This window comes from Mytilus californianus, unplaced genomic scaffold, assembly GCF_021869535.1.
Source record: "Mytilus californianus isolate M0D057914Y unplaced genomic scaffold, xbMytCali1.0.p SCAF_7, whole genome shotgun sequence".
Taxonomy (NCBI): domain Eukaryota; kingdom Metazoa; phylum Mollusca; class Bivalvia; order Mytilida; family Mytilidae; genus Mytilus; species Mytilus californianus.
Window position 1 is genome coordinate 47391213 of NW_026262723.1, and position 141903 is coordinate 47533115.

The following is a 141903-nucleotide window of genomic DNA, read 5'->3' on the forward strand; positions in this document are numbered from 1 at the left end:
GCGTCAACACCTATACTATTGGACCAAACGGATGCAACTACAGTTTTCAATAATACGCTGGTATGTGCCTTATGCGATGAGTTGGGTATTTTTGTGTCGTCGTCTTGTTTTCCCTCTTTATCATTTACAATGCTTACATTTACGGATTGTGATGTTTCAGTACAATAAAATAAAATTGAGAATGGAAATGGGGAATGTGTCAAAGAGACAACAACCCGACCATAGAACAGACAACAGCCGAAGGCCACCAATGGGTCTTCAATGCAGCGAGAAACTCCCGCACCCGAAGGCGTCCTTCAGCTGGCCCCTAAACAAATATGTATACTAGTTCAGTGATAATGGACGTCATACTAAACTCCAAATTATACACAGGAAACTAAAATTAAAAATGATACAAGACCAACAAAGGCCAGAGGCTCCTGACTTGCGGCGGGGTTAAACGTTGTTTTTTGAGATCTCAACCCTCCCCCTATACCTCTAGCCAATGTAGAAAAAACAAACGCACAACAGTACGTACAGTAAAACTCAGTATAAGAGAAGTCCGAGTCCGATGTCAGAATAGGAAACAAAAGAAAATAAACAAAATGACAATAATACATAAATAACAACAGACCACTAGCAGTTACTGACATGCCAGCTCCAGACCTCAATTAAACTGATTAAAAGATTATGTCTTCATCATATGAATATCAGGCACAATCCCTCCTGTTAGGGATTTAGTATTATACTGTCATAAAATATATGAGAAGAACATAACCCGTGTCATGCCAACAACTGGTTTTAGAATAAATGGTTTAATTCCGATGCAAAGACCCTATAAGTGAATTAATATTAAAGCCAAAATATGCAATCTTTAATGACCTGACAACAGTATCGTAACTATATCCCTTCTTAATAAGTCTGTTTAAAGGTTTTGTTAGCTTTTGAGGTGAATACTGACATTTTTGTGCTTTGTAAAGAATATTACCATAAAACTTTGGATGTGAAATACCCGAACGTATAAGATATCTGCATGTTGAGTTATATTTACGAATGATGTCCTTATACCGATGATAAAATTTAGTAAATGTTTTGACTAGTTTATGATATCGAAAACCCTGGTGTAATAATTTTTCAGTAATATACAAATTTCTCTCGCTAAAATCTAATACGCTATTACATATACGAGCGAATCGTACAAGTTGAGATATATAAACACCATAAGATGGTGACAATGGAAAGTCACCATCTAAAAATGGAAAATTAACGATAGGAAATGAAAAATCATCTCTTTTATCATAATTTTTTGTATTAAGCTTCCCGTTAATGATATAGATACCAAGATCGAGGAAAGGATAGTGGTCATTGTTAGTATAAGCTTTATTTAAAGTAAGTTCAACAGGATAAATTTCTTTAGTATACATACTGAAGTCGTCATTATTGAGAGCCAATATATCATCCAAATATCTAAAAGTATTGTTAAATTTTTGTATCAGATGTTGTTTCGATGGGTCTTTGCTGATTTTAGTCATAAATTGTAACTCATAACAATACAAAAACAGGTCCGCAATAAGTGGTGCACAGTTAGTCCCCATTAGAATTCCGATAACTAGACGATATACGGAATCTCCAAAGCGAACAAAAATGTTATCAAGTAAAAATTCAAGGGCAGATATAGTATCAAAGCATGTCCAATTGACATAGTTCTTTTTTTTTGTTGCTACTAAAATGACCTAAAAGAGTTTGAACATATGTATTCGCATTCCGACTTTTTAAATGCCCATTTAATTAGGTGTGTGAATTTTTTCTTAATAAGAATATGAGGCAAAGTGGTATATAGGGTAGAAAAATCAAAACTTTGAACCGATTCAAAATCACCAATATATGCATGCAATTTATCAAGTACTTCCAACGAGTTTTTGACACTCCAAAAGTAATTAATTCCACTATTTTCAACGGCCTTATTTGAACAATTTATTATCAGCTTTTTGATTGTACCAAGTGTACTAGTAAGTAGAATAGACAATTAAGTAGTGGAACAATGACTTGAAGACGAAATAAATCTATATTTGTAAGGTGATTTGTGTAGCTTCGGAAGCCAGTACATAGTTGGGACTTTCATTGTATTTGGTTCTGCTTGTAAAGAAGTAGCTAATAGTTTATGTTTGTTACAGATATCGTTTTCTGAAAATGAAGTCAGTTGGAATGTTGGTGAATTGGTGATTTCCTTTTGCAGAACCTCAATGTAAAATTTACGTCAAACTATAATAATATTATTAGCAGCTTTATCAGCCGGGACAAAAACAAATTCCTTGGCTAGTTCTTTTAGTTTATGTTTGATACGAGAAATAGGATTTTTATGGTTGTTGTTAAGAGTAAAATGTTCTTTAAAATATTGTATACGTATATCAACTATATTCATTACTGAATTAAAAAAGAGTCCACAGATTTTTTGTCAGCTTTTTCCCGTTTTATCCATTTCAAACAATAAGCACGAAGTGAGTCGTTGATGATATTACGACACTCATTCCAATTAATAATTGACGGGGGACGATATTTAGGTCCTTTAATGAGGAATGATTTTAACACTCGGTCGCGAACAAGGTTAAGGTCTCCTGTTATAACATGGGAAATGGGGCCATAAGTGTATTCTGAATTACTACAATTACATGACGTAGGTGTATTTTCACAGATATTTACATCTTTACAGACTTGGCTATAATTAAACACAAATTTCCGGGTAGATTTCTTGTAAATATAACAAATAAGAGGGAGTTCAGTATTATCAAAATATCCAGGAATTTGTTCTTTAACAGAATGGTCGTTAAAAATACCGGCAATATTTACAAAATCAAAACCTTTATTGACATACTTTATTTTAATAAAATCTTTTTTATGATCTTCAGGGCGATCAATTTTGGGAAACAGTTTAGAATAACAATATGCCATTATAATTTGAACGATTTCATACTTAGGACTGCATTATGAAATTGTGTTGCAATCCTCTAAAATTTTATTTAATTTATTTATAGGTAAAGAGCAGAGCTTGGTTAATAGATAATGTCTGCCGTTGTTTTTTGAAATAGAAATTAGGTCCGAAATATTTGTATGGTTGGTCCGAAATTTTCTTTGATTGCGATTTTTTCTACGCCCATGAGAACGGTTTTTACGAACAGTTTTAGAAACTATATCCAAAATGTTAACAGAGTCGGTTCTTGATATATTACCAATTCCCATGGTATTATCATTAAGACCGAGAGGGTAGACTGTCTGTAATTTTTTAATCCAATTTAATTCAATTATTTTCCGTGATCGTGCAAACTTTGAATGAGATTCACCAGTCTGCTTCTAAAGGTTGAACTGTTAAATATTTAATAGGATGATTGTGCTTTTTAAGATGTTGATAAATGATACTTTTGAATTTATTGGGTCTTTTAAAACGATACAGGTGTTCTTGCGTGCGTTTAGACAAATATCGTCCAGTTTCACCTACGTACTGAATACCGCATCCCGGTTTGTTTCATGTGAGTAAATAAATAATACTGTTTGTTTTTCAAGTTATGTCAGTTTCAAAATTTAAAGAAAATGTGCGACCATTAAACGTAGACCTTACCGTATTGTTGGTGGAAAGACGGGGACATGTAAGTCATTTTTTGGCATGACACTTATCGATAGAAGGTTAAATGTTAGCGATGGTAGTATTTTTAGATAAGCGATTTTGAAGATTGAGACGTGTAGATAACCTTTGAACGAGTTTAGTATTTAATATTTTTCCATTTCTAAGTTTCATATTTGTTTTTGGTATGTGGATTTTATTAGAAAGGAGCAAAGACTGGCGTCCAGAATATGAACCAGCACACAATAAATTGAATTATGTGAATATGATAAAACTGTTAGGCTAAAGACGTCAAACGCTATCCGTCATAAATTACCCGAAAAATAAAACAAAAGATATGGTATATCAGGGTAGCGACTGACGTCTGACTAAATAGAAGAAAGGGGCTGAATGTTGAAATACTACTTTTTGATAAATATTCCTAAAGGAATGAACATAGAGAAGTTCTCGCTCGGACACACACTCCATAATCTAGTATATTATAAGAGCATAAACCTAAAGCACGGGGAGGCACTCTACTGTCTCCACACGGCACTAAAGACAAACTCTGTAAAAAATAAAATTGAGAATGGAATGTTCGTTTTCACGTTCTTCGTTTTCGTTACGATTGGCGTTTTGATTCATGTAAGTTCGACTATGGACATGTGTACTTCTTTTATCGACCATTGACTCATTAAATAAGCTACTATGATGTTTTTTTCTTGCAATGACGGCATACATGTCTAGAGTTACATTCATTGGCTTGGTGCGTACCGAGACAATTAACGCAAAGATTGCTGCGTTTTACGATATTCATTCGTTCGTTTGTGTCTGTAATTCGTGTAATGCGTGAATTTCCTGACAGAATATACATAGTTTCGCGGTCAGAACACGTTGATTATTTTATTACATAATCGACTCTTCTTGGCGTATATGATTCTTTTCCGTAAGATTGTGTTTCAACGAGAAACGTACATGTAGGCGTGGTAGAATAGCTTTGTCATACCGTAATCCTGACCTGCTTCGATTATATTTATCTCATTCTGAATAGATCTGCGTAAATCTGATAAAATCCAAGTATTCGATCCATGTTCTCGTGCTAAATGTTGCCTTACTTATCCGTGAAGCTTGCTCAAAATCATTGGGACCAGTAATGTGCCGTAAGTGTCTTGCGATTGCCCTAGCATTGCTTTCATGTGTGCTTGTGTAATCTTACTCGATTGTCCGTATCTTCCTTTTAATACGTAAACTGCCTCCTTATAATTAGCGTTTGTCAATGCGAAACCATCAAAAGTACGGGATGCTTCACTTTCAAGTTGTGATTTTAAATAATTAAATTTCTGAATGTCTGGTAGACTTGGATTCATATGTACTGCTGATTCGAAAAAGTCCCAGAAAGATTGCCATTCAAGAATTTTTCCACTAAAATTGGGCAAAGTTAATTTTGGTAGGCGGCGTGTTTGATTGCTAAACGTTGACAGTGATGGTGCTATATAACTCTGTTTTTGATTTTCAACACATGTAGTTGGAATAAAAGGTGGTGCTTCATAATTCAATGTTTGATAGGATGAAGTAGACTGTTGATTTGTATGATTGTTCGAATTGTCTAAACTCTGTATGAAAATACGCAAGTGTTTTAGTTTTGTTTCTAAGTCTAAAGTATACTCATCTGTATTCAGAATTTTATTTTCAATATCCTTCGAATCAATTGCATTAAGAATCTGTTGATTTAAATCGTTCAAAAGTTTATTCTTTTCTTCTACACTTTCGAATGTTGCTAAAAGATCCACCCTGGCTAACTCCGCTTCGTTTTTCAAATCATCTATTTTTCGTAAATGTCTTGTCACAACACTTCTGTTCGCTTTCCTAATCGATTTCAGCTTATTCAAATCCTGGGCACGGCACCAAAATGTCGAGAATACGTGAATAAAGGAAGAAAACGTTCTATATGCTATAAGTTGTAATCTATCTAGAATGCTCAAATATACAAGTGTGTAATGTTACAAAGTCTTTACGTTATAATATATGAAATAAGTGACGTTCCCGCGTTCTGTTCGCGCGTATTTACAACATTTGTTTTGAGATAATATACGACGATAAAGCCTTGTACAAACAGGTACCAACTTACCCAAAGTAGAATCAAAGATATCGTAATCTTTAGATCGGAATTGCTCTGTCAATGAGGAAAGACCAAACCCACTTACTTTGGAAAATTGAGACTCATTAGCCACAATCCCGTCATTGATGATCTGAAGAGATGTCGACATATGGTTAGATTGTAGGAAACTAGTATGTGACTTAATATTGTCTTTTGACAGACCATAGGAATCCTTGAATGTAGGTTACGTCTCTTGTGTCTAGGTGGACTGAAAAAGTACCTTGTTTACATTTCTCATAATAGTGTAAAGAGAATCTCTAAGATCCTTCAATGTAGAAGGAGTAAACTCAAGTCTCAGGATCCTTACTGGAATTGGTAGAAGACCGACCAATTTCAGAAGAAGAAGGAATGGAAACAGGAACAGAAGGTTGTGAAACATTCTGAGAATCCTGAACTGGAGTATCACCTTCGTCATCAGAAGACAAACCTTCTTCCTGAAAACCTGGGGCCACTGAAACACGTTCTTCCTCATCACTGTCCTCCGGGTTGCTTTCATGATTGCCATTATTCTCTATCGTTCAAAGGCGGTTAGAGAAAGATGTCAATTCAGATGGAATAGTCGTCCATACTTTTGAATCCCTCTAAGGAGGGACCACAGTCCGAAACCATGACATCGAATTATTAGTCGAGGCAGGCAAAGTAAAACCACAGTATGAAGCTGGAGGTCTGGAACCAGGTAAACATTACCCCATAGAGATATCAGGGTAAGGAGAAACTAAACCGTTGGTATCAAGTAGCCTAGAGACTGTGTGGGTAACAGAGGTAATGGTAGGGATACCTCCCTCATAACAGACAGAACCTGCATATAGGGTCTGTTGATCGGTATTATCAGTCACTGAAGTTAAAACATCGGTTGACTGACTATAAGTATAAAGAGGTACTACCTGACTTACCATTGTCGTAGCCATAGGGAAAGGTAATGACCCATTTAAAAAGACATCATTGCCTGTAATGGCTTCGAACAGACAAAAAGCATTTAACTCCATAATTCATGAATTCCGAAGTTAAATACTAATTGTACACAATATTATAATAATAAACAATAATAAAGGGTATCAAATACCTAGAAATTTCACTCTCAACAAAAAAAACCCCAAAAAAATCTGTGTATGAAAAAATTAACATGTGTGTCTTGTTGTGTGCAGGCGGAAATAACATGGTAATCTAAAATTTTACATATGTGGAACCTATTACTGTGTTTGTAGAAACATTTTACTAATGGTTTACATATTTTCCTCTGTCAAATTGCCCTTAAAACCATTAAAATAAAAGTAACACTTAATCAATTGTATCATTTGAGGTGTTTTTTCTGAATTTACTTTCATCAAGAATGCTGAGTCGAGGATTTATAAGAACCGAAACAAGTGAAGAGTCATATGACCAAAAGGGACCTAAAATAATATATAGGTCAACTATGCATGAGGGAGTTGGAACTTTAGTTTCTTAATAATTTCAGACGTTAAGCAACCAACAATCAATCAATCAATCAATCTTAATAATTTCTTAAAATTACTCCAAAACATACATAGCAGTAATGAGAAAAATTTCAAAGAATATCACTTCGTTCCATACTAGAGGCTGTTGTTTTATCCCTGTGACAGTTAAAAGCAGCTCATAGCAACTGTCAAGACAGAGCAGCAATAAAAGTGCTCTTTCATTTGGTTATTTATTTCTCAGTATTTCATACAGTTGTACCCTGCATATTAAATCTTAATTTATAAGTCACCATATGACCAACAGCAATATGCATCAAACATAATGCCCTAATGACAACACACATTATAATTCATCATTAATAGTTTTATTAGATATGAATATTTTCATACAAAATGAAATAAAGCATTTTTTGTGTATTTTAAATATGATAAAATTAATAAAAGCATGATATTAATATTATTTCTTAAAACACAAACACACAGCACTTCTTTGAAAGTAATTGTAAGTATATCATATATAGGAATTTTTAGTGTGTATTTCTTCTATCCTCCTTAAAATCTTATATATTATTTATTTTTCTATGTTCAAATAAAATACCGTATATTTTTTATATATTTACCAGATCAATTTTCTTTAGTTAATAATTAAAAAAATATCAATATAATTTTTTTTTCATCTGATCACAAGAAATTTTATGGTTATATGATTTTTTCAAGTTAACAAGTTGAACTGTGAGCTATTGCTCACTAAATGATAATCCAGCTATTAGTAATCAGTAAACAGGAAGTTGATATGTGATGGATGTGAAAAAGCTTCACACAGTTAAGCATGCTCACATGAAGCTTGGTTCCAAATTTCAGAAAGCCCTGATTTGTAGTTCCTGAGAAAAATGTGAAGAAAATTTCATACATGGCCAATATCTGAAATAATATATATGTATTTGGTGAACAGGAAGTTGATGAGCAATGAATCTGAAAATGCATCACACTGAAAAACATGCTCAAAGGAAGCTGGACTAAGTTTTAGGATTTGTACTTTCTGATAAAAATGTGACAAAATTTTAGGGGACGGATTAACAGGAAAACTATCAGACATAAGCAAGTTGACATGGTGGTATAATAAAGGACAAATGAAATAAGTATCAATTTGTTAAACTATATTTGATATACAGCTTTTTCAATGCATATGTGTAAATTGGCATTGCTGTCAAACAACACTGGTAAATAATTCAGCATATGTGTAAATTGGCGTTGCTGTTAAACAACACTGGTAAATAATTCATAGAGAATTGAGAGACATTCTAGTTAGACTGGAATTCTAAATAGTTAACTATTCCAAAAATAAGTTTGGAGATGAGACAGATTAATAAATTAAGACTGTTTTTCTTACAATGATCCTTTTAAAGTTGTTTTCATTTAGAGCTATTTAAAAAGCTGTCAGATGGAAATCTGTCTTAGGTAAAGTATCCAAAATCAAACATTTTTACAGTTAATACAGACATGGTTTATGGTGTAAGACTTTTTCATAATTACAGGATAATTTCTGTATAAAATCTATATTAAATATGAAGAAAAAATATTATTTCATTTTCCTGCTATAAATGTTCTCAAAGGGCTGATATATAAACATACATGGGACACTCTTTGAAAGCTCAACTACAGTTTGTTGGCAAAAACTTTTTTGTAAAGTGTAAGTGAATTTTAAAATTAGCTCTTTAGGTGGTACCCATGTTGAAAGTACAATTTCTGTATACCATGTATGTTTAAATGATACAGCCCTTAATATAAGTTTTTTGCTTCTTAGAAATAAACTGTATACATTTGTTTATCACTTTAACACAAAATGTCCATGCAGATAATCAACTTCCAATAAAAGTACAATCCAGTACCAATCCATACAGCTAACATGTAAAACAAACATTATTGCAATATTAATCTAATGTACAATATTTCAAATCTATTAAACTAATCATCTGGCAAGCCTCTATTGAAGTATGATTTATAAAAAGTGTTGTTGAAAAAAAAGATTATTTTAATTCATAAACAAACATATCAACTACAAAATATTAGCTAGACATAAATTTTATTTTAAATAAATCTGAAGCATAGTCATAGTTACATGAAAAATACAGAGAAGAAAAGATAAAGTTCCACTATTTAAAGAAAAAAAAATAGTTTTTTTCTATGCCTATTAAATATATAAAGCAGATAGAAGATAATTATATGTTATAGAAAATATATGAAAAGATGCCCAGTCTTTAAATATGAGCAAACTATAACCATAAATAAAATTTTATACACATGTATTCAAAATAATTGAACAAGAGGAAAAGTTGTATCACAGAATTTTTCAAGCAATTTGTAAGACATATATCATATAAAACGTGAAATATCAGTAAATGAGAGATACCACAGACTTTTGCAAGATTAAGCATGCAAATTGGACATGTTGGTAATCAACTGAAAATTAAACAACTTTAAATATTTTAAATGCTTAAATATGATTGAATGAAGATTCTTAAATTTCTGGATAAAAAAATATCTCTTGATTGTTGAAATAAACTTAACACTGAAGTCATAATAGTCATACTATGTACACAGTAATAACATTAAATAGTTAATACATAAAAAACTAATTATGTGACATTTGTAAGTTTTGAAGAAATAACACTTTAAAATCAACCAATTTTTTTTTTCATTTACAAGGTATTTTTATACATGCATTCTATTCAAATGTGCCTCTTATTCAACAGCATTCATTTAATAGTATTTTAGAAAAGAAAAAAGTAAAATATTATTTTTATTCTTGATCCCTTTTCAACATGCCAACATTGGATGTGAATTCTTATAATACTATGTGAAATCATCTATTTCCTGTATAATACACAGGGTAAATACCAGTTAGACTTTTTAAGACAGAAATGTTTTGGTTCCTTCTTTCATTATACTACTTGAAGCACACTGACAAATTTTGTGAAAAAAAGATTATAACCACTTCTCCATTTTAGTTGTATTTGAGATCAACAGATGCAACAAAAGTTTGACCGTGGGAACCTTAAAAAAATATCCAAACAAGTACAGTGCATAATAAAAAAAACAAAACATGCAAAAGTCAATCACAGATATATATATATATATATACAAATATACAACACTTTTCACTACTTATTCTCTTTTAGTAAATTAAAATGTTGTCTCACATCTTTTGTTGTCGAAAATGAATAAAAATGATGCAAAAGCTAGAAAATAAAGAGCCGTTGTCACTCACCTTGGTCTATGTGCATATTCAACAAAGGACACTCTCCAGCATTGTGAGACGATAATAGAATTCATGACAAAAATCTCTGTTTTGTTGATCTTGTATTGCTGATCATTTAAACTGTTTAGTTTCTCTCTATCTTCTTTAGTTGTTGCTCAAAACACAAAAGAGGGTAAAAAAAATCCTCATTTTAGGGCAATCACTCCTATAAAGAGTGACAGTCTACTAACTATATCGGCAAAATTTGACTTGTTAGTAGATAACTTGCTGATCATTTTTGTGATTTAAAGGGACTATTTATCTATTATAATTTTTATCATATAAGGCAAAACGCAAAAAAAAAGTAGTGAAAATAGTCACTAAATGGCAACAACTCGAATAAGGAGTCGTCGGATGATTTCCACAATATAATATTAATTGTAGATCTTGTTTTGCTTATGTAAGTTTTTATCTATCTATTATAATCTTTAAGATGTAGGGCAAAAACGCAAAAAATTGGTAAAAATTGTCATCAAAGGGCAATAACTCTAACAAGGAGTCGACTGACGATTTCGACAATGTTAGACTTATTGGTAGAATTTGTCTTGCTGATCGTTTTTGCAGTTTAAAGTTTCTCTCTATCTAGTTTAGTTTTCAAGATTGAAAAAAAAGGTAAAATTTGTCATTTTAGGGCAATAACTCCTATAAGAAGTTGTCAGACAGTTTTGACGTATATGGACTATTGGTAGAGCTCAACATTCTGAACATTATTGCTCTATCAGATTTTCTCTATTTATATCAGTTTTCAAAATAATAGACAAAACTTGCATTTTACCCCTATGTTCTATTCTTAGCTATGTCAGCCATCTTGGTTGGTAGGCGGGGTCATCTGACACATTTTTTAAACTAGTTCCCCAAATGATGATTGTGGCCAAGTTTGGTTAAATTTGGCTCAGAAGTTTCAGTGGAGAAGATTTTTGTAAAAGTTAACGACGCCAAGTGATGAGAAAAGCTCACTTGGCCCTTTGGCCAATGGCCCAGGTGAGCTAAAAACTTGCAAAAATGAAAATAACTTGAATTACATGTAAAAGATAAACAAAATGGCATATAATTAACAAAAGTAACTATCAAATTAAAGAAAAAAAACTATTACTTTCAAAGCACATATTTATTTGTAAATTTATAAATAACTGGAGTATTGCTTTAATTATTGTTTAAGATGATATAAAACTGGTAAATCTTTATAAATTAATTTTTATTGATGTCTAGTCATCATCAGTAATATATCATACAGTTAATAAAACTCATAAAATATGTTAAATAAAAATTCAAATTATATATTTCATTGAGTGTATTTAATACCCTGAATAATTAATTAAATTATGGATACATATCAAATGGGGAAAATTAATAAAAAAAAAATATTATGGAGATAAATGAGCAAATACTTTAAAAAAAACAATCTTGTTTTATGAAAAAACATCATGTTAAATAAATGAAAAATTGATTATAAGATGCAAGATGTAAAAAGTGCAAAAAATTAAATATACAAATGCATAACAAGTCATAATGAAAGCCCTTCATATATGTCCCTCATTATGAGATCATTAAAAACTTCTTTCTTATAGAACACATTCATTACTGAATACTAAATGTTTATACAAGACCACTTAGGTGGAGGGATCAGTAAAAATTAGTCTTTATAATCTCAAGTTTCTCAGTTTTCAACTCTGTACATCATGTTTCGCTTGAAGTTGTACTGTGACTTCTGGTATGTCTGCTCTCACCAAAACCACGTACAGAGTACTGAAAAAATACATGATGAATATGTAAATTCAATTAACACAGATATTTCATTAATCTATATTAATCTGTGAAATGAGCTGTTGCTAATATTATATTACTAATAAATACTTCATTATTCACTGTGAAATAAATCCTATATTTAATTGGGTGAAAACACAGGATTTATTAGTTCTCTCTCTGTGGCAATGAATTGACTAGCCTATATCAAATGTATCACAATAGTAGAACACCAAGAGACAGAAATATTAAATGAGTCCTCCCTTTATTCCTCCTGAATTTCTTTTTTATAATTTCATTAGAATAATGTAAAAATTCAAATGAACTGCAGTGTTCTCCCCAGATATTTCATTTAGCATCCTGGTAAACAGGGAAATTTGAAATACCATCTTGTTTCTAAACATTATAGCATCACATCCATAACATAATCTATAAGAAAACCAATTCAGATAGAATCACATTTAAGATTATAGCATCACATTACCATGATGGCCCTGGGGAGAACACTGGAACTTCTTTCAATTAGAATAAAAAAAGTATTCATCTAAAGATGAAACATCTTAGATAATTCTCTAATGCTCTTTGAATTCTTGAAAGAATGTGTTGTTTGGTAAATTGGTCCTTTTTTTTCTATAGCTGAATTTTACAAGTATTTTTTTTTTCTTATTTAAATCTATATATGTATTTTTATCAGAAATTATTTTGGCTTCAAATAAAATTTGTGAAATACATTAGACTACACATGAAAACATCATATAAACCAGAGCTTAAAAAAAAAAAAATTCAAGTAGCCAGACATTTTTTATTTCAATCTAATTTTTAAAATTTGCTTTTGTAATTAAAAGCAATTGGTCAGTACACCTGAAATGGAAACTTTATTTGGATGTTCCTTTCAGGTGTACTGACAGTAACTGGTACATATATTAATGGGTTTAGTTAGCTAACCATGATAGTTGAAGTGCAGATCGTGAAGGGAACTAGAGAATGATATACTCTTTATTAATGCAAAACAGTTTCCTGGCAAATGTTTTCCTATTTCCGAATGTTAAGTTGAGAGCTTAAAGTTTTGAATAGAGACTGAATTTGATATATCTGTCAAACACTCAAAGCTTTGTACCTTTTCATGTTTCTTTAAATAAAGACTTGAGAGAAACATTCAAGAAGTTATGCAACTAATTTATCAATTTTGAAAAACTTGAGCCTGTGTTTTGAGATAAACTTACAGCAGGTGGTGGTGAGTCTAGAGGTGGTCCTCCTGTCATATTGATTGCATCACTGCTGAAACAAAAAAATGGAATTTGTTCAAATACATGTATGTAAACAATTATTAATTCATTTATAATTTTTAATTAACAACAAAAATCAAAGAAAATATGTACTAGAAGTAAATAATTAATAACAATTGAGATGGAAAACAGGAAATTTAAAATTAAGAATGTTGATGTAATTAAATTCTGTTCAAACTACGAATTCTAAATTTTTCATACTTCAGAGTTAAGGTGCCCTGAGAGGAGAAGGGTCATTAATGAGCTCCATAATTTTCAAACAGTGTTATTGTAACACAAATGTCTCATCTTAGATTTGATTATAAAAACAGTATATGTTATCAAATGTACTAAAAATAATCTCTATCTGTCTATCTATGTAGTAATCCATCTATCAAGCAATTGCTTTATGTACGGGTTTGATTGTAACAGTATCAAAGAATACAAGAATGTCTTTCATGGCTATTCAGGATAAACCAATAAAGACTATAGTTTACTCAGATGAAGCTTGATATAAAATATGAATGAGTTATAATTTGTCATGTTTGTAGTTTCTGTAAAAAAAATGTGCTCCGCCTGCAGCAGCTGGATACGATTGCAGAGGATAAAAAAAAAATTCAAACAAAGTTTAATTTTCGACCCTTTGAACCTTAATAAGGACTAATTTGAAAACAGGGCCCAAAATTAAAAATCTGAATGCACAGTTAGATTCAGCATATCATAAAACCATAAGAATTCAGTTTTTGATGAAATCAAACAAAGTCTAATTTTGGACCCTTTGGACCTCAATGTAGACCTATTTAAAAATGTCCAAATATCCAATATAGTAATACATGGTAAAAACCTCAAACAATTCAAGACTTAAGATTAATCCTCATTGAAATTGGTTAAAAGATTTGTATTTATTTTCAATTGAAGATTTCTTGCTGTTGTGCAATACTTAGTAAATCTGTTTACAAACTAAATATAACAATTTACACACCCTGTTTGGTGTGCATCTCCTGCCATATCAGTATTTGTTGTTTCTTCATATAGATCAGAAATAATTTATGTTAGAACCAGCTTAGCCAGTATTAGAAAAGTCTTGTTTTTGACCTCTAGTTTCTTAACGATTAAAGCCACAACCCCCAAAGTCAATCCCAACCTTCCCTTTGTGGTATGGAACCTTGTGGTACAATTTCATAGAGATCCATACAATTATACACAAGTTATTGAACAGAAACTTGAAAAATGCCTTTTTTGGCCACTTTTTGACCCCTAATTCCTAAACAGTTGGGACCATAACCCCCAAAATCAATCCCAACTTTCCTTTAGTGCGATTGAACCTTGTGTTAAATTTCACAGAGATCCATTCACTTATACTAAAGTAATTGTCCGGAAACCAAATGTCTTCCGGTTGTATAAAACCGCCAAAACTTGTGTGATAGACTATTAAATGAACAGACATTGGTTTATCAATAAACACACCATTTTTATTAATACTCATCAATCAAAAGACAGTTCATTAGTCAAATTATAGCCAGAACAGTCAATTGGCCAAATTATACAGCTCATGATCAACATTTCTCCATAAATAAATAACATCCAGACCAACATCCAAAACAGATAACTTTACAAGAGGTTTGTACGATTATATTTTGACAGAAGAAGTTTTATGGGTTTTAAGTTGCCAGTAAAATTGACTGGACCAGAATATTACTAAAATAAAAGAAAAATGTGTCCATGGGACACAGATGACCCCACTTGAAAATATACGACGAATTCTGCAATTTTTCAATTTACAACGGGAAATAACTCAAGAACGGCAAAAGTGACGCTACCCAAATTTGTACTTGATCTGTGTTTGGTGGTAATAAGCATTGTGTATGAGTTTTATAACATTTGGTTGAGGCAAACTTAAGTTAGAGAATGGGAACTTATTTTGGGATGTATGAATGGACGGACAAGGGTAAAACTTAATGCCCCCTTCGCCACGACGGGGGCAAAAAAGTAAATTTACTATTTCTTATCTCTTTCCAAAATACAAATTAAAGAGAAGAAATAAATTACTTTGAAGGTCCAAGTGGAGAGCCTATACCATACAATGATCCATAGTCCTGATATGGAGGTGGCCTTGGTACAAATGGGTCTGTATCATCCACTGGTCTGTATCCAGTTCCTCTTCTACAATACATAATATATCATTTACTTTCCTATCCTTTTTTTTTACTTTTCTTTCTTTTTTGTATTCTGTTAAATTGATTTTAATCAACATTTGGAAACGAAAAGATCTAAGGTGGATAGTTGCATATGAGAATCCAATCAAGTAAAAAAAGTAAAAGTGTACAATAATAACAATCTCATGTATAAAACAAATTAATGTAATTCTGGGAAATATACAAAATATTCACAGAAAACCTAAAGAAGTTTATCACTTGCTTCCATCAACACAAGAATTTTTTTTCCTTAACTTCTTATAATCTTTCGTTTGACTTGACCAGAGTCTACATGTATTTTGTAGTGTCCTAATATTTTGACTAAATATGTCCATAGTGCCTGAAAATCATCATTATAAAGCACTGTTCATTTTATCTATAATATGGAACCCATTTAGACAGCTCCACTGTGAAGATATTGTTTCTTTAGAGAATAATGACAGATTCCTTTGACTGCAATCTTAACATTCCAGAATGATCAAGCCTCAATTGTTTACATGAAAGATGGACATAATTGATTCTGCAAAATGAGTGTTTTTATGATATATATGAATAGACTATACATTGTTGTTTCATTGGTCAATATTTGCTGATTGATACATAACATTATGTAAAAAATTAATAGGAGCAAATCAGCCATAAAACAAGAGGCTCCTAAGTGCCTGAATCGTTCACCTGTGAAAATATACCATTTTGATATTTATTTTTTATCTTCATTGCTATCAGTTTTGTTTGCTAATTTGTAGATATTATTTAGTGACATTTTTGTCGATCTTGTATTGATGATCCTTTTTATCTCCAGTTTCTATCTATCTATAATGGTTTTGAAAATTATTAAGAGAAATAATCAAATCAGCACGAATATTTTTATTTTAGGACAATAACTCCCAGGAGTCACCAAATAGTTACGGGTCAAATAAGTATTTTGTAGATCTTGTATTTCTGATCATTTTAGCAGTTGACAGATCATAAATTTTGATTATAGTTTTCAAGATAATTGCAAAAAAAAACAAGAATTAGACAACAGATGTCATTTAAGAACAAGAACTAAATGAGTCATCCAATGGTTTCGAACATAGGACATTTTTCTAACTTTTGTATTGATGATCCTTTTTGCTGTTGACCTATCTATTATAGATTTCAAGATAACTGGCAAAAAAACAAAAATTAGATAAAGATCTTCATTTTAAGGGCAATAACTCCTTAGGGAGCCATCCACTAGTTTCGGTCATATTTATCATTTTCCTTCTCTGGTATTGCTGAAAATTTTTGCTGTCAACAGTTTCTACTTCTATCATAGATTTAAAGATAACAAGAAAAAACATGAAAATTAGACAAAAATCATTCTTTATGGGAAATGACTTCTTCAAGGGGCATTAGCTACAACTAATAAAAATTTTCAAATATTTCAAAATGATTTAAAGTGGAATGATGAAATAATACTTTGCTATAAGCAGTCAGTTTTGTTCAATTTTGTCAAAATTAGCTCAAAAACATATTGATTACGTGTTATTGGCTTGCAAGTAAAAAAATCAACCTCATTTGAATCTGTATTTATGGAACCTTTAATTTTACCACTAACTAGAGATGGGTTATGCATGTGCTAAGTATGTTCAGTTATTAAAAAGAAAAGAATGTCAACATTGAAAAGTGACACAGGGGAGTCACCAGTAAAACCATTTTATTAACTGATTTTGGATATTTTTGTAGCTCTTGTATTGCTGACCAATTTTACTGTTTACATATTACTACTTATCTATTGTTCCTTTTGAGATAATAGGCAAAAATACCAACAGATTAATTTTTTCCAGAGCAACTGAGATGCCACATTTAAATCTGACCTTTTGTCACTGAAATGCTACATTTTGATCTTACCTTTTGCCACTGAGATGCCACATTTTAGGAAGAATACACTGTGTTAATGATAATAGGAAAGATAACAAAAGGAATGCTGCCAATATCAGGGACATGTTGAATCTGCAAAAGATAAACTAAAATCTCAGTTTCAGCTTATGATCGTTACTTTTTTTAATACAATGAAAAGTGTCTTTGAGACAAAAGTTTTGTTTTGGATAACATTTCTAATGTTCATTGTATGCTTGATACAAAAGTTCAGTTTAGACAAGTTTCATTTTTTTTAAGACTATTTCAAAGGAATTTGTTATAATTACATCCAATGTTTTCTTATCATTTTAGTGTTTTAGTTCGTTAAAGAATTCGGTGTCAGGGGAAAATATTTCTAGTCTCTGATATATTTATTTTCAATTACTCTAGGTTTTGAATGATTAAAAGCTTGACATATGGTATTAACATTTTATCGTTGAAGATGGTATGTTGACCTCTATATATCTTTTCTGTTATTTTTATGTTGTTGGGGAGCTATCTCATCATTTATAGTTCCTCACACTTTCTTCTTTGTTTGCATTGAAAGTTATTGTAATACATAGTCAAATCAGGACCTAACAACACTGTGCATGCATGAATTAATGTGTTCATTGATCACTTGTTCTACATTTAATTCTTGAATTAGTTATTCTATCTTTATACTTACATTACTGTATTGCATACTGCTTCCTTGATGGTTAAGTAATTATCATGTGTCCTCTGACACTGGAACACATTACTGAGAGCTGTTAGATTTCCAAAACCATAGTTCAATTGTGTTCTTACAGCTGTTATGGGCCGTTCTACCTACAAATATTAAAACACTAATGAAAACATTTAGCAAGTACATATTGCTTTCAAAAGAATTAAAAGAAAAAGATAAAAGACCAAAGGGTAAGAATGTCCCTTTCCATCACTTGTCAAACACACTTTTTCTCTACAATTTTCATCATTTGGCCTGAAACTCATATCAAAATTTGTTAAGCCTGCTTTCTCTTGCTGATAGTACTCTATAAGCCGCACCTAATCATTGCCTGGTAATTTTAATTTCATAGTAAAAGACTGTGGACAATACAAGAGAGAATTTGGTACTTTTATTAAAACACATGCACACATACAAATGCTCTTAATGTTTTTATATGATTGATTTACTAAATGAAGCTAAAAGTGTGTAAAATTAAAGAACCTTAGTGAGCGCGCTCACATACCCCACGTCCCCACATTGTCATTGGAGAAATAAAATATGTGTAAGAAAAAAAAATTGTATAAGAAAAAAAAATTGAATCATAATTTCCTGTCAATATGCACATCTACATAGTATGTCCTTATTATCTACAAAGGTTTCGTGAAATTCTGTTGTGTGGTATCAGAGGAGTTGCGATGACAAACTGTTGCAGTAGTACATTAAAGTAAATAAGTTCAAAGGGGCGTAACTCCTAGAAAAAAAATTGAATTGCAATTTCCTGTCGATATGCACAACTACATAGTATGTCCTTATTATCTAAAAAGGTTTCGTGAAATTCTGTTGTGTGGTATCAGAGGAGTTGCGATGACAAACTGTTGCATAATACATTAAAGCAAATAAGTTCAAAGGGGCGTAACTCCTAGAAAAAAAATTGAACCGTAATTTCCTGTCGATATGCACATCTACATAGTATGTCCTTATTATCTAAACTGGTTTCATGAAATTCTGTTGTGTGGTATCAGAGGAGTTGCGATGACAAACTGTTGCAGTAGTACATTGAAGCAAATAAGTTCAAAGGGGCGTAACTCCTAGAAAAAAAATTGAACCGTAATTTCCTGTTGATATGCACATCTACATAGTATGTCCTTATTATCTAAAAAGGTTTCATGAAATTCTGTTGTGTGGTATCAGAGGAGTTGCGATGACAAACTGTTGCAGTAGTACATTAAAGTAAATAAGTTCAAAGGGGCGTAACTCCTAGAAAAAAAATTGAATTGCAATTTCCTGTCGATATGCACAACTACATAGTATGTCCTTATTATCTAAAAAGGTTTCGTGAAATTCTGTTGTGTGGTATCAGAGGAGTTGCGATGACAAACTGTTGCATAATACATTGAAGCAAATAAGTTCAAAGGGGCGTAACTCCTAGAAAAAAAATTGAACCGTAATTTCCTGTCGATATGCACATCTACATAGTATGTCCTTATTATCTAAAATGGTTTCATGAAATTCTGTTGTGTGGTATCAGAGGAGTTGCGATGACAAACTGTTGCAGTAGTACATTGAAGCAAATAAGTTCAAAGGGGCGTAACTCCTAGAAAAAAAATTGAACCGTAATTTCCTGTTGATATGCACATCTACATAGTATGTCCTTATTATCTAAAAAGGTTTCATGAAATTCTGTTGTGTGGTATCAGAGGAGTTGCGATGACAAACTGTTGCAGTAGTACATTAAAGTAAATAAGTTCAAAGGGGCGTAACTCCTAGAAAAAAAATTGAATCGCAATTTCCTGTTGATATGCACAACTACATAGTATGTCCTTATTATCTAAAAAGGTTTCGTGAAATTCTGTTGTGTGGTTTGAGAGGAGTTGCGATGACAAGAAACAGGACTGACGGACTGACGGACGGACGGGTCAAAAACATTATACCCTCTGCAACTCGTTGCTTGGGGTATAATAAAAATACCTTACAAGTTATGTAACCACTTCTGTCAGTAGAATATGGTTGCTTTGTTTTTTTTTTCTCTTAAAGGTTTATAAACAAGTAAATGCTAAGATTTTTATCGTGTTTCAAGCAAAAAACAAATAAAATTGATGTTTTAAGACAATGTATGGTTGTTCTCTTTATACTACATCTCTTAAAATTGCTTTCATTGAAATATTTTAGTAAAAAACAACAATTTTGATTTTAAAGCATATGGCGTAAAAAATCTGAAACCATGCTATCTTTCACAACATCATAAATAATAAACTGTTAACACAGAAATATGTCTCGCCTTTTTGTTATTTTGATAATGCAAATGTTGAAATTAAAATAGCAATATTTTAACATGTAAGTTATGCAAATATTCAAAGTCAATGAACCATGGCTAAACATTAAATCTCCATGGAAATAAGATGTGCCAATGTTAATACAATTGCATACCAAATAGCATTGACTTATCATAAGTCATTCCCTTTAAACAAACCTAAACACAAACATTAACTTGTAAACTATGTAAAAGTTTCAAAGTCAATGAACCATGATGAGAGGGTGGGGCTATAATAATCTCCATGAAAATGAGACTTGCAAATGCCAATACATTTGCATACCAAATATCATTGACTTAACATTAGTGGTTCATCTTAAAACTATCTAATCACAAACTACCGTAATACATGTTAACTAAGCAAAAGTCTCAATGTCAATAGACCATGACTGAGGGGGCAGGGCCAAATAATCTCCGTGGAAATGAGATATGACAATGCTTATACAACTACATACCAAATATCATTGACCTACCACTAGTGGTTCCCCTTAAACTGACCTAATCACAAACTTATACATGGTAACTAAGCAAAAGTTTCAAAGTACATAAGCCATGACTGAGGGGGTGGGGCTAAATAATCTCCATGGAAATGAGATATGCCAATGCTTATACAATTGCATACCCAATATCATTGACCTACCACTAGTGGTTCACCATAAACTAGACCTAATCACAAACTAATACACTGTTGATGCCGCCGCTGCAGCCAACGCCGGAAACAGCATACCTATGTCTGGCTTTTTGACTCCGTCAAGGTGAGACAAAAACTCTGTTGCAACAGATTATCAACTTCACAAACAATGCTTTAATTTATGGTAAGTGACTGTATAAAGTCAACGTTTACATGGTAAAGGTATTTTGAATGTGCATATAGCCCAATAGTGCAGATGCAGTATAAATTGAAATATCATAACAACTACAGTCTACATGTAGCTCTTCAACTTACTTTATGAAGTATACTTAAACTAATGCTGACATTATAAATCTTTGATAATGTTTCATTCGCTAAAGTCACAGCACTTAAAGCTTCAGAAATGTCCTGAAATGTAATAGCATACTTAAAATTACGCTACAATAAAATGACTGCATGGTACAACAAATAACCTTTTGTTCAATCTTTTAAAACTTATATATTATTAGAGTTTATAAGTTTTATATTAATTTTGTGCAATATGTTTGTCAATTTTTTACTACAAGTACTACAGTTTACTTATTCACCCTGTGTCATAGATGTACACAAATGATCTTAAACATGCTGAATGAAATATATATTTATTATCAAATCAAATTTCCATTTACTATCATTATCCCAGCTTCATTCCCTATACATTTCACTTTAAACATCTTAAGATAACAAAAAATTGTCATTTTTTTACTCGCGATTGCATTTTTCAGATATAAAACTTTAACAGTTACCTTGGGTACCATTAAAATACCTAGGAACTTTTTTTATCATGTTCACATGAAATGGATAATATCAAAAATATTTAAATTATATCAAATCATACAAAATTTTGATCATTAAACACAAACCATCAATAAGAAATTACTGAGTTCAGATGTAATTACAGAGACTTTATTGTATTTCCTCCTTCTATTGGAGATTTTTTCAAAAGTCTGCCCCAATTGCTAGACCTTTCACTTTTGGAGCGTATAAAATGAATCTTCAAACTAAACTGTAAAATTTGATGGACCCAAAATTCTAGAACTTTTGATTTATATTATCTGGAAATTAAGGTCTGTCAAATTTTATGGAGTTTACATTTTATAAATTTATTTTATAATCTCCAAAAATAAATCCTTTTGGGACATATTTGAAAAGAATTAGGTCATCATCATCCTATTGGAATTGTAACTTATTTTATTTTCACTTTCAGATATTTCTGGAAATATTTTGCACCAACAAGCACATAAAAGGTAAGAATTTGTCTATAAGCAAACATTTCTAGCCATCAAGTGAAAGATTTCATGGCAAAATTGGGTCTCAAAGTTGTAGAAAAATTTGCTCTCAAAATGCAGCCAAGAAAAATGGCTTCAGCCTTATGAAGTCATAGGAAGGAGTCACAGCAAAAAATTAAAATAGCCTTTTAAGACCTCATAATTATTTAGACTAAGTGCTGCTTTCTATAGTTTCTATACATATTTATTGAAATGTGGTAAGATAGTAAGGTAGTAATGATTTACAAGATTTTTGACAACTTACCTGAGAGTATTTGCCAGCTGCTCCATCGTCCTTACATTTTATGTATGTTTTGATTATTTCTACAAAAACAAAAGTAGGGGAATTTCCCCTTTTATAAAACATCATAATGATAAAGCACATGAGAATAATTCACAAACATGCAACAGACAATGTACATATTTGAAGATGATGGTTAAGTGATTATTGATGTCTGAGAAAATAAAGCACAAACTGTTACCCTTAGAACACAGATGTTTCCAACAAGTATTTACAAAAAGCAGAAAGAGTGAAGTAAATATCTACACATCTACACTATACACAGTGAAGCATTCAACAATCGACAAAAAACCCTTATGATACATTAAAGTTCTCATCTAATGCCTTTAACCCTAATAAATATGTGTGTAAATTTGTATTTCTAAGAAATTTTTGACCGATAATAATTATCATATTTTCAATACATTTATTAAAAAAAAAAACACTGACAAACAATGTGATTTCACCTTTTCTTTGTATTTCTATGATTGAAATAAAATTCAATTTTGTCCTCAGTGATATGGAACAACACATTGTTTTTTAAATCTTACATTTAAATCTTACATAACAGTCTACTTTATACATATGTATGGAGAATGGTGTTCAATCCATCAAAAAATTGTATAACATTGTATGATAGCAGTAGTAATTACCTTTCTCTATTCTCTCATTGACAACATTTTCTATAAAACTTTCTGGATCCACACATAAATCTGCATTTGTCTGTAAGAAAATCATATAGATTGTTAATGATCTTGAATTTAAAGAGGTCCTTGCTGAAAGAAAAAAAATCCTAATTCATAGATGCCAACCCCTCTTTGTTGCAATCAATAAAAAAGTATTACGATTTCCGAAATTTCTGATTTTTTTCAGTAATAATATTTGTTATAAAATTCAATAATAATCATACTAACAACTAGGCACACAGTGACAAATAAAAGACTTCCTTCCTTAATTTATGACAACTGCGATTCAAAGTTGATGAGCACGTGAGGAAAACCGACCATTGCTCTGAATGGAAGTCTTGTTCACAAATATTTGCAAAAGACATCAAACATCGTACTTTGCAGGTTCATTAATTATTCGGAATCGAACAAGAAATGGATAGATCGCTTAATAATATAGAAAGTCCCGAGAAACCCAAAGAATTCAATAATCTGTATCACGCTAGTGCTTATTGTAAAATAAATTATAACCAAAAATAAAGCGTCACATTGAACAAAATGATATCTAAACAGGCAACTGTTCCAGACGGGTAATGAACAGAAATCCGTAACAAGTAGACTGTTAATCGTAACACCATAATTTTGTTCCAAAATTCGTAAAAATTACGGGTATATCGTAACTGTTGGCATCTATGATAATTTCTTTATCTATAGTATTAATTAATATAATTACAAAATGTACATGGAAATTTTGTATTTAATTATGGGTCTAGAATCACAATTTAAAATACAAACTAGAAATTTGATGTTGATAGCAGATCTGTGTATAGTATCTATTCAATTATGCTATGAAGTACTGTCTGACCTCCTGCCATTGAACTTTTCCAGGAATAGGCCTTAATCAAGTTCTAAACAAACTGGAGTCTTTTGCCAGGACGAAAGCAATATTCATTTCAAGTTAAGTTGTCTTTGTTCTGTATTTGGAGGAATGTAACTTAAGTTATGCACACTCTATTATAATCACTAAGCATTGTCACATTAACAAGATTTGTTTTATAGACCCAAAATGTCATAACTTTGTTTATCTTTTATTGTATTTTAGTGACGATATTCCAAAAGGGAGCATACTTTACAATATTAAAGTAAATGAACCATTTATAAGACATTCTGGCCACTAGCTTTCTTCAGTTTCTATGTTATCTTTCTAAACTACAGGTAGACCAGTCACTTTTCACAGTACATTTAGATGTTAAACATTTAGATCCTTGGTAATGTATCAGGACATAATAACTAAATTTAAATTAGACATCTTGAGCATAAGATTGATAAAAGTTGATAGCATTACCATTTTAAAGGACAGTTAGTATTGCTTTGACGTCTAATGGCCTTTCATGGAAGATAAGCTTTTGTTTGTGCTACAAAGGCTTAGTACATGAATAGAAGTTACATATTCCTGGAGTTATATAGGGAATTGAATGATGTTTTGTTTATAAACCTGGAAATTGATCTTGTATGATTTCACGATAGAAACTAGCCACCAATTTCCACGTTTTATATAACTCAGCTCTGACTTCCCACAGCCCCAACAATTCATAAAAAGGGCTGTCAGATGTCAGAGCAATCAAGGACTAGAGGACAGTATGCCTTAAAAGTCAATTCATAACTATTTTTTCAAATTTCAAATGATATGCTTAGCATTAGATAGAATGTAATGTAAACACATTTTCTAATTTGTGCACATCACTGCACATTTCTACAAAGTACTGTAAATTCAGAAATTTTTGCATGCACTTATTATTGCAATATTTGAACAATGGACCAAAAAGTGGATCATTAATTTTGATTTCAAGAAATGTTGCATACACTTAATGCAATCAAAATTTAAAATGTGAGTCAATATTTTTACGAAACCTATCCCAAAGCAATTTTAGCAATAACAAAAACATTGCAAAGATTTCTCAATTTGTAGTAATACACTATGAAAATAACAAAAAAGATGTTTGCAAAACAAAAATGGGTTGACTGATCGGAAAGTCAACAAGTCAATTATGATTAGTGTCCTTCAGTCCTTTGGTTTATAAGTATAAAGCAGATATGCAGATGATTTTTTTTCTTGTCAGACATTGGGTCCAGTGTGTAAGACAGTCTGGCCAGTCCTATCAACTGTTTGCCAGACCTAATTTTTTTTGAAAAAAATAATAGTTCCCTGTTGGATTAAGTTACACCTTGAAGCCTTGACACAGAGAGTGACTAGAACAACCAGATTAAGGATATGACCATGGGAAGGATTAATGACTGATATAACATTCGCATCTGAATCACTATTAAATGGAGGCATTTTTTTTAACCAGGTTTTGGTCCTTCCAAGAACTTTATTGGCCATGATGCAGCAACAACGGAAACTGCAAACAGTCAACTAATTACAAAGATTCCTTGTAGGACGTGAAATAAATCAGCGATTAAAACTGGTTCCCCAAATTTAGCTTAAATGGATGGAAACAGTTATTTATGTTTACCAGTTTGACCTATTTGTTTATGAATTTTTGACTTAAATTAAAGGTAAAAGATATTTGTGTGAGAGGTAATCAGGACCAATCTAAATTTCATTTTTGACAGCCCAAACAGTTTAAATATTTGCCAGTAGTTGGGTTTGACACAAAGACGCCATTTGCAAAACCCTCTAAAATTCTGCTCCCTAGGTTATACAGGGCCGACGATTAGCTGCATCTCTGATAGTTAGTTGTTTGGTTAGACAAAATTTTACCACACTACCACCTAGGTATACTCCATTCATTATCCAGGAGAGGAACAGATTACTTACCACGCTACCACCTAGGTATACTCCATTCATTATCCAGGAGAGGAACAGATTACTTACCACACTACCACCTAAGTATACTCCATTCATTATCCAGGAGAGAAACAGATTACTTACCACACTACCACCTAGGTATACTCCATTCATTATCCAGGAGAGAAACAGATTACTTACCACACTACCACCTAGGTATACTCCATTCATTATCCAGGAGAGGAACAGATTACTTACCACACTACCACCTAGGTATACTCCATTCATTATCCAGGAGAGGAACAGATTGCTTACCACACTACCACCTAGGTATACTCCATTCATTATCAAGGAGAGGAACAGATTACTTACCACACTACCACCTAGGTATACTCCATTCATTATCCAGGAGAGGAACAGATTACTTACCACACTACCACCTAGGTATACTCCATTCATTATCCAGGAGAGGAACAGATTACTTACCACACTACCACCTAGGTATACTCCATTCATTATCAAGGAGAGGAACAGATTACTTACCACACTACCACCTAGGTATACTTCATTCATTATCCAGGAGAGGAACAGATTACTTACCACACTACCACCTAGGTATACTCCATTCATTATCCAGGAGAGGAACAGGATAAGGAAACCAAAGGAAATGGAGCTGAAAATATACACATATCAAAAATAAATACATTACCTCATGATGGTTTATTTCTAAGTCTGCTCTCTACTTTTGAACTCATTTCAAGCATGACTTTATTAATTCAAGGATATAAAAATAAGCTTTCATCAAACATTTTTTTTCTATTTTGTTTGTTTTTATTACAGATTCATTGTATGGTGACAAATCTTTTTTATTATTTTGTGTCGTTGTTGTCTCATTAATGTTTACCCAACATCTCCTTTTAAACCTATTTCATTATAAACAATTAAATAATTTGATAATTTCATTTTCAGACAAATATCAAAACTGCTAAATAGATGGATGTATAATTTTGAAGAATCTGGGTTTCTGGACCAATAACATAAGATTTTTTTGTAATATCAATTTCTTTAGTATCATATAAAAAAAAGTCGGGTTTTGTTTTGGTATCCTACAAGAACCCTTTAATTTTAATGACATTTACATTTATAAAGTTTATTTAGACAAATGCTAATTTAGTTGTTGATATAGAAACTTCGATAGAAAATGCTGTTAAAAAATAACTCTACAGATTACATGTGCTTGTTTGTTTAAATCAATTTCTATTAAATTTTTATACAAATTCTTCCATAAATGACCTGGAGATATCACCTTATACTTACGTAGCCAGGAGACATCTTGATCTTTTACAACAACCACACAATGATACCACTAATACAAACAGTATCACAGACAATACAACTACTGTTGTTGTCCATCTACAAGGAAAATCAAACTTAGTACAGGCAAAATATATCTAGTTACACATCTAATAAAATACAGGCAAAATATATCTAGTTATACATCTAATAAAATACAGGCGAAACATATCTAGTTATAGATCTAATAAAATACAGGCAAAATATATCTAGTTATAGATCTTATAAAATCTAGAATAGATCATATGCTTAAATTTAAAATGTGTTAAGTTTCCTTATTTGAATGTGAACTATGTTAGAATTCATTTGAAAACACACATCAGATATAACTCAAGCACAAGTCCAATAACTTAAACTTGCAACTTACCTAAAAACTTTGTAATGTTAAATGATCTATGAAGGAAGACAAACACCATCCACAAAAACCCATATTTTAATCATTTCATATCTTAATAAATTTTTGAAGTCGAATTTTGATATTAAATACTTATACTTTTAGTTTAACTAATCTCCATATTTGAATATCAAAAATATAACAATGCAGGACCAAATGATGCATGGACTAAACAAGTCTGCAGCACAAGTTTAATGCTTAGCATGAAATATTTGCCATTGGATATTAAGCAACCAACAATCAATCAATTCAATACTGTACACTATTTTATTTAGCAGCATTTTGTCCAAGGTTATGGTTGTCTTTGTGATATTGTTTTACATCTAACCCCCTTTTTAGCTCACCTGGCCCGAAGGGCCAAGTGAACTTTTCTCATCACTTGGCGTCCGTCGTCCGTTGTCGTCCGTCGTCGTCGTTAACTTTTTACATTTTGAACTTCTTCTAGAGAACCACTGAATGGAATGAAACCAAACATGGCATGAATGTTCCTTATGAGGTGCTGACCAAGTGTTGTTACTTTGAAGCCGATCCATCATCCAAGATGGCCGCCAGCGAGGGGGACTTAGTTTAACATAGGACCCTATGGGAAATACATACAAATGTCTTCTTTTAGTGAACCACTGAATGGAATGAAACCAAACATGGCATGAATGTTCCTTATGAGGTGCTGACCAAGAGTTGTTACTTTGAAGCCGATCCATCATCCAAGATGGCCGCCAGCAGGGGACTTAGTTTAACATAGGACCCTATGGGGAAATACATACAAATGTCTTCTTTTAGAGAACCACTGAATGGAATGAAACCAAACATGGCATGAATGTTCCTTATGAGGTGCTGACCAAGTGTTGTTACTTTGAAGCCGATCCATCATCCAAGATGGCCGCCAGCGGGGGACTTAGTTTAACATAGGACCCTATGGGAAATACATACAAATGTCTTCTTTTAGAGAACCACTGAATGGAATGAAACCAAACATTGCATGAATGTTCCTTATGAGGTGCTGACCAAGTGTTGTTACTTTGAAGCCGATCCATCATCCAAGATGGCCGCCAGTGGAGGACTTAGTTTAACATAGGACCCTATGGGAAATATTTACAAATGTCTTCTTTTAGAGAACCACTGAATGGAATGAAACCAAACATGGCATGAATGTTCCTTATGAGGTGCTGACCAAGTGTTGTTACTTTGAAGCTGATCCATCATCCAAGATGGCCTCCAGCGGGGGACTTAGTTTAACATAGGACCCTATGGGAAATACATACAAATGTCTTCTTTTAGAGAACCACTGAATGGAATGAAACCAAACATTGCATGAATGTTCCTTATGAGGTGCTGACCAAGTGTTGTTACTTTGAAGCCGATCCATCATCCAAGATGGCTGCCAGTGGAGGACTTAGTTTAACATAGGACCCTATGGGAAATATTTACAAATGTCTTCTTTTAGAGAACCACTAAATGGAATGAAACCAAACATGACATGAATGTTCCTTATGAGGTGCTGACCAAGTGTTGTTACTTTGAAGCCGATCCATCATCCAAGATGGCTGCCAGCGGGGGGCTTAGTTTAACAAAGGACCCTATGGGAAATACATACAAATGTCTTCTTTTAGAGAACCACTGAATGGAATGAAACAAAACATGGCATCAATGTTCCTTATGAGGTGCTGACCAAGTGTTGTTACTTTGAAGCCGATCCATCATCCAAGATGGCCGCCAGCGGGGGACTTAGTTTAACATAGGACCCTAAGGGAAATACATATAAATGTCTTCTTTTAGAGAACCACTGAATGGAATGAAACCAAACATGGCATGAATGTTTCTTTTGAAGTGCTGACCAAGTGTTGTTACTTTGAAGCCAATCCATCATCCAAGATGGCCGCCAGTGGGGGGACAATTTTTAACAAAGGACCCTACAATACATACAAATGTCTTCTTTTAGAGAGCAGCGTACTGAATATATTGAACCCAAACATGGCATGAATGTTTCTTTTTGAAGTGCTGTCAAGTGTTGTTACTTTGAAGCTGATCTTTCATCCACGATGGCTGCCAGCGGGGGACTTCCTTTAACATAAGACCCTATGGGAAATACATACAAATGCTTCTTCTAGAGGTGCACTGAATGGAATGAAACCAAACATGGCATAAATGCTTCTTATGAGGTGCTGATGAAGTGTTGCTACTTTGTTGCCGATTTACTTGTTAAAGATGGCCACCAGGATTTTTTTATTATATTACAGGACCAATATTAAACCAAATTTGGCCTCACTCATTATTAGGGTATCATAAACAATGTTATGATTTTAATCTATTTTTACATGATTTCAAAAATCAAAGTAGAATCAGGTGAGCGACACAGGCTCTTGAGAGCCTCTAGTTTAAATTAATTTTGTATTTAAATTGTGTCATAGATCAAATTTATTTGTTCAGTGTATGTTCACTTGTTTTTGATATGTCTTTGGATTGAGTTAAGCCATTTCAATTGATATTTTATGGTGTGTCTTTCTATGTTGTGATGTTACACTATTGTTTCAGGTAAGGGTGAAGGTTGGCGCCTATTAAAACATTTAAACTCGCTGAATTTGTTTGCACCTATCCTAAGTCAGGAACCTGATGTTCAGTGGTTGTCGTTTGTTGATGTGGTTCATAAGTGTTTCTCGTTTCTCGTTTTTTTATATAAATTAGACTGTTGGTTTTCCTGTTTGAATGGTTTTACACTAGTCATTTTTGGGGCCCTTTATAGCTTGCTGTTTGGTGTGAGCCAAGGCTCCATGTTGAATGCCGTACTTTGACCTATAATGCTTTACTTTTACAAATTGTGACTTGGATGGAGAGTTGTCTCATTGGCACTCATACCACATCTTCTTATATCTAATTAGCGGCATTTACACACAAGTGGTATTATTTTTATATTCCAATGTGGTAATTAGTTATACTTTTTTATTATTTTATTATATAGAAACAGAATATCAAAACTCATTTCTATGCTACTGGTATTAGTTGGATTATCAATTTCACTGCACTTTTTTAGCATATGATATAATATGTGTATTACACACAGTTTTCAAAATGGTTGCAAGAAGATTGATGCAGAATTTGCAAGTATTGTGAAGCAAGAGGTTGTTTAAATGCACCTGGACTATTAATTGTTGATATGTGACACACTTAATTAATTAGTTTTAAGTAGCAATGCACAAACATTTAGTTGGAAGTCTGAAGTGATGGTAAAAGACAAGGAATTTTCTTGAGAGTGAAAATAAACGAGTTATTTAACATGTGAGATTTTCTGAATATATCACAATGGGAAATTCATATAAATCACCATAATCTATATAATAAATTTACTCAATTCACTAATGGGGGTAATTGGAAGATGGACATATTGTACATATACTTATGGTGAAAACTACATGATTGTATCTGTATAATTGGTTCTTTTGGGATTGAGAAGTTGTTTCACTGAAGTTTATTCCTCATCTTTCCAGTTTGGATCTGAAGTCTTAAATACATGCAGAAACTTTTGTGATCTCTTTAGCCCTATCATACCAACCTAATAAATTCCCCAGTGGTTGTATTGTCAGATATAAAATCCAGGTTGACATCAGGTGTTCTATCTAATAAATTTTTTATATCTGTCTTGGCTTTTGTAGACTGGTCTAACATGTCTTTGGTAAAGGCGCCTATCTGTGTCTTTACTGTTTGGTTCAATATTATGTCCAGTAGAACCCTTTCCAATTCTGGAATAGTTCTGTCTGCTAGATTTGTAGCAATACCATGCATTCTATTAATCTACAAAATATCATCTTTACCATGTTTGCTTATAACTTTATAATTTATCAAAAATTTGTATTGGTGAAAAAGGGCCTCTGTGGCTGAGTGGTATAAGAAGTCGAACTATTGTATCACTAGCCTGTCAAACACTGAGGTTGTGAGTTTGAATACGGTCGACTCCAATATTAATCTTAATTGACTAGAATTATCAGTTTTTCCTATCAAAGGTCGGTGGTTCTCTCAGAGCACTCCGACTTCCTCCACCAAAAAGAAAAACTGACCGCCACAAAATAGCACAATAGTGCTGAAATTGGTGTTAAACACCAATCAATCAATCAATCAATCAATATTTGTGAAAATCTTTCCTTGAAATGTTAACAAATAAGAATTTGATTGACATTTCTCCCTAGTCAATGACTCAAATGCAGAAGACAATGCAAACACTAGTTAGATTATTGGTCAACATATCCTTAATTTTTGTGAAAATTTTAAATCAAACAAACTTACTTCTAATTCCTGGCTTTTTGAATTTATAATAATTTTTACATGGGTCACCTCCTTAAATTCTAGGATTAGTAATTGTTTTCTTATGACATTATTATAATTATCCTTACTATACTAAATCAACATTAACAGATTTGAGAAATAAAAAGAAATTGTATTGATTTTCAGCTTTATGTATTTTGTGTTCAAAAAGCAAATTTGAGTTACTTCCCCTTATTCATTGCTATCACTGATTTGATTAGTAGCATTCATACTGTAAATAAAAAAGTGTATCCTTTCAATACCAAAACAGAAATGCAGTTGTGACTTGGTCACATGATACACCCTTACAGCATACTGTGGATTCATTTATTTTCGTGGGTATCAATTTTCGTGGATATAGAAAAAAAGACGTTTCGTGGTATACGTAAATTCGTGGATCGCTGATTACAAAAAAAAAAATCAGCTACGTAAATCGTGGATTTCTTTTTGATTTTGGAGATCATATAACCTCCTTGGTTTGATCAATAATAAAACAAATAAAAAAGAAGGAATTCATTGAACAAGTTTTGAATTGTCAAAATCCTCGCTTGGTCATTCTAGGTTAAAGTGTTCATTGAAAACTTCTATTACAATAATGGACAGAGACAACTAATTATTTGTTTGTTTTACAATTTAAAGATTCTTGTCGGAATTTCATCAGGCATTCAAAATTCTATGATTGAAAGCTCAGTTCCCTAATCACGATGTAATAAACAGTCATATAAGTAAAAGGTGTGAAAATAAATGTTCCTGTCATAAACAATATTACCTACGGGCAATAACCCCGTACTTAATCCTATTGATTTTTAATCACCAGTAAACCAAACTATGACACGGTAATTAACAACTTGCAGTTATTTTCCATGAACAGTTTTAATCAATCTTAAAAAGTAAATTATCACTGATATTCGTTATATTAATTGTTGATTTAATCAAAATACTTGTATCTTCTTTCAATAAAAACACGTGTTATGTTACAATGTTTATCGCTAATCAACACTATACTAGAACTGCATAACATAACCGGAAATAAACATCCGACTCCATATACATTTCTCGGGATTATTCTTCGTTGAATTCTTAAATTTGTGGTTCGCTGTGACCCACGAAACCCACGAAAATTGCTAAACCACGAATAAAAATGAATCCACAGTATTGTAGCCTTTTCAAAATATCTATATATATTCAACTATCAGTTGACACTTACAGTTTTGAGAGCTTCTGTCAATGTTTTATTTACATCTTTAACTGCATCATTAAAGTCGTTGACTCCATCATCAGTCTTTTCATTTCCATACAAACCAATAGCAGCTGCAGCTCTAAAATTTTAAAGCATATAAAGAGCCATCAATCTACCAAGGGTTACTGTAACTGGATAAGGAATATTTGAAATAGTAAATACTAACATGATATGATTAATTTGGGTTCATTATGTTCATAAATGACACTCTAATAAAAAAGACAACAGACATATGATATGACAGACAGAAACTTTTAACATAAGGCATCTGCATACAAAATATGAAGCCTCCAGGTCTTCTACCTTCCGAAATATAAAGCTTAATACAAATAGTTTATGCCAACGCCAGATCGTAATCCCTATGTCTCACATTCTACGTCTTTTGTTGCAGAAGAGACGAAAAGCTGTAATGATCACAAAGATTACTAATCAAACTTTTTTGGCAAGCAGCATATCCATTTTTTCTTTTAAATTCAACTATTTCAAGTGGATAAATATCATTATAAACAGGGTACTGTAGAAGAATTTATTTATACATATGTATTTGTATTCTTTGGATCTTCATTCAGTTCACTGTCATCTATTTTACAAATACAACCTCCCCCCCCTCAAATGCTATCGTAAGGCTTTTATATGCACTTTTGGTATTGAATCATTCACTATAGGTAAAACAATATAAAAATAAAGAGATGTGGTATGATTGCCTATGAGACAACTATCCACCAAAGTTCAAATAAAATGGATGTAAGCAATAATCAACAATGAGAAAAACCCATACCATATAGTCGGCTAAAAAAGGCCCAGACATGAAAAATATGAAATAATTCAATTGAAAAATCTAACAGCCTAACTCATAACAAAACAATTTACGAACAACAAATATGACAGACATGAACCAATGACAACCACTGAACTACAGGCTCCTGACTTGGGACAGGCACATAAAGAATGTGGTGGGGTTAAACATGTTTGTGAGCGCTCAAGTCAGTTCTATGCGACTGTCATACAAGTGAGAAGTTAAGCTAGCTATAAAACTACGTTTAATCCATCATTTTCTACATAAGGAAATGCCTGTACCAAGTCAGGAATATGACAGTTGTTTTCCATTCGTCTGATGTGTTTAAGCTTTTTGATTAAGCCATTTGATAAAAGACTTTCCATTTTGAATTTTCCTTGGAGTTTGGTATTTTTTGTTATTTTACTTTTTACAATAAAAAAGAGTTCCTACCTATGTACCCTATTTTTTGCCAGGAGGAAACCCTAAGCACACACTTTGTTTGTTAGGCATAACAATTTAATCAGTAAAATTTTGAATATGCAACTGAGTGTGTATTTAAAGCATGCATGAATGCCCCAAAAATGTGAGCTTTTGTGTGGTCTGTTTGATAGTACATCAGTATTTGTCACCGACATACAATGTATAGTAACTGGAAAATCAATATACCAGTATGTTTTACCAATTGTTAATGACCTCTTACAATGTTGTTTTAGACTGCAGTTTTAAAAACTGCTATTAATACGGAAGTACACTGTTAATTAGGTATCATAATAACACAAATGATCAGATCCATCAATGATATCCAACTAGCTTCAAGTGTACTGCAAATATTCAGAAAATTGATGCAAGACAACATTTCTGCAGTGATGAGTTTGACAAACCTTATCTTGTTCCTCATTGAATTTTAAGCCTCATATCGTTTTACTTCTACTTGTCTGGGTTTGATGATAGGGAGTTTGGGGTAGGGGTAGATGAAATCAAAATTCTTTGAATATCTCATTATACCTGCAATATGGTCATGTTCTTTGGCATTATCTGGTATATTTTTACCTGTACCTGTGTTCTTGTTGCCCATAATAATTTTCATTGCTTATAAGTTCAAGTACTTTTACTAAACTGACTTTTAATTTATGTTCCTCTACAACAAATGTATGTTCCTTTTGTTAATCAACTGATGGAACATTAGAATGGGGAAAGTTTAGTCCTAAAAATTACTTTAAACCACCATATATTGATGAGTCTTTATGTTTTTGGTTTTCTTTTGTCATTTAAGGACTTTGGTGTTGATGACATAATACATGTATAAATTTGCAACCATTCCACATCTCCTTGTTGCAATTAAATCACATCTCTTTATTGTAATCCTCTCCTTGTTGCAATCAGACCACATCTCTTTAATGTAATCATCTCCTTATTGCAATCATACCACATCTCTTTATTGTAATCATCTCCTTATTACAATCATACCACATCTCCTTATTGTAATCATACCTCATCTCCTTATTGTAATCATACCACATCTCCTTATTGTAATCATACCACATCTCCTTATTGTAATCATACCACATCTCCTAATTGTAATCATATTACATCGCCTTATTGTAAGCATACCACATCTCCTGATTGTAATCATACCACATCTCCTTTACTCATACCACATCTCCTTATTGTAATCAAACAACATCTCCTTTACTCATACCACATCTCATTATTGTAATCATACCACATCTCCTTATTGTAATCATACCAAATCTCCTTATTGTAATCATACCAAATCTCCTTATTGTAATCATACCACATCTCCTTATTGTAATCATACCATATATCCTTATTGTAATCATACCACATCTCATTATTGTAATAATACCACATCTCCTTATCATGCTTATTGTAATCATACCACATCTCCTTAATGTTATCATACCACATCTTTGTATTGTAATCATACCACATCTCCTTCTTGTAATCATACCACATCTCCTGATTGTAATCATACCACATCTCCTTTACTCATACCACATCTCCTTATTGTAATCAAACAACATCTCCTTTACTCATACCACATCTCATTATTGTAATCATACCACATCTCCTTATTGTAATCATACCAAATCTCCTTATTGTAATCATACCAAATCTCCTTATTGTAATCATACCACATCTCCTTATTGTAATCATACCATATATCCTTATTGTAATCATACCACATCTCATTATTGTAATAATACCACATCTCCTTATCATGCTTATTGTAATCATACCACATCTCCTTAATGTTATCATACCACATCTTTGTATTGTAATCATACCACATCTCCTTCTTGTAATCATACCACATCTCCTTATTGTAATCATACCACATCTCCTTATTGTAATCATACCACATCTCCTTGTTGCAATTAAATCACATCTCTTTATTGTAATCATCTCCTTATTGCAATCATACCACATCTCTTTATTGTAATCATCTCCTTATTGCAATCATACCACATCTCTTTATTGTAATCATCTCTTTATTGCAATCAAACCACATCCCTTTATTGTAATCATCTCCTTATTGCAATCATACCACATCTCCTTATTGTAATCATACCACATCTCCTTATTGTAATCATACCACATCTTCTTATTGTAATCATACCACATCTCCTTATTGTAATCATACCACATCTCCTTATTGTAATCATACCACATCTCCTTATTGTAATCATACAACATCTACTTATCTAAATCATACAAAATTTACTTATCTAAATCATACAACATCTCCTTATTCAAATCATACATCTCCTTATTCAAATCCTATAACATCTCCCTATCTAAATCATACAACATCTCCTTATTGTAATCATACAACATGATGGCTGAAATCTCCTTGTTGAAATCATCTTTATTTTTATAAAAACCAAATCCTGTAACTCACCAACAATCAATCACTGAGAGGTGGAGGCGTAAAAGTTTTATATCAATCAAAAAGGATAGAAAAAACTTACATGGCCACAAATATAATGATTCCAATGATACCAGCTGGACAACATGACTTCACTCTTTTCTGTGGTCTCTCTTTTTTGCATTGGTAACATGTACAACATAAACTGATTATCAAGAACAGCACAAACAGCACTACTGGTAATATGGCTAGGAATATGATTGACTGTAACATATAAAATAAAATTTTCAATAAAATTAAAATTTGAAAACTGGCATAAATTTTGTATTTGTATACCTGTATATCATTTTCAAGGTTTATTATTTTACTCTGACTGACATCTTTTTTGCTTTAATTGATATAATAACCTTTAGCAAAACAATCACTTATGGTCTGTAACATGAAATATTTTCTGTTAAGATGCTAAATAATAAAAGGTAAATATAATATTCAATTCAATGACACACAAACTCGAAATATATATAAAACTTACAAATATAGACTACAATCTGTTCCTACTTATTTAAATTCGGACATAAAGTTAAAGACCTTTAAGATAGTTTAAGTCGGTCAGAAGTGTAAATCAATGTAAAATGTGGCAATAACTTCAGTTAAATCATTGTAAAATGTGTCAATAACTTTAGTTGAGTAAATGTAAAATGTGTCAATCATTAGAGATCATCTTCACTAATATCCACCTACACACACTATTAAGTTCACTCCTGTTCCATACACACCATAGCTATATATAGGCAGCCCACTCCTGATCACTCAAATTTTTAGTTAAATCATATAAAGTATTTTATACAATTGAAGCTTGAATACATTTTTCTATTGTCAAAATCCAGCCATGGCAATAATTCTAAAATTAAATGTGTTAATCATTATTACACTTCATTGTTTCAGTGTCTCAGTTTTTAACAAGAAAAAAAAACGTGTACACTTGTATGAAAGAAAAGAAAAATGGATAACAGAGCTGAAAAAAGAAGTTTGATGTGTCTGTATGCCTAGATACCAATGTCGACTGTGATCATGAGATAATTAGCAATAACATTAACACCTGAAAATAAATCTATAGTAGCATGACTTTTAAATCTAATAGAAATGTGTCTATAGGTCTATAGGTCACAGAAAAATACATAGTTATATCACACAAATATCTAATTTCTTCAAACTGTTATTTAAGTCTTTCGTAAAAGTACTTTTGAGAAATTACTAATAAATTCAAACTGTCAAAAAAGAAAAAAAAGTTTAACCCAACACAATCCTATTCAGAAATAAAGGGGCAAAATATTATTGATATATATTAAGAATAAATAAAAAATCCTTCTTATATACAATCATACAGTGACTACTTACAAATTTAGCAAGTGAATAATAATAGATGAAATATGGTTTTAAAAACAAGAGGGATCTTCAATCTCATCAAAGGGTGACAGCCCAGGGGTAAGATGTAATAATTTCCTAGATAATCTACTTACTGTGAATTCATTATTATTTGTTGGATACCAATTTTTGTGGATTTCATGGGTACAGGTTAATTACAAATTTCAGTGTTCAACGAATTGCAAATTATTGATAGGCTTGTATGCAGACTTTGCCAAAAACCATGAAATCAAATATCCATGAAAGTATCAATTTTCCTCAATACACGATAGTTTGTACCCATGAAAATATATTAATCCACAGTATTGTTATTTTTCTAGGCAATGTCATTGTCATTGGCTTATGACAATATTGTGTTCTCTATACTTTACTGGACAGAGAAAAACCCATATTCGTTGAGTAGCTTGAAATGGAAAATGTGCACCCAAAAAGATCAATTTTTTAAATTAATAAGAAAGTAGAAATAATTATTTCAACTAAATAATAAACTAGATTTCTTTTTAATGGGCCAATCTTGGATGTTTCTTGTAAAAAATTCCCTTTCAGGAAATTTTTGTTTTAATCATTTGTAAAAATGTTGTACATGTAGTACTAAGGTATGACTGATGCAAGTCTATTAAATTTAAAAAGCCTGAATTTTATTGCATGGTAGAAAATCCCAGGAAAAGTGCTTATTCACATGATACACCTAAAGTAATTGTTTATGGTTAGCTACAATGTACTTAAGTGTACATGGTGTAAAGATTTATTCAGTGTGTATTTTAATTCACTGCAAGCAAGGTTTCCTTTTTTTTTTTTTAATAACAGAATGACAACAATTTGCATCATGAGGATTCTGAGTAGATTGCAAATTTCTTTTTTTGAAACGCAGTACTGATTGAAATAAAAAAACAGATTTTTAAAATATTTTATCTCTATCATTTATTACAACATAATTAAAAATGTTTTAAAACCGGACAAAACACTTACATGTAACTCTAAAATAACTGTATAATAGGTACACTTGTACATGTAACAAACACTCATATATATTATTGTTGAACTAAAGTCATTATGGTGCTTCAAATTTGACAAAAAGATGAATAATGATGTTTTACATTGAACTGAAATGCTAATCTTTTATGAAACATCATCATGATCATCATGTGTGCAAAGAATTTTTTGAAAAGAAAAACTTTTAATTAATCCAAATCTACTGCTATTAAATCATTGTCTTCCCATACTTTAATTCGCTGTTTAATAACGACTTCACTTGTAACAAATCCAGCAATCACATTGTGTAAATGTGAAGGGAAAAACTGGGATTAAAAAAAGGAAAAAAAGGAAAAAAAAATCCCTCCCCGAAATTTTTTGAACCCCCTTATGATTCATCACCCCCAAACTCAATCCCAACCTTCCCTTTGTGGTATGGTACCTTGCAGTACAATTTCAGAGAGATCCATACACTTGAACACAAGTTATTGTCTGGAAACTAGAAAAATGCTTGTTTTTTGGCCCCTTTTTGGCCCCAAATTCCTAAACGTTTTGGGCAATTACCCCCAAACTCAAACCCAGCTTTCCCTTTGTGATATGGAACCTTATAGTACAATTTCATAAAGATCCATACACTTACACACAAGTTATTGTCCTGAAACTAGAAAAATGCTTGTTTTTTGCCCTTTTTTGGCCCCTTATTCCTAAACGTTTTGGGCAATTACACCCAAACTCAATTCCAGCTTTCCGTTTGTGATATGGAACCTTGTAGTACAATTTCAGAAAGATCCATACACTTACACATAAGTTATTATCATGAAACTAGAAAAATGCTTGTTTTTTGCCCCTTTTTTGGCCCCTAATTCCTAAAATTTTGTGGCAACTACCCCCAAAATCAATCCCAGCATTCCCTTTGTGATATGGAAACTTGTGGTATAATGTCAGAGAGATCCATACACTAACACACAAGTTATGTCTGGAAGTTACAAAAATGCTTATTTTTGGCCCCTAATTCCTTAACTGTTTGTACCATAACCCCCAAAATCAATCCCAACCTTCCTAGTGTGGTATTGAACCTTATCGTAAAATTTCATAGAGATCCATTCACTTAAACTAAAGTTGGAGTGTGAAAACCAATGTGTCTTCGGACGACGACGACGCCAACGTCATACCAATAGATGACCGCAAATTTTTTTTGAAGTCGCATAAAAACAAATAAACATTGCACCATAATCGAAATTACATCTTACATATTGTACACCTATTAACCTTTACAAACATGCATAAGTATGTGTTGGGCCACCCTTCACAAATTTTTTGTTTGATGTTGCCTACCCATGATGCCATGTAGGGTTGGGTAGGTAGGTAGGCATTTTATTTTTTTTGTGGCCAACAACCATGACAACAGAACATACATGTCAACTGACCCGTATTTTGAGGGTGTGACCTGTGAATTTACCAGCTCACCTGAGATTTTTCAATACCCATACGGTATTCTTGTGCCATATAACTTCCAATGTCTAAAAGGCTCAATTTTCCACTGAAAAATGGCAAATTCGAAATTCTTCCCATAATTTACTGTAAATTGAAAGATTTACAGCTATGGAAACATAATTTTGACTCTTGATTGAAAGGTAATTACAATTTGCTAATTATCTAGTTAATTGTACCCCAGAAAGGCTGAAGCCAGTCAAGCTTGACATACAATTTTATGTCCTGATTTATAAAATTTGCTGTTTGGAAATACAATGTATCAATTATCCTAGGCCACCCTTAAAATAAATTTTGTTTGATGTTGCCTACCAATGTCTTTAAGGGTTGGGTAGGTAGGTGGGGGTTTTATTTTTCTTAGGCCAATAACATAAGCACATGTTTTAGACAAGAAAACGATGTAGAGCAGGAATATATTTTTTTTTTAAATGTTAAAACGATTTGTGTCATAAATTTTGTTTGGTAGGCTGTTTTTTAGGTGGGTATGGAGGCAACATAAAACAATTTTAAATTTTATTTTGGCCCTATTAAAATCTTTTTAAAACAATTTGAACCTCTTTATACATGTATCTGTTGCAGAGATACAAGTCCCTAAACTATTTCTAACCATTTATTTAAAGAATATAAGCATGTTAGGCAACAGTAACTTCTTCTTTCTCTTTATCTTTCTCCAGTGTATATAGGAGCACATTAGCTATAGCTGATTTCTTATTATAGTTGGGGTTTATAAAATTCATTAATGAAAATAGTGTGAATGAAACAATAAGAGGAAATTGTTTAATATAGATGATGATGGATGGTTGCTTAACGTCCAGCGGCAAATTAATATGCATATTCAGGACAAGAACATGTTAATGTACAATGTAATATGAATATTTACCCTGCTTTGTAATAGACCGACATGCTGAGATGGATTTTTAACGTGCTTGTTCACAAGGCAACAGTCCGCAGAAATACATGTCACCTTACCCGGACCCATTAATCCGACCCTGAGCCGACCAGTCTTTGCTCTTACTCCTTAATGCCATGTGCTAAGCGGAGAAGCAGCAAATACCAATTTTTAAGTCTTTGGTTTGACCCGGCCAGGGTTCCAACCCACGACCCCCCACACTCTAGGCGAACATGCTTCCACGAGACTACTGAGGGGGTGTTTTATATAGATATTTGATAAATAACAAATATTTAACAAATACAATGAAGTTAAAATGAGAGTATAATTTTAAATTCTAAATAATTTTCACAATGGTGAATATTTATAATAGTAGGAATAGAATATTAAAAAAACCTCTAAATACTAAAATTCAACTGAAAAAAAATTCATATACGTTATGACCTGACTTTTGCTTCCTCAATGCAGGTCTTGACCTGCATTTTCCGTTTCATGGGTTAACAGGTTTGCATAAGTTTTATATTTAAAGCGGCATTAGCTACGAGATATAAAAATAATTAAAATATGATTTTTTTGTTTGTTCAATCATTAATGAAAGTGAAATTGTAATTCGTTTTTAGCAGCCAGTTTGGTTCAATTTTGTCAAAATAAACTAAGAAACATCGCTTATGAATTATTCACTTGTAAGTGAATAATTAGACCTCATTGAATTCGTATTCATGTGAACTTCAATTTAACCCTTAAGTTAGAGATGGGTTACGCATAAACTCTAGGCGTGCCCAGCGATTAAAAGGAAAAGAATGTCAACATTGAAAGTGAAACAAGGGTTAAACACTTGGTTGACTGAATCAATCCACAAAGACTCTTTCTTATAAAGGTAAAATCGATGATTAACATGTTTTTTATCCTATAAATCGAACAGACCTAGAAAAAAATCAAATTGCACGTGTTCGCTTTCTATTTTTATCTATATTTGTGTTTATATCACGTTATACATGTATGACCGTCGGCAGTCTTCGGGGGTAACCTCAATGGTTAATCAGTTGGCGTCTATACTAAATTACACACGAAATGCTGATACATATCATCGAGTCCATGCATTGTAAATTGTTTATTTTAGACTTTTCATAATTTGGATATACATTTTAATACATGTATGCTATAAATAAAATATTAGAATTCAAGTCAAATCGGTGAACATGAATTTAAGACAAGAAAACGACATAAGAGCATAAACATTTTTTTTGGGGGGTAGGCTGCTTTTAAATACATATTACTCTGGCCTTTGTTAGTCTTGTATGTTTTTTTTTAATTTTAGTTCATTTACATGTTTCGGAGTTTAGTGTGACGTCCATTTTCACTGAACTAGTACACATTTTTGTTTAGGGGCCAGCTGAAGCCTGCCTCCGGGTGCGGGATTTGATCGCTGTGTTGAAGACCCATTGGTGGCCTTGGGCTGTTTTCTGCCCTTTGGTCGGGTTGTTGTCTCTTTGACACATTCCCAATTTCCATTCTCAATTTAATTTTATATTACATGTATATATATATAAATTAAAGACTGAAGCTCAAATAATGTTAAGGCTATATTATCATGATATTCATCAATTCTGTAAGATTATATTTTAAATGGGTGTAATCTATACAAAATTTCCAACAAATTGAGTGGGTGTGGGTGCTGAGAAGACTAATTTTATTTGGAATTGATCATAGTTAAAGATAATAGATTTGACAGCTTTACCAAAATCACTTATTTGTTTATTGTCTTTAGACTTTGAATACGGAGTAAAAGAGATGCCTAACTAATTAAATCAAATTAATTACTTTTTTGTTGATGCATGCTTTTGTTCATACAATGATTAGCCAGGTTTTTTTAAGCTTTCAGAAAAACAATTTGTTTCATTGCAAAATACTTTTAGTCAGATGCTACTTGATGATCCTTGAAGGTTAATTTTTGCGGGAAATTTCATATTCTTCCGATACAAATTTGCAGGATATCATATGCGTCTTAAGATGTTCTACAAAAAATCTTAGAAGGATTGGGTCGTAAAACTGGAAAGGGTTTTACAGACTACTGTGTTGTTGAAGGTTTTTCAGTTCCTTAGTAGTAACATATAATTAAATCTTGATTAAATGACTGGGTGCAATGAGAATCAGGGTTGAGCAATATTGGGATCAATATAGACATGATAAACGACTTTTGAATTTGTGCACTTTCCTGTAAAGTTCCTATGTCACAACGCTTATGTTATTAAGAACCAATTGTTCGATGACGTTGTTTACGCCCATTGATCTCGGGTCAACCTGTGTAATTCATTCATAAAAAAACAACTTGATATTGGCTATATAAAGAATCGAGGCAAAACAATTTACCCTGAGATTCATCAAGTGGTGCCTACCTCATATAAAAATAAGAGTAATTGTATGCCAGGAATTAAATGGTAAAAATTATCTAATTTAGACTTCTTTCTTAAAACTGTAACATCATAGCTAATATTACCTCTCTGTATTCAACATCATCTGGGTTAAATGTCGAATTATTAAGTTTAAAAGAGAAAGTAACATGAGGAAACGAGTGTAAAAAGTTTGTTATCCATTCTCGTTGGAACGAGTCCATTTTGAAATGTTCTTCTCTCTTGCGATATTATTCAGTGAAACTTGTTAATAACATTCCAAAGTTGAGAAATACTAAAACAGAACGGTCACTCTCATGAGACGTCCGCCATTTTGACTTTCGCAACTTGCGATCACGTGATTTAAAAAAATCTAGGAACTGAAGTATGTTCTAATAAAGGCAGCAGTAAGATAATGATATGTTTTAGTATTTACAACTTATAAAACTATTTTGAAACACTTCATATTATCAATAGTATTTTAACTGGTTTGTTTAGCTTGTAGCCTAGGACCAAGAAAAGGCAAGCCCAACAAACGTGACTCATTAATGACGTAAGCGGGTTTCCCTCGGCAGTGATAGGCATCCGTTTCTTCAACCTCACATTTGAAAACCCTTTTGAGGTTGCTTAGGACCAAGGCAGAAATTTGTGCATCAGCAGTTAACCAATTTAAGGATTATTTTTTACAGATCGATATGTGAATAGGCTATTGGCAAGCTTTCTACAGCATAATCATCATTTGATAGTAGAGCAAATTCCAGCGAGTCAAAGACCTTGGCCTAGAAAGTGATACACCTTGCAACTTCTGCAAAAGACAAAAATGTCAGGTATGCATCAAATATTTAGGATAAATGGATACATTTATTTAATAAAACAGCATTTATGATACCACAAATACATTTTTTTAATGCACTTGCATTTCGACATTATTGATAAATGTTTCAGACCTCCTCCAAAACTTCGATAGGTAAGTGACCCTAAACTTCTATGTCAAACCAATGATAAAAAATAAAATAAATTTATGTTATATATCAATATAAATAACCATCCATATAAATTTGCATTCATGCTTATGCAAATATTGATACCAATATTGGTTCATTCACACCTGCAATTAGTGATCATGCATGCCACATGTGTATATAGATATAAATACATGTATATAATGTAAAGTGAACAGTTATTTTATTCTATAACTATAAGCCACCAAACAGGTTGGGAATCATTTCAGTATAATATAAGTGACAACATAATGCAATTCAGTTTCAGAAGATTAATTTTTACTTCCCCAAAGCAACTAAATTTACATATACAATGTACCAGGTCTTTGCTTCAAGAATCATGCTAATTTTTTAGCATCGTTAATATAATTATGTATGATGCTGACCGGTAAGTTTGTTTGTCCTGTTTATGTGTTCATTTAATGCTATATTGAATTAATGAAAGGTCATCATGGTCATATCAGTCAAACAAAATTACCTTACTTATTGTACATGTACAAATGTATAAGAACCCTTTTGATATCTAGCATTGGTTGGTAACCTGTGTCACAGCAAAACTTTGCATCTACCAAACGCACCTTCTTTTTGCTTTTGCAATCTAAATTAACCCTTGTTCATCCTAGTCAACCCAAACCACTTTACTGATCTTATATAATTGACTTTCTGTTTTAGTTGTGAACCTACATATATATTTATAATATAATGTTACTTTTCCTGAAAAAGAATCAAATATCTGTCACTGGCCATACATTGTACATGTAGCTAATTGTATTTCAATTACGAAAGATCGAATGTTGAATATAAGAGGTGATATAAAGTATGATACCGATTGCCTTGCACATGTTTCTTGGATACCCTATCAACATACATATATACATGTACGTGAACAATATAGACCAAATGGATGTAAGCAAGTAGTTGAAGTAAAGCAACTATAACTTAAAAAAAGCCAATTAAAAAACATTCCAGAGAATATAATATATGTAAATATATTTTACAAAAAAAAATTCTATTTAGGCCAAACAAACAAAAAATGAATGTTTACAGTTTAGGCTTTGTTTAAGGCAGCTTAACATTGTCACAGCAACTTGAAATTAGAACAAATATGTAATTAGGTGTGAACTTTACAATATACATACATAATATCAAATTTAAGGATTTAATCGAGGACAGGGCTTGTTGTCCTAGAGTCTGGAAAGTTTTTCACAACTAGAAGATTTCTGAAATTTTGTAACAAGAACAAGAAAGTCGATATCTTTAAATTTCAACTGTTCATTCATACTGGACATCACAACATAAACAAATCTTTATCAACGGTTTTCAGCGGTATGCAATTTCTTGCCTGTTTTTGTAGAAGCATTTACTGTGACTTGACTGTGCCTTTGTGGGTGTTGCTCTCCACCTATTGCAGTTTATTCAAAATTCTTCTCCAATTGCAAATTGTTTTATCAAACCAAACTTTTCAACTGGTCAGAAATTTTAACCAACTGCTGAAGAAAACCAGTCAAGCCATCAAAGTGCAAGGTGATAAAATAAAACATACATTTTTTGTACATAAATTAGGCCGTTAGTTTTCTCGTTTGAATTGTTTTACATTGTCATTTCGGGGCCATTTATAGCTGACTGTGCGGTATGAGCTTTGCTCATTGTTGAAGGCCATACGGTGACCTATAGTTGTTAATTTCTGTGTCATTTGGCCTCTTGTGGAGAGTTGTCTCATTGGCAAACATACCACATCTTCTTTTTTATATTATAATCCTTTAAGACTGTAATTCCACTTTATTGCTAATATAAAAATTTAGCAAAAAATTTCCATACATCTAATGTTGAATTGTAAAGAGTCATTCAAAAGGTGAGAGGTACAAATGGACATGTAGAATTTTTGAATTGTTAACAAATATGTCCAAATTTAAGTTTAATTGAAGTTTTGAAGGAAGATAAAGATCAATGATTTTAGATTATCTCTGTTGGAAATCTATTAACAACATATTGTAATTTTAGATATATTTTACTAATTATAACGTGTTTTAATTCAAACGAATTTTTATGAATATAGGAGACTTTTAAAAGAAAAAAAGTATGAAAGCTAAGTTTGGAAATTTTACTAGCAATTAAAAAATTACTAACTCTCGCTTTTCAAATGAGTGGAAAATATTACCATTTTTGGACCCTTGATGTTGTCCAATGTTGTTAAAATATATGTTGCAGAACAAATTTGAATTCAGTTGTCAGAATCCTACTGATCAACGAGTTGCGGAGGGTATAATGTTTTTGACCTGTCTGTCCGTTCGTCCGTCAGTCTGGCTGTCCGTCAGTCCGTCAGTCCTGTTTCTTGTCATCGCAACTCCTCTCAAACCACACAACAGAATTTCACGAAACCTTTTTAGATAATAAGGACATACTATGTAGTTGTGCATATCGACAGGAAATTACAATTTAATTTTTTTTCTAGGAGTTATGCCCCTTTGAACTTATTTACTTTAATGTACTACTGCAACAGTTTGTTATCTCAACTCCTCTGAAACCACACAACAAAATTTCATGAAACTTTGTAGATAATAAGGACATACTACGTAGATGTGCATATCGACAGGAAATTACGATTCAATTTTTTTTACAGGAGTTACGCCCCTTTGAACTTATTTGCCCAATATACTACTGCAACCTTTTGTCATCGCAACTCCTCTCAAACCACACAATAGAATTTCATGAAACCTTTTCAGATAATAAGGACATACTACGTAGATGTGCATATCGACAGGAAATTACGATTCCATTTTTTTTCTAGGAGTTACGCCCCTTTGAACTTATTTGCTTCAATAAACCTCTGCAACAGTTTGTCATCGCAACTCCTCTGAAACCACACAACAGAATTTCATGAAACTTTGTAGATAATAAGGACATACTACATAGATGTACATATCGACAGGAAATTATGATTCAATTTTTTTTCTAGAAGTTACGCCCCTTTGAACTTATTTACTTTAATGTACTACTGCAACAGTTTGTCATCTCAACTCCTCTGAAACCACACAACAAAATTTCATGAAACTTTGTAGATAATAAGGACATACTACGTAGATGTGCATATCGACAGGAAATTACGATTCAATTTTTTTTCCAGGAGTTGCGCCCCATTGAACTTATTTGCCCAATATACTACTGCAACCTTTTGTCATCGCAACTCCTCTCAAACCACACAATAGAATTTCATGAAACCTTTTCAGATAATAAGGACATACTACGTAGATGTGCATATCGACAGGAAATTACGATTCAATTTTTTTTCTAGGAGTTACGCCCCTTTGAACTTATTTGCTTCAATATACCTCTGCAACAGTTTGTCATCGCAACTCCTCTGAAACCACACAACAGAATTTCATGAAACTTTGTAGATAATAAGGACATACTATGTAGATGTGCATATCGACAGGAAATTATGATTCAATTTTTTTTTCTTATACAATTTTTTTTTCTTACAGTTATTTTATTTCTCCAGTGACAATGTGGGGACGTGGGGTATGTGAGCGTGCTCACTAAGGTTCTTTAATTATATATTGTAACATGAATAATTATTTTTCCTTTATTCTTCGAGTGAGTTAACTTCTGTTATTGCCTGCATCGCCAAAGGGGGAAGTACAAGTCTAGTAACAGCTCAACTCTGTCTGACGAAAAGAAAACTTTCTTGCCTTCTATGAAAGGGAATGGTCTATTAATTGGTCTGCAGCTTTATAATGTTGAGTTGCAGGGAGTAAGCAATTTTTATACTTCTGTTTACGGGACATATATATATGGTATACAGTGTTCTCCCCAGGATTTTTGGATAGCAGACCGTATACCGTTGTCTGTCCGTCCGTCCATTGTCAACACTTCGGACAATAACTCAAAAACGCTTTCACCAATTTTCATGAAACTTTGGTGAATTGTTAATATCTTATTGACGTAAGCTCCATTTTGATTTTTTAAAAATTTCTTTCTTTACCTTTTGGAGTATTGGGACTTTATTCATAAAAAAGGGGGGAATTTCCAGTTTTTGGACAATAACTCAAAAAAAGCTTTGAGCAGTTTTCATGAAACTTTGGTGACTGTTTATATCTATAGAAATAAACTATCTTTTGTTTTTTATAAATTTCTGACATGACAAAATGTGACATTGCAGAGTTGTGGAACACTTTATTCCTTGAAAAATCGTTGAAAACTGTCCATTTTTCACACTTTGGACGGTTATAGCATTTTATTTATTTTAAAGTCCAGGCCACTTACTAATTAGGTAAACTTCAGGTAGCCATAATAGTGCCAAAAGGGGCCTCGGTGGCCGAGTGGTCTAAGTAGTCTAACTACGGTTTCACTAGCCCGGCCGAGTCAACACTGAGGTTGTAATTCGAATCCCGCAAGGGGCAGTTGCACTCAACTGCAATCTTAATTGACTAGGATTGTCAGTTTTCCTACCGAAGGTCGTGGTTCTCTCCGGGCACTTTCCGGCTTAATCCACCCATAAAAACTGACTGCCACGAAATAGCACAATAGTGCTGAAAGTGGCATTAAACACCAATCAATCAATCAATCAATAGTGCTAAATTATTTATGTTTTGTGCCAATGGGTACCACTGTTTGGATGTCTATTTTTTTGGGGGTGGGGGTGGGAGGGGGATCTATTTGAGCAGTGCTGACAGTATTTCGCATTGATCATACATTGTATAAATTCACTTGAAGCATAAAGACAAGCAAAAAGGTTGACAGGCATATCATGCGCTTATAGCACAGCTCTTTATTACATTACGAAGTTTATGAAGTTTCTGTCTGTCATATATGTCAATTGTCCTTTATCTCATTTTCATTGTTCAGCGACTGCTTGAAAAAAAATTATAGTTTTTGAGTCATGTGAAATACTCATTTGTTATGAGTACATATAAATATATTTGGTATATGGGATTCTTGCAAGGTCTACATGTCTGTCAGACAGGGTTCACCTGACCTGGACCTCATTTCATGAATCAGTGATTAAGGTTAAATTTTCATGGTAAAGTCCATATCCTTAGATATTATAAGCAATACTTGTATGTCAACTTGATTTGATGTATGGAATAATGTCTGGCAGGATTCATCTGACCTTAATCTCATTTTCATGGTTCATTGGTCAATGGTAATTTTTCATACATGTTTTTATGTCTGTTTCTCACTATAAGCAGTAGGTCAACTATATGTAATGTTTGGAAATGATTGCATGGTGTACATACACATGTACATGTTGTCTGGCAAGGTTCATCTGACCTTGACCTAATTTTTATGGTTCTTTGATCAATATTAAGTTTTTGTAATTAGGTCTGTTTCTCTGATGCTATTAGCAAAAGGCTAACTTTAGTTGGTGTATGGTATGATTCTAAGGAGTACATTTCTGTCTGACCTCTGACCTGATCCTTACCTCATTTCCATGGATCATTGCAATTGATAATGTTAAGTTTATGTGATACTTGAGGTAAAACCTTCATATTACAGACTTTCAACAAAAGTTCAATTGCGATAAGTTAAGTACATGTTATGATGTAGATGAGACATTTCAGCATGTTCACTCTTGTGTTTAGAATATTTATAAAAGCAAAATATTGAAATTATATTTTGCTATTAGCAATTTTCAAAACTAATGAGTCCAAAGATGCATCAAGATTGTAAAATGTTGCATTAACTGAGCACGCATATCATCATTCTATAGCAAAAGTTTTAAAATAATCTAAATTTGATGTCATTTCCTTGCTCTATTTTATTATGGAGACTGAAATAATAAATTTTTGGAAAAAAATTCTTCTTACTGATGGAATCTCTCCATGGCCAAAAATGAACACTCCCTGGAATCACCTTCAAAAATCTTTAGTGAGAACCCTGAGTCAATTTGGTTCAATTTTGTCAAAATAAGCTCAAAAACATCACTGATGAATATGTATTATTGGCTTGCAAGTCAATAATTCAACCTCATTTGAATCAGTATTCATACAACCTTTAACACATGTGATAAGCTTGTTCAGTTAATGTTATTTAAAAGAAAATAATGTCAACATTGAAAAATGAAACAAGGAAGCCTCTTAAGTAAAACCATTTTGTTGACTGATTCCGCCCACTAAAAACATCATTCATATATAGCTAATTAAACAGACATTAAAAATTGTCATTATATGATTGCACATGCTTGTCTGTCTGCCGTTTTATATCTATGATATATAATTGCATTGGAAGTATGACCATCACCAGTCTGCTGAGGTCATCTTGACGGTTAATTACGGTAGATGGTTTCTAGTCTTAGATATATATACATGAAATGCTGATGATGTACATTATATTTATAACAAGTCCATGCAATGTTTAATTGTTTCTTTTGAACTTTTTGTAAATTGGATGTACGTTTAAGTATATTCTACATGTAAATCAAATACGAGAATTTAAGTCAAATCTGTAATCATGAATTTGACAGCTATAATGCCCCTTTATAACAATGTTTCCTTCTTATCACAAGGTTTAACTCCTCTAAAACTACACTTCCTGTTTGTGCTTTGGAAGTAGGTATACGTTTAATAAAATTTAGCATTTACCCCCCTCAAGAATTTTCAGAAACTTAAGGGAACACTATTCAATAACTTGATGGAATCTCTCCATGGCCAAAAATGAACACTCCCTGGAATCACCTTCAAAAATCTTTAGTGAGAACCCTGAGTCAATTTGGTTCAATTTTGTCAAAATAAGCTCAAAAACATCACTGATGAATATGTATTATTGGCTTGCAAGTCAATAATTCAACCTCATTTGAATCAGTATTCATACAACCTTTAACACATGTGATAAGCTTGTTCAGTTAATGTTATTTAAAAGAAAATAATGTCAACATTGAAAAATGAAACAAGGAAGCCTCTTAAGTAAAACCATTTTGTTGACTGATTCCGCCCACTAAAAACATCATTCATATATAGCTAATTAAACAGACATTAAAAATTGTCATTATATGATTGCACATGCTTGTCTGTCTGCCGTTTTATATCTATGATATATAATTGCATTGGAAGTATGACCATCACCAGTCTGCTGAGGTCATCTTGACGGTTAATTACGGTAGATGGTTTCTAGTCTTAGATATATATACATGAAATGCTGATGATGTACATTATATTTATAACAAGTCCATGCAATGTTTAATTGTTTCTTTTGAACTTTTTGTAAATTGGATGTACGTTTAAGTATATTCTACATGTAAATCAAATACGAGAATTTAAGTCAAATCTGTAATCATGAATTTGACAGCTATAATGCCCCTTTATAACAATGTTTCCTTCTTATCACAAGGTTTAACTCCTCTAAAACTACACTTCCTGTTTGTGCTTTGGAAGTAGGTATACGTTTAATAAAATTTAGCATTTACCCCCCTCAAGAATTTTCAGAAACTTAAGGGAACACTATTCAATAACGCATAAATCTCTTGGTTCTGTTAATCTTAATATAAATCCCATGGCAACAATTCATTCAGGATATCACATGTATCTGAAATACAAATCCTACTGAAAACACTTCTTCAAGTGTTCATTTTATGAAAATAATGCATAGCATAGAAAGCATGCCACTGTTTGATTGACATATTTAATTCATGAAAGTTAAGTTTCATTGGTCTGACATATATGTCATCTCCCATTAACAATGATTAAACATGATTAATACTACAAATTGTGTATAGCCACTCCTTACTCATTAACATATTTAATGCATATAAAGCTACACTTCTGTGCATTAAATACTTCAACTTGTAAAAGGCGTTCTATTATATATATAATTATATATATATCCTTTGTTTTTCTATTATATATATAACTTATTCAACAGGTTCAATGTATATGCAGTTGTTTTTCTCTGTTCCAATAAAAAGCATTTGCTGTATGGAGTTAAATTGTTTATAAGTTGAACATACATTTAAAATTTTTCTTTAGATTTTTAAGGCACAACTGATTAGCCATCCTATAGACACAAACTGGGGAAAGGATAAAATACCTGGTATTCCACCAATTTATATAAACCCTTTTACATGATTTTGTTTTATGAGAAGGCTGTTTGTTATCTTATAATTATAGACCCAACTTGTTAATTTTTAAATGACACAAATTTGATAAGTTGTTAAGACAGACTATAAAAAATTAGAAATGCAATGTACAAATGTAGCATATTTGAAGACCACTGTTCATGTACATTAGTCTAGGTTTAAGTTATGACATGTAAACAGTACCACTTGGAGATAATACATGTCTCAAATCATGATAAATGGAAGAACAAGACTTTGAAATGGTAAATAAAATATATACTCATGTTAAATATATCACCCTTGTGAATGGTTTGTAGCTATATATAGAAAGCTATAATATTGATGTGAAAGGCAAACTAATTGTTGATGCATCAATTTTACCCCCACAAACAAAGTTGAAGCATTAAAATCACCAAAATATGCATGTTAAAAGTAGAATTAAATGCAGTAATTTAGCTTTACATATTGACTATTTGTGTTATTATCCCCAGTTGTGGTTTTAACTTTGGTATGACTTTGTCTGTGTGAAGTGAAGAAATGCTGAAATTTTACAAGTTTTTATCAATTGATTTATTTTTGGACAGTGTGTTAATGTCCAGGGGAAAATATGATATTTCGTTGATGTGTTATTGTCCAGGGACAAATATTATATTTCATTGATGTGTATTCAGTACAAGAAAAAGACTGGATGACTGGAAAAGTGTTTCTCTGAGTTTGGTATCATTTTTGTTGACATAACTTATTATGAAGTTATTGATGTATAAAAAAGTTTGAACCACAGGCTGAACCCGGGATCTCTATGCCGCGTCTAATTGGCTTGCAACAGAAGTGAGATATAGAGATCCCCTCTTGTCAATATTTAGGTGCTGCTATCTGTTGTTGTCCTCTGTGCCACATATTGCGGGGGACATAGAAATATCAGACGTCTGTCCATATGTCTGTCCTGTCTTGTTAGTGCTCTAACATTACAATTCTTGCCAGATTTTTATAAAACTTATATCATAGGTAATGTTCACAGACAAGATGGAAAATCAGTGCTGATCAACAATTTTTTAAAGAGTTATGCCCTCGGAAATATTAATGATATGGAAAATTACATTGTTAGTGTTGTCAAGTGTTCAATTCTTGCTTGATTTTTATGAAACTTATATCATAGGTTTATATCAGCTATGTTTTGGACAAGTTTTGTCTTGCCTTGACGGAGTCAAAAAGCTAGACATAGGTACATTTGTATGCTGTTTCCGGCGGCGGCGGCGTCAACAATGTATTAGTTTGTGATTAGGTCTAGTTCATGGTGAACCACTAGTGGTAGGTCAATGATATTTGGTATGCAGTTGTATTAGCATTGGCACATCTCATTACCATGGAGATTATTTGGCCCCGCCCCCTCAGTCAAGGTCTATTGACTTTGAAACTTTGCTTAGTTTACATGTATTAGTTTGTGATTAGGTCAGTTTATGGGGAACCACTAGTGGTAGGTCAATGATATTTGCTTTTGTATGCAGTTGTATAAGCATTGGCACATCTCATTACCATGGAGATTATTTGGCTCCGCCCCCTCAGTCAAGGTCTATTGACTTTAAAACTTTGCTTAGTTAACATGTATTAGTTTGTGATTAGGTCAGTTTATGGGGAACTAGTGGTAGGTCAATGATATTTGGTATGCAGTTGTATTAGCATTGGCACATCTCATTTCCATGGAGATTATTTGGCCTTGCCCCCTCATTCATGGTCTATTATCTTTGAAACTTTTGCTTAGTTTTTATGTATTAGTTTGTGATTAGGTCAGTTTAAGGGGAACTGTTAGTGGTAGGTCAATGATAATTGGTATGCAGTTGTATAAGCATTAGCACATCTCATTTCCATGGAGAATATTTGGTCCTTACCCCTCAGTCATGGTTTATTGACTTTGAAACTTTTGCTTAGTTTACATGTATTAGTTTGTGATTAGGTCAGTTTAAGATGAACCACTAATGCTAAGTCCATGATATTCAGTATGCAAATGTATTGGCATTTGCAAGTTTCATTTCCATGGAGATTATATAGCCCCACCCCTGATCATGGTTCATTGACTTTGAAACTTTTACATAGTTTACAAGTTAATGTTTGTGTTTAGGTTTGTTTAAAGGGAACGACTTATAATTATATAAGTCAATGGTATTTGGTATGCAATTGTATTAGCATTGGCACATCTCATTCCATGGAGATTGTTTAGCCATGTACCTTCAGTCATGGTTCATCGACTTTGAATATTTGCATAACTTACATGTTAAAGTATTGCTATTTTGATTTCAACATTTGCATTATCAAAATTACAAAAAGGTGAGACATATCTCTGTGATAACAGTTTATTAATATTTTGTACACATGTATGTTCATTCATATATAATTATAACATGTATGCCTGGTCGGTTTCTTTTGACCCTGACCTATTTAAAACTTAAAAGAATTAATTTCTATTAAAATAATTAAATATTTCTGCAGGCCAGACATTTTAGTGTGTCATCTCTTTCACTCAGAGGTCTTTGTATCTCTGCATATATAAGATATTAAATATTCAAATACAAATGTTCATAAGAACTTTCTACATGTTAAAAAGCCATTGTTTCCTTCCTCATCATGTAAATTATGAGTGGGAAGTGTGGGAGGCTATATTTATATTGGGAAAAGTGTTATCATGACACAATTTCCCATTTATAATGCTGTGCAAAAGAAAGATTTATTGCTTGATTTAAAAGAATGCTATGAAACAGTTGAACCGGCTTTTGACATTGAATGAGATGCTCCCCTGTTGAGTTTATTGTTGTGACATAACCTCTGCCCACATAATTCCTATTTACTGTTATGCCATAACTGCTACCTACAAAATTCCCATCATCTACATTAGTTAACATGTCTTAACTTGTTATTGTTTGAAGGATGTATGAAATTTCACTTTTAGGCCCAAATTTAAATTGTTTGTTTCCCACACTTTTCCAAATGAAAAAAAAACCTTAAGAACAGAATTTTGTTTGGAATGCCACTGGAAAAGGAAGGTATTTTGGATAGGAGCAGAAATTTAGCCTTGCAACCCCTCAAAGTTGTTGCAAGGGTTCTAAACGTGCAGAGAGTCAGTGTGGCTCTCTCTTCACAAGGCATCATATTTCATGTCTCTAAATGCCCCACTTTAGTAAGGGTTTTACTATAGGTCGGAAGAAGATCAAGGAATGACCGTATTTCTATACCCAAATCAACCCTTGGGGTTTTGTGTGCAAGAAAAAAGTATGTAAAGCCCACATCTCCTTTAATATATATTGCTCAAGAAAAATAGAACAAGAGGGAAGAGGGGATATTATGAAGAGCTATTGTCTTTCTGATTGACCTTTTAGAAAATGAATTAAAAATTCTTAGGAATCCTGCTATTAGTAAATTACTCTAATGAAAATTTTCAAAGGAAATGAAATGTTTCATGTTAAAAAAGTCCATCCTTTCTTTATAGCAATTTATTGAAAATCATTATAAATTCCAGCAGTTTTAATTATGAATGTTTGGAAAATTTTTGTTTTCCTTTTTGCAGTAATTTTAGCAAATATTCTTGATTTTAAATGCATGTGAGGAAAATGTATTTAATAAATTTTAGTTTTATCCAATGTTTAAACTAATTTTTTTATTACTGTATCACAAATACATGTACCTGAATTAATTTTTCAAAAACCCAATGGTAAATTGTTACAGACTAGAGTTGACAAAATATTTTTTGTTGGATAATAATCTACAATGTATATATATGTATTCAGCTTTCTGTGACATCTTTTTGAATACCTTTTAATTTGTGTTTGATGGTAGATTATATATATAGTGTTCTGTAAATAGCTTAGTCACGACTTGACAAAAGGTATAACATGCTGTCAGGGTATTCCCTCATAACTATTCATGATTTGCCTTTATCCAATGGGCTACAATCAGTTGATACTGAGTCACATTTGTATGAATGAATTACCTATGAACTAAATATTGACCTGTTTTTGTCCAGCCAATCAGGACAGATGATTCATGTTTGTGTGAATCTTGGCAATATTTGCTAGTGATTAGTTGTAGTTTACTTGGAATTCGAGAAAACAACAGGAAAACAAAATCCCTGGGGCTTGCTCTCTACCAGATTTCTTATTTCATCCATTGTGCAATATCTGCATCTGCAAGTGTATTATTCATTGTGAATTGTGTATCAGAAATTGACATTGGAGAGAAAGTGTTTTCAAAATGATGGCTAATCCCATTCAGGTGAATGTACCTGGTACTATGGGAGGGGTTTCTCCTACACAGGTGAACAACAAAGGTAAGAAATCAATTACTTAATTGAGGTCATGCATAATTGGTTCCTATTATTCATAATAAGTGTTAGTTTAATCTCACATTACATAGATTTTGGAAAATTTCTTTTGTTGGGAGAATTTTCTCCAATATGTCGAAATTGAATTAGTGGCATTTCTTAGCACTCCATATGTAATGATGAGATGTGTGTGAAAAAAATTTCTGGCTTGATATTTTGAAAGGCCACAAACTACTTACTTATATTGTACATGTAAACATTACATTATGCAGTAATACAAGTATGTGTAGTCTGAAATAAACAGGCTTATAAATTAATTTATGTATGACGTTTGATTAAAGGTTAAAGCAATACAGCTTCAAAATTTGTACTACAATGTATATATAATGTTCAATTGTAACTTTGGAGGCTTGTAAGTTTTTTTGCATGATATGTGCATTATTTTAAACAATTCAATATTTATATTTGCTAATATTTGGGGAGAATTTGTGCTGTTTTTCCATATTAAAAAACATATATCCAGATAACTGCATGTATTTTCAAATGCAGAAAATTTCCAGTTTGAATGTCTTGTAAAATGAAATCCTTTATACTTCAGTCATATGCTCTGATGAAAATTAAAAGAATAATTACCCAGTTAAGGGTGTTACGTGTATTGGGTAGGTTGTAGCAGGTGGTATCTCCTTTAATTGTAAAATACTGCTTCATTATTTAGTCTTCATAGAAAGGAAGTTGCAAATACTGTAGTCTGTACTAAGAAGTGTTGTATCCACATGAAAATAATACTTGTGATATATGCTAAAAAATTTGTGGAAAGACTGGAGAAAAAGAATAAGTGGTGTCTCTGCATTGCTGATGTATTGCATTATGTGTTAAATTGCACACTACATTAGATCTATCTTTGCATTTTGAAGTTGGTTTGACTGGTTCAATTTAAGGATGCTATTTTATAGATACTTTGAGAAGGTTTATTTCCATAACTTTTAAATTTGGGGATTTCTAGGGCCAAAGCTATTGGCTAGGATTTATTTTTGTGCATATTACTAAATGTCCTTGATCATGTTGATTCTGTTCTTCCTGAAAGATAATATTTTATTGCCAGGTAATGTTTTGGCAATTTTTGTTGTAATTCTGAATTTCCCACTTTATAGTATGAAACTAATATGCCTGTATATATATTCTTCTTGGTATTGGAGAAGTGCCATTACATCTAGGAAGAAATTTACATTCATATACCTTGTTGTAATTTTCAGAAATCATTTAACAAAAGTTCAAGGAAACCAGTAGTCAGTTAAGAGCCAATTGGATCAGGGTTTTTTATGGGTCTGATGCAAAATTCTGTACAAAGAATAGATAGATAGATGTAACAATTTTCCAAAGTTTTAAAATGTAAATAAATAACAAAATAACCATTTCAATTTGATGTATTTCCAGTGTAATGAGTCCCCTGCAAAGTTTAAGCTCTCCTGTTGGTCTGTATTTTTAAATACAATATATACCTGATCTTTGAACCAGGAAAATGGAGGGGAATTTAAGAAAATAAGTCTTTTTAACATGCCTATAGAGCCATAATAATAGGTACAAAGATCAATTGATGTTTTCAAGTACAGGAAATCTTAACAACAGGAAAACAAGTTGTTTGTTTGTTAGTGGAAGTCTTTACTAACGTAAATGACACACAAAAGAAGAGTTCACTAACTAATCAGTATTTGACCTAGATTTTGGATCCTGGTACTTGCTTATACTGAATGACTAGGTCAATTATGGCAAAAGGTAGATAATATAACCTGAGATTTGATCATTTCTAAAAATAGCTTCAGTCATGTTGTGATATATGCTACTGTAGGGATGACCAGTAAATTGGAAATTCAAGGTCTTGTAGATGTGTCATCACATGTGATTCATGATGCACTGTTGGAATCAGTAGAAAGTTGGTTACCTCATAAAAACACTCGATGTTTGACTGTCCTTGAGTGTATTTATGTTGATGATGAATGTAGTTTTAAATATATTGTTGCTTTCATAAATATGATAATTAGTCACACTAATAATCTGTCAATAAAATCCGTTGTGTTTTTGATTTTTTTGGAAGCTAATAAAAAAACTTACTTATAAATAGGATTACTTACAAATCAATCAATATATATATATGAAGAAATGAATGTTAATTAGACAGCCAAACAACAACACAATAAAACCCAACAGATATTTAAAGGTCATCATGTAATGTGTTATCAGTGCATTGAGTGCATTCCACTTATTACAACCTGACAAAAACACTATCAAAGGAGTTCATTGTCTTTTAAATATTGTTTACAAAAACCTCTTTTACAGATGTCTTGACAGTTAGCAAACATTTAAAAAGTGTACTGTCATTTGCCCTACCAAGTATAAGCGGGAAAAAAGTAGATTGATATTATTTTTGATAGTTTAAGATGTCAGAAGGATATATAGTTGTATGTACATTCTACTCCTACACATAACACAAAATTTGTTAACATGTATTATATCAAAATTTTGTGACCACAGATATTTAAAAAAAAGACCAAAACTGAAAAATGTTAGAGGAAATGGCAGATAAATAAATTATTTTTAATCATGCAAAAGGAAACACAGACTTGATGTTTAACTCACCACTAAACACTTATATATGAGTTATATTAAAATCTTATAATCTGCTCATTATCTACAAGCAAAATGAAAATAGGTCTGGAAAACTGTTGGAAACCATGAAGTACAGAATGGCTACATAGATAACACTATGCTGCAGCCTCTATGTGGTTGGAAATGTAAAATTGTAGAAAACAGGGTGAATGTGAATCTTATAAGTTTTATTCCAAGTATTCTGGAAGCTTAAATCCACAAGTTGTATTATTTTCTTTTTCAGGAAGAGGTGGAAGGAAACTGAAGGTGCCACCTGGACTAAAAATCCTTAACCCAAACTTGGAGCCTCCCAAAAGTCCAGTGTAAGTTTTAACATTAGTTCATAAAGAAGACAAAGTAGAAATTTAAGATATCAGTCTCCACATTGCAGGCCTATCACCAATTTATTTTGGAAATTTTGTATAAATTCTATTGTCCTGTAGGAGCAAGTCTTTCAGTCACGATAGTAATTTTGTATAAATTCTAACGTCCTGTAGGAGCAAGTCTTTCAGTCACGATAGTAATTTTGTATAAATTCTATTGGCCTGTAGGAGAAAGTCTTATCAATAGTAATTTTACTAGCCCTTGCTTTACAACCACTTAAAGAATACTTTTGAATAGCTATTGAGTATAGAAACATTGGCTGCATGCTCTGATCAAATTGATTTTTTTAACCTTTTAAGTGTTACCCTTGATGGTCTGTCCTTCCATCTTTGGATCCGTCCTTATGTCTTTCCATCCTTCCCATATTTTTTCCGTTTCAGTACTCTAACTTAAGTTTTCCTCATCCAAATTTAATGAAACTCATACACAATGCTAAGAACCAAAACTAGCAGACATGTTCGAATTTGGGCAGTGAGTCACTTACCGTTCTAGAGTTGGAAAATTGCATATTATTTTGTTTCCAAACTCTTAGTCTTTCTCACCCAAATTGTATGAAACTCATACACAATGCTAAGAACCACAACACTCAGACAGAGTTTAAATTTTGGCAGAATGTCATTAACCATTCTAGAATTATACCCCTTGCAAGTTTTTCAGTTTCCACACTCTAACTTAAGTTTGTCTCATCCAAATTTTATTAAACTCATTAACAATGTTAAGAACTACAGCATACAGAGAGAGTTGGAATTTGGGCAGTGAGTCATTTATTGTTCTAGAGTTATGACCCTTTTTAACTTGGAAATTTGCAAAACTTGAGCAGGGGCATTCGTGTCCTCAGACTTATTTTTATTTATTACATGTACATCTTTTGTCCATAAAAATGTACATGTATTTGTTCGGTCAGAATTTGCAGTCAGTGTTTGCCAAAAAGAATAATTGACTATAAAAAATAGATGCTTTTATCAAATGTTGAAATTTTCCAACTTGAGAGATATAAAATGTGTTTTATTTTAAGATACATAAAGGTTTTAATTAGACTGAATTAGACTTATTTGAACCACCACAACTGCTTCTTTTAGTCCAATTTTGCAAAATTTGATTTTCAGGACCAAAGGACCCAATTCTTTAAGTTTTAGTTTGATAATGTTGGAAAGAATGGTGTTCTATGTTGTTTGTCTAGAGTCTTCTAAACAGTTAGACAGATATTATTATTTAATAAAACTTCACATATTTGAAGAACACAACCTGAGGATGTACCTAAGGAAATTCATACCAAGATATCATTTAATGTAACACGATATCTTACATTTACCATGCGTTACCATAACATAAGGTTAAGTTGCTAAAATACCCCCTCCTAGATTATTGAAATGTATCATTTTGCAATAACCATAATATCTTGGTGTAAATTATTAACCCCAGTCAGGCTAAATAAAGCATAATCCTAGTCTAACATATTAAGGGGAGATAATTGAATTTACTTACATCAATATACTAAAATAGTATTGCTAAGTTAGGAGGAGTATCTTTTTGTTAATCTCTTTTAGGATCTGTGTTTGGAACAATTTGCTGATTTGGCTGTCCTCAGAAATCACTCCTGACACAGAATCCAAAAAGGGATTATCCTTTTGTGAAAACACCCACTGTTGAAGTTAAAACATAGAATTACAAAAAAAAACATAAAAATACAACTACTATTAAATCTTTAATACTGTGTTATTAAAAACTGTTTATTTTCTGATTTTAAGTTATGATAATAACAATATAGTATACAACAAAAATGCTAAGTGTCAATGTTTCCTTCAGAATGAACCATTACATATAAAAGGGAAATGTTTATTTCTCTCTACCTTAAGAGGAAATGTACGTAAAGGAAACAGAACATTTCCTTTGTGACGCCAAACATGCAATGTATAACAGTCTCCTCAAGAAAATCTTTGTATATATACATTTATGTGTTAGAATTTATGTCAGTTTATACAAGGTTGGCATGACATTGTTCTTGAATGATATGTTGTTAGTTATAAATTGAAGGTTACCTTGTCACGAATAATTAGTTATATTTAGCCTGCATTTTTTTATTGAATATTGGCAGTTTACTGTCTTTTTGGTAAAAAAAAAATTAAAATTGAAATTGAAAATTTACAGTGATAAAGTTCAGTGTTCCTTCTGAGAGTGAGACATTATCACATCAGCATGCAATGTTAACTGTTTTATTTACCCAGATTGAAGAGTCTTATCAGAAAAGACTATCTCTTGAGTTTTGACAACAAAAATTGGTTTTCCTGGATGTTAAATTTCAAGTTTCCAAGGTTATCAAAGAATTGCTTGTTTTAGTTTCTCTGTATACAAGAAATCCCCCCAAAACTTTTTGAATTTTGGATGTTTAATAGATGTTTAAAGAAGTGTTAATCATAACTTAATGACACATTTCATTTGTCAGTTTGTAGAAAATATGTGCTAAAATTCTCGATTGATATAATTTAACACATATGATAGCTCGAAATAACCGTATTGTCCATCATATTAAGAAAATATAAAATCCATTTGATTCATATGAGATAGACAAAGTGCATGAATGTTTATGCTTGAAGATAAAAGCCAAACTCACTTTGTTAAAAAGACTCGAATGCTTTTTTGAAGTCTTGAGATATTCTGCTGAAAAATGGCAGATGAAAAGTTGTTTTATTCTGTAAAGAGCATGTTTTATTTTGCAAATGTTTGATATTGATTATTTTTATGAATACATGTTTGTATCAGGAATTTGCTGTTGTCTGTCTGCCTTGTCTCTTTACTTGTCTTGTGATATTTTGCTATTGTTCACTGTGTTGTATTTCCTTGATATGAAGAAGAAGATGTGGTATGATTGCCAATGAGACAACTATCCACCAAATGATGTAGATTTCAGCAAATCTATATATTTATAGGTCACCGTATACATACAGTGAAAAAAAAGTTTATTAGTCTTCAACCTTTGAGGATAATGTAAAAGTTGAAATACCAACAAGCGTTTTATCTGGCTTCTACCTATATTACCATTTATGGATTAGTATATACAATGTAAAGGTTTTGTCCATGTTTGGTATTGTACAGATAATTAAAACACCTTATTACCATTTATGGTATTTTAGTGGATTACTTTTGATACCCGACTTGTAATGGTATTTGATCAATTGACTATTTGACACGATTTCACAAGAGATAAATTAAAAGTGAAGTAGTTTACAGTGCTTGATAGTAAACCAGAGTAATCAATGGTTTAACATTTACTGTGTGTGGGAGACTTAATTGTAATCTAGTCAAGGGTTTACCACCTACATGAGCTGTCCCAAGGATTTATACCATTTTTGAAGATTAAACATGTTTTTATGAAAGGTCACCGAATTGATATACATATATATATATATATATATTAAACGGATAGTAGCTACGATTTTCATTAAAATTATTTTTTTAATCTATATGCGGGATTTTGTACAAAAGTTAATTAAGTATAAATAAAACCATCACTGATTACTTTCCATTTAGCATTTAGAAGCTTTTTTAACTTTTTACACCTGAATTTAATTTTTGTCTATAGACAAAAATTCGATATTAAGCCAACCCTTATTCATGTGTTTACATAATTTGATAAATGGTGTCAAATATGTACGTTTAATTTAAATTATCAAATACGAAAGAAAACAAAAAGCACATGTTCGTATCTATTTATATCTTGGTCATTTCACTCACTGTGTCTGCAAATTTCGGGAAGTAAACCCGATGCATAATTAATGAGACGAATAGGCACGCAACACGATATTAATTATGAATTATTAACACTTCTGTAGTTTATGTAAACATTCCAGCGATCTTATTTTTAATTTTAAGTACATATCTTTGATTTTAGCAGCTTTAAAACGTGGTCATAGTTTTGTTAAAATCGTAGCTACTATCCCTTTAAATGTTAAATCTTGAACAAGGAAGAAAATAAATAAAACAATCAAAGAAACTGCTGACTCTGCATATCTTTATTTAATGACCACATGTTAAGTTTGTAATTACTCTGAAATTTAAAGACCTTATAAAACTTACAAAAACTTCACAATTTGAGGTGTGAATGAAGCAAAATAATTGGCCTTTGTTTTACTTTACAAGACCCTGTTCTTTAGGATCAGGGTTCAGTTAAGACTTATGGTTAGGTTTGGGGAATGTTTTTGGGGTTGGGACTATATGGTTTTGGTCCCAGAAAGTAAATAAAGGACAGATATATTGACAGTTCTCTGATATAGAACAGGAAAAATTAATAAAAACTATGTGACTGGTGCTGATTTAAAAAATCACTTACAAAAAATTTAAGCGAACTATTCATGTAAAATATTTATGTACAGTCTAGTGAGTTTTGTCGTTAAATATTTACTCTAATGTATGTTATATGAAACTTATTGGATATTATTTACTGGTTTACTTATTGTTAAAATACATGAACATTGATGGCAGAGCTTGGATAGGCTTAAAACTTGTTAATTTCAATGTCTTTAGTGTGTCCACTGCTAATTTCTGAAATATTTAAAAAAAATTCTAAGTGCTTTTACCAACTCTAACTGAAGTTGTCTTTCAACTACTATTTAAATGAATATATAGTTATATAACCTTGAATATTTGTCTGGATGTGGTTGCATACTTGTTTGTTTTCAGATCATTTTATTTTAACAACTGAATGTAAGACGACTTCCTCCATCTGTTGTCAATCTATAGGTCATCAATGAATGTCCTTGTCAGTTATTAAATGTAAAATGGTTTGATAAATATTGATTTGCTTCACTTTCCAGACATTAGTATTGGTTATAGTAAAAAGTATGTTAAGTCTATAGTCGAGACACTTTAATTTTTACCTTGTAAATTTGAAAAGGTAATGTAAAGGAAATCATTTTTCAAGTTATCAAATCACTTGACAAATTATTTGCACAAGAAGCTATCAATAAGAATTTTGAAAATGCATAGAATTTTTAATAGCATGTCATTTAACATCAATAATTGACTTTTGCATTTTCACCCATAAAATCAGATCAGATGACAGATGGTTTACTATAAAAAGAAACCAGTCTGTGTCACCTGGTAACCTACTGATCAAAAGCTAGGTCATCTACTTCCATATGATTACTCTAAAAGAAGAATCAATCATGCATACTGTCTGGTGGTTGTGTCTGTTTTGAATGTTTGGAGCCTGTTTTCTAATGCTCATATGCATAAACAAAAAGAAAGAAAAACCATACAGACATAGCATGTTAGTTTTATGAATTGGGTCACAGTTAACATGGTAATATAGACAGGTGATATTTCTGACCTATATATCACATTCCAACAGTTTAAAATAAGCCTCATAAATGTTGTAATAAAGCAAAGTACATCAAAGTACTACTCTTGACACAAGGCTACAAGACATTTATGTAGAACTGATTAATTCAAGGGTTTCCTCAATACTGTTTGGTGCATGTGTGGACAGTAATCTGAGGTTAATTGTTGTGAATACTATAGGAAAAATATTAAAATGATGCTTTTTCTAACATTTGCATTGTTCATCCTGTTGCATTTTTGCATTAATAAAAAAATCATAAATTTCAAAATTAACTAGCCTGGTGCTTGTTTCATTAAAATTTTACGACCAAAATTGACCTAAGTCATGAACAATTCAGTATACTTAGGATCATAAGATTTTTTGTGACACACAGGACTGGGCTACTGACTCCCTTCTAATCTTTTACCTTTACCCTGTAGGAGATTTCTTGCATTTTTGTTTTTAACATTCCTTAATCTTAAAGTAATATTTTATCATCCTGAAAATTCAGCATGTGCTATTTGCAGGCTTTTTTCTGGTAAACCATTGTTTATTCATGTTTTAAGTATTATCTGGGATATAGAAAATATAAGTATGAATCACATACCATAAATAATTAGTCTTATAAAATAATTAGGTATTGATGAATGACTGATTAAGAGAGAAATGTATGAATTTTCATGGAATGATACATTGATGATACAATTATGACACCACACGTCTTACTCATTGGCATCATTGCCATGCTTCATTCATATATATATATATACAACTGTATATAACAAGTACTTAATTATTCCATGATTATGTAGGAATGTAACACTTGAATACAACAACTCTTTATTCTCAATCAGTGCATGCACTAGTTTTTTTTAAAAGTGCATGTTTTACAAGATGCATGCATACTTGAAACTAAGTGCAAGAAAATATAGCATTTATTATGGCCTTAATGGAATTTTGATAGTACAATTTATAATGCTAATGTTGAAATTAAAACGGCAATACTTTAACATGTAAACTAATTTAACTAGGTGAAATATTCAAAGTCAATGAACAATGACCAAAGGTGCAGATTAAATAACCTCAATTCCAATGATAGTAGTACTGCATGCCAAATACCAATGACCTATTATAAGTGGTTCCCTTTAAACTTATCTAAACACACAAACTTGAACATGTAAATTATAAAAAAGTTTCAAAGTTAATAGACTATGACTGGTCGCGGTGTGGCAGGACCAAATAATCTTAATGGAAATGAAGATCTGTTTATGCTTATACAACTGCATACCAAATATCATTGATCTACCACTAGTGATTCCCACTAAACTGACCTAATCACAAACTAACACATTGTTGACGTTGATGCTGCCACTTAAAACAGCACTCCCAAGTCTCGCTTTTCTGTCTTCATTTTGGTCAAAGTGAGGTAAATTGTCAAATTTTTTTACATGTCTTCTTGCAGACCTTTTGACCTAGTATGTTAAAAATCTGTCTGATTGTGTGGTTCTCGACAAAACAGGTTTCATATTCTTATCCTATGAACATGTTATCATCTTGAATTTGCATGTGCTGGTACCTCAGGCTGGTACATAGTCAGAGGTCCGTAATTCAGTGGTTGTCATCCGTATTTGTTTTTCCTTTATTGTTTTTGTCGAGCCTTCGACTTTTGTCGAAAAAGCGAGACATAGCGATCCTACATTCCGTTGGCTGCGGCGGCGGCGGCCACAAAAATTCACTCTGTGGTTAAAGTTTTTGAAATTTTAATAACTTTCTTAAACTAACCTGGATTTCTACCAAACTTGGACAGAAGCTTGTTTATGATCATAAGATAGTATCCAGTGGTAAATTTAAAAAAAAAAATTCTGGTTTTCCCGTATTTTACTTATAAATGGACTTAGTTTTTCTGCCAGGAAACATTACATTCACTCTGTGGTTAAAGTTTTTGAAATTTTAATAACTTTCTTAAACTATCCTGGATTTCTACCAGAATTGGACAGAAGCTTGTTTATGATCATAAGATAGTATCCAGATGTAAATTTAGTAAAAAGAATTAAAATTTTTCCGTATTTCATTCACTTATAAATGGACTTAGTTTTTCTGCCAGGAAACATTACATTCACTCTGTGGTTAAAGTTTTTAAAATTTTAATAACTTAAACTATCCTGGATTTGTACCAAACTTGGACAAAAGCTTGTTTATGATCAAAAGCTAGTATCTAGAAGGAAATTTTGTTAAAATTTTGTACCTGTTTTTTCGTACTTTACTTATAAATGGACTCAGTTTTTCTTCCAGTTAAAATTACATACAGCCTGCAGTTAAAGTTTTTAAAACTTTTATTAGATTCATAAACTATCCTGGATTTTTACCAAACTTGAACAGAAGCTTCTTACAATCAAAAGATAGTATCGAGAGGAATATTTTAATTAATTTTTTTCCTCATTTTTGTTGAGCCTGCGATTAACAGCAAAAGTAGGCGAGAAACCGGGTTCCGTGTAACCCTTATGAATTTTTTGAGTAAATATGGTTGTTGGTTTTCACTTTTGTATTGTATCATGTTTTGTCAGGCTGGCCTTTTATAGCTTGCCTTACAGTATTGGTTTTGCTCATTGTTTAAGGTGTTAAGGTGACAATTATGTTGTTTACATTCTTTTCTTTTGGATAGTTGTCTCAATGGCAATTGTACCATATCTCCTTAGTTTTATATGCAATACTTTCTGTTTCATTTTTCAAAACAACAATTTGGAGGGCTATCAGGTTTTTGGTAATGAATCCTGTGTAAAAAAGAGTTTTGAAAAGATCTTGAAATGGTAAATATACAAATAACGACTTCTTTCATTAACCCAAAAATGTTATAGTTATGGAATCTAAAGGCAGAGCTAAATATAGATTGTATTTGGTTAGTAAACATCATTTACAGGCATTAAGTTTATTTTATTATATGTCACATTTTTATACTGCATTGTAGGAGTTTGAATGTTTTATTATGACATGATAAGTACCTGGTATTATGTTTTATAATAGAATATTACAAGGGAAATTAACCAATGAAAACAGTGAGGATCTGGAGTCAAATAGTAAATTTAACTTGTTTTTATTTTCATTGCAGCCCTCCAAGAAATTTGGACTCCAAAGCCACAATTAAGATCAATGATAAACAGTTTGAGATTGAGGCCAGTGACCTTCAGCTTATCCAAAATCTTGGCCGTGGTGCCTTTGGTATTGTTGATAAAATGATGCACAGACCAAGTGGGGCTATTGTAGCCGTAAAGGTATAACTAATTACAAATCTGTTTAACACAAATAATTAATATGTCAGAGTTCATTCTGTTCTATGCACATTAGATCATTTAAGAATTTTATCAATTTTAAATATCATTTATTTCTTTCTAAATACAATTACATCAATAGAATGTTTATGTTATAATGGTATAAACAGTTGAATACTGCAGACATTTTAAACAACTATGTGGCCTACAAAATATATATTTGATTTCTAGAGACAGAAAGTATTTGAAGTACACCAAAAAAACTAATTGATTCTGGACTTTGAACAGAAAGATCTATTACAAACGAAATTATGTGACATTCTGTAGTAGATAAAAGTAAAGCATGTATGCAGTAACATATTTTATTCTAATACATTGCTGTTTACACTTAATCAACTTTTTATTTAAATCTGTGACAAAATTATCATAAGGTAATATATATATATATACCATACCGATTATCCTGAAATTGATATTGAATAAATATATTTGCTTGTTTAAAAGCTTCAGTAATGACACAAATCCTCATGTTCTGAAATGAACAGCGATTGGGTTGATACTAACGTCAATCAAAACAAAAACTGTAATACATTATTATACAAATGAGTTTTGGTGTAAAAGCATTTATCATGCATCAAGTCATGTTTAAATAATAATGTTATAAACAACCTGTTTTTATGACTTTTTCAGAGAATTACTGTAACAGTTAATAATGAAGAACAGAAACGCTTATTAATGGATTTAGATGTATCCATGAGGAGTGGTTCATGTCCGTATACAGTACAGTTTTACGGTGCTCTGTTTAGAGAGGTAAAGCCACATCAAGTTTATTTTTTAGATTGTTTTTTGATTTTCAGAAAAAATAAAAGATACGTAAAGGGGGCAAATGTTTTCATTTAATTAGTTCTCTAAAAAAAACATCATAATTGGATCACTGAAGATGAAAATAAAAATTTTGTCATGAAAATTTTAGCTCCATAATTAAGAATTTTTTCTATTTTTCCTTAATAAAAAAGATTAGGGAGCAATCATTTGTAAATTTTTTTTATTTGATTTTTCATTGTAAAGAATAATGAAATTTCTTAATTGATTACAATGCATACAAAATTAGAGCAATTCATATGTTAAATTCAATGATTAATATTGATGCAAGTTATGGAGTTAAAATATTATACAGAATTCAGATAGAAGGTAAACTTGCAGATTTCTGTAAAGCATAGGCTTTGAGTGATTGATTAGAATTTCATCATTTGATTGCATGCATTTGATGGTTATTAAAAAAAATGTGCTGATATATTACAGGGTGATGTTTGGATATGTATGGAGGTAATGGACACATCATTAGACAAATTCTATAAAAAGATTTATGAAGATGGTCAGTCTATACCAGAGACTGTTTTAGCAATTATCACTTTTTCTGTAAGTATTTTTTTGAAATAATTATTGTAAATTATTGTTGTTGTTCTTAGATTCTTTCAAGTGATTTATGACAGAAAATATTTTGCAAGAATGTTATCAAGCCAGCTAGTACTTTGATTATGTTATAATTCAAATTGGAATCTAGATCTGAATTTGAGTTCCTGAACCGATTTTTTTTTAATTTGTAATAATTGTTGAGTCTGTGACATTTTTCGCTGAATTGAGACCCAGCGATGCATCATTCCGGCATTGTAGTAAGCAACATTTAGGTTTAGTCTGTAGTTAAATTATTTTAAAACATCAATAACTTTGTCAAATCTTCATGGAATTTTATGAAACTTGGACCCTGTAGAAGCTTTTAATTTTGAAAATATTTTTTTCCATTTTTTACTGTCTTTTACTGTGGATACAGGCTAAGGTGAAAGTTTTCAAGACATCAATTACTTTGTCAAACCTTCATGGAATTTTACAAAACTTCGGCATAAAGCTTTTTAAAAATCAAAATACAGTATCCAGACAAAATTTTTCATTTTTTCTGTATTTAACTGATAAAAAGTCTTTTTTTTGCCATAAACATTTGGATACAGTCTGAAGTTAAAGTTTTTTAAACATCAATTACCTTGTTAAACCTTCATAGAATTTTATCGAACTTTGGCAGAAGACTTTTTATGATTATGATATAATGTTGGAATGTAAATTTTGAAAATATATTTTTTATTTAAGAAATAATTCATGGGGGCTTGAATATATCGTGATTTTACCACGGGTTGTCCCTTTATGCCGATATTTTACCCCTCGCTCCACGGGTTGGCCCTTTATGACAAATATTTTACCCTGAGCGATAGCGAGGGGTAAAATATCGGCATAAAGGGACAACCCGTGGTAAAATCACGATATATTCAAGCCCCCATGAATTATTTCAATTCTAATAGGACAAATACGGCAATTGTTTTGGATCGAAGCGCTCTAGATGAAGGCATTATTTGCCGTTCCCATATATAAACGCACTGTTAAATTGACGTAAAAGACTGGAGCAAACTGAATAAATGACATGCTTAAACTATTTACAATAACATATTTAGATAGGTTTGGATGAATCTAAATGATAATTGTACTTATATGTCTTATATGTATACAAAAAATGGCTTATATAACACATTTTAGCATCTTTTGTTTACATTTCCTTGTTGTGATGATTTTCGGTTTCACAAGCGTGTATTTCCCCGTAAAATGCTTATATTCTTACGTCATTGTTCTATGACGTCGGGTAGCTCATTCATAAAAAAGTATATGACGCGGGAGTACGATCAGAACAGGCCAAACAATATATTCATATTTTACCACGGGTGTGTACTCAAAGCGTTTGAAGAACGTCATGTTAGAATTTTCCATATTTTACTGATAAATTGCAATTAACATATACATACACTATTGGACTATATTTTCTAGACATCAATGCATTTGTTAAACATCCATTTAATGCATTTGGAAATGAGGTTATTCAAGATCAAGAATAGTATCTGAAGAAAAAATTTGATTTAAAATAAAATTTCCTGTATTTTACCAATAAATAAACTTAGTTTTTGGAAATCAACATTACACTTTTACACAAGACACATGACTGACAAAAGCAATTGCAGTTGAGACACAAGGTTCAGCGGAACCCTTTACAAATTTTTCCTTTAAAATTGCTGGATTTATCAGGAAACTTTTAGATTGATGAATTATTTGAAGGTTGCTTAACATGCATAAACAAAGGCTCTAGCAAGTGGTTAATCTCGTATTTACATTTTTCTAACTGAAGGTGACTCATGTAACTTTGCTTTAGATTGATCTTGAGTTCTGCCTGTCATAGAAAGGAGAAGGTAATATAAGGCCACTTTTTTGGCCGCTTTAATTTGAAAATAAAAGAGTATCATATAAATCTACCAAATAACATCCTTGTGATGTTCAAAAGACAGAAGTCTATCAGACATCAGAATCTCTATTTTTGGATTTTGTCCTGCAGATTTCATTAGGGCTACAAACTGCATATACTGCCAAAATAGCTTCATTTTGAAATCTTTTCATTATTACTTAGATATGAGCAACAGCTTTAATAGATCAAATATTTTTCTACAAGATTTATTTACACAGATGTTAATGTGTGTAAAAAAATCGTTTTGAGTAATGCTGTTGCTTATATCTATTTTGTCCAAAACATTTTTGTAGAGTGGTCATTTTAGCTCAAATATGTCTATTTTAATATAATTATGACATCAAAAGTGACCTAAATGCAATCGAAGTCTCCAGATTATATAAAGCTGTTCATTTATCAATAAAATTAACATAATTTTGAAAGGCTTGAATAACCATTTTTGCAGTTTCAGGGGCCAAATAATTGCTCTTATTATGTTCATTTATCAATAAAATTAACATGATAGAAATTAACATAATTTTGAAAGGCTTGAATAACTATTTTTGCAATTTCAGAGGACAAATAATGGCTCTGATCATACCCTTCTCTTTTATTTCTCAACACTATTACAACCACAATCTAAACCAATTGAGTTCTTACAAAAAAAAAAAACTAATTTGTGGCCTCAACCCAATGTTCAGCAGGTAATTTATGGATACATTTTTTTCTTGCAGGTTGTAAAGGCTTTACATTATTTGAAGACAGAATTAAAAGTGATGCATCGAGATGTTAAGCCATCTAATATATTAATTAACAAGGTAGCCCAAGTAAAAATCTGTGATTTTGGTATCTCTGGTCAGTTAGTAGATTCTGTTGCAAAGACTCAGGATGCTGGGTGTAAACCTTACATGGCAGTAAGTATTGATTGTATAGAACACCAATGATCAATTAGGACTATTCAATTCAAATGGTAGGGTAGGGTATAGGACTATTCAATTCAAATGGTAGGGTAGGGTATAGGACTATTCAATTCAAATGGTAGGGTAGGGTATAGGACTATTCAATTCAAATGGATGTGGTAGGGTATAGGACTATTCAATTCAAATGGTAGGGTAGGGTATAGGACTATTTAATTCAAATGGATGTGGTTGGTATAGGACTATTCAATTCAAATGGATGTGGTAGGGTATAGGATTATTCAATTCAAATGGTAGGGTAGGGTATAGGACTATTCAATTCAAATGGTAGGGTAGAAAGACACTTCTTAAATTCTCCTGTAAATAAAATACTTTGTTGAAAGGTTTGCATAGATCAAATACACCCATACCCAGAAAATAAGACTAACTTCTGACCCTCCCACATTCATTTGAATGTAATATTCTTGACCTTCAATAGAGAAAAAAGACAAGAGATGAATATTGAAGTGGAAACTGGAGAAAATTTATATATATAGAAATAAGAAGATGTGGTATGATAAACAATGAGATAACTCTCCACCAGAGACCAAATTATGTAGAAGGCTAGCAACTATTGGTCACTATAGGGCCTTCAGCAATGAGCAAAACCCAAACTGCACTTGCGAGCTATCAAAGGCTTTGAAATGACAAATATAAAACAATTCAACCGAGAAAACTAATGGCCTGATTTATATACAAAACAATAAACGAAAAACCAATATGATATACAGCAGCAAATAAGAACCACAGAATGTTTGCCTAACATTATATTAATATATTTTATTAATTTTGAATGGCAGGTAAACTTAGAATTTTTACAAAATTTGAAAGATGCATTTATCATTTATGAACAAAGAGTAAACAAATGGACCATAATATGTCTCTAACCAGTAATGATTTGATAGGTCAGATGCGATATGTGTATCATTTGTTCATAATCAAGTTTTGATATTGCTTAAGAAAGGTAATGACAAAAAAGTAGATTTTAAGAAACTATTTTTTATGAATGTTTAAACTTTGGCAGTGCTCAAATTTTCAACATTTTGATACTATGTGCAAAGGTACAAAAAATTGTACCCTTAAAAGCTGCATTACTAAGTAAAAATCAGAACTGTTAATTCCAAGCTCCTCATTGTAAATGCACATGATGGCATAAATGAATTCATTATATTTATTGCCAAATTTTTCAATCAAAATTATATGAAAATTGCAATCTTTATGGCTGTGCACAGGACTTTATATTACTTTGGTTTCAGACATGTTCTAGTCTTGACATACCTGGAATACTGGACTGGTTGCATTTTGCAAGAACTTATAGTTTATTATAAGAACTTTGAAATTAATATAGAAAAAAAATAAACATGATGTGCTGTCTTTTTTTTCAGCCTGAAAGAATTAATCCGAAAGAAGGACAAACAGGTTATGATATCAAAGCAGACGTATGGAGTCTAGGAATTACTATGGTAAGGGAGATAATTCATGGTATTTACAGTCATGCAATGGGATTATGACATGCCATGTAAAGGAAATACAACTTTTAGATAATTAAAGAACACAAAGTTTATTCCACAAATATTTAAAATCATATTTAGAGATGACAGAATATATTTGCACAAGACTGAGTTGATTGCATTAAATCCTTTTTTGTTAAGTACCTTTTAATGCTTTTGCAAAGGCATTCACAAATTAAATGAATTTCTATTGGTCAAACAAAAGTACAGAGCAAATGCAAAAATACAACAAATGAATAGGGTGTTCAAAAATAAATAAATGAATAGAAGGAGATGCTGGGTGAATGTCAATGGGACAGCAAAACAAAAAGACCTATACAGCTCAAAATAGCATTTTCAACAATTAATAGACAGGTGTCTCTACAAAAATTACCAATAGTCTAGAAAAGTAGCAAATAAATTAACAGAGTCTATAAAAGTCTGCCATCAACACCAAATTCCTTAAAATGACAACAAATACATTGTGATAGGAAAAACCTTAAATTAAAATAAAAGACAACCACTAACAAGGGTCCTGACTTTGACAGGCATGTGAACATGCAGCCTGGGTAAGATTATATTAAAAGATCTAAATAGTACATAATGTTTTTCCATCTAGTTTTCGTCCTGTATTGGATCAAACAGTATACTATAGAATTGGTATTTTCATCTACACTTAATATGCAGCAAGGATTAAGAGCAAAGACTGCAGATTGGCTCAGAATCCACATAATATTTATGGTAGGATCACCTGAGTCTGAATCTATTCTATGAATTACTTATTGCCCTGAATATTTGTATAATATTTGCAATCGTACAAAGTCAGCTCACCAGTGGTTGTCATAGTTTCTTTGTGTTAATTTTGTGCACATGGGTACTGTGGACCTATTTATTTTTGTGGATTGAGGGAAATTTGTATTTTCATGGATATTTGATTTTGTGCATTTTCCAAAGTCTGCATTCAAGCCTATAGAAAATGTATACTTCGTTGAACATTTAAATCTGTGGTTCATGTTTACCCATGAAATCCAAAAAAAATTGGTGTTTCAGGAATAATAATGAATCCACAGTATTTAGTATTGATGTCTGTTCTTGGTAATCTCAGTTGAATTTGTTCACAACTTCGTAAAGATTTGGGAAATTAATCCTTTCCCATACAGTTTCGGCCTATGGCAAATGCTTTGTGTTGATAAATGTAAATGCTTATTTGCAATGAAAGGAAATAAATTTCATTGTTTCCTTTTTTGATATTTTTCAGATTGAGTTAGCAACAGGAAGTTTTCCATACAAGAAATGGAACACACCATTTGAACAACTGAAACAAGTGGTACAAGATCCCCCTCCCAAACTGCCGTCTGAACAGTTCTCTACAGAATTTGAAGATTTTATAACTTGCTGGTAAGTGCCTTGCAAACATTGCTACTGTTGTTAGTAGCAAAAATAACATATTCTAGAATTTAACATGAAATATGCAAGACAGACAGATATTGAGAAATTCAAAAATAATAAAGAATATGTTTTTCAGGAGTAGATGTAAAGTATCTTTTATCATTTTCACCTTATTATAACCAGGATTAAAGAAATTTTAATTGATAAATATAAAAATAAGAAGATGTGGTATGTTGCCTATGAGAGAACTCTTCACCAGAGACCAAATGATATAGAAGTTAACAACTATAGGTCACCGTACAACCTTCAACAATGAACAAAACCCATACTGCATAGTCAGCTATAATAGGCCCCGATATGACAAATGTAAAACAATTCAAATTAGAAAGTTAACGGCCTGATTTATGTACAAAGCAATCAACGAAAAACAAATATAATATATATACAGCAACAAACTACAACCACTGAATAACAGGCTCATACAGAATGTGGCTGGGTTAAACATGTGTCCTGGTGCCAAACCCTCGCCATAACCTGGGACAGTGGTGTAACAGTACAACATCAGATCAAACTATAAATATCAGTTGAAAAGGGCTTAACTTATCAGATTAATTCAAAACACACAAAAAAAAACTAACAAAAACACAAAAGAAACAAGTACAGAGAGAACTCACAGTTACTGAAAGCTAGTTCATAGCCAATAACAACTAATAAAAAAATGTATCTAAGACTAAATTTTTGGCTTTACCTTGACCTGCAACTGGATGTAGTTGTACCCAAAGCATATCTAAATTATATACAGTCTGAAGATATATTCATGAGGATTTACAATGTTTTTGGAATTTCCAGACCTCTGTACTGCATGAGCCAGATAGAAGAGAGCAACCACTCCAAAATTGCCATTTTCCTCTGGTTTCAATTTCTTCAAGTTTGAATTGGGCTTAAACTGCATCATAATAAATAGTTGTTGAATGAATTTTAAATCAATATCAAACAACCAACCTGAAAGTATGGAGTGCCATTTGAGTCATAAAAGCATATTTTGACTACAGGCTGTAATATTACAACCCCTGCAATGAAAGGGTTAAATACTGATTTCTAAAGCATCATTAAGGAAGATCCATGGTCTTATCTATTTTCAACCTCTCAACAGTGTTGACTCATTAAGCTACATTATTTAATATAATAAAGAACTATCAAACATTAAAGAAAAATGCATATAGCAAATCCAGTCATAATAAATTATGAATAAATGTATTTACAACTAGTAAAATTCAAATACATGAAAAATGATATGATTTGATTTATTGTGTTTGCAGTTTACATAAAGATGTACAGCAAAGGGCCAATTATACTGAACTGTTAGAACATCCATTTGTTAAAAAGGGTGAAACCACAGACTTTGATTTAACCAAATATGTAGAAGGAGTGTTTGAAAAATATGGCGATTTAAATGAACAACCAAGTTAATGAAGACTGTCTTTAGACTTTTGTGGCGTGTGCATGAAGCTGAGCCTGGAGAAAGAGATGGATGGAAGGAAAATTTGAGAAGATATCATCCCCATTAACTGTTTTTCATTCAGTGCTTTAAAAATATCTTTTCTACATATTTTTATATATATTTTATGTATGCAATGAAAGATGAAAAGTCTTCCTTTCAAAAATGGTATTTTGGTAGTTGAATGCACTTAATTTGTTTACTTACTTCTATATAGTGAAGCATTCTTTCTGTGTTTATAAGTATATTTATTCCCTACTTTTTCAATTTAAAAAAACTGCTGAGATGACAGCTTTTATATTTAAATTACAAGTGTGTCCAAGAAACTAATCACTGGATTTCTTTCAAGTGGGTACTAAGATTGTTGCAAAATTGCTAGGCTGTTGAAGATATTTTTTTCTGGCAGAATTGCGATAAAGTTACCTGAAAATATCTGTTCACTGAGTAACCTTGTTTTCACAGCTTTCATTTTTCTAAATACAAATAAAAAATTTGCAAGAAAATTGGTGACCAGTTGTAGGGCTTTTGATGTAATGTTCTAGCTTTACAATTGGGGCATAGAATTTTCATTAACATTTGAGTTTTGTAAGACATTCTTGAAGATGAATAGAATTCAAGTTAAAACTGCCATTTAAATAAGTTAAACCTTTTTGATAAAAGTTATGTAATGCACAGTGTTTATTAATTTGCCAGTCCTTTACTCATTTTTTTCAGAAGACCCATTTTGCTATTTATAAATTTGTCAGATATAATAGCTATAATAGCTATAGAATTAATCATATTTGTTTACAATGTGACTAGAATACTTATGTGAATGAACAAAGTTAACAAATAAAAAGAAATTAAGAACATGGGTTAAAGAAAGAATTTCTTACCAGTATGCATTGATCCTAGTTAAATTTTATTTCTTTGTTTAACAACAAATTTCTGTCATTTGAAAATGTAAGGTATGATACAATAGAGTTACCTTCCCTTGCCCACATTTTTGAATTTTATTTTGTTCACCTTATTGTTAATAATATTAAGTTCAGAAGTTGTAATAACATTGTGCATAAATCTACTTCTAAACTTGCCAGGTATTATACGGATAAGATTGATATAAGGTTCACAAGTTTAAATTATTTCTAAAATATGAAAGAGAAAGTTGATCCTTTGCATGCTGTCATAGAATCTAAGTATACCTTGTCAGTTAATTGTTTTTTTTATTTTTAGATTAAGAGCCATTAACATGATATGTTACAGAAGTATTCACATTGATTGTACTGGTTTTACATACTTTTTTTTAAAACTGAGAACACTAAGGATTTGAAGAATACTGGTTTCCTCCCATTGTTACGGTTGGTGACCAGTAAATAAATATTAAGTTTCAACTGTGATAATGAAATGTGTTTGGTATGATTATTTATAATTAATATATTTAGGGAGGTAAATATTTTCTATACTGTTGTTGTTGTGTTTTAGATATTTAAGAAATCATGATAAAATTAGATTTTTGTTAGAAGACAGCAATGAACTTAAAAATACAAAATTATGAGTTAATCAATTTATAGCAATTTTTTTAAATACTTTAAGCTCTCCTGACAAAAAGGCCTTGTGAGTTATTGAAATCATTTGCTGTCAGTGGTGGTATAGATTTTATCCTTTGAAACCACTGCATCAGAATCATTGCTAAGATTTGTCTAGAATGGGGTTCCAAAAAGATTTACAGCATTTTGGAAGTTCAAAGGTTGCAAGTGACATAAGTTTGGTTACAGCTTCATTGAATGACATTCTTCAAACCAGCTGAATTAGGCAGGGTTGTGGGCTAATTATCTAAACCTGGTTCCTGAACGAATTTTATTGAATTTTTAAGGACCTAATAAAGGCAAAAGACAAATGAAGTTTATACATAATTATTGAGTGAGTACCCTCAATCACTTAATGGGAAACTCAATTTTGATAAGAATGGTCTATGTATTTCCTTTTTGGGATCCACAGAGTTTTACAGGAGATTAAGTGAAGCCAAAATAGTTTGATGGCTGTATGGGTCAAATAGGACAATTATTAAAGTACAGGCAAAGATCGCAGGCTGTATGGGTCAAATAGGACAATTATTAAAGTACAGGCAAAGATCGCAGGTGAGGGCTATTCCATTAAATTGTATGTGGGAGGGTAGGAAGGGAAGTTTAATTATTGAATGTGGGTCATGGGTCTTTATTCAGTATGTGTCTATTACCATTATGTAAAATTATCTAAAAAATGGTTCTTGGTTGTAGGGATATTTTGAAAGTCCCTTCCTACCCTCCCACATACATTTTAATGGAATAGCCCTGACCATTATAGGCTCTTTGGAGCCTCTAGTTTTCTAGTTATACTTAAATAAGTAAATATTTTAATGTTGATAAGAATAAATTTTTGTATAGATTTTGTAGATACAGTTTTTATGTAAGATTTTATATGCAAAGTGCATGAAATAGTTCCTATTTTTATTAAGACAACCTGACCTTTAAACCATCAATTAATGCAAATTAACATACAAAGCTAAAAAAAATTACTTTTAGCATTCAAGAAAAATGAACAGATTCTGTTTACACTTCATTAAGTTCTAGGTTTGGTATATTTTATATTTAGCACTTTTAACATTATTGTCATTTCACAAAGTCAAATATTTTATTTGTATTTTATTTATTCATAATTTTAAAGAGTTCCATTCATTTAAAATAATGTCATCAATTTAAAAATAAACATAATTGAAAACAATGATATATTAATTTAAAATACATGACTACTAGTTGATTCCTTGTGTGAATAGTTAAACCAAATCACATAAACAATTACACAAATATTTTACCTTTTTAAATCTCAGTGGTTTTGAAACAGGTCAACAGTTTTGAAATTCTGAAATTTGCCAAAGTAGGACTGAATGATTATATAGATATTACCCTATTATTGGCATACTCCCAGTTACTGATACATTGTATCTCTGTAGAGATTATTCATGGTATGTTATTGACATTCCTGATTGTTTCTATATTTTTAGGGCCATGTGTAGAAAGAAATCCATCTTCATTTGTTTCATGAAAAATATTCACCTGAAATCATTTCTTTAGCATAGATACACATAACAGAGTGACTGAATTGTGTTTTATTCTTTGCAGATGCTAAGGATGTGAAAACACCTTCTAACCAGTAATTGAAAACGTTTTATTATTCTCTTGTTTGGTATATACATTGTATAGAACTAAGAGTTATATATTAGTTAATATTTTTATCTTCTAATTCATTAAAATATTGACATACCAAGTATTTAAGCAGTTGGTTTAAACAATTATTTAAGATTCATAGTCATTATTGATGTCATATAGTTTGCCAAAAAAAATGTAAAATTATATTTAATATATGTTCATTTTGCATAAAACTTGGATTTCTGGAAATGTCTACATTTGACATTTCAAAGTATTGCATATGTATTTAATATCAAATATTAATTATGCTTTATTTAAATTGAATGACATGTAATGAAGTATCGTCAAATGTTAAAATTGATATGTAGTTTTAGGAAGACTTTTAGTTTTGGTCATGACAAATTTTTTTTATTTCATTTTAATTGTAATATCACTTTTAGAATTTCTTGTAAATAACCATTCATATTATTATAAGATTCCTTGTGAGTCTGAGTCAATTGTTTATTTATTGTGACCACGATAGGGTTTGATTCACTATAGACGTGAGTGAGAGTATGCCTTGAGAGAAATGTTATTGTTATGAGTGAGAGGGAGCGATGATTGTTATTTATTGTGCTCATATCTCAGGAGAAGCTTGTGATCTGGAGCATGGTTATATTTTATACTCCCATACGTTGATATATGTTGTTGATATTTGAGCAAACCATTTATTTGTATAAAAGGAATTCACTATATTAAAGAATAAATAAAAACAATGAACAGAGATGATGTTAGAGTTTATATTGTGTTGCCTATTGGTGTCAGATCACCAATTCAAAACTATATTATTAACCAAATTTTTCAATTATCACTGCTTTCTAAATACTTTACCTTAAGTTTAACTTCATAGAAACCAGGTATATTCTGAATTGTACATGTATCACCTTTCTATATGCCAATTTTCAACCAATGTTTAAAGTCTTGTAATGAAACACCACTGTTCGAAACTAAACTGCTACTAAAAATAACCCCTGGCTTTCTGGAAATCTTAAATAAGTATACTGTGAGCGCATTAATCCTCTATTTTCAATGCAAAATCATTGACAAGTAAAATTTGGTTCAAAATGGTCTACATATATTTCTCTTTCATCAAAAGTTTCATTTCTGCAAATTTGTTTGTTAGTTTAAGTAAACAATGACATCAAAAGCACTATTTTTTTGTCCAGGAAGGGCTACTTTTACATATGTTCTAAATTGAAGTGGGTGAATTGGTGGTCTGACACCTATTGTAATCTCCATACAATATGGAGCCAGGAATATCATGGGATATTATAATTCCTATTATCCTTTTTGTCTAACCAGTGACAAAAGAATGCAAGATGTGATAGGTTTACTCATTTCGATTGGCAGCAGCATAAACTATATGTAGAAAACTTTATATTTTAGAAAATAGAAGTTCCGGATACTTCAAATCTTGCATACAGATGCCAGATCTTTGCCTCCAGCTTATGGCCATTGTTTTCGATCTCATTTTTATGGTTCATCAGCTGCTTCAAAAACTAGTTTTTGTCATGTGATTTTCTTGCTTATAATAAGTAATAGGACAACTGTATTTGGTATATAAGATCCTTGCAAGGTGTGCATGTCTTTCAGACAAGGCTCACATGACCTCAACCTCCCTTCATGGATCAGTGATCAATGTCAAGTTTAGATACTATAGGTCAATTGTATGGAATGATTGTAAGGTTTTAATATCCAACCTCATTGGCATGGTTCATTGGTCAAGGTTAATTTATTGTAAAACTTTTATGTCAAAGACTTTCAACATAAATTTAATCATGATAAATACATTTCAGCATGTGCAATCTTGTATAACTATCTGGGTTTGGGGTTTTAGAAAACTGCCACCAATATTAGTGTAAGACAGCATGATTTCATTAGGATAAGTACCAGTAATTTGAGGTATCTTGCAGTAACTATGAGCATTTTTTTATACAGCTTCTGTTTATTCTTGTCTTGTCTTGCTTGCACTTGTCTTTCTGTTATGCCCCCACCTAAGCGGAGGGGGCATTAAGTTTTACCCTTGTCCGTCTGTCCGTACGTATGTACGTCTGTACGTCCCAAAATTGGTTTCCGTTCTCTAACTTAAGTTTGCCTCAACCAAATGTTATGAAACTTATACACAATGCTTATTACCACAATACATAGATCAAGTTTGAATTTGGTGGCAGAGTTATGTCCCTTTATAATGTTGTATGCAAGCGGGGGCATCATCTGTGTCCATGGGAACACATTCTCAATTTTTTTTTTTTTAAAGGGGAGGGTATCATCCCTTTAACAAGAGTGTACCTGCTGACATGTCTCGCCTGCTTTACTATTCATGATTTATTTTTTGTTGATGGTCCTAAAGATAAAGTTTTACCACAAGAATCACATAAATTTAACATTATCCATGAAAATGAGGTCAAGGTCAGATAAACCAAGTCAGACAGACATGTACACATTTCAATCATTACATACACCAAATATAGTTGACATATTGCTTAAAGTGTACAAGAAACAGACGAAACCATGAAAACTTAATATTGACAATTAAACCTTAAAATAAGGTCAAGGTTAGATGAATCCTGCCAGACAGACATGTACACCTTACAATCATATACCAAATAGAGTTGACCTATTGCTTAAAGTATCTTAAAAAATCATGGGAACCCTGTGTCTTGCCTGCAATTGCTGCTGTCAGTGTAAAAGTGTAATGTTGACTTAAAAGTGAGTCCATTTAGGAAAATACAGAATATAAAATAAATTCAAACTTTTTCTTAAGATGCTATTTCTTGGTCTTGAAGATATGCTTCTGTCCAAGTTTCATAACAATCCATGAAGGTTTTCAAATGTATCATGTCAAAAAAATTTAATCCCAGACAGTCTGTAAATGTTAACTGTAAAAAACATCTATCTATCAGAAAAATACTGAAAATGAGAAAAATATATTTTCAAAAGTTTGCTTCAGACATTATCTCTTAATCATAAAAAAGCTTATGCCAAAGTTTCATAAAATTCTTAGGTTTGACAAAGTAACTGATGTGTAACAAACTTTAACCCCAGCCTGTAACTACTTGTTAACTGTAAAAAACACCAAGTCCATTTATCAGTTAAAAACGGAAATATGAAAATAAATGTTTTCAAAATTTCACTCTGGATAATGTATTTTGGTCATTATCAAGTTTCTGTCCAAAATTCATAAAATTCCATGAAGGTTTGACAAAGTTATTGTTGACTGAAAAACTTTAACCTCAGACTGAACCTGAATGTTAATCTGTAAAAAAAAACTAAATCCATTTATCAGTAAAATATGGAAAAATGAAAATAAATATTTTCAAAATTTTGCTCTGGATACTATATTTTGGTCATAAACAAGCTTCTGACTAAATTTCATAAAATTCCATGAAGGTTGGACAAAGTTATTGGTGTCTAAAAAAAATTTAACCACAGACTGAACCTAAATGTTGACGCCACCAACGGCATTTAGTCCTAGCAAGGAACCCATATACCAAACACAGTTATCTTATTACTCATAATAAGTGGGATATTCACATAACTAAAAAACTAAACTTTTTTTTCAGGCATTCATTGAACCATGAAATTGACGTCAAGGACAATGGACATATGACAGACGAAAAACTACGTAACATAAGGCATCTGTATACAAAGTATGAAGCCTCAAGGTCTACCACTCTCTGAAATATAAAGCTTACTACAAATAGTTATTGCTGCTGACGCTTGATTGTAATCCCTATGTCTCGCTTTCTGCTACTTTTGTTGCAGGCTTAAAAACTAATTTAAATGCCATATGTTCATGTGTCTGTCCTAAGTTAGGAATCCCATCAGTAGTCATCTCTCTGTCATCTGAATCCTTTTTAAACGGTTATTGATTTGGGGATGTACGGCAGTCGGGCGAGCGGCTGCCAAACAGTGTCTGTTCATTAACATGAAAACCCTTTGACGAAATTTTTTCAAATTTAGATATGTTGTTCCCTGTGATTAAATGAAGGTCAAGTTCAATTTTCACGATTTAAGCTTTTCTCCTTGTTGAGTTGTAGAACTTTCCCAAGAATTAAATATTTGAATTGCAGCACCCCCTGCTTACAATTAATTTTCCAGTGGCTACGGCAATGCTTTTTAATATCCAAATCAACCTCTCTATTACTACTTTAAGAAGATGTGGTATGATTGCTGATGAGATAACTACAGTATCCATCGGAGTAAAAATGATGTTGATTTAAGCAACTATAGGTCATTGTATGGCCTACAAAAATTAGCAAATACCATACTGTATGGTCAGCTATTAAACACCATGACATGACAAAATGTGAAACAGATCAGACGAAAAAAACAAACAGTAAAGCAAGTATGGCAGACAGCAACCTACGACAACTCTGAATTACAGACTCCTGAATTGGGACAGGCACATATAGAATGTGGCAGGATTAAACATATTTGGGAAAGTATTGTAACAGCACAACTGATTTTTTATATAAAACAAATAATATGCCAGTACAGCTATTGTGGGTTCATTTTTTATGCCAATTTTATGCAAATTGTAAACTGTGGATTCATTTATTTTCATGGGTACCAATTTTTGTGGATGGACACACATTCATTTGAATGTAATATTCTTGACCTTCAATAGAGAAAAAAGACAAGAGATGAATATTGAAGTGGAAACTGGAGAAAATTTATATATATAGAAATAAGAAGATGTGGTATGATAAACAATGAGATAACTCTCCACCAGAGACCAAATTATGTAGAAGGCTAGCAACTATTGGTCACTGTAGGGCCTTCAGCAATGAGCAAAACCAAAACTGCACTTGCGAGCTATCAAAGGCTTTGAAATGACAAATATAAAACAATTCAACCGAGAAAACTAATGGCCTGATTTATATACAAAACAATAAACGAAAAACCAATATGATATACAGCAGCAAATAAGAACCACAGAATGTTTGCCTAACATTATATTAATATATTTTATTAATTTTGAATGGCAGGTAAACTTAGAATTTTTACAAAATTTGAAAGATGCATTTATCATTTATGAACAAAGAGTAAACAAATGGACCATAATATGTCTCTAACCAGTAATGATTTGATAGGTCAGATGCGATATGTGTATCATTTGTTCATAATCAAGTTTTGATATTGCTTAAGAAAGGTAATTACAAAAACGTAGATTTTAAGAAACTATTTTTTATGAATGTTTAAACTTTGGCAGTGCTCAAATTTTCAACATTTTGATACTATGTGCAAAGGTACAAAAATTTGTACCCTTAAAAGCTGCATTACTAAGTAAAAATCAGAACTGTTAATTCCAAGCTCCTCATTGTAAATGCACATGATGGCATAAATGAATTCATTATATTTATTGCCAAATTTTTCAATCAAAATTATATGAAAATTGCAATCTTTATGGCTGTGCACAGGACTTTATATTACTTTGGTTTCAGACATGTTCTAGTCTTGACATACCTGGAATACTGGACTGGTTGCATTTTGCAAGAACTTATAGTTTATTATAAGAACTTTGAAATTAATATAGAAAAAAAATAAACATGATGTGCTGTCTTTTTTTTTTCAGCCTGAAAGAATTAATCCGAAAGAAGGACAAACAGGTTATGATATCAAAGCAGACGTATGGAGTCTAGGAATTACTATGGTAAGGGAGATAATTCATGGTATTTTACAGTCATGCAATAGGATTATGACATGCCATGTAAAGGAAATACAACTTTTAGATAATTAAAGAACACAAAGTTTATTCCACAAATATTTAAAATCATATTTAGAGATGACAGAATATATTTGCACAAGACTGAGTTGATTGCATTAAATCCTTTTTTGTTAAGTACCTTTTAATGCTTTTGCAAAGGAATTCACAAATTAAATGAATTTCTATTGGTCAAACAAAAGTACAGAGCAAATGCAAAAATACAACAAATGACTAGGGTGTTCAAAAATAAATAAATGAATAGAAGGAGATGCTGGGTGAATGTCAATGGGACAGCAAAACAAAAAGACCTATACAGCTCAAAATAGCATTTTCAACAATTAATAGACAGGTGTCTCTACAAAAATTGCCAATAGTCTAGAAAAGTAGCAAATAAATTAACAGAGTCTATAAAAGTCTGCCATCAACACCAAATTCCTTAAAATGACAACAAATACATTGTGATAGGAAAAACCTTAAATTAAAATAAAAGACAACCACTAACAAGGGTCCTGACTTTGACAGGCATGTGAACATGCAGCCTGGGTAAGATTATATTAAAAGATCTAAATAGTTGTACATAATGTTTTTCCATCTAGTTTTCGTCCTGTATTGGATCAAACAGTATACTATAGAATTGGTATTTTCATCTACACTTAATATGCAGCAAGGATTAAGAGCAAAGACTGCAGATTGGCTCAGAATCCACATAATATTTATGGTAGGAACCCCTTGAGTCTGAATCTATTCTATGAATTACTTATTGCCCTGAATATTTGTATAATATTTGCAATCGTACAAAGTCAGCTCACCAGTGGTTGTCATTGTTTCTTTGTGTTAATTTTGTGCACATGGGTACTGTGGACCAATTTATTTTTGTGGATTGAGGGAAATTTGTATTTTCATGGATATTTGATTTTGTGCTTTTCCCAAAGTCTGCATACAAGCCTATAGAAAATGTATACTTCGTTGAACATTTGAATCTGTGGTTCATGTTTACCCATGAAATCCAAAAAAAATTGGTGTCCCAGGAATAATAATGAATCCACAGTATTTAGTATTGATGTCTGTTCTTGGTAATCTCAGTTGAATTTGTTCACAACTTCGTAAAGATTTGGGCAATTAATCCTTTCCCATACAGTTTCGGCCTATGGCAAATGCTTTGTGTTGATATATGTAAGTGCTTATTTGCAATGAAAGGAAATAAATTTCATTGTTTCCTTTTTTGATATTTTTCAGATTGAGTTAGCAACAGGAAGTTTTCCATACAAGAAATGGAACACACCATTTGAACAACTGAAACAAGTGGTACAAGATCCCCCTCCCAAACTGCCGTCTGAACAGTTCTCTACAGAATTTGAAGATTTTATAACTTGCTGGTAAGTGCCTTGCAAACATTGCTACTGTTGTTAGTAGCAAAAATAACATATGCTAGAATTTAACATGAAATATGCAAAACAGACAGATATTGAGAAATTCAAAAATAATGCAACAGTCCGGTAAATAAAGAATATGTTTTTCAGGAGTAGATGTAAAGTATCTTTTATCATTTTCACCATATTATAACCAGGATTAAAGAAATTTTAATTGATAAATATAAAAATAAGAAGATGTGGTATGTTGCCTATGAGACAACTCTTCACCAGAGACCAAATGACATAGAAGTTAACAACTATAGGTCACCGTACAACCTTCAACAATGAACAAAACCCATACTGCATAGTCAGCTATAATAGGCCCCGATATGACAAATGTAAAACAATTCAAATTAGAAAGTTAACGGCCTGATTTATGTACAAAGCAATCAACGAAAAACAAATATAATATATATACAGCAACAAACTACAACCACTGAATAACAGGCTCATACAGAATGTGGCTGGGTTAAACATGTGTCCTGTGCCAAACCCTCGCCATAACCTGGGACAGTGGTGTAACAGTACAACATCAGATCAAACTATAAAAATCAGTTGAAAAGGGCTTAACTTATCAGATTAGTTCAAAACACACAAAAAAAACTAACAAAAACACAAAAGAAACAAGTACAGAGAGAACTCACAGTTACTGAAAGCTAGTTCATAGCCAATAAGAACTAATAAAAAAATGTATCTAAGACTAAATTTATGGCTTTACCTTGACCTGCAACTGGATGTAGTTGTACCCAAAGCATATCTAAATTATATACAGTCTGAAGATATATTCATGAGGTTTTACATTGTTTTTGGAATTTCGTTTCAATTTCTTCAAGTTTGAATTGGGCTTAAACTGCATCATAATAAATAGTTGTTGAATGAATTTTAAAACAATATCAAACAACCAACCTGAAAGTATGGAGTGCCATTTGAGTCATAAAAGCATATTTTGACTACAGGCTGTAATATTACAACCCCTGCAATGAAAGGGTTAAATACTGATTTCTAAAGCATCATTAAGGAAGATCCATGGTCTTATCTATTTTCAACCTCTCAATAGTGTTGACTCATTAAGCTACATTATTTAATATAATAAAGAACTATCAAACATTAAAGAAAAATGCATATAGCAAATCCAGTCATAATAAATTATGAATAAATGTATTTACAACTAGTAAAATTCAAATACATGAAAAATGATATGATTTGATTTATTGTGTTTGCAGTTTACATAAAGATGTACAGCAAAGGGCCAATTATACTGAACTGTTAGAACATCCATTTGTTAAAAAGGGTGAAACCACAGACTTTGACTTAACCAAATATGTAGAAGGAGTGTTTGAAAAATATGGCGATTTAAATGAACAACCAAGTTAATGAAGACTGTCTTTAGAATTTTGTGGCGTGTGCATGAAGCTGAGCCTGGAGAAAGAGATGGATGGAAGGAAAATTTGAGAAGATATCATCCCCATTAACTGTTTTTCATTCAGTGCTTTAAAAATATCTTTTCTACATATTTTTATATATATTTTATGTATGCAATGAAAGATGAAAAGTCTTCCTTTCAAAAATGGTATTTTGGTAGTTGAATGCACTTAATTTGTTTACTTACTTCTATATAGTGAAGCATTCTTTCTGTGTTTATAAGTATATTTATTCCCTACTTTTTCAATTTAAAAAAACTGCTGAGATGACAGCTTTTATTTTTAAATTACAAGTGTGGCCAAGAAACTAATCACTGGATTTCTTTCAAGTGGGTACTAAGATTGTTGCAAAATTGCTAGGCTGTTGAAGATATTTTTTTCTGGCAGAATTGCGATAAAGTTACCTGAAAATATCTGTTCACTGAGTAACCTTGTTTTCACAGCTTTCATTTTTCTAAATACAAATAAAAAATTTGCAAGAAAATTGGTGACCAGTTGTAGGGCTTTTGATGTAATGTTCTAGCTTTACAATTGGGGCATAGAATTTTCATTAACATTTGAGTTTTGTAAGACATTCTTGAAGATGAATAGAATTCAAGTTAAAACTGCCATTTAAATAAGTTAAACCTTTTTGATAAAAGTTATGTAATGCACAGTGTTTATTAATTTGCCAGTCCTTTACTCATTTTTTTCAGAAGACCCATTTTGCTATTTATAAATTTGTCAGATATAATAGCTATAATAGCTATAGAATTAATCATATTTGTTTACAATGTGACTAGAATACTTATGTGAATGAACAAAGTTAACAAATAAAAAGAAATTAAGAACATGGGTTAAAGAAAGAATTTCTTACCAGTATGCATTGATCCTAGTTAAATTTTATTTCTTTGTTTAACAACAAATTTCTGTCATTTGAAAATGTAAAGTATGATACAATAGAGTTACCTTCCCTTGCCCACATTTTTGAATTTTATTTTGTTCACCTTATTGTTAATAATATTAAGTTCAGAAGTTGTAATAACATTGTGCATAAATCTACTTCTAAACTTGCCAGGTATTATACGGATAAGATTGATATAAGGTTCACAAGTTTAAATTATTTCTAAAATATGAAAGAGAAAGTTGATCCTTTGCATGCTGTCATAGAATCTAAGTATACCTTGTCAGTTAATTGTTTTTTTTATTTTTAGATTAAGAGCCATTAACATGATATGTTACAGAAGTATTCACATTGATTGTACTGGTTTTACATACTTTTTTTTAAAACTGAGAACACTAAGGATTTGAAGAATACTGGTTTCCTCCCATTGTTACGGTTGGTGACCAGTAAATAAATATTAAGTTTCAACTGTGATAATGAAATGTGTTTGGTATGATTATTTATAATTAATATATTTAGGGAGGTAAATATTTTCTATACTGTTGTTGTTGTGTTTTAGATATTTAAGAAATCATGATAAAATTAGATTTTTGTTGGAAGACAGCAATGAACTTAAAAATACAAAATTATGAGTTAACCAATTTATAGCAATTTTTTTAAATACTTTAAGCTCTCCTGACAAAAGGTCTTGTGAGTTATTGAAATCATTTGCTGTCAGTGGTGGTATAGATTTTATCCTTTGAAACCACTGCATCAGAATCATTGCTAAGATTTGTCTAGAATGGGGTTCCAAAAAGATTTACAGCATTTTGGAAGTTCAAAGGTTGCAAGTGACATAAGTTTGGTTACAGCTTCATTGAATGACATTCTTCAAACCAGCTGAATTAGGCAGGGTTGTGGGCTAATTATCTAAACCTGCTTCCTGAACGAATTTTATTGAATTTTTAAGGACCTAATAAAGGCAAAAGACAAATGAAGTTTATACATAATTATTGAGATAGTACCCTCAATCACTTAATGGGAAACTCAATTTTGATAAGAATGGTCTATGTATTTCCTTTTTGGGATCCACAGAGTTTTACAGGAGATTAAGTGAAGCCAAAATAGTTTGATGGCTGTATGGGTCAAATAGGACAATTATTAAAGTACAGGCAAAGATCGCAGGTGAGGGCTATTCCATTAAATTGTATGTGGGAGGGTAGGAAGGGAAGTTTAATTATTGAATGTGGGTCATGGGTCTTTATTCAGTATGCGTCTATTACCATTATGTAAAATTATCTAAAAAATGGTTCTTGGTTGTAGGGATATTTTGAAAGTCCCTTCCTATCCTCCCACATACATTTTAATGGAATAGCCCTGACCATTATAGGCTCTTTGGAGCCTCTAGTTTTCTAGTTATACTTAAATAAGTAAATATTTTAATGTTGATAAGAATAAATTTTTGTATAGATTTTGTAGATACAGTTTTTATGTAAGATTTTATATGCAAAGTGCATGAAATAGTTCCTATTTTTATTAAGACAACCTGACCTTTAAACCATCAATTAATGCAAATTAACATACAAAGCTAAAAAAAAATACTTTTAGCATTCAAGAAAAATGAACAGATTCTGTTTACACTTCATTAAGTTCTAGGTTTGGTATATTTTATATTTAGCACTTTTAACATTATTGTCATTTCACAAATTCAAATATTTTATTTGTATTTTATTTATTCATAATTTTAAAGAGTTCCATCCATTTAAAATAATGTCATCAATTTAAAATAGACATAATTGAAAACAATGATATATTAATTTAAAATACATGACTACTAGTTGATTCCTTGTGTGAATAGTTAAACCAAATCACATAAACAATTACACAAATATTCTACCTTTTTAAATCTCAGTGGTTTTGAAACAGGTCAACAGTTTTGAAATTCTGAAATTTGCCAAAGTAGGACTGAATGATTATATAGATATTACCCTATTATTAGAAACAGTTCCATTGGCATACTCCCAGTTACTGATACATTGTATCTCTGTAGAGATTATTCATGGTATGTTATTGACATTCCTGATTGTTTCTATATTTTTAGGGCCATGTGTAGAAAGAAATCCATCTTCATTTGTTTCATGAAAAATATTCACCTGAAATCATTTCTTTAGCATAGATACACATAACAGAGTGACTGAATTGTGTTTCATTCTTTGCAGATGCTAAGGATGTGAAAACACCTTCTAACCAGTAATTGAAAACGTTTTATTATTCTCTTGTTTGGTATATACATTGTATAGAACTAAGAATTATATATTAGTTAATATTTTTATCTTCTAATTCATTAAAATATTGACATACCAAGTATTTAAGCAGTTGGTTTAAACAATTATTTAAGATTCATAGTCATTATTGATGTCATATAGTTTGCCAAAAAAAATGTAAAATTATATTTAATATATGTTCATTTTGCATAAAACTTGGATTTCTGGAAATGTCTACATTTGACATTTCAAAGTATTGCATATTTATTTAATATCAAATATTAATTATGCTTTATTTAAATTGAATGACATGTAATGAAGTATCGTCAAATGTTAAAATTGATATGTAGTTTTAGAAAGACTTTTAGTTTTGGTCATGACAAATTTTTTTTATTTCATTTTAATTGTAATATCACTTTTAGAATTTCTTGTAAATAACCATTCATATTATTATAAGATTCCTTGTGAGTCTGAGTCAATTGTTTATTTATTGTGACCACGATAGGGTTTGATTCACTATAGACGTGAGTGAGAGTATGCCTTGAGAGAAATGTTATTGTTATGAGTGAGAGGGAGCGATGATTGTTATTTATTGTGCTCATATCTCAGGAGAAGCTTGTGATCTGGAGCATGGTTATATTTTATACTCCCATACGTTGATATATGTTGTTGATATTTGAGCAAACCATTTATTTGTATAAAAGGAATTCACTATATTAAAGAATAAATAAAAACAATGAACAGAGATGATGTTAGAGTTTATATTGTGTTGCCTATTGGTGTCAGATCACCATTTCAAAACTATATTATCAACCAAATTTTTCAATTATCACTGCTTTCTAAATACTTTACCTTAAGTTTAACTTCATAGAAACCAGGTATATTCTGAATTGTACATGTATCACCTTTCTATATGCCAATTTTCAACCAATGTTTAAAGTCTTGTAATGAAACACCACTGTTCGAAACTAAACTGCTACTAAAAATAACCCCTGGCTTTCTGGAAATCTTAAATAAGTATACTGTGAGCACATTAATCCTCTATTTTCAATGCAAAATCATTGACAAGTAAAATTTGGTTCAAAATGGTCTACATATATTTCTCTTTCATCAAAAGTTTCATTTCTGCAAATTTGTTTGTTAGTTTAAGTAAACAATGACATCAAGAGCACTATTTTTTGTCCGGGAAGGGCTACTTTTACATATGTTCTAAATTGAAGTGGGTGAATTGGTGGTCTGACACCTATTGTAATCTCCATACAATATGGAGCCAGGAATATCATGGGATATTATAATTCCTATTATCCTTTTCGTCTAACCAGTGACAAAAGAATGCAAAATGTGATAGGTTTACTCATTTCGATTGGCAGCAGCATAAACTATATGTAGAAAACTTTATATTTTAGAAAATAGAAGTTCCGGATACTTCAAATCTTGCATACAGATGCCAGATCTTTGCCTCCAGCTTATGGCCATTGTTTTCGATCTCATTTTTATGGTTCATCAGCTGCTTCAAAAACTAGTTTTTGTCATGTGATTTTCTTGCTTATAATAAGTAATAGGACAACTGTATTTGGTATATAAGATCCTTGCAAGGTGTGCATGTCTTTCAGACAAGGTTCACATGACCTCAACCTCCCTTCATGGATCAGTGATCAATGTCAAGTTTAGATACTATAGGTCAATTGTATGGAATGATTGTAAGGTTTTAATATCCAACCTCATTGGCATGGTTCATTGGTCAAGGTTAATTTATTGTAAAACTTTTATGTCAAAGACTTTCAACATAAAATTTAATCATGATAAATACATTTCAGCGTGTGCAATCTTGTATAACTTTCTGGGTTTGGGGTTTTAGAAAACTGCCACCAATATTAGTGTAAGACAGCATGATTTCATTAGGATAAGTACCAGTAATTTGAGGTATCTTGCAGTAACTATGAGCATTTTTTTATACAGCTTCTGTTTATTCTTGTCTTGTCTTTTTGTTATGCCCCCACCTAAGCGGAGGGGGTATTAAGTTTTACCCTTGTCCGTCTGTCCGTACGTATGTACGTCTGTACGTCCCAAAATTGGTTTCCGTTCTCTAACTTAAGTTTGCCTCAACCAAATGTTATGAAACTTATACACAATGCTTATTACCACAATACATAGATCAAGTTTGAATTTGGTGGCAGAGTTATGTCCCTTTATAATGTTGTATGCAAGCGGGGGCATCATCTGTGTCCATGGGAACACATTCTCAATTTATTTTTTTTTAAAGGGGAGGGTATCATCCCTTTAACAAGAGTGTACCTGCTGACATGTCTCACCTGCTTTACTATTCATGATTTATTTTTTGTTGATGGTCCTAAAGATAAAGTTTTACCACAAGAATCACATAAATTTAACATTATCCATGAAAATGAGGTCAAGGTCAGATAAACCAAGTCAGACAGACATGTACACATTTCAATCATTACATACACCAAATATAGTTGACATATTGCTTAAAGTGTACAAGAAACAGACGAAACCATGAAAACTTAATATTGACAATTAAACCTTAAAATAAGGTCAAGGTTAGATGAATCCTGCCAAACAGACATGTACACCTTACAATCATATACAAAATAGAGTTGACCTATTGCTTAAAGTATCTTTAAAAATCATGGGAACCCTGTGTCTTGCCTGCAATTGCTGCTGTCAGTGTAAAAGTGTAATGTTGACTTAAAAGTGAGTCCATTTAGGAAAATACAGAATATAAAATAAATTCAAACTTTTTCTTAAGATGCTATTTCTTGGTCTTGAAGATAAGCTTCTGTCCAAGTTTCATAACAATCCATGAAGGTTTTCAAATGTATCATGTCAAAAAAATTTAATCCCAGACTGTCTGCAAAAATGTTAACTGTAAAAAACATCTATCTATCAGAAAAATACTGAAAATGAGAAAAATATATTTTCAAAAGTTTGCTTCAGACATTATCTCTTAATCATAAAAAAGCTTATGCCAAAGTTTCATAAAATTCTTAGGTTTGACAAAGTAACTGATGTGTAACAAACTTTAACCCCAGCCTGTAACTACTTGTTAACTGTAAAAAACACCAAGTCCATTTATCAGTTAAAAACGGAAATATGAAAATAAATGTTTTCAAAATTTCACTCTGGATCATGTATTTTGGTCATTATCAAGTTTCTGTCCAAAATTCATAAAATTCCATGAAGGTTTGACAAAGTTATTGTTGACTGAAAAACTTTAACCTCAGACTGAGCCTGAATGTTAATCTGTAAAAAAAAACTAAATCCATTTATCAGTAAAATATGGAAAAATGAAAATAAATATTTTCAAAATTTTGCTCTGGATACTATATTTTGGTCATAAACAAGCTTCTGACTAAATTTCATAAAATTCCATGAAGGTTGGACAAAGTTATTGGTGTCTAAAAAAAATTTAACCACAGACTGAACCTAAATGTTGACGCCACCAACGGCATTTAGTCCTAGCAAGGAACCCATATACCAAACACAGTTATCTTATTACTCATAATAAGTGGGATATTCACATAACTAAAAAACTAAACTTTTTTTTCAGGCATTCATTGAACCATGAAATTGACGTCAAGGACAATGGACATATGACAGACGAAAAACTACGTAACATAAGGCATCTGTATACAAAGTATGAAGCCTCAAGGTCTACCACTCTCTGAAATATAAAGCTTACTACAAATAGTTATTGCTGCTGACGCTTGATTGTAATCCCTATGTCTCGCTTTCTGCTACTTTTGTTGCAGGCTTAAAAACTAATTTAACTGCCATATGTTCATGTGTCTGTCCTAAGTTAGGAATCCCATCAGTAGTCATCTCTCTGTCATCTGAATCCTTTTTAAACGGTTATTGATTTGGGGATGTACGGCAGTCGGGCGAGCGGCTGCCAAACAGTGTCTGTTCATTAACATGAAAACCCTTTGACGAAATTTTTTCAAATTTAGATATGTTTGTTCCCTGTGATTAAATGAAGGTCAAGTTCAATTTTCACGATTTAAGCTTTTCTCCTTGTTGAGTTGTAGAACTTTCCCAAGAATTAAATATTTGAATTGCAGCACCCCCTGCTTACAATTAATTTTCCAGTGGCTACGGCAATGCTTTTTAATATCCAAATCAACCTCTCTATTACTACTTTAAGAAGATGTGGTATGATTGCTGATGAGATAACTACAGTATCCATCGGAGTAAAAATGATGTTGATTTAAGCAACTATAGGTCATTGTATGGCCTACAAAAATTAGCAAATACCATACTGTATGGTCAGCTATTAAACACCATGACATGACAAAATGTGAAACAGATCAGACGAAAAAAACAAACAGTAAAGCAAGTATGGCAGACAGCAACCTACGACAACTCTGAATTACAGACTCCTGAATTGGGACAGGCACATATAGAATGTGGCAGGATTAAACATATTTGGGAAAGTATTGTAACAGCACAACTGATTTTTTATATAAAACAAATAATATGCCAGTACAGCTATTGTGGGTTCATTTTTTATGCCAATTTTATGCAAATTGTAAACTGTGGATTCATTTATTTTCATGGGTACCAATTTTTGTGGATGGAGGAAAAATGTTAATATTTGTTTTCGTGGTGTTGCCAATGTTGGCATAGCAGCCTATAGAAAATTTGTACCTTATTGAGCATTTAAATTTGTTTTTTCACTTATACCCAAAAAATTGGTATGTTCATGGTTAACACCAAACCTCATTATCATATTAACTTATGAACCTACACAACAATTCAGGTGGATTTTACTTTTTCCACCTATTCACCTTAAGAAGCTCATTTTCAAAAATTTAACATTGTGTAAAAACATTGAATTCAATAGTTTAGTATTGCATAATCAATTCTTATTATTAAAACAAAGAAACCACATGTAAACTGTAAAATGTAGATACAGAGGACATCTTAAGGTTTTCTCCACTCCACGAACAATGTACATCCTTTCTTTGCAAATAAACTTTAAACTTTGTAAAATCAAATTTTTATTTTTGATAATGTTAACATTTTAAAGCATTCTTATTATCAAACATTCACTGTAAGTTCTTTTTAATGTTTACTTTTACTTCAAAGCTCTTTAGAACTTTCCACACTGCCTATGTATTCAGTCTCTGGTATTTGTAACAATAATTACTGTTGTGTACTTGTGCTCTTCATTGATCTGGATAAATATTTTCTGAACAAGCTCTTGCTAGGCAGCAAAATGTGACATTTAGGATGGATTACCTAGAAAAGTCCTTATATGTTCAGCACTAGCTTTTCCAACAACAGTTGTCAATTCCTGAAAGAAGTTTAACAAATATTGTAAATATGTCAATTTTTCAATGCATCATTTCTTGAATTCTTGTTTGATGGAGCATGCTCCCTGTGAACGTCAACTTTATTATTCATATATACATTCTGTCAAATTATGACACTTGCTACATTCAAACTTGGTTTAATGTAATATCCATTATTTAACATTTGTTCATTTGTGCAGTGTTGTTCTTAATGGTACTAAGGTACCATCAGATGCATACATTTTCAAGGTTTTTTTTGTTAAAAACATTTTATGGTGCTTTTCTATTGGCACTTAGTATATTTGCTCTAATTGATTTAGAGGTTCTTACAATTTTAATCCATTTTGGGTCTAATGTAATCCTAGTATGTTCTCTACTGGTGTCCATACTTGTAGCCTTATCAACACCAAATTAACAATGCTAGGAAAATATCTCTTGACACTAAAAAATTTTTTTTTACAATGGTTACCACTTTGGTTTTATAACTGGAACATAAGTAACAATATTTGGAACAACTATCCTACTGTGGATTCATGTATTTTCGTGGATACCAATTTTTGTGGATGGAGGAAAATTTGTATTTTAAAAGATATTTGATTTTCATGGTTTTGCAAAAGTCTGCACACAGGCCTATAGAAAATTTGAACCTCATTGAACCTTTAAATTCTTGGTTTATCTATACCCATGAGATCCACCAAATTGGTATTCCACAAATTATAATGAATCCACAGTATTTCAATACTAAGTTAAAACATTTCTTTAATCTTCGATTTTTTCAACGATTTTAGAGAAAATGTACTCACCTGAATAGATGCTTTACTTATAGCATGGAGACCTGAAAATGAGATATTAAGAATGAACAACCATATAATGCATTAATGACTAAGTAGGATGTGGGAATCCTTCAAGTGCAAGACTGGATACTCTCCTAGACAGTGGTCCAAGTTTTCTTTCATGTTATTTGGACCTTGTTGTCAAGATAAAAAAGATTAAAAAAAGAGTTTTGTCATGTTGAAAATAAAGAGATGAAAAAACTATCCACAAATGCCCAAAAGGACAAGATGTGAATAACTGCATTCACCAAACGACTTTCAACAATTAGCAAAATCCATACAGTATAGAATTCCAAACTCAACTGCCTTCTTTATGCTTAAACAATAAATGGAAAACAAATATGACAGATAGCAACCAATGACAATCACTGGATACATGCTCCTGGCTTGGGATAGGCACATAAAGAATGTGGCGGGGTTAAACTGTTTGTGAGTGTCAAACCCTCTCCACAACCTTGTGGTGAAACAGTACAGCATAAGAAAAAACTGTAAAAATCAGTTGGAAAAGGCTAGACTCATCAAATTGGTATTAACCAAAAAAACAACTGTCATAAAATGGTGGATGACCCTGTGCATTCAAAATATAAGTAGACAGACAACCATTTGATCTTCTAGTGGGACAGGAGGATTCACAAACAAAATATACAATTTCAACTGTTTTTAGGCAAGGTAATTTATTTAATTACTTTAGATTTTGTACACAATTTCCTGTAAATGGCTACATTTTGTGTTGCAGAATAAAATTCATTTTCACCCTGTCTTGGGTATGGTTATTTATTTTACATTCTTACAAGCTCGGCATATTCATTTCTAAAGTCTTCCTGCCTAATTAAAGAGCTCTATTTAACAAATTCACAGTTTGTACAGATAGTGAGATACATGCAATCTTCCAAACCAAATCTTTGTATCTATGAAAGAATTTAGTTAAGGTTTTAGGAAATTTTCACTTATGAAATAGAGGGATGGTTGACTGTTCCACATCCAGATACAAATATTACATGCATATTCAGGATGAGATCATGTTACCTTTATTTGATATGAATATAAACTCTATCCTAAATGGACAGAGCAGGTCAAAATTTTAAGTGCTAATTCACAGGGTTAATTAGGTCAGCAAGAAGACATGTCACTTTACCTGGATACAATATTTTGACTCCCAGTCAACAACTTTTGCAGAACTCCTAAGCAGATAAGCAGCAAATACCAATTTCCAACTCTTTGGTTTGATCAGACCAAGGACCACCCACATTCAAGATGAGCTGGCTACTAAGGCGATATAAGAAAAGGTAAAGTATGCCTAAAAATTTACAAAACATTCAAACTTCTACAGCCCATCCCCCCAATCCACTTTTTTTTAAATAGACGAATTAGAAAAAACAACGCATTTCAACACAACTGAAAGAAACCAAAATCATTTAAAACTCACTAAATTTAGTCCATGAAAATCTAAATAAAATTAAATACACTTGACAAAAGCCATTTAATTATTTCCTTTAACATGTACTTTATTATTTTAATATGTTAATTTCTAAATAAACAAAATAATAAAATTCACATGTCTCTGATTTTGTAGATGTCTTTTAATATCATTAAAATCTATTACCGGTAATTTAAGTATACTATATTCTAACACTTACTTCCAAACTTTTCCAATAACATTCTAGATTTGACTTCTCCTAGTTTAGGTATAGATTTAACAGAAGCTAACAAAGCCTGATCTAAAGGTGCTGATCTCTTCTTTCTGGTAAATGGGTTGGCCTCCTTGTGTCCTTCAACATGGACCTGAAACATCCAAAACACACAAGTTCTCATTTGAAAACTTTTAATTCAACAAAATTTTTCAAACATTTTAAATGTTATAACAGTGCAAAATTATTTAGTTCATACTTACTACCAGTGAAAATATTATCATAGATATAGGAAGATGTGGTATGAGTGCCAATGAGACAACTCTCCATCCAAGAAACAATTTATAAAAGTAAACATACATGTTATGCATTTATTGGTCCAGGATATTACTTAAAAGGAGCAAATTTTCAACAATAGTAGCTTTCATTCATATTGTGTAGCAATAAAAAAAAAAAATATATTTCATAAAAGACATCAATTTAACTTAAACTTAATAAACTATGTTTGTTCTTTCAAACAATTGTAATGAAAAACTTATGTTACAATTGGACTGAGAACACCGTTATTTTGGAGTGCATTTCTTTAAGACAAAAAACACAAATTAAAAATATCGCACCTGCTCTATCCAAAAAGGATTTTGACAATGTAGTGTACTACTTTTGGGACAAATTATATCAAAATTATAGAAAAGTCTATCGGCTCTAACTTAAAATATGGACAATTTTATGTTAAGGGGGTCTGTAATTCAGTTTGACAGCTTCAGACATACTAATTTTTGACCTTTTCAAACTGGACAAAATCACTAATTTACCTAAAAATTCATGTCCCAAATTTTTTTTACATGTAATTTCATCCCCCTACTTACTATTTTTTTGCATAAAATATAAAGGAATAAATTTGGAGGGTATATGAAAAAAATTTGCAAGTTATACACTGTCCACACTAGGGACTCTATTTGTAGACAACTAAAATAAAAGGATGATAACTGTGTCCCAGGACCAATTCATTTAAACTTGATAGGGAGAAAACCCAATACCAAATATTTTCAGTGTCTGAGATAATTTGGAACAAAATCTTTTAAATATGATAACAGGTAAAAGTTGAAACTATAGCATAAAAAATTCATGTAAACAGGAACACTTTCATGTTGGCAGAAATTAACACTATTCTGGTATTATACTAACCATTTGAGCTAAAAATGTTCCTGCCTCCTTCTGTGAAGGGACTGGGATCAATGAAAATCCAAGTTCCATGACACAGAACTTCTGAAGGGGACAAAAATACTGACTGCTAGTTCCAGTTCTTTCTCCGATCACAACAATAGGTATCTTATTGGCCTGAAATAGTACAAATAAAAAGGTCTAACTACTAGCAAATACTGACAACTGGTTGAAGTTTTCTCTCCAATTACAAGCTATCTTGTTTTTATATTTATACACAAACTACTAGTTATTCTCTCTCCTCTCCTATCACAACAGATTTTGTTTTAGTAGCTGTAGTATATCGATTCGCTGGTGTTTGTTTGGGTTTTTTTTTATATATGAATGATAGATGTCTTAAATGTTTACCACTACTGATACATGTTCCTCTCTCTATTACAACAATAGGTATAAAAAAACAGAGTTCCAATGTCCCCAGCATTGCACATATTTTATATTTCCAAGGGGTATAACTCTTTTAAAAAAAGTCGATCGTTCTAGAACTTGACAGAGATACTGCTGATATTAACCTATAGTATAAGTTTTATAAAAATCTGGCAGGAATTGAACCCATGAAAGTGCTTACGAGGCCATTTTCCATAAATTGAATATTTCCAAGGGGCATAACTCTTTAAAAAGAAGTCGATCGTCCACCATTATATAACTTGTCTGAGATATTGCTGATATTAACCTATAGTATAAGTTTTATGAAAATCTGGCAAGAATTGTACCTGTGAGAGCGCTAACGAGGCCATTTTCCATAAATTTAATATTTCCAAAGGGCATAACTCTTTAAAAAAAAGTCGATCCTCCACCATAATAGAATTTGTCCAAGATATTGCTGATATTAACCTATAGTATAAATTTTATAAAAATTTGGCACAAATTGTAGCTGCGAGAGCGCTAACAAGACCGGATGGACGGACACACAGACGGACGGAGGTATTTCTATGTCCCCCGCAATGCGTTATGCGGGGGACAAAAATGTTTGTTGTTAGCCTATAATATAAAACAAAAGATATACTGATAATTAGTTTTTGTTATCTCCCCTGTCATATTAATGTGTCTTCATGTCTGTTATAAAACAAAATATTGAATTCAACTGTTTGTAATTGAATGTCAGCTGTAACCTGGTCCAATCCTGCCCAATCTCTTCACTATGTGAAATAGAATTGATTTAGGATGATAAATTAGATAAAAATCTGAATAGGTGATGTGTTTGCAAATAAGGATAATCAAAAAGTAAATTTTAATTTGAAATAACAAATTAGAGCAATTATTTTCGGGTACTTGAAATATTTATTATAACTGACATGATTTTCAAATAAATTATAATCAAATGCATTAATTTATTAATACATTCAATGATTCCAGTCATGTATTAAATAATGATGCTATGCCACAATGCCCTTTTTTTATTTCCAATCAACTGTAACATTTTAATGTGACCTTTCAATAGGATCTAAGGCTCCACTCTACCTTGCCTTCAGTTTTCTCACAAATATCACATATCTCTAAAAGACCAACAAATGCATAAAGTTTTAATTTTGCTACTATTTTATTATCCATGGTGAGAACTAATGATGCATTTTGATGGATTAAAGCCAAGTGTAGTATGAAAGATGTGACGTTTTAATAGAGATGACAGTATACGTCACTTGTAAAATCCAGGAAGGCTTTGACATTGAAGAATATGAAATATGTTCAAACAATGAATAGCACTAAATAAAAATGTTATAGTTTTGTCTAAAGTGATGAAATTCTTTTCTGTGGTAATAAATGGGGTATTCAAATGAAACAAAAACTCGGTGGAACTGTTTTAGTGAACTAAAGTAATTTCTCCCCGTCATGTTTAAAAGTCACTCCTGTAAAGGAACAGCCTTACAAACAAATTTAGGTACTAATTGATTGATTGGTGTTTAACGCCACTTTCAGCACTATTGTGCTATTTCGTGGCAGTCAGTTGTTTTTATTGGTGGGGGAAGCTGGGGGAAACCACCGTGGTAGGAAAACTGACAATCCTAGTCAATGAAGATTGGAGTCTAGCACACCTGCCAAGTGTGGGATTCCAACTCACAACCTCAGTGTTGACAGGCTAGTGATACAGTAGTTTGACTACTTAGACCACTCAACCACCAAGGCCCAAATTTAGGTACTGTCATGGCAAAAAAAATTATCTACTTGATTAATGGGAGGGGGGAATCGTCACTGTTTTCTATATGTTAAACAATTGATGATATGAGGCGGGTGGTGTATGACCCCCCAAAACTCACCACATACTAAATCTATAGTGCACTTAAAAGGTCTTGTCATGGCAGTTCAGAATATATTTGGTTTAGGGTGGGGATGTAAACAGTTCTGAAGAAGGTCAAGGTCAGAGGTCATCTTCCATCGTAAAGCGACACATTCTTTAGTGGAACTGCACCCATGCTCTAATTATCAAAAGCCAATAACTTAAACTGCAATGAACAATAAATAAGATATCTTACACTACATATATGAATGAATCATTCTATTAATTCTTATTACTTTTTTAATTTGTATTTTTTTATCACCCTTAGGAAGATCAGTTGTGACCAATGTAGTTATCTATTTTAAATAAAGATTATAATTCATCTATTTTTTTTAATCTATGACGTTGGAAGATGACAGTGGGCCACAACAGATGAAAATGATGGAAATAGCTCACATGGCAACATATAGGGAAGAGAGCTGAAAAGGTTTTCTTTTTGTCTGTTGTAAACATGCAATCTTAAGAGACCTCACTTGCCTGTATCACACTCTGATTTTTCTGAAATTTTTAGCGTAATTAGAACATGTCATCTTGATCACTTTTGCGATTTCTACTAACGTTTTTAAAGAAATAGCCAAGAACTTACCAAAAGAATTAACTCAAGGCTCTAAAGAGCCTGTGTCACTCACCTTAGTCAATGTGGCATCTTTAACAATGACCAATCTCCAGCATTTATGACTAGAATATAATTCATAACTTAAATCTCTTTTTAGTTGATCTTATTTTGCTAATCATTTTTCTGTTTACATTTTCTCTCTATCTTCTAAAGTTTTTGAAAAAACACAAAAATGGTAAAAATAGTTGTCATTTAAGGGCAATAACTCCTATAAGAAGACAACTGACAATTTCATCTATCATGCAGATCTTGTCTTGCTGATCATGTTTGCTTTATGAAGTTTTTATTTACCTCTAACAGTTTTCAAGATAACAGGCAAAAACGCAAAACAAAGTGATAAAAATCTTCATTAAAGGGAAATAACTCATATAAGGAGTTGGCTGAAAAATTCATCCATGCTGACTCAATAGTAGATCTTGTCTTGCTGATCATCTTTGCTTTTCAAATTGCAATCTATCTATAATAGTTTTTAATAAAATGCTTCGCTGAGCGCAGCCTGATACGACCACAGAGGTCGAACCCTGAACAGATGGGGCAAATTTGGACACAATATTCAAGCTTGATACTGTCTGAATTTGGATTGTAATCAAATTTTTGACATAATATAGGTTTCTGACACAAAATAAATGTGGTCAAAGATCTTATAAATCCATTGCGCAATACTGTGCAATTGAAGATTTCTTCTTGAAACTTTACAAAAATTCGAAAGTTTTAAAAATTTTGAAAAAAAAATATGAATCCCTTAAAAAAAATTGGGAAAAAAATTCCCCCCCCCCCCCAACTTTTTGAAACCCCCCTTGGAGCAATAACCCCAAAACTCAATCCCAGCCTTTCCTTTGTAGTATGGAACCTTGTAGTACAATTTCAGAGAGATCCATACACTTACACACAAGTTATTGTCTGGAAACTAGAAAAATGCTTGTTTTTGGCCCTTTTTTGGCCCCTAATTCCTACATGTTTAGGGCAATTAACCCCAAACTCAATCCCAGCCTTCCCTTTGTTATATGGAACCTTGTGTTACAATGTCAGAGAGATCCATACACTTACAAACAAGTTATTGTCTGGAAACTAGAAAAATGCTTGTTTTTGGCCCCTTGTTAGACCAATAACCCCTAAAATGAATCCCAACCTTCTACTAGTGGTATTAATCATTGTGGTACAATTTCAGAGCAATCAAAATACTTATACACAAGTTATTATCCTGAAACTAGAAAAATGCTTGTTTTGGGCCCTATTCGGGCCCCTAGTTCCTAAACGGTTGGGACCATCATCTCCAAAATCAATCCCAACCTTCCTTTTGTGGTATTGAACCTTCTGAAAAAATTTCATAAAGATCCATTCACTTAAACTAAAGTTATTGTCCGGAAACCAATGTGTCTTCGGACGGTAATGCAGACGACGATGACATCATACCATTATACTTGGTCGTATAAAAACACAAAAAATTTGTAAAAATTGTCATTTTAGGGGTGACAATTTCGGCCAAGTTGACCTTTTTGAAGATCATGTCTTACTGATCTTTTGTGCTATTTAAAAATTCCATCTATCTATAATAGTTTTCAAGATAACAGGCAATAAAATGCTCCGCTGGGCGCAGCTTGATACGACCGCAGAGGTAGAAACCCTGAACAGTTGGGGCAAGTATGGACACAACATTCATGCTTGATACAGCACTGAATTTGGATTGTGATTAAATATTTGACACAGCATAGGTTTCTGACACAGAATGAATGTGGTCTAAGAACTTAAACATTTTCAATTTACCTATTCAAACCGTATCTTTATTATTTGCTTTTATATATAAATCAGAAATAACCAATTTAAAATGGAAAATTTTAAAGAAAAAAAAAGGAAAAAAAGGGAAAAAAAATCCCTCCCCCAAATTTTTTGAACCCCCTTATGATTCATCAACCCCAAACTCAATCCAAGCCTTCCCTTTGTGGTATGGTACCTTGCAGTACAATTTCAGAGAGATCCATACACTTGAACACAAGTTATTGTCTGGAAACTAGAAAAATGCTTGTTTTGGGCCCCTATTCGGGCCCCTTATTCCTAAACGGTTGGGACCATCATCCCCAAAATCAATCCCAACCTTCCTTTTGTGGTATTGAACCTTCTGAAAAAATTTCATAAAGATCCATTCACTTAAACTAAAGTTATTGTCCGGAAACCAATGTGTCTTCGGACGGTAATGCAGACGACGATGACATCATACCATTATACTTGGTCGTATAAAAACACAAAAAATTTGTAAAAATTGTCATTTTAGGGGTGACAATTTCGGCCAAGTTGACCTTTTTGAAGATCATGTCTTACTGGTCTTTTGTGCTATTTAAAAATTCCATCTATCTATAATAGTTTTCAAGATAACAGGCAATAAAATGCTCCGCTGGGCGCAGCTTGATACAACCGCAGAGGTAGAAACCCTGAACAATTGGGGCAAGTATGGACACAACATTCATGCTTAATACAGCACTGAATTTGGATTGTGATTAAATATTTGACACAGCATAGGTTTCTGACACAGAATGAATGTGGTCTAAGAACTTAAACATTTTTAATTTACCTATTCAAACCGTATCTTTATTATTTGCTTTTATATATAAATCAGAAATAACCAATTTAAAATGGAAAATTTTAAAGAAAAAAAAAGGAAAAAAAGGGAAAAAAAATCCCTCCCCCAAATTTTTTGAACCCCTTATGATTCATCAACCCCAAACTCAATCCAAGCCTTCCCTTTGTGGTATGGTACCTTGCAGTACAATTTCAGAGAGATCCATACACTTGAACACAAGTTATTGTCTGGAAACTAGAAAAATGCTTGTTTTTAGGCCCCTTTTTGGCCCCAAATTCCTAAACATTTAGGGCAATTACCCCCAAACTCAAACCCAGCTTTCCCTTTGTGATATGGAACCTTGTATTACAATTTCATGAAGACCCATACACTTACACACAAGTTATTGTCCTGAAACTAGAAAAATGCTTGTTTTTTTCCCCTTTTTGGTCCCTAATTCCTAAAATTTTGAGGCAATTACCCCCAATATCAATCCCAGCCTTTCCTTTGTGGTATGGTACCTTGCAGTACAATTTCAGAGAGATCCATACACTTGAACACAAGTTATTGTCTGGAAACTAGAAAAATGCTTATTTTTGGCCCCTTTTAGGTCCCTTATTCCTACACGTTATGGGCAATTACCCCCAAACTCAATTCCAGCTTTCCCTTTGTGATATGGAACCTTGTAGTACAATTTCAGAAAGATCCATACTCTTACACACAAGTTATTATCATGAAACTAGAAAAATGCTTGTTTTTTGCCCATTTTTTGGCCCCTACATTGCCCTAATTCCTAAAATTTTGAGGTAATTACCCCCAAAATCAATCCCAGCATTCCCTTTGTGATATGGAACCTTGTGGTACAATGTCAGAGAGATCCATACACTAACACACAAGTTATGTCTGGAAGTTACAAAAATGCTTATTTTTGGCCCCTTTTTGGCCCCTAATTCCTTAACTGTTAGTACCATAACCCCCAAAATCAATCCCAACCTTCCTTTTGTGGTATTGAAACTTATGGTAAAATTTCATAGAGATCCATTTACTTAAACTAAAGTTAGAGTGCGAAAACCAATGTGTCTTTGGAAGACGACGACGCCGTCGTCATACCAATATACGACCGCAAAATTTTTTTGCGGTCGTATAAAATTTTTAAAAAAAATTGTAAAAATTGTCATATAAGACCAATAACGACAATGAATAGATGCCAAGTGATGAGAATAGCTCCCTTGGCCCTTTGGACCAGGTGAGCTAGAAATCAACATTTCAGAGGAATTTTTTAGTCACAGTGGCTATATTGGTTAATCAACCTGGACAAAAATCACAAATATAAAGTAGACATCCTGTAGATAAAGCAGACACAATTTTTTTCAATTCATTGAGTAGTTTCAGAGAAGATTTTTTGAAGAAAAGGTTACAGACGACAGACACAAAGTGATGGCAATAGATCACATGGCCCTATAACTGTTGAGGTTACTTGTTTTTACCTTTCTTAGCTTTGCCAATCTTCTCCTATAACTGTTTGAGACAAGTTCAGCTTCTGTGATGTACACAACTCCAGTATTTGGTGATGGGTAAAAATCTACCATACCCAAGTTGTCATCATACAAAACTTGAATACTGCCTGAAATTAGTAATGAGATGCAATGTACCCTTTGATAAATATATGTAGATCATATTAGATATTTTGATGTCAAAAGTTTGTTTTTTTTTTCAATACGAAAGAATAAAAAATAGAGGCTCTAAAGAGCTTGTGTCACTAACCAGGATACATTTTTGCACCACTATCCAATATTGTAGTCTAGAATATAATTCAGGACTACACAATTTTTTTGATGATCTTGTCATGCTGATCATTTTTGCTGTATACAATTTTTTTTATTCACCAAAGTTTTCCCAAAAAATGCAAAAATGGGTAAAAATCATCATTAAAAGGCAATAACTCCAATCAAGAAGTGATTAACAATTTCGGGAATCTTGAAATATTGCAGATCTTGTCCTGCTCGTCATTTTTGCTTTTTAAAGTTTCTATCTATCTATTATAGTTTTCAAGATAATAGACAAGAAAACCCAAAATTGATAAATATTGTCATCATGGTCATTTAAAGGAAATATTAAACTTCTATAAAAAGACGACCAACAATGTTGACTTATTTGTAGATCTGGTCTTGTCATGCTTGTGGATCATTTTTGCTATTCAAAGTTTCTACAAATGTTTCTATTACTACAGTTATCAAAATAACTATAATGCCAAAAATTGATTAAAATCATCATTTAATTGCAATAATCCTATAAGGAAAAAGTAAAAAGCTGCATTACCGCATGCCTGCACAACAACAATAACAAAAATATTGTTCTCATCCTAATTTTCAGGCAACATCATCACTAACTGTTTATATTCATTAAATGAATTTTAAGTTTCCGAATATTACATAAACTTAACTGGATATCAGCTATGCATTTTTTTTGTTCGTGTAGGTGTCAAAATAAATAAAGTTCGGAAAGATGTTTGAGAAGATCCCCTCATATAATAAAGGTAGCAAACTGTTTTGATTGACATGGACAAAAGAATCTGCACAATTGGTGATTTAAACTGCGTAACTGATTGGAACGTATGGCTTAAATACTATCTGCGTGATCGAAGCTCTTATGGTCCTTATGGTATTTTTTGACAATTTGCAGACCATGATAAAAAAATATCACAAGGACCATAGGAGCTACGGTTCCGCAGCTACTTAAACAGGTCAGGAATAACCACCAATTGGTGGATTATACCTCAATTGATGTATAATCCACCAATTGACATATAATGGTATAGACCAATTGACGTATAATTCTTTGTTTTTCATAGCAAATTATTCAACCAAAATGGAGCATTGTTTTCTTAAAACCATATTATTGTATGAAAACATGTCAAACATTCCTAGTTTAGTATAGTGACAATACATATTGCATTTAATCAATAATTGTATTTGCAGTTTCTTCTATTGTTATCTTGTCAATTCTTGATTGGCAAATTTACCACTTAAATCACCTGTCAATGGACATCAATACTGTCTGCAGTCATGTGATTATGAGTACAACTCCACAGGTGAATGGAGCTCTTTGTTAATACTTGACTTTCATTATTAAAAGTCAATCATGGTCAATAGTAGATGTTTCAACAAAAGAATTGTTGTACACATGCATTCTCAAGAGATGCAGCAGGCTTTGACAAAACTGAAACTTTCGGAGGACTCAATAATGGTCATAAAATAGGTTGTAAGCTGCAAAATGATGCTCCTATCTCACACTAGCATTTTATAACAAAAAACTTGCATTATACGTCAATTGGTCTATACCAATATATGTCAATTGGTGGATTATACGTCAATTGAGGTATAATCCACCAATTGGTGGTTATTCCTGACCTGTTAAAAATAAATTATTACATACTTTGCAAAGTCGTTGATAAATCTGAATTTTTCCATTTCGGATTTACTATCAAATGACCAATCGGAACATTTATGCCAGTTTTGATTGGAGTTTGAGTTAAATGTGACATTCAGTTTGTCATTAAAAATGTTTGTTTGTATTGTTGTTGTTTTCAAGTTTCCCGGAAAAATCAGGGGAGTAGAAGTAAGGGGGAAAGAAATTAAGGATAATATGCTGGGACCGGGAATATGGTTAACTCGGTCCGAAGAAAACTCGTACCAGATCTTCTAGTTACTTCGTCTCCTTTTACTTCTACCATATAGTGACCGCCTTCAACAAATTGAAGATTATGTCACAGGAGGATAACTTACAACAAGACATAGATTAATATATTTACAAATTAAAAGTAGGGGAAAAATGAGAAATACAAATGTACAATTAGTTTGATGTGAATAGTTGAGTTTAATATTGATGTTTTTGAAATTGAAGAGTTTGAAAGAGTCTACCGATGTGCAATTTATGAAGTTATCGGTTAGTTTGCTGCAGTCGGTTATTAATCTCGGGAAAAAAAATCTGTACTGTGTTTTTCAGGATGGAATTTGGAAACTGTTCGAATTTGAATGTCTTGTTGTCTTTATTGTGGAAATAATTTATTGCCGTTTTTAGGTATTCATGCAACCAGGGGCAGTCTAGATGCAACCTTTTCGTGTTTAATCTTATATAGCATTACCAATTGCGAATCTTTTCTTCTGTCACTGAGAGAAATTGCGCCATTCAAGGTGTTGTAACGTGTTACAAACGCTTGAGGTGTTTCCGTATTTGTTGCCGTTTACAAAACGGGCATCCGCCTCCTTTCAACTATTTTCAATGCTATATATGTCTTGTTGTAAGTAAGTGTCCCAAACAGAGCAAGCATACTCTAGTGATGGTCTTACTTAGAACTTGTATGCCTACTCTTTAATGGATGTTGAGCTCAGTAATATTCAGGTTCCTCCTTAGAAAGCTTAGAGTGCCATACTCAGAATTTTTCCCCTCTAAAAGTAATGTCTGCTTGCGATTGCTTAAGAAATTTTGTATCCACAAATTTAATTCCCACTGTATCCCTGAAGTTTGTTAATTTAGAAGAGAACATGAAACTTTTTCAAATGCTTTTGAGAAATACATGACCAAAATATCTGTTTGTTTACCGTTTTCCATGTTAAGTGAAAAATCATCTATGAATTGAAGTAATGTCATCTGGAACAATACCTGTTTTAACTGACTTCTCAAAGATGATGGTAAGTATCGGTGCAATTTCATGTGAAAGTTCTTTTAAACATCTTGGTTTAATTTCATCTGGTCCTGCTTGCCTTGTTTGGGTTTAAGTTTTGTAAAAGTGTTTATTTGACAAATTATGTATGGGAGATATTGGTTGCCGGTGTGAATATACATCGAAATTGTGTGTTAACTGCACCAGCTGTTTGTAGTGGATCTGTTAGGAGTTTGCCATCTTGTTTAATTTCAGTAATATCATTATAATCAGTATTTTTATGTTTAATTATTATGTAAGTCCAAAATTTTTTCATATTGCCAAAATTTGTTTCATCTTGTGGTGGTAATATGATATTTCCAATGTATTCCCAATATGATTTCCATTTAAGTTTCTGTTCCTGGCGTTTAACCTCTTTGTATTTTTAGTAAATTTTGGATTCCCGGATTTTTTCGATTTTTTATAAAGCCTATTCTTCTTTCCTGTGAGCCTTTTTGTTTCCATTGTGATCCATGGGTGTCCATCCTTTGATTTTTCTGTTTTATGTGCAATGTGATCTTTCACTAGTTTTAGTATTGTTGTTTTAAAACTGTTCCACATTTCATTTACACATCATAGTAAACTAAGCTGGTTTTCAATGAGATGTTTCTATGAGGTGTTTATTCCTTGTTTTATTGTGATCCAGTTTTCTTTTTTTTGTATAATGGAATTACTCTTTGCTTTTGTTTGAGTTTTGATGGAGTTTTTGCAAATTCAGTAATCACAATATCATGATCAGATAGACTGGTTATTACTTCAACACGTTGTACTTGGTTTGGTAAGTTTGTAATGATCAGATCAAGGATATTGTCTTCGTGTAGGGACATCAACAATTTGGGTTAGACCTGTGTCGTCAAGTGAGTTGCCAAAGAAGTAATGAAGGTGTGGGTAATTAGTGTTGGGTTTTAGTGACCTGTTGTTACAATCCTTTGTGTGGCTTTTCTTATCATTAAGTTTATGAGACTGGTTTCATCTTCAACACGTTCAAGTTTATGTCACTTGTACTACGCATGGCTTAGTTGAGACGTATTTACAGTGAAAATAATTTAAGAATTATGAACAAAATTAATTCCAACATTTTCAAATAGTATATATTTTTACAATCTCATTAAAATACAGATTCTGTGTGTCCAAGATTTGCTTACGCAAAATATACACATATTTAGCTATGTTGACAGACGTGTGTAATGGCAAATTATAAAAATACGAATTGTTTAGTCACTATGAAAACCTATAAGATTGTCTCTGCTTGTTTGCAAAGTGGATGCAATTTGGGTACTGTGACGTTATAGGTGTAAGTTGAGACAGCTGCTTTGAACGACTCTACAGAGTCGCTCATCACAGTGCTCAGTGGAAGGCTGTTCTAGGTTTTAATAGTACGTGGAAAAAAATATTGTTGGCGTATTTATGTTCTGCAGAGGGAATCTGGTATGAGAGTGGTCCATGTTTCGGTACTGTCTGAGCGGTTGTATTAGTCTGTTTTTGCGATAGCAATTAGATGATCCGAAATTTTATAGAACATGACAAGGAGTGCATCTGTTCTTCTGTGTGAAAGGTCTCTCCATTTTAGATGGTTTTATCATTTCACTAACACTTGAGATGTTTCTATGTCGGTTAGTGGCAAATCAAGCCGCCCTTTTTTGTACTTTTTTCTAATTTATGTATATCCTCAGTAAAGTAATGGTCCCAGGCTGATCAGGCACATTCTACTGATGGTCTGACTAAAGATTTATATGTATAAAAATAAGGAGATGTGTTATAATTGCCAATGAGACTAGACCGTATAAGGTCGGCTATAAAAGGCCCAAACATGAAAAATTTGAAACAATTCCATTGAGAAAACTAACGGACTAATTTATATCAAAACAATTAGCAAAAAAACAAATATGACAGACATGAACCAACGACAACCCGACTGAACTACAGGCTCCTGACTTGTGATAGGGGATAGACACATAAAGCATGTGGGGAGGGGGGTTAAACATGTTAATTTAAAAATAAGAAGATGTGATATAATTGCCAATGAGACAACTCTCCACCAGAGACCAAATGACATAGAAGTCAAACATGGTTATGCCTGTTCCTTTACTAAGGTGGAACTGATGTTAGAATTCCTTCGGAGAAAACCCAGACTTAGTGTGCTGTGAACCTTATTACACATGCTGTTTATCTGACTGTGCCATTTAAGGTATGATTGAATTGTCACTCCTGGGTATGTCAACAAGTTCAAGTATGTGGCCTTTTAAAAAGTAGGCGTGTATGCATGGATCTTTAAATCGGCTGATGGACAGAACATTACACTTGTCAGGATGAAAAGCCATTTCCATGTGTGTTCCCAAATACCAAATGTATCAAAAAAAATTGATGGGTTTCGCAATCACTGTCATTCAAAGGCAATAACTTCTATCAGAAGAGAACTTACAATTTCACCTTTGTTGAAATATTTGTAGATATTGTTTTACTGATCATTTTTTAGCTCTTGTCCTCCTGATCATATTTGCTATGACAAATTTCTCTTAAGACCCTTCTTTGTTCTAGGGCAACACGCTGGGCTGGATTTTATAATGCTGGTTCACAAGATAGTAACAGCCAGCAGGAAAATGTGTCACCCTACCCGGACACATTTTCTGACTTCAAGCTAGCCGACCAGTCTTTGCTGTTTCTTCTTAATGCAGCGTGTTAAGTGAAATAGCAGCATAGACCAACTTTAATGTCTAGTTCGACTCTGTTATGCTTCAAATACTGAGAACCTCCTTCAACGAGGCGAACACTACCACAGGAGAATGTCTTAGTAACCCATTTTGTTTTCTTGTAATTGGTAGAAATTTGCAGAAAAAATTAAAAAAATTTTAAGACTGACATAAAACCCATATGATGAGAATGAATAATAAACAGCAAAGATGCACAACTAAGACCAAGAAAATTATAAAAAGATGCTGAGCATGCATTTGAAAAGACTGGAAAGCAAAATTTCTCGGAACGAAAAAACCATTCATAAAGTGTAAGTGTTCGTATCTCTGCATATATAACTGTTAGAGGATGCTGTTAAAATTGATGAAAAGCTGCACCCCCAATCTAGTCACCGAGAAGTGCTACAATATTTACTTAAAAGCAGCACATAATCTGTAACAAGAAAGGCTGTTAACTTATAATTTTTAGACAGCAGTAATTTCAGAATGTAAAATATTCAGAGATTTCTGAAGAAAATAGAAACTGCAGGAGAGAAAAGATAAAACTGCACTTCCATTAGTCCAGTACATCAAGCCCTTTCAAAGAAATTAACATTCACTTTTTCACTCCCTCTCACACTTACTTCTTTACATTCCTCTCTCAACATTACCCTCATCCTCTCAATTCTTCCTTTTTCTCCCCACAGAACAAACATCTCTACATACCACTCTCATTATGTACCCTCACCCTCTCAATTCTTCCTATTTCTCCCTCCTTCCATTTCTCTCTAATCCATATCAACCTGTAAAATTTGTTAGTTGATGACAAAATTTTTAATCATGAAGTACCGGGATTGGAAGAATAAAAATTTCAACACTGAAAAGATGATAAAAACTTTTTGACATGAAACATGGAATTTTTTTTAGTATTGAGTCAATTTTGAATTTGTAGTTTTTATTTTCAATATTAAATGGTTATCATATCATTTCTTAAAATCTAAGGTAACAGCCAGTTACAATAAGCCAAAATGTGTGATGTAAATTTTATAAAAAAGAAATTATCCTTGGATAACCATTATGCAGCCAAAATGTGTATTAAACTAAAATTTAAAACCCCCCAAAAAAAAAAATGAGAATAAAAGTCCAAAAGTAAAAATTGCAAAATGTTTAAAAAAAAGCCAAATGGTACAAAAGTACCTGTCTGCTTGTACTAGCCAGCTGGCCTGTGGGTTATCTGGACTTTAAGGTGCTAGTTCACCAAGAACAATGCCTGCAGTAAGACACTTGCCTCTTCCTTTCGGAGTATCAGTTTTAAAGTCTCTGGTTTGACTTTGGCATTACTTATACAGCTAAGTTTAAAAAAAAAATTAAAAAGGGTAATTAAAAATGTTGATAAGAAAGGTAAAATATCCCCATTTAAAATTTAGATAAAAACAGTAAAACTCTTAGAGATTCTTTATTTGATTGTTGCTATTAATCATTTCCTGCAAAACATAAAAAAAATGAATTAGGATTAATGAATAGGCATAATTTTTGAAAATATTTATATAAAACTAGGTAGTTTTGGCAGTTTGATAAAAATAAACATGTCAGGTCAATAATTTTTATAATAACCCTGCAATACAAATAATCAGTACAAAGAACGATAACTCTGTTCATCTTAGATGACAATATCAAAAACACCGTACTCAAATATTTCCTACTGGAAAAGTGGTTTTCCATCTTTTGGACTTAATTATGTTTAAAGAATGTAAACCGTAGATACTCACTATAAATTATACATCTTAATATTTAACATATTAAGTTCTACCAAATATTCTACTGATAGTCATTTTTCAGGTCATAAATTCTATCAAAATTTATAACAACATTGTATTAGTACATATAAAGAAAAGCTGACAGCAGTATAACACAATAAGTTTGCTAAAAAATATACCACACCCTAGCTTAAGACACGTTTTAATAGATATAGGAAGATGTGGTATGAGTGCCAATGAGACAACTCTCCATCTAAGTTACAATTTATAAAAGTAAACCATTATAGGTCAAGCACATAATTAGAATACAAAACCTACCATGTATGAGGTACAAATTTAAAGTCCTGTATACCGGTACATAAAATTGAGGTACCGTATGGTACTACATCATGTACAATATTGGAACAGTATGGTTCAATATCTGTAATTAAAAAAAAATCATAACTGTTGTTGTTAATAGCTTGACATGTGTATATACAAAGGTATGTCAATATACAAAATATTATTTTTGATACGAAAAACGATTTTTAACTATTTACTTTTACGTCATTTACTATTGCTTCTTTTCACTAAAACTGAGATATTCATATAATTTGGCTTACATACTTACAAAACAAGTGAAACTGCGAGCTACTGCTCACTGATGATACCCCCGCCGCAACTGGATAATTTTAATAGTGTAAAAATATGTAAGTGTTCGGTAAACAGGAAGTTGTTGAGTGATGAATCTGAAAACGCATCACACGGTATAGCTGACTTATATAAACCCTGAAACCAAATTTCAGAAATCCTTATGATGTAGTTCCTGAGAAAGATGCGACGAAAATATTCATGGAACGGACGGACGGACTGACGGACAGACAAGAGGTAAAACAGTATACCCCCACTTTTTTAAAGCGGGGGTATAATAATTATTTTGACTGTGTCGATTTGTTATAGATAGATAGAATTATTTGATCTAGTATCATCATTCATAAAACATTACAAATGTAGTATAAAACAATAGCAGACATGTAAACATACTAAAATCATAAAATCTTAAAACAATTGCTGATACCTAATCAGAATTGTCCATGAAAGCCATACGGCTTATTTCCAATGGGGTCCCTTTAGGTTGGACTTTGTAAATACAGCTGTTTCACAAGCCACGCCTCTTTTTGGATATATAATATTCATAGATATTTAATTTTGTTTACGTACTGGTTCCCAGATATGATCTCTATGTTTCATTTCATAGAGAAATAACTTGGGAATGTTACCAGTATAAAAACAGATGGTAGCGGCGATAATTGAATTCCGAGGGACACACAAAGTGGAGGTATAGGGATAGTACAGAATTTTAGTATAAGTTTAAACTCTTAGAAGTTCGGGGGATATAAATGTTGAAAATATGCCGCACAGCCCTATGTTTTGACCTTTGAATAAAAAAGTAGTGCATATCAACTTTCCGTTCTAGGATATAATTTTTTACGAAACTTCATAGTAAAAGGGGCACAGCTTTAGCCGCAAAGGGAGTTCCTATGGGAACTTGCATTGTCTATATTTACAGAAGTGCAACCTATATGTTACATTCTTAAAAATATTAAATATAGTTTTAAGAAATCATGACTTTGGCAGGCTTTACACTAATTATGTTAAAATTAAAATTTACGATCACATTGGCCAATCAATTAAATAAAAATTTGCTATTTTTACACAAACAGGAATACCAGGCTCAACATGCATAATCAGAATGACATTGCATTAAAGCAGTATATCAAGTTTGTCTACAGTTTTCTGATAGACATCTACCATGTCTATAAATGAACTTCAGTCTTATTTGATTTAACCAATATTTTATATACAATGTATGTTTATGGGTTTTAATCTTCCATGTGCACCTTTAATTCTGAAATCATTCATTTTGACCATTGATAGAAAATCATCTATGCAGTACATTCATATCAGAATATTAGTAGGAATGTGAGATATTTATTAGAGAAAACTGACCTTATTTGACAAAGATATCCACCAAAGATGAATACAAATTATATCAAGGAACAACACAGCACTATTCAGTTCAAAATATCAGTAAATTCTAACCAAACAAAAGAATTTCCCTCCAAAAAAGACATATGACTTAATTAACCAATTATCATAAAGAAAAGAGAGTTTTCATAACACAAAAGTAAAGAAATACCAACTCTACCAAAACTCACTGAGTCATAAAGAAGTCTTACAATAAATATAACCATTGATGCATGACTAAAAACTACTCAATAAGTACTAAAATAAAAAAATATTAACTCATCAGATATATAATATCAAAATATCAAAATATGATACAAAAAACAAAAGTATCCACATTAACATACTACCTACCACATATAGACCATGATGAGATTGATAGTTTCTTGTTTGATTAACGTTCATTGGCATTTCATGCATCTTTGAATTTGTTTAATACACCATTGCAAAATTTACTAATTAATTAATTCAATTTTTTCAATTCAAATTCTTTATTTAACCTCAGACACATTAAGTGTACAAGATGACAATAAACTAACATTGTATACATAAATGATGACAGGCGAGACTGACAAAATACAGAGAAAATACAGAAAAATCGAACATATGATATCATGCTTCAACACACTATTGAAATTCAATCTGATACATGGTTTTTCTAAAAATACTTCGATATTTTTTTCAAGAACAATGACAGGTTTTTGTATAGTCGAACATGACATAAAGATAACATATTTTTCATTTTTATCTCACTTGGATTTGTACTAAAGTATCTAGGTACATATGTTTTTCGAAGTTTTACAAATGGTGGAAATACACATTGGAATAAATAATGAAATTCATTCCCGATTCCGTTTTTGCAAAGGTTACAAATTCTATTCTCTTTAAGTATTCCGGCCCATCTTCCAGTTTCTAAAGGGAATCTAATATTTGCACATCTCAATTTAGTAATGAATACCCTTTCGTGTTCCTCGAGATTTATCAAATATTTTTCCAATTCAAACTTGTTTTTGAATAGAGAATAGAACTCTCCCCTTGAAGAATTTTGAATCTGCGATACACAATGCTGAATGAATTGATCGGCCAATTCCTTTTGAATTAATTTCACACCAGTCATATTTAAAAAGTCTTCCAAACTTCACAAAAATGACAGTGTGACAGGTTCATATGCAAACTTTGAGGTTGCAACAAGATAAGGGAGTACTTCTGAAAATGTTACCAAAATGTAAATGCCAAGGCAAAGAAAGCTCTTGAAACCAACAACTTAGAGGGGTGGCACTCAAAGATCAAGAAAATTGTCCAGACCCACACCCAAATATCTACAAGTTGATCGAGCTGTTACAACGCCAGGAAGCTGCTTCCAGATTTCAAATGCTGCAGTACGCCGCCGGTGGTAAACGAATCAACAGAAAAAGAAAATACAGAGAAATTGAGACCAGACTCGGTAACCTGAAACAGCGACACGCCGACAGAGAGATGACAACTGTACATTTTGCAGACTCAGCATCGTTTCTTTTACACTTGTAATAGACTGTTAAATGTGAAAAGTGATTGTATAAACTATTCAACAATTGTTATCAAATCACATATGTATAGTGCTTTTTGCCAATCTGCTAAATGTTTGCTTATGTTATATGTATTGTTTTCTTTGTGCTCTGTGTACAATAAATAATATATTATTAAAAATTGATTTTTTCTTCTTTTTATGCTGTGAAAAAAGTATGAAAATATCTTCCACAACTCTACAAATTTTCAAGAAAATCCATAAAATAGGGTAACAAGAATTCCGTTGAGTTGCGAACATAACAAACACCTAAACTATATATTATGAATCACTTACAATAAAAAAGGGTGTAATATTATAACCAAGAAAAATATCCTGAACAACTGAACAAAATAAAACATTTAACACGAGATTATTAGTTGCATAGTGTGCTATAGTGACCTAATACGATATATATGGGGTCGGTAAATTCCATATGGGGTGAGAGCGACGCTCGAATCCCCATATGGAATTTACTGACCCCATATATATCGTATTAGGTCACTAGCACACTATGTAACGAATTTATCTTACCGACTATCTTAATTAACATGTGGTATTAAGACTAGTGGTCTATCAAAGTGATCAAGTCTTCAATACCGTTAGTATTAAGAACCTCCTTCCATTGGTATATACGAAAACAAATGCCAACAATAAAAACTTGTCAGCTTTAAATGTGTTTTATGAATTTATTTCAATCGTTCTTCATCAATTTCTTCGTCTGTTGAAACCTTTAAGATTTTTCCTCAACACCGTGTTGTTTTTATAAAGGGACGTAACACCACTACTAACCGTGTATTGGAATAAGCCCCGCCTACTAACCCAATGTGGAACCCTACTAACCCAATATGGAATATACACGGTCTCCACGCGGTTGCTTTTAAGCAATCATATTCCTAGAAATGTATAGGAGGTAAGATAAACAATGTTTCAAGAAATTCCATCAAGTAATATGGGAGAATATTACAGCACACACAACTATAGAAATATTGAAAAAAAAACCATCAAAGTCAAAAGAGTCTATTGTAAAATTTGTGCAAACTGGAATTCCTGACAATATGCACATGTTGACTTTGTGATGCAACACTTTTCAAAGTTTTATTTTAAGAGAATCCATATTTGTTCAAGCAGTAACAGCAAAAAATGATTTTCAACAACTTGACAAACATGAACTAGATTTGGCTACCTATAATTTACCAATCTGTTTAATTAGTATGATTGTTTTGATAAGCATGCACTTTTGTTACAAGATAACTACTTACACCTATTTCTCGAACGCCAACATAATTTTACAGGTAAATTGTCGGTAGATCAAAGGATGTTGGCATTTCACGAATAAACTAGCCTGGGATCCTTGCTCACTGCTTGACCTATCGACGAAGTATTAGATTGGGTCAGGATGCCAGGCTAGGAATAAACCTGCGACCTTTTGAAAATATATGACCATTTATTGGTTAAGAAGGGCTTCATTGTTGGCCGAAAATCAATACTGCTTGGTCCTCCAACACATCATTTCATGAAATAGTTTCTGATGGATTTCTTTTTTTGGTTTAGTAACCAAATTTCTTTGTTTTCTATAAGATTCCCAAGATGCTTTATTTTTATAATTTTTATACTTTGTATATATATTTCCCTGCGTAAAGTTTGATTCATAAAAGGAAAGGGTGGGTGGGGGTGATGGCTTTCTTTTTACAAAGGTAGATGTTTGTCTATAACCTCCCGATAAAGTTTGTCTCAAATTTTTCATATGCCGAATTAACATCTGATGATTCTTCATTCATAGCAGTTTAGTTACAATGTTGCCTTTGTTGAAATATTTGTAGATATTGATTTGCTGATCATTTTGTAGATCTTTTCCTGCTGATCATTTTTGTTATGAAAAGTTTCTCTTTATCTGTTATAGTTTTCAAAATTAAAAGGAAAACACAAAAATTGGAGCAATAACTCCTTTAAAGAGTCGACCAACGAGTTTGGTCTTGTCGTCTTATGTTAAATTATTGTCTTGCCTTGGGTCAGGTGAGCTAAAATAAAGAGTTGTGGTTTAATTGCCAGTGAGACAACTATAGTAGACTATACACCAACTACCAAATGACGTTGATGTGAGGTACTATTGGTCATCATACAATCTCAACAATTACTCTATAGCAAGCTATAAAAGGCAACGGAATCAACTAATGTTTAAAACAAATAAAATGAGAAAACCTATGCTTGATTTAGGCTAAAACAATAAACTAAAAAATAATTATGACAGACAGCAACCAACGACTACCACTAAATCACAAGCTCCCGACTTCGGACAGTCACTTAAAGAATGTGTGGGGTGGGGGAGGGGGTAATGATAAACGGTTTACAAGAGCTCAACCTTACAAGTCTTGAACAATACTGTAAATGTTCAAGATTAGAAACATTGTACAATTCAATCGCAGAAAATAAAAGAGAATAACGCTGGACTGGCGATGTCGTAACTTTTATGATAATCATAAGACCATAATAAGTCATGTCGAGGGGTCTTAAGTTTACGATAAAATATATGACATATCGTAACTTGGGACTTTCCAAAACATATCTTACAACTATGACATGTATTTAGACCATCGTAAGACATGTTTTAGTCATAAGATACTGCGAAAACCAGGCCCCTTGATTATATCAGGTCATCTCAGTCCACAGACCGTTTCAGAGAGCCTTTAGAAAAACTTACAAAAAAAGAAAAAGTGGGTACTTTTGAAACAATAAGCCAAAAAATCTCTTGAATACTTACCCATTTTTTTTTTTTTTAATTAACCATATAGAACATTAATATTAACAATACAATATACATTATATCCCTGTTAGTCCGGATTTCCGTATACATAAGATTCAAATTATGTCTTATTCTTTAATATTTCCATTTCAATTCCTTTACATTTTCCCGTTGCCAAAGCAACATATTTCAAAAACATCATCACTGATAAAAATGTTTTATACGATTGGTAACGGTACCTTTACTTTGTATTTGAAACGAAAAATAATTTCCTAGTCACACTTTGGCTCTAGGTGGCCTTCAAAATATGTTTATTTTTGTTTATTTTTGGTACGCTCTTTGGACTCGTAAATAAGGAAACATTTTCTCTTATATACAAGACGTAAGGACATGATTAAAAAGAAAATTTGTCTCTTTAGCATATTCCCTATGACACAGCAAATCACTCTACTACATTTTAAACTGAATCTATTTTTTTGCACATGGAGACAAGGTTTGTACAGTATGAAGCGCAATGTTTATTGACAATGACTTTTAAGAAGTAGTCGGTCACGTCTAAATTGGTAATGCGTGAATTTAGTATTTAAAAAAAACTTATAGCACTAAGTCCAAACATTTTCACTTGGTTAATTTATTATGCTTTGTTTAAGTGTTACGAACAGTAGTTCATATGAAAATGTATTGAACATTCAAGGTTGACATTTCATAAGGAGATACCGCGGTGTTTTATTGTATTTGTCTATTAAATATAGGAAACTATTTTATCGATCTTGGTTATTTGTTACATGAGCAAATACATTGCTTGGCGCTATCGTCCGTTCTTGCCATATCTAGGTTTCTGACATCATTTTGTCATTGTGTATTTAGTCGTTTCTTATGATTGTCAGTATGTTGTCCGAAGACCTGGAGCGAAAGCACAGGCCGAACCCTTTCTACCAGTAACGCAAACGCAACCGGGTATCATTCCATGAGACAAAATATGAAGGGAACACCCGTTTATTTATAAAAACCCGTTTAAGTTGCACTAAACGACGCTATTGAAGTGTCTATATATAGAGATGGCTCGACTTGGCGTCTTCAAAGACGGTCCGCGTTGTTTTTTGTCGACGATAATTTTATCATTTGAAGGTCCAAACTCTCTCTTTGTACTTTATCTGAGTTTTTCTTGTTCTTCTTCTTTAGATACAGAAAACCATCAACGTTTTGAGGATTACTTTCCGGCGCATGCCTGTATGAAGTTGCTTTAAGTAAATTACAATTTTTCTTTTATTAATAAAATTTTACAATTTTTTTTTAACTTTTAATTTTTACATTTTTTATATATTTTTTTTCATATTGAGATAAAAACAATAGGCACATTTAGTTTAGGTGAGAGAATGTTTTAAGGAGGACTTCGTGGGTGAGAGCATCCTTAAAGTCGTCTGTCAAGGTTTGGTTTGAGATATCAGGTGGTAGTTTATTCCAATCTTTGATTGTTTGGCTGAAGAATGAAAATTTAAAGCTGTCTTTGTTTCATTGAAGTTGTCTGTATGTTTGTTGATGGGTAGATCTTGTTTTAGACTGGCTTTTTTTATGAGTATATCTTGCGATGGTACTGCAATTTCATTGTTTATGTTCGTTAATTAGATTTTAGTTTGGGTCAACTAAATTTATACGATATATTTGGTTTACAGTTTGATTTAGAAGAAACACCGACATAGCTAGATAATACTATTAATTATCTTATTACTACCACATTTTATATTTATTAGTATTGTAATTTTCATTGTTATTGATAAATGTTATATGAGTATTATAAACCAAATCTTGAATTATATCCTAATTTTATCCTATTTTGGGGAAATTTCAAAAATTCAAATGTGACGTCACCCTTTTTTTTTAGCGTTGATCTCTTTGGCTAACTGGGCTGTGAATTTTTATGTGCTGGTTTATGTTGTTTTATGTATCCGTTTTTATTCTGTAGTTAGTCACCACTTCGGTGTTATCATGTATATCTATTATATAGCCATTTTTATAAATTTACTGTTTGCAAAAGTATGAATTATTCTAAATACTAAGGATTTTCTTATCCCAGACATATAACATTAGCTGTATTTGGCACAACTTTTTGGAACTTTTGGTCCTCAATGCTCTTCAACTTTGTACTTGTTTTGGCTTTCGTACGTTTTTGATTTGAGCGTCGCTGGTTAGTCTTGTGTGGACGAAACGCGCGTAATGCGTATTAAATTTTAAACCTGGTACCTTTTGTTAGCTATTATTCGTATGTTTCTCTGTCCTATATGTTCTCCCATTTATTTGTATTGTAGTCCTGTCATGTAATGTTGTCATTTTAATGTTATATTTAACATTGCCATAAAAGCGGGAGGTTTGGCTAGCCACAAAACCAGGTTCAACCCACCATTTTTTTTCTTAAAATGTCCTGTACCAAGTCAGGAAAATGGCCATTGTTATATTATAGTTCGTTTCTGTGTGTGTTACATTTTAATGTTGTGTTTCTGTTGTGTCGTAGTTCTCCTCTTATATTTGATGTGTTTCCCTCAGTTTTAGTTTGTAACCCGGATTTGTTTTTTTCTCAATCGATTTATGAATTTCGAACAGCGGTATACTACTGTTGTCTTTATTTATGACTTTGTGGAACATATGACTTGTTCCAGTCTGTATATATTTTCTGAGGTGTGTGGATCCCAAACTGCAGCAATATTCTAATTTTAGTCTTACTATAGTTTGACTTACTATAGTTTCCTTTACTAGTTTTGAGTTAATTTTTAGATTTCGTCTGATGAATGATAAAGATTGATTTGCTTTTGCTGCTGATTGTTGTATATGTTTGTTCCATTTAAGATCTGAAGAGAGTATAATGCCTAGATATTTTGCTGATTGGACTTGTTCTAGGATATGGCCATGCATGTTGTAATAGAAATTTATTTGTTTTTTCTTTGTTGAGACTCTAAGGATGTTACATTTGTCTGGTTGGAATGACATGAGTCAGTCTTTCTCCCATTTTATAGCTGCTTCGATGTCTTCTTGAAGCTTAATGCAATCGTTTTGGCAGGTTATAGGCCGATAGATAACGCTTAGTCTGCAAAGAGTCTTATTTGGCTGTGTTTGAGGTAGTCAGGTAAGTCGTTAAAGGGAAACTTCGCAAAAAAATGAAAAATTGATATTATGTTGATTATGTATAAAAAACCACAAATTCATAATTATTAAAGTTTAATTCTGCTAGATAAGAGATCACCATCGATTTTAAATTTAGAGTATCACTTCTCCGCGTGCGGCCATTTTGACATCATCCCTGAATAGAAACCACGATATATCTATAAACCACAAAGGACCAAAACAAGCAGTAACCTAACGTAGCCGTAATTGAGTGTCGATATCTTGTCAAGCGTACGGTTGTTTTACCCGACAAGGAAAGCCTAAACAGTTTCCCGGGTCACAAAAAAAGATTATAATAGACATGGTTGTGCATGCAACCTTTCCTAACTAACTTGATACGGAAAATGTAATTATATATAATTTTTTTTGAATAACTAGTACTATGGTCTGTCGTTTTGAAACTGTTTTTTTTTACTAAGTTTTTGAAACAAGAAATGTTAATGGAAATTAGTTTAAAAGTTCAAAGTGATAAATTAAGTGTTCCGTGTAAAAATGTTTTCGAAAATCTAGTGTGTTCATAATTCATTTAAGTAATAATTTTATTTAAATAAATTCGGACCTTCCCTTATCTGATCACCAGCATTGCTAAAGGAATTGTTCCCAGAGGTATTGTGAGTTGACACGTCCAGGTATTCAAGCGATTTCCTGTCGGGCTTTTAAACTCTTATTACACAATTACATAAAGCAAGTTCGTGCATCACTTCACCTCTGAGGGTATTGAGAAGTGTACACGGCCGATAACTTGTAACTTTCCATTTTGAAACTATCAGGTGAATATACATCTTTGTCTTGCGTGTCCGATAGTGATATGCTAGTCTTTACTAAACCATAGATATAATAGCCATTATATATATGACTAAACTCATACGCTTGTTTATAAATAACATTTATGGTGTAAAGAACATTTATGAAAATCTAAATAATTCCAAAAAAAGATTTGATAAAATAAAAATATATTTACATATTTTCCAAACGTAAATTGGGGAAAATGTAAGTAATTACTCGTCAATAATTATGGACATTTTGAAACGTACAAATATTGATTTAACAAAATGTACGCACTTGTCGATCATTGGATTATACGCCTAGATAGAAGGTTACGGAACTATAGATAGTCGCAATTTAGAATATATACATGTATATTGAATATACGAAAGAAACATCCAAAACCAATCTGATTTAAATACAGGTCGATATCTAAGTGTCTCATAGGTCTATTCTAAGGCTGGATATTTGATCTCTGTTTTTATTATGAATTGTTGTATATATATATTGTTTGATCAAATATGTGACACTATAATAAAATAATTATTTTATTTATTTTATTTATTTTATTTATTTTATTTATTTTATTTATTTTATTTATTTTATTTATGTATATCTAACTTGCTTTGGTTCATCAAAGTTATGCACATAGTAAAATCACAGATTTTTATTTCCATAAGATTATTTTGAACAGTTTAAGAAAGTCGTCATCATCTCAATGGTTGTGTATTATATATAATAATGTAATAATGTGAACATGGTTCTATTATACCTCATGTCAATTTTCCTGTTCCGACATGCATGTAATATATATGCCACTGGACGTACACTAATGATCCCCAAAAAGCTTATTTGAAGAAATAAAGAAACTTCACTCCGAATTGACTGATAGTAGATGTGTTAACGTCTGGTTAGCTAGAAGGTTGATTAATTTATTTAGTTAGCTTAATAGGGATGGGGGATAAACCATTCCTAAAATTGCACTTATGCATAAAATATTAAATGAGAGTAATATAAGAGAAAATATAAATACGCATATCTGGTAAAAAAAAAGTCTCACTGGCAACTATAGAATTTCACGTACACTTGTCATTCTTAATCGAAATAACGGACAGTCATTAAAATACATGCATGTACACTTTGATAAAAAGGGGTGCTGCAGTTGCATATTATTCATCATAAATCTATTTCAAGTATATACTTTCCTGTCATTCTTATAAGTTAACGCAGAGACATGTAACTTTACATCTCTAGTTAACGACAATCAACCATATAAATATTTGAATCTGATATGACTTACCGTTCATCTCTTTCTTTTTTCATCTTTTTTTTTTTTATTTGGGCAGGTACACAAACATTGTTATGTTAGATATACTGTTCCCAGGTTGGGAGGGGGCGGTGGTTGGGGGTGAAGTATATCGAAAGTTACAAAATAAGAACGTTGTATTTATGAATTTACATGAAGAATTCTGATCTTGGGCGTATGTTTCTTTTTTTTTTTTAAGTTCAGTGATTTAAATCGAGAGAAAAAAATATAGTCAGAATTTAAATCGTACCGGCAATTTCCACTTAAGACTCCTCTAAAATCATGAATGGTCATGCATCACAATCATCAGAATTTTCTTTGCATTGGTACATTCTGTGTCGGTAGTGATTTACCTTGACATTTCCGGGTATAACAGAGCTACTTGTATATTACCTGTATGTGGTTAGGTGACGTCCCATGAGGTCTTACGTATACAGGTTCACATTTATAATGGTTTCTGATATAACAAGGTTTTATGACATTCACACTTCTGCATGTTCTGTATACCAAATTCTTATCTTATTTTCAGACCAAACGAGGATATGAATATTTTCCAGCAAAAATATTGAGTATCAAAGTATCAAATTAATTTCGGGATTTTTTTCTTTCTTGGTATTAAATCACAGAAACTTAAAGAAAATACTGCTTGTCCGCTTTAGGTGTATTCTTGTCAGTTAAGACTGACATATATGTCTCTGGTATAAAGTGGGGTTATGAATGAATGATAAGTCTTGCAAAGGTACAAGATATAAAGCACATTGAAAATTGATTGCTCCGGTCTGTCTCCATTCAAAAAAGGAAAGTTGACGTTAGATTGATTCTGTTATTTTTTTTAAACATCGTTGGTCAAATAGCTAAAGTATGTATACGTTGTGAGATTTTAAAATATTTTAATAAGGGCATTCCCGATTAGGTAAATGTAGATCGCTGTGGACGGACCAAGCTATATTAATCATGTAACCGCGATAATTTTCTCTAAACATTGAAATATTCACGGTTAATACCCATGATAATTTGAAAAAGTAAGTACAGTGTTTGGTTTATACGCTCGTTTTCGTGGGCCATTTTTATTTGTAAAATTATTTAATTGAAAGTAATTCAGAATTTCGATGTTACAACAAAATACTCACCTATCTATTTTAAAATTAAGCTTACGCAAAATATAAAAGATATACATGTATATAACGGCGATTCAGGTATTTTGCCACCATATTCCTCCCCAAATAATTAATGTCTTTATCATTCATACGAAAAGTTGATCACACCTGTAACGGTGAACCGTGTTGGCTAAAATTCACCGAGTGAAGATCAGAAGAATAGAATTACAGAATGCTAATCTTTTAATTACCTTGAATTTAACCACGCATTCAACAGGTGGTCACTTAGTGTCACAGTACAATACACATTGTATTTACACAGTACTCGACTGGAATTCACAGCTAAGGCGAAATGGGAACACACGGTACAAACATGCATTTGTAAAACAATATCAGTTATATATATTTGTTCAAAATATCCGTCGGAAAAAAAATTCATGAAAATATATTCTATTGTATGATTTACTTTTATTACTATAATCATATCAGAAATCCTTTAAATATAAATTGTACACTTTAATTTTGAAAGTTGCACGGCGGATTACTTTACTTTCTTAATTATTAGTTGGTTAATAGCTACGCCAACAGTCGTCGATGCGCTTTAAATCGCGTTATTAGATGATAAACGAACAAGACTTACAACGAGATTTATTCACTCCCGGCATGCAAAAAGACTTAAACTACGTCACATAAGTCAGGAAGTTGGAATAAATTAAATTATTTATTCCCAATTTTCTTCTTTATTAGTGTTCATATCCAGATAAAACTTGGTAAATATGTTTTTTATGGTATTATGAACATAATAAGATGAAAAGTAAAAAATCGCGAATTTTCCCTTTAATATAAATGAGAAAGAGTATTCATTGGTCCTAATACAGTTCCCTGTGGAACGCCTGATGTTACTGGAATTATTTCAGATGTTGTGTTTTGGAGAAGGACTGTTTGAGTTCTGTTGGAGAGGAATGATTTAATCCAAATGAGTTGCCTGATCTGAAATGCCGTAGTGTTTTAATTTGTAAAGTAAGCGTTTGTGTGGCACTTTGTCAAATGCTTTGGCAAAATCCATGATTACTAGATCAGTTTGTATGTTTTTATCGTTGTTCTGAGCTAGCTGGTGTACAAGATCTATTACTTGTGATTCACATGATCTTTTTGCTCTGAATCCGTGTTGTAGTTCATATAGTATTCTATTTGTTTTAGGATGTTTCAGTATGTTACTAGCTAGTATGTGTTCAAGTAATTTACATGAGATGCAGGTAAGTGTTATTGGTCTGTAATTTCCAGGATGATGTTTGTCTCCATTTTTAAATACTGGTGTAACGTTAGCATGGTTATAATAATATTTATTCTGTCGGAAGTCCATTACTAGGAATGGAATTCTGGTTCTTTCCATATTTCTTTATATAATCACTGTGTGGCATCTTCGACTGTAGAAACATACATAAAGTACCTTTACATAGTCGAAATTGACAACAATATAGATCAAAGTGTCAATGTGTGATATGAAATGTGCAGAGTAATGTTATACTATCATGCAAATATGTTTAATTTAATATTTGCCTCAGCAAAGGAATAAAGGGCGTTGTGAGGTTAACGCCAATGAAATAACGACCCAGCAACACAGGTAAAGTTCCAAGTAATAAATTGTTTACGTTGTGACAATCTCAATGTATATTCGACAATTTTGCCTGCTGGATTAGTAGCCGCTTTATTGTTTAAACATTGGTCGACTTTAATCTATACCCGTGTACTTATTAGCATAGAAGTTATCAAACTTATAGCATGATAGTACAATTGTGAACTTTTCTGTCTGTTAATGACGCTTTGATAAAAGTAAGTGTGATCAAAATACTAATACTATATGACAACAGTCTGTCAATTAAATTTGCGCGCATTACCACTATATTTGCGTGCAGCTTTCTATTATAATTGCGTGCATTCATTTTAGAGGTAAATACAGTTAAATTATACTTTTAAGTCATTCATTTATTTATTTACGAGTACCCCTTTCTTTAGTCTAAGTCCCCTGCTCACCAACGAGCAGGTGGAAGTGGGGTTTTGAGCATGATAAGTCCGCTTTATTATGCACAAGCACTAAGTCCTGGAAATATGAAATCTAAAAAAGTAAAAACATAGCAAATCTGAAGAGTAAAATTACTTATTTTACATGTTGATACGTGATGATATATGGGCCCCACTCTTTAAGAAAAAAATTAATTCGGTCAACTTCTCCAATCTGATATTTTCGGAATTGCTCCATCAGATACTCTGTATTCTCTTCAAGTAACACTTCTACGTACATCTGCTGGTGTATCAAGCCCTTGTATCAAGCCCTCTGTTGTTGTTTGAATTTCTAAAATAGTGTCAAGAAACACAAAAATACATGGACGTGCTGAATTAAATTAATCCCTCTAGTGAGCATGGAATGATTTTGGGCCGTTTGTAGAACGCCTGCATCCTGCTTGCGGTAAGGAAGAATTGTATTTATATTTACTTGTGTAACCTGTCAAATGAATGCGGTCAAATGTGAAAAAGGTTTATCCTCAAATGCTCGCAAATGTAATGCGCCCGTCATTTGGATTTTCTAGTTTCACAACGATTTCTTGATCCAAACTAAATGTGTGTAATGTGTTTTAAACTGAAGAAGATACTTGTCTTTGAAATTAAAATTATCCAACATAAAAGGGGGAAACCTCTATAAAAACTTAAACAACCAACTTTATATTCAATATTAGTTTCTTACAAATGTATACTGTTTCTATTCAACAAAAAGATTTTTTGCATATAAATGATAAAAAATAGTCATAAGAATGTTTTTCCCCGAGAGCATTTGCCCTTTACTAAGCACAATAAAATATTTCCTTTTCCATAGAATCAATTATACTGATACCTAAAGGGAGATGATAGAAACTTGTCAAAGCACATATAATCATCAATTGTCAATAAAGTGCTTTGATGTTTTGTTTGAAATACAATTAAGGACATTTTCGTATGTTAATGACTTGTTTGGAAGTAAAGAAAACACTGAATTATCTCGATGATTTCAAATAATCATGGAAGTAGTATCGAGTCAATATAATACTTCCACGAAATAACTAACTGATCACATATAAATAATTCCAAGGAAAACTTTGTTCCGTTGTTAGTTTCTTCAGTCCAACCATTTCACGGTTGTATTTTTTAAAAGACAGGTTTTGTAGATTACTATCTGCTGTCTCCTTTACCTTGGCGGTTTTATTTGTGACTTTGGAACACAGTTAGATGTTGTCAGTAGTTGTTTTTACTAAACATATTTCTTCTTCTATAATTATTCTGGAATTGTCACAATATTTTTGATATGAAAGTTTCGTAAGGACCTATAACGTATAACTGGTATAACACCATGACATTGTTCTCTAGGGTATGTTATCAAACTGTTTATTTGGATATAGAATTACTGGAAAACTTCATTTATAAAGTTATCTTTTTCCGAAGACATAAACATCATGTTACAATATTTTTCGATTTTTTTTAGCTGATCTAGTAAAGGATGAGAAATGATATACTCTGAACAACATTATTGGAAGTATCAACAATCTTTCTTTGTCATCAAACTTCTAACTCCATTATCACAAGCACTGTAAATCTATATCGACTAATCTGTGAAATCTGTCTTGTTATACTGATAAATGCTATACAAGAGACGAAGACAAGAAACAATTATCAATCATCAATTATTCAAATCAAATAGATTTTAATTTGGTGACTGTAATACTAACTTCCAATTATTTCATTTACATTTTTGTAGTTTGTTATAGAAACAACTACACTACTAAATTTTCTCAAAACTCTATATATGATTTTAGTCTGTGAAAGTGTCTGTAAACAATATATATATCAAAGTAAAACGTCTGTAAATAATCTGTATCGAAGTAAAACGGCAGTGAACAACCTGTATCTTAATAGAACGTCTGTGATCAATGTATATCGAAGTAAAACAGCTGTGAACAATCTATATCGAAGTACAACATTTGTGAACAATCTGTATCGAAGTAAAATGTCTGTGAACAACCTGTATCGAAAAAAAAACGTCTGTGATCAATCTTTATTAAAAAAAGTCTGTGAACAACATGAATCGTATATAAAACGTCCATGAACAATCTACATCGAAGTAAAACGTCTGTGAACAACATATATCGAAACAAAACGTCTATGAACAATATATATTGAAGTAAATCATCTGTGAACAATCTATATAGAAGTAGTACGTCTGTGAACAATCTTTATCGAAGTAAAACGGATGTGAACAATCTATATGGAAGTAAAATATTTTGAACAACCTATATCGAAATAAAACGTCTGTGAACAATCTATATCGAAGTAAAACGTCTGTGAACAACATATATCGAAACAAAACGTCTATGAACAATATATATTGAAGTAAATCATCTGTGAACAATCTATATAGAAGTAGTACGTCTGTGAACAATCTTTATCAAAGTAAAACGGCTGTGAACAATCTATATCGAAGTAAAATACTTTTGAACAACCTATATTGAAATAAAACGTCTGTTAACAATCTTTATCGAAGTAAAAAAACGTATGTGACCAATCATTATCTAAATAAAACGTCTGTGAACGTCCTATATCGAAATAAAACGTCTATGAACAATCTATATTGAAGTAAAACGTTTGTGAACAATCTATATCGAAGTAAAACGTCTGTGAACAATATATATCGAAGTAAAACGTCTGTGAACAATCTATATCCCAGTAAAACATTTGTGAAAAATTTATTTCGAAGTAAAACATTTGTGAGAATCTATAACGAAGTAAAACGTCTGTGAACAATCTACATCGAAGTAAAACGTCTGTGAACAACATATTTCGAAACAAAACATCTATGAACAATATATATTGAAGTAAATCATCTGTGAACAATCTATATAGAAGTAGTACGTCTGTGAACAATCTTTATCGAAGTAAAACGGCTGTGAACAATCTATATCGAAGTAAAATATTTTTGAACAACCTATATCGAAATAAAACGTCTGTTTAACAATCTTTATCGAAGTAAAATGTATGTGACCAATCATTATCCAAGTAAAACGTCTGTGAACAACCTATATCGAAATAAAACGTCTATGAACAATCTATATTGAAGTAAAGACATTTGTGAACAATCTATATCGAAGTAAAACGTCTGTGAAGAACCTGTTTCGAAATAAAACATCTGTGAGTAATCTATATCGAAGTAAAACGTCAGTGAACAACCTGTTTCGAAATAAAACATCTGTGATTAATCAATATTGAAGTAGAACGTCTGTGAACAACCTGTATCGAAATAAAACGTCTGTGAACAATCTATATCGAAGTAAAACATTTGTGAAAAATTTATTTCGAAGTAAAACATTTGTGAGAATCTATAACGAAGTAAAACGTCTGTGAACAATCTATATCGAAGTAAAACGTCTGTGAACAATCTATACCGATGTAAAACATTTGTGAACAATTTATATCGAAGCAAAACGTCTGTGAACAATCTTTATCGAAGTAAAACGTCTGTGAACAACCTGTATCGAAATAAAACGTATGTGAACAACTTGTATCGACCCATAACATCCGTGAACTATCTATCTCAAAATAAAATGTGTGTGAACAATCATATGTATCCACGTAAAATGTCTGTAAACTACCTAGTGTATCGAAGTCAATCGTCTGTGAACCACCTTTATTATAAAGCAACAAAAATTAGCGTGCAGTGATATATTCTATTGCACTAGAGCTACTAAAGCTTTAACTAAAGCTGTCATTTTTAGGGACAAACATATGTTTTCAACAGTTTTCAATCTTTGCTATACAATTAAGGGGTTATTGCGTGCATATTGGTGTATGTTATTCCTCTTTGAATATATATTGCACTCGCAAGCCCGAATAATACAAAAATCTACTTGGGATAATATTCATCAATATCCATGCAATACCCCTATAGTAACGAAGTAAAACGTCTGTTAACAATAAGTATTGACGTCTGTGAACATCATGTATCGGAGTAAAATGTTGTAGGCATCGTGTGGTGATGAAAAATATTTATGGAAAGCAAGCATCGAAATAAAACATCTATAAACAACATGTATTCAAAGTAAAACGTCGGGGACAACATTTATTGGGATAAAACATCTGTAAACATTTTTGCGCCTGTCCCAAGTCAGGAGCCTCTGGCCTTTGTTAGAGTTGTATGTTTTTTTAATTTTAGTTCATTTATATGTTTTGGAGTTTAGTGTGACGTCCATTTTCACTGAACTAGTACACAATTTAATTAGGGGCCATCTGAGGACCACCTCCGGGTGCGGGATTTTCTCGCTGCGTTAAAGACCCATTGGTGGCCGTCGGCTGTTGTCTGCTCTTTGGTCGGGTTGTTGTCTCTTTGACATATTCCCCATTTCCATTCTCAATTTTATTAAGGAAACACTTTTGTCTTTATTTACACCAGGAACCCTTAGCAGTTGTCTAATATAAGTTTTGAAGAAAATATAAAGATTTGTATTGAAAACAGATCTGAAAAGAAGGGATACGATGAATAAATCATGATCTCAAATATCTACACATAAACTAAAAGAAAATAATGCTCGCATTTATACAAAAATAAAGAGATATGTTATTATTGCCAATGAGACAACTATCCACCAGACTCCAAATGAAATGGATTTAAGTAGCTATAGGTCACCGTTCGGCCTTCGATAATGAGCAAAACAATACCACATTAAATGCTGACACACATGCGGGTTAATCTCAACAAATGACTGAATAAAACGGACAAAGAAATCTTATAGATACTATCATTATTTGTCTGAAATCCTCATTGTAAAATTCAGAAACGACGTAAATATTAAGACTATTAAGGGGCACACAAAAATGTTTTCGATCACTTGAAGTGATAAATTGTACGAATAAGACAATTAGTTCGGGTAGACGCATACATGTAAAAAAGATTGATTAACATGCTCACTGACAGAGAAAATATTGAAATACATGTGGTACACATGAGAGAAGTTATCTCAGGAATAGATATGCCATAACTGCTATAAGATATTAGAGCATGCGCTTCACAGCACTCAAGACAAACTCTGTCAAAATGCAATGTAGACCACCAGAACCTCTACAAGATCGTTTGTGTATTTTATGTGATAGTGGCCAAATTGAAGATGAGAAGCATTTTCTTTTTTATTGTTGTTTTTACTCTGTTATCAGACATGAATTATATGCCAAAGCCTGTGTTTGAAATGTTGATTTTGATTATCTATGCGATATTGAAAAACTTCTTTATCTTATGTGTAATGAGAATACGGTTCCTCTTTTAGCTAGTTCCCTGTATTCTATGTTTTACCGAGGAAAACATGTTGTGATCTATAAATTATATATATATATATTTTTTTTATTTACGAAATACTTTTTACATGTAAAAAAGTTGTCGTTTGTATGTATGTATTAAATGTCTGTTTTAATGATAGTGCCTCATAAGTCGTTTTCGGCTGGCATCCTTTTACTAAATGTTAGGTTCTTATGACTTTATGAGTGGGAAGAACAAAAATTTGCTTTGGCAAATTTGCAGATTTAACACTGTTGTGCTAATATTTAGAGTAGTTATGTATATATAAGAAATTTGTTTGCATGCACACGTATAAAAGTTGCGGTTTTTATCCAACGCAATCATAGTTTTGAACGTTGTTTTCAATTTAGACTTGTTTATATTTTTTCGTTTGGGCTTGTATTATATTTGCCTTCGGGTTTATATAATCCGTTCATCCTATTTCGACTCTTCAAAATTCAGGAGTCTATCCTAAATTGAGGTAAATTATATGGCCTCTAAATACCGTTTCGATTCCTAACATCACTGAAGAGACATTTATTGTCGAAATCCGGTTATGGTGTATCAAGTTTTGCACCTCATGTTTGCGGTATACCATCTTTTCCGCAAGTTTATTGTTTTCTGTTTGGTATTCAATTAATAATTAAGATCCATTTTGTTACATCTGGTGATCCGTTTATTTGGCAATCGCCATGGCAGTCATCAGGGTTTTAGAACATCCGTTGTTCGACCTGCTAGTCAAATGCGTTTTGTTAAAATATACGTCTAAACAAGTGACAACACTACGACAGATCCATCCATTGGATCACCTGTGACGGTGATACAATGCTGAAACCACATATTATATTCATAATTACTCTAAATATCAGCACAACAATGTTAAATCTATAAATTTGTATATATATATGTAGATACTATAATGGATGGTGACACTTTAATAAAATAAATTATCTCTAATTATCTCTATCTCTGTTATAAATGAATATGGTGTATTGATTCACGAGACAAAAAATTCTACACACTCTCTACAAAACCCCCAAAAAATAGCGCTTCAGATTTATTTTTAATGCCCCAAGAATCGACGCCATCATCGTAACCAGTGTTGTTTGATAGTACATCATCATATTATTTTGTAACGTCATAAAATACTTGAAATTACAAATTATTTTTTGTCAAAACCGGTTTTCTGTGCTACCGTTCTCGTCGAACTATAGGGACTTTTCTGCTTTCATTTCTTTTTATTAATTATTATAAAAATTCGTCGCATGTGTCATTTAGTGTTCTATGTCTACTTTTTTGCAATATTAAACAAGTGTGAAGAACACGCGCTTCTGTGATAATCTACATCAGGTTCGCTCGAAATCAAAATACACAAGACATGGGAGTTATCTTCATAGACACCATCTGTCCAGGAGTAAACTGGAATAATCTACATCAGGTTCGCTCGAAATCAAAATACATAAGACATGGGAGTTATCTACATAGACACCATCTGTCCAGGAGTAAACTGGAATAATCTACATCAGGTTCGCTCGAAATCAAAATACATAAGACATGGGAGTTATCTTCATAGACACCATCTGTCCAGGAGTAAAATCTCATTACTAAAAAGGTAGGAGGATCAAATAGGGCCATATCCTGGTTAGTAAAAATAATTCACCCTTACATAATTGATACAAATGTCTGCTGATATTAAGTGAAAAACCTTTGTACTTCAAATCCAATAACATGTCAATCTGTCTTAGCTTTCATTTGTATTTACAGATAATGACAAGTAAAGGTTTGCTGGTGACGTAGGCCTTGTCAAGCTATGTATTTATTGATATGAAGACTTGTTTGATTTTAAGTTGGTCTATTAGTTGCTACTTTGAAAACCTTTAAAGAATTATACGCAGAATTCATTTTTTTATATTGAGTTTTCCTCCCCACCCACAATATCTGTAAAAGTGTATAAAAACTAACTTTATTCATAAAGCATTAAAATATATAAGTAAAAATACCGGATCGTTTAAGACAATACTCCCCATTCATTATCTTTAATTGGGAAATTATCAGCTTGCAAACCAGATTTCGGAACATATTAAAATGTTTCATATTTTAACAAAGATCGATACAAATCTTCGTTTATCTCGAAAACAGCTGGGATTTTGTCTTTGATATTGCTTCATTAAAAGAATATAAAGAGTTCAGCTTTTACCTCTAACAAACTTATTCTAGAACCGTCAATATCGTTTAATTGTGGTACGCAGTTTTATGTATTACGCCAGCTTCTTCTGAACTCGGTGATCAGAGTATTAAAATGGTAAATCCTTCATTTAGAGATGTAAGCTCAAGCCAGTTTGTTTCTTTAATGCAGCTCAAATGCTGTCTCAGAACAAACATTATCGGAACCGCATATATGACAGAGGTTTAAGCAGCATTTTAATAGTTATCATATGAATTCCAAACAAAAATATACATTCTGGTTAAAAAACGAACATGTTAAAAGTCTAGACCATATACATCCTATCAGTTGTTGAATAGTGTTAGTCTTAGAAAGATAAATCTGTCAAATTAAAAAAAAAAATCATGGATACTAATATTGCTACTTCAACCAATAAAGGCAATCGGCACCTACATCAACATCTTATAAAGCCTTCGTGTGTGTTGTTGCAAGTAAATGAGAAGTATAATTTGATGTTAATATGAAGTTCAAGTGCAATTTCTCTGTTTTAACATATCTTTTTTCATTTACTGTATAAAATATAGCATCTAAAATGGAAAATATTGTTTTGGACAAATGTAGGAAATATAGAAGGAAAAGATCAACTGACACCCTGCATCAATCAAAACCGAGCCTCCGACTTACTGTAAAGCTACACAATCTGGATGTAAAAGATGTGGTGTCACTCTTCTTATGAAATGAAATTAAAACATTTGAATGTTCTAAAGAATTTAAAGCAATAGTCCAACTATGTCTCATAAAAAAAGACTAGCTTACGTAAAAATAGATATCGGATGGGTCAAATCATATTTGTGAAATTCAGTTAATACTTAGCAACATAAATTCAACCAAAACCGTAGTTTACTCAGTTGCTCCGAAAATGAAGCAGTTCTAATTCCACTGGCGGCATCCTATGTTCATATTTAATATTTCAATTTAAAGATCAATAAAAAAACATTTCCAGGTTTGATATATTGACATAGAATAGAGTTGTCTACTCTTTCCTTAAGTTCCAATTATAGCGTTGCAGTTTATTGGTGTAATAATTCTCCCACATACATGTGTAAACTGAATTTGGTGTTAATGACATATCTTTAGTATGTGCGTCCCATTCGATGTCTCTTCTTTATTTTGTTTAACGATTGTTGCCTCATTGACGTATGCATTCATATTGACATTTGGTTTTGTATTCCTCGGATTTTAATCTTAAACAGTTTTGTTTTGAGACAAACAGAACATAACTTCATATTTCTCTGTCATGGTCATACGGTTTTTGTAAGGTTCTTGTTGTAAATATTAAGACTTTTATGTAGTGTTATGTGGATTGTAGTATTTCTGTTCGTCCTTTTTCTTTCGGCCATGGAATATTCGTTTGTCTTACTTTTACTTAAGGTTTTTTAAATGCCCTTTAGCATCTTCTCTCCTTTTTCTTCAAATATGGAATACCAATGCAATGGTCGTTGTAATTTTTTTGTCCGTTTACAGAAATTGTTCATTTATTTCAAATATTACATATTTTTGTTAAATGCAATAACAATTTATCTGGACAAAAAGAGCTTGGATTGGAGACTTTGTCATCGATAAGGTGGTGACATAAAAAGTTTTTTCTTCCATGCACATCGACATGACTCATATTATCAAGTAAACCAGTTCCATGGATGTTCAATATATAAGAATAAGAGAATTGCATAATAATCCTGCATTTTCGAGTGCAACCACATAAAATTTCTTGTCAAATATTTTGCTATTAATTGTAGTCTATGCACGCATTCTACAAAACATATCTGTACAAAATGAACAACGTCCAATTTTCGCTACTTTCTAAGAATAATTCTAAATATCAAAACGACAACAATTAACCTCAATTTCTGAATTAGATGAACTAATTTATTCTATGGGTTTATTTTAAAAAAGATTGAATCTTCCACTGTCCTATTTAATATTTAAAAATTTGTGTATATTTTTTTAATATTTACTTGGTTTGACATTTCCTGTTAACAGCAGTGAATTTTTAATATTCAAAATCAATTTATAGTATTTTTGGAAACGGAATGTTCAGTTGACACCCTTCCCATGGGTTCGATATCGAGAATCAGTTTTTCAATACATATTTATAGATCATGTATTAGTCTCATTTTAGTATTCTAGTTAATGTGATAGCAGCCAAGAGATCAACACGAGGGGTTGAAGTACAAGGAAAATTACAAACAGACCAAAACTCTTAACATGTAGATAACTTGTGAATTGATTCAACAGATATTACCGAATATCTGAAATCAACAAAGTTCCACCAGTGAACAAAGCATAGAGAAATTGAAGCAACCACTGCTTAGACTCTCAACATTGGTTAGGCACATAAACATATGTTGGCGACGATATAGCTTTGTTACTACTCAATTCTGTCCTTATCAGTACATACATACCAGTAACACAATTAAAACGAATCCTTGTATAATGTTCAGAAAAGTAGGAAGAATTTCATAGATCACGAAACATGGAAACATTGTATATATACAGCTATTCGATAATACACTCAGTTTAACTATCCAGAAATTCAGAGATAATTTATAAGCTAAAGTGAGAATATTTTTTTCTCAAACAGTAACCGACTGTAATACGTAAATATCGTATTCATCTTTTCATAATTCTAAAACGTGTGTCATTATTTAATCGAAAGCGAACATAAAAAAGCTGAACTTTTGAAACCTATTTTAACTATGGATTCCGTCCCAATTAAACATATATTTCATAACATTGAAAGCTAAAAAGTGTTGACTTCGACATAGAATCAATCAAAACCCATTTTAAGAATTACCCATTAATTTAACGATACTTATTCTTTAGTTAAAATGCAATTTGTTGTCGATTTCATGGGAAACGCATCATCAATATTAAGAAATAAACGCCAATTCTTGATATGGTAATGCGACATCCAACATATAAACACTCGACTAATGGAGGCTTGAACTGGTTGTATTGCAATTAGGATTTATTTCTTCTTCTTTTTTCTAGTCGTAATTTTATATGCAAATCCATGGCAAACGGCTCCAGTGTTAAGAAGAACTCGTATTTCACGGATTGAATTATAACTCTGTTAAGATCAGAATATAAAAAGCGTATAATGTTGTCGGGATTGTAATTCGCAGTGACGTTATGTCATACATCAATCCATTTTAGGCTGTTCTTTAGGGTCCGTGTTATAAGTGATTTGGAGCTTAAAGTCAGAAAACAATTTAATTAAACAAGAAAACTTAGGGGAAAAGATTCCAATATAATGTAGAAACTAATTTACAAATGGTAAAAGAAAATTCATTACATGCATCATCTGAGAAATACGGC

The 141903-nt window shown here is 31.9% G+C and overlaps 3 protein-coding genes and 1 long non-coding RNA gene across 9 annotated transcripts; 2 read left to right on the forward strand and 2 right to left on the reverse strand.

Annotated features, from left to right (window-relative positions):
- Positions 1 to 7511: 7511 nt before the first annotated feature.
- Positions 7512 to 44708, reverse strand: LOC127709130 (protein tweety homolog 2-like). Of its 2 annotated transcripts, none has more exons than XM_052214489.1 (14): positions 44446 to 44708; positions 37275 to 37435; positions 33471 to 33582; positions 31518 to 31756; positions 27541 to 27636; positions 26824 to 26896; positions 23421 to 23490; positions 22753 to 22811; positions 21496 to 21588; positions 18221 to 18360; positions 17545 to 17646; positions 15524 to 15637; positions 13433 to 13484; positions 7512 to 12212 (listed from the first exon to the last, which is right to left on the reverse strand). In XM_052214489.1, exons 1-14 carry the CDS (start codon positions 44560 to 44562, stop codon positions 12144 to 12146), a joined length of 1497 nt encoding a protein of 498 aa, XP_052070449.1. In that variant the 5' UTR covers positions 44563 to 44708; the 3' UTR covers positions 7512 to 12143. The 2 variants fall into 2 exon arrangements, with proteins under 2 accessions (XP_052070449.1, XP_052070448.1); XM_052214488.1 differs by having other exon boundaries at positions 13433 to 13487.
- On the forward strand, positions 18730 to 19876 carry LOC127709157 (uncharacterized). Its single transcript, XR_007985520.1, has 2 exons — positions 18730 to 18893; positions 19400 to 19876. It is a non-coding gene; the product is annotated as an uncharacterized LOC127709157 (long non-coding RNA).
- A 192-nt stretch (positions 44709 to 44900) lies between the features above and the next one.
- On the forward strand, positions 44901 to 93574 carry LOC127709137 (dual specificity mitogen-activated protein kinase kinase 6-like). 5 transcript variants are annotated; one of them, XM_052214504.1, is made up of 9 exons: positions 44901 to 45165; positions 60586 to 60664; positions 69149 to 69311; positions 69999 to 70118; positions 70611 to 70727; positions 73359 to 73538; positions 74966 to 75043; positions 76329 to 76468; positions 77779 to 80489. In XM_052214504.1, exons 1-9 carry the CDS (start codon positions 45159 to 45161, stop codon positions 77927 to 77929), a joined length of 1035 nt encoding a protein of 344 aa, XP_052070464.1. In that variant the 5' UTR covers positions 44901 to 45158; the 3' UTR covers positions 77930 to 80489. The 5 variants fall into 5 exon arrangements, with proteins under 5 accessions (XP_052070464.1, XP_052070462.1, XP_052070461.1 ...); XM_052214502.1 differs by lacking the exons at positions 44901 to 45165; positions 77779 to 80489 and adding exons at positions 57480 to 57704; positions 89506 to 93574; XM_052214501.1 differs by lacking the exons at positions 44901 to 45165; positions 76329 to 76468; positions 77779 to 80489 and adding exons at positions 57480 to 57704; positions 88107 to 88246; positions 89506 to 93574.
- A 4259-nt stretch (positions 93575 to 97833) lies between these two features.
- LOC127709144 (Fanconi anemia core complex-associated protein 24-like) lies at positions 97834 to 110870 on the reverse strand. Its single transcript, XM_052214508.1, has 6 exons — positions 110704 to 110870; positions 108756 to 108892; positions 101791 to 101943; positions 100615 to 100759; positions 98948 to 98979; positions 97834 to 98146 (listed from the first exon to the last, which is right to left on the reverse strand). Exons 1-6 carry the CDS (start codon positions 110810 to 110812, stop codon positions 98078 to 98080), a joined length of 645 nt encoding a protein of 214 aa, XP_052070468.1. The 5' UTR covers positions 110813 to 110870; the 3' UTR covers positions 97834 to 98077.
- Between the last annotated feature and the right edge of the window lie 31033 nt (positions 110871 to 141903).

Coding starts and splice junctions, on each gene's coding strand:
- LOC127709130 (XM_052214488.1), bottom strand. CDS start 44,562: ATGGACTCGTTCCAACGAGAATGGATAACAAACTTTTTACACTCGTTT. Junction 21,589..22,752: donor CAGCTGGCAAATACTCTCAG/GTAAGTTGTCAA, acceptor ATTACATTTCAG/GACATTTCTGAAGCTTTAAG. Junction 15,638..17,544: donor TGGCATCTCAGTGGCAAAAG/GTAAGATCAAAA, acceptor TATGTATTGTAG/AAGAGGAACTGGATACAGAC.
- LOC127709137 (XM_052214502.1), top strand. CDS start 57,629: ATGATGGCTAATCCCATTCAGGTGAATGTACCTGGTACTATGGGAGGG. Junction 69,312..69,998: donor GGGCTATTGTAGCCGTAAAG/GTATAACTAATT, acceptor TGACTTTTTCAG/AGAATTACTGTAACAGTTAA. Junction 70,728..73,358: donor TAGCAATTATCACTTTTTCT/GTAAGTATTTTT, acceptor TTTTTCTTGCAG/GTTGTAAAGGCTTTACATTA.
- LOC127709144 (XM_052214508.1), bottom strand. CDS start 110,812: ATGTCACATTTAACTCAAACTCCAATCAAAACTGGCATAAATGTTCCG. Junction 101,944..108,755: donor GATTGGCAAAGCTAAGAAAG/GTAAAAACAAGT, acceptor GTACTATTTCAG/GCCAATAAGATACCTATTGT. Junction 100,760..101,790: donor GAACATTTTTAGCTCAAATG/GTTAGTATAATA, acceptor TGGATGTTTCAG/GTCCATGTTGAAGGACACAA.